Source organism: Martes martes (genome assembly GCF_963455335.1).
Source record: "Martes martes genome assembly, chromosome: X".
NCBI classification, from domain to species: Eukaryota; Metazoa; Chordata; class Mammalia; order Carnivora; family Mustelidae; genus Martes; species Martes martes.
In genome coordinates this window covers 6,540,250-6,684,428 of record NC_137897.1, presented here as the reverse complement: position 1 = coordinate 6,684,428, position 144,179 = coordinate 6,540,250, and the positions used below count along the sequence as shown (strand labels likewise).

Below are 144,179 nucleotides of genomic sequence, written 5' to 3'. Positions count from 1 at the left end.
GGGTTCATTTCTTCGCACCTCGTCCCGTTTGAATTTCTATAATGTCACCAGCACTCCTGGAATGCTAGCCCAGCAGGGGAGGACATTCGCCGAGACCCCTTGCCATCTGGGGACATCGTTCGCAGGTGCGGTTTGTCCTCACATGAAATCTCTGTCTCCCTATTGCTTTTACCCGTGTTTGGCCCCTCTACACAGCACAGAACACGTGCGGTTACTCTGTTCTCTGACAGCACTTCAAAGACAAAGCTACTAGGGCCTTCTGGGGGCATTTTTCCAGGTTAAATATGCCCAGATGTGTTTGATTTGGTCTCTATCCTTCAGGATCAAGCAATGTTAGTAAGTACAAATGTCCAACAGTTAAATGATCTGTCCGTGGGAGAGACTCGCCTGATTGGAGGAAAGAGATACCATTCGGCTTCTAATACCCAGTGATCTTAAAGCCACTGTTTTAAACTCTCGCTTTAGACAGACTTTGCCCAGCAGCCCCCTTCTGGAATGGAAATTCCGAGTCTTTGCTAGTGAGCGAGTGTTAACAGGATGGCGGGCGTCTAGGAACTGAGAAAAAAAAATCATTCACGGACAAGGTTTGAAGTTCGTTCTTTTGCTTGTCTGATACTTCACGGATATTCGTCATACCTTGGTGTGTGCTGTGGGGCTCGGCATGATAGTCAAAGAAAGGAGTCCGAGGTGGAAAACAGGAAAACTGAGGGCGGCTAAGTGGGGAAAAAAGGGACGAGGAATCACGAGCTTTCTTCAGATATCTGGAGAGCTGAAGGCAACTGAAATTATTTTGAACATCTTAAGAAGTGACATCATTTTTACAGAAAAGATGAAAACCCTGGAAAATACATACAGTGTGTTGGCAAGAAGATGTCCAGGGGTTTATAGAACTAGATCTGGAGGTCAGGCCCGTCTCAATGCCTGTCTAGCACAGCACCGGGCAGGTATCAGCTGCTCACATGTTGTGTAAATGACAGAACGGGCTTCTGGTGCCAGAGCCACGCACTGAACGGCATTGCCGAGACTCGCGGGCTTCCCTGTGGACGGTGAGAATGGTTTGTGGGCTATTTTTATCATTTTGAAAAACTCAAAGGAAATTGTAGTCATTACTTTGAAATGATTATTTTCATCAGATACTTTAAAAAAAAGATTTATTTATGTATTTATTTGGTGGGGGAGAGAGAGAGAGGGAGCGTAAGCAGGGGCAGAGGCAGGGGGAGAAACAAACTCCCTGACGAGCAGGGAGCCTGATGCGGGGCTCGATCCCAGGACCCCGGGATCTTGAGCTGAGCCGAAGGCAGATGCTTCAATGACTGGGCCACCCAGGTGCCCCTCATCGGATACTTCTAAACCTGGAGATTTGTGAAGTTAAAAACGAAGAGATTTTTTTTTTTTAAACATTGTGCTGAGTGAGAGAAGCCAGCCATAAAGGGGCACATATTGTGTGATCTATTTATGTGAAAGGTCCCGAATAAACACATTTCATAGAGACAAAGTAGATTAGTGTTTGCCAGGGGTCAGGAGGAAGAAAGAATGGGGAGTGACTGCTGATGGGTACAGGGTTTCTTTGGGTGGGGGTGGCGGTGATGAAAATGTTCTGGAATGATGGAGTGATGATGGTGGCACATGTCTGTGAATACGAGTTAAACACTTTTAACCGGTTGAGGTTTTGCTGTATAAATTATATTTTAGTAAAACTGATTTTAAAAATGATAATTATAGCACCCAGCCTTAAAAAAAAAAAAAAAAGAAAAGAGGTCCTTCAAAGTTAAAAGGTCGGGAACCACTTGCTAATTATTTTGTAAATTTTATCCCAGATTATCTCTCTAAAGGGAATCAGCAGAATATTCCCACAACCATAGCGAATGGAGGTGGGTTCTGCTATTGGTTACGTCCCTCTTTCTTCAACCCAATAACTGGGGAAAACTCTGTGTGTGTGTCTGTGTGTGTGTGTGTGTGTGTGTAACAGGGCAGTGTGCAGAGCTAGATCATGAGAATTCCAAGATCTGTGGACACCCCAGCACTCAGGGGGTGAAGTTTAAGCTGTTTGCACCCATCTCATACCATATGTAGCTAGGTCAGGGATCAGTAAACTTGCTTATAAAGACCAGATAATAAGTATTTTAGGCATTTCAGGCCACCCAGTCTCTGTCAATATGACTCAGCTCAGCCATAAGCAATAGGTAGAAATGACTGGACGCTGACATTTAAATTTCATGTAATTTTCACATTTCACAAAATAGTGTCCTTCTGATTTGTTCCCCCTCCAACCACTTAAAAATGTAAAAACCATTTATAACTTGTGGGTCACATAAAACAGACAGAGGGCTGTAGTTTGCCGATCCCGGCTCTGGGCTGATGGTTTAGAAAGATAGTGGGCCTGCCCGCAGTTGCTGGTAAAGCGTGTTAAATTCCTTACCCCAGTGGACGACGTGAAGCATCCAGTTATGCTGCGTGATGTTCAAAGGCCTGGCTATTGAGAGACTAAACTGTGCCAGTCCGCTTTTTAGCAAATTCTGCAAGATCAGCTAATAGGATCTTTTCTTAAGAGTATTTAAGAGTACAATAATGCTACCTTGTGTGGTTTTGAGATTTTTATTTTTAGGTCAAGGAACCTAGGGATGTCTTGAACAGAAGCCATTAAGAGGTCTGCCAAGGCTGTGGATTTAAAGCCCTGGGAATTCTTCATTGCCCCTAGCTGCTGTGTTTTAACAGCAAAGTTATACATTAAGTTCACATTTTAAAAAAACTACCAACAATGCTGCTTTATGTTTTATCTGAATTTGACACACTTCCAGAGAGACGATCTCTAATTTGACTGGTGAGTGCATCCAGTGTCACTTTCATGCCAACTCATTTACAGAAAGAAAAGCTGTTCAGCAAGGGTGTCTCTTCGATCTGGAGGGAAATGTCCCCAATGTTCCAGTGCAGGAGGGAGCAGTTGCTGTTAGGTGACTTGCACAGGATGTGGCCGCTAGGACCCTGGAAATACTTTCCAGGTAATGAACCGGAAATGCAAAAGGAAGAAAACAGTTTGAAATACATTGGCCATTTTATACTTCACTTTCGGGGACTGATTTTCTGATTTGAAAGTGGAAGCCAGAAGTTGAAGAACATGGAGATTTGGCAGACGTCTGACCCACTGACCCTGACCCCCAAACATAACCTTTAGTTCTGTACCGGAAGTATTTAGATTAAGGGTTTTTTTTTTAAAGATTTTATTTATTTATTTGACAGAGCGAGAGCGCACAAGCGGTGAGGGAGGGGAGCTGGGGGGAGTAGAGGGAGAGGGAGAAGCAGGGAGCTGGATGCGGGGCTCGATCCCAGGACCCGAGCTGTGATCATGACCCGAGCTGAAGGCAAACGCTCAACCATCTGAGCCACCCAGGCAGGCGCCCCTAGATCTATTAATTTGAAGAAAAATGGAACCTATATTCATTTGGATCATAAATAAGAGAATTCAAGAAAGAAAAATGTGGAGCTCACCACAGTTTTTAGCATAAACCTCAGTCTGGAACTGCTTTTGGGGTGCACGACTAAGTGCCCACAGCAGGCCCTGTGGCTCTCCGTGGTGTATTACACGTGGGCTCTGTCCCCGGGGGACTTAGGCTTTAGTCACCTTTACAGAAAAACCAACAGAAATGTCCTTACAGGTGTGGCAACTGCCGAACTTTCTTCATTAAACGCTTTCCTTCTCCTTGGCCAGAGTAAGGAATACGGACAGCATCGGTGTCAAATGATTGTCTCCGAGTCACACATACTCAGTTTGTCCAGGCTAAAGTCTGCCTTCAGGAAGGTTAACTGTGGCCTTTCTCTTTTGATAATAGAAGAGATCAAGAGATAATTTACAGAGCTCCCTCCTGAAAAGTTGAAAGCACTTTATGCAAACTGTTAACCGAATTCTCCCAGTGACCTTTAAACTGTGGGCAGACTCCAGTTTCGGTGATCTGGGATTTTTTCACCAGTTTTATTCCTACTTGCCACTCTATGAGGGAAATAGGAGTGCTGCTCTTTTCCAAATGAGGAAAAGGGGGCCTAGAGAGATGTACCAGAGACGATAAAATACCGGGAAGGCTTCAAGTTCGGCTCCATCTGATGCCTAATTCTTTCCCTTCGCTTTGCACCGTAGCATATGACTTCGAGATCACCGCTTCTGTTTTCCCTACAGAAGAGTTAGGAGAATTAAGGCGTGGGAGAGTTTTCGGGCTTCCCCTTATTTCCTTCCGTGATCCTTTGATCGGCCCATTATAGCTAAATGAAGGCCCTGGGGACCGAGAGAGGCCGAGGCAACATCCGGAGTTGTCAGCAGGTGGAAGAAAATCCGAGGGAGACGCATCAGCGGGATTCCCGAGCTGGAGAAGCTGCGAAGCACCAAGTGAACCAGGTGGCCGAAGGCACCGAGAACTTGATCATTAAGTGAAAGGTGATGAAAGTCCTCCTGAGGGACCATCGGTCAGAGCAGAGGTCAAGAGCTAAGGCTTGACTGGAGGGACTGATCATAGCTTCTCAAAGGGTCGAGAGGGCGAGTGAGAGGCCCAAGACTGGAAGCTTTATTTGAGCTGATTGTCCTTGGCGCAGGGCTTGTGACCTGGGAGACCCACGTTGCCGGCATGTCCCGCATTCGTGTGATTGATAGGATTGTCAAGTAGAGAAGGGAAGACGGTGTATCCGTGACTGTTGCTGTGTAACCACAAACTTACAAGTTACAAGCGCATCTGTTGGTGGTTCTGTAGGTCCTAAGTCTGGGTGGCCCTCGCTCTGCTCCGGTCGGGGTCTCACGGAGCTGAAGTCAAGGTGCTGGGCGGGCTCGGCTCCTGTCTGGAGGCCCTGGGGAAGAATCCGCTGCCGAGCTCACACCTGTTGTTGGCAGATTCCTTTTCCTGCGGTTTGGGGACTGAACTCCCCATTTCCTTGATAGCTGTCAGCCGAGTCCCTTCTGTCCTCCTGGTGGTCACCCGTATTCCTTCTTACGTGGCCATCTCCACCCCCAGAGTACAAACAGCACACTGAGTCTTTTGCACACACGTGATGTCTCTAAATTCCTCTACCGCCATCAGGTGGAAACAGCTTTCTCTTTCAAGGGCCCGTGTGCTCAGGTCAACCCATCTGGGTCATCTCCCCACCCCGCCGTCACCCGTGCTGTGTCTCAGTGCAGTCGGGCGTGCGAGCACTCATGTCCGTGGGTCCCGGGAATTAGGGCAGACATCTTCGGGCTCCCCTTTTCGAAATTCTGCCTATCACGGAAAATGATGAAGATAGCCAGCTGCTCCCTTGCTCCTTTGTGAGTCACGTTGCCTGGGAAGACAACAGCTTTGTGGACAGGTGGTCCGCTCTCCCCCAGGGTTGAAGGGCAAAGGAGAAGCGCCCCGGCTTTTCCGGACTCCCACCCCTTGCTTCTTCCTGCAAGGAAATCTGTGACTTCGGGCCTTCTTTTCTCTCTGTGACCCCCTCCTGTATGGTGGTGCCAAGAAACCCTGGAGGGCCGATGACCCGTCAGTTTGGAGCAACTTCGGGTCATTGAGAAGAGGCGTCCCGGAGGCCCAGACGGCGCCAGAGGGCAGCACGGAGCAAGAGCCTTGCAGAGATGGTCCCTTCCTCTGTCTTCAGAGCATCTTCTCGCCTAGCACGTGCCTCCTGAGCCAGCCCCCAGTGAGTCTCCAGTAAGAACTCGGCAGATACAACAGATGCCAGCCATGGGCACATCACCAAAAAAAAAAAAAAAAAAAAAAATCATCATGGTAGATCTGCTTCTTGGAACCTTGGTTTCTCCCAACTCAGGAACAGGCTGGGATTCATTCAAGGATGAGACACTGAAAACGGAAAAACTCATCCTTTGGGTCGCCGTGATGTAAAGGCCACTGTTTACAAGTCCAGTGTTTCACGAACTGTTTTCATACTTGATCCTTCAAGGAGCCTTTCCGAGCCCCGTTTCCTAGTTGCCCCCCTCCTCCCCACATGAAATGTTACGACAACCACCGAACCGTATATTTATGTCTATTTCTGCCTTGTAGATAACCAACGGTAAGATTTTTTGGCCACTAAACACTAATTATCTCACCATTGGGGGCAATATTGCCCTCATTGACAATGCACGCTGTGAGTGGAGAAAGAAATAGCGCACATTTTACTATTAAACATGCAGCTCGCATGATCTATTTGATTTCACGACTGGCAGGAATACTTCGGTTGTACTGAAAGGTACTTACGATTAATCCTGAGAAATCACAAGAGTCCTTGAACATGAAAAATCACCCAATATATTATATTTAAAATAACAACTTGCAAAACAAAATGTGAAGTATGATCCCATTTTTGTGGCTAAGATGATAGAAAAATGACTAGAAAGATCAGCCTACTGAATGCTGCTTCTTAGTGGTCAGATTCTTCAGGCGTTTTGCTTTGAGGGAGTGTTATAAATGAGCACATATTATAATTGCGGCAAGAAAAATACTATTAGAAAAGTTAACCAATCATCTCTCTCTCTCTCGCACTCTCTTTTTTTTTGGCCTTCAACATTTAAGATTAATAGGCAGTGTAAACTCAATCATTCATGTGTAGCGAAAGGAGAAACATGTTGCATGGTCCATTCATGATTCCTTTCGATCTCTGGGGGGCTTCAGGCCTGAAGGTTTACTGTTGCATTCTTAATTCTCGTCGAGCACATGTACATTATTTTCTGCAAAGAAATACCACCTACTAAAGAGTGTTTCTTCTCTTCTAGCAAGGTTTCGGTGTCCCCAGAGCCCCCTTAGTCCTGTTGACTTTGGATATTTCAGGAGTTACTGTAGGTTTAACTGTGGTGAGTCTTTAAGCCCTCTTTTGAAATTCACAGACTGCCTCTAATCTTAGAAAAATGTCAGGTTACACTTTTGAGAGGTTTGGGACCTTGACGTTTTGTAGCCCAGTTTGGGGTGTAGGCTGCTTCCATTCTGAGCACCTTGTTCCAATTTACGTCAGAGGGAATTATATACAGGTCAGGGCCGAGAGCAGCTTATAATTAATGGGGTGGACAAGTGGATTTTTAGTGTTTCATAAAATAAAATGGAAATCACATGTGCCTGGAACTGTTGTGTGTTTTTAAATATTTACATTTATTCTAGTAAACATTAATTATAACTGATATGTTTCTTCTGTGAACTTGCTACCTGGGAGGTCACAACCCATTGTTCACTGAGTAAAAAGGAGGGCTGACAAGCTTGTTATATTAAAAAGAAGAAGAAGAAGAAGAAACAAGAGGGTACTTGGGGAGATACTGGTGAGCGAACTCATGGAAGTAATCCAGTCTTAGATTTTTCTCCTAATTTTCTCTCGTGTTTAAAGCACCCACTTGCCAATATGATCCAGATGTCAGTCCTTCTAAGGGAGACAGGGGAGTGCTTGGCTTGGGAGATTCCTGAATGTTTCCTGGTAAAGACGCATGCCTAAGCTTAACTGTTCATTGGTTTGGTTTTTTATTTGTTTGTTTGTTTTCAAAGATTTTAATTATTTATTTGAGAGAGAGAGAGAGACAGAGAGAGACAGAGAGAGAGAGCGAGTGAGCACGAGCAGAGGGAGGGCCAGAGGGAGAGGGAGAGAGAGAATCTTCAGCAGGTTCCACAGCCAGCAAACAGCCCGACGTGGGGCTCGATCCCACAACCCCGACACCATGACCTGAGCCAAAGTCAGACACTTAACTGACGGAGCCACCCAGGTGCCCCCGTTTGTTTGCTTTTTAATGAAAGTTCAGAAGGAGTCGAGGCACTTGTCAGAATCCACAGTGTCCAAATTTTCTTTACATTCATCAGGATTGTCCACTTCCTTGTGCTGTAACAGCACCATGTTGCTGAGGAAAGCGACCCTCACAAGTCACAAAAAGCCACCTTCTGAGCCGGGCTCTGCTTTGTGCCGGCTGCGCGGCCCCGGCCAGAAGCTCCAGCTCTGAGCCTCAGCCACTCAGCCACGGGATGGACAACACGAGACCATAAAATCTTTAAAAAAAAAAAAAAAAAGGAAACTCCAAGGAAGCCTTCTGTAAGTTGCATTACACGTCCGACATCTGGGTGTTAGGTGTGTTAATGCAAGCTTTAGTCTTGCCTCCAAGGCCCCCAACTTCCCCCCAAGTGAGTGTTGTTTCCATTAAGTCAGCAATTGCTTTGATAGGCACGTTGTGTTTGGTGCAGTGAAGAGTCAGGGTAGCGCGCTGTCGCTCAGGGCCTGAGAATTAACCGAGTCGTGCAGCAGGCGCCCCGTTGGCCCTTTTCTGGGGAAGCTATTTCGGGCTTGAACGGGAGGGCGGCTTCCAGAACTAGCAGGTAACAATCTGTAGTACTTCCCGATCTGCTTCTGCAAATGAGCCAGAAGGCTGTTTGGGCCGTTCGGGATGGGATGGGGCTACTTGCCCAGACCTTTGGCCAAGGATGTCCCATCCACCCACCTGGAAATCACCGCGGTTGACGGAGGTCAGAGGCAAATCACCGTTGGGTCACTTACACTGCTTTTGAGTGTCCCGCTTTAGAAAGTCTCTGCGGAACTCTCCAACGTTTCAGGTCTGCTGTGTTCCCCGAGGGGGTCCCTAGGAAAAATAAAAGTGTCTATGCTTTGTGTGTCATTATCCTTCTTTGGGGCAAACCTGTTGAAGATACTGAGAAAAGAACAGACAGGACAGAGAGAAGGATGAAATGAGCAAGAGGAAAACCCCGCTGATCACGGGCAAGGTCTAGACTGAGTTGTAAATTCTGAGGCTTAAAACATACGCTCAGTACGTGTATCCTCAATATATGCTTGCCACGTTTGTGCCCAAGACATATTAGTTGATCAGATTAATACCTAAGTAGATATAGTTATGCCTTACGGTGAAGTCTGATTTTTACTGTGTAACAACTATGTCATTTTCAAAATAGTCACCGTCCAGAAACACTTGACGCTGCAAACTTAATTTACCTATAAGGAGATCATGTCATCTAGGTCCATAAGTGAACTCTGGCTGATCCCTTCACTTTCATTTAATCCTTTATGGAAATCCTTATGAAAATCCTGCTGTGTGCCCAGTAGCTAACAGAGTTCCTGGCAAATAATAAGATTTCAGTAGGCTTTAGATTTTGCCCTAGTGCTGCTTCGAGGATGAGTGCATTGTAACGCCCCTTGCCACCCCCGCCAAAAGAGGTGTGTGTTAGAGAGAGAGACAGGGACATTCTACTTAGAAAGATTCTACTTATGGAGCAAAACGCTCAGTCTTATCTTTGCACATACATGGCGTGGTATTTAGAATGGGAAATGATCTTAGCTGACATTTTTCCAATCTCCTACCCAGGGCAGGAATTCGTTCTACAGTAGTCTTCACCAAACCGTAATACCGTTATTGAATCAAAGTATTGACCAACAGTAAGAGCCCTCCAGTCTCACATTAGGCTTCCTGCTCTTTGGTGGCACAGTGTAAAGTTCTGTGGGAACTTGGGTGAACTTGTTGTGGCCTCATTGTGGAAGGAGGACATTTGGGGCCCATTCTGAGCCGCCATCATATTCTACCATGAAACCTAAATTCTAGTGCTTTCTTAGTGAGTTTAAATAGATACATCAAAGGAATGTACGTGGTCTTTAATTTGTGTCAGTAAAATCGATGGGAAGCGCTGTGTTGAAATTATTCACTATGGACTTTTACCCAGCAGGTATACAAGGGATTTTTAAAGTCAGTTTCTTTTAACACACAACCATACCAAACCTTCAACTTACCTGAATTTTGCCCAAAGAGTCAGACCTCTCTGTTAACCAGTTTCCTACACTACCCTTTCCCAAGAGATTGTGAAACGCAAGGAAGGAGGCAGTATCATGGATTCATTTAAAAATCGGTGGTCATGGATACTTAGAGTCAACCCAATCTCTGAGCTCTCCTCTTTTTATGATGAAAAGAAAGAAGATCTTTATAGTGATGATCTCAAGAAACAATAAAATTTGAAATTACCTAGGAACCTTTACATTCAACCCACTATGTGGTTTGTAGTTAGGCAAGTAAAACGGGGCTCAGGCATTTTAGGGACGTTCTCAACAAGGATTTAAAGAAAAAAAAAAGGTTTTCTATTTGAGGTTCAGTTAACCAGAAAATTAAATTAACCAGAACTCTCTCATTTTCAGAGAATTGCAATCAATTCACATTTGATTGTACTTTTATTAATAGTCTTCGTTCTTAGGGAGGAATGAATTCCACTTTCTGCCTTATTTTTTGGAGAGCGCTTAGCACAAAAATATCTTGGATGAGCAGGACGGAAGTGACTCTTTCTAGATTTAAATTACTACTTTGTCTCTCTCTCAACGAGAATTTAAAGAGAGAGAAGGAGAGAGAGAGAGAGACTGAGCTTGGTGGCAGACGTGTTTACGTTTAAAGAAATCTGAGTAGTTAATGGTGAGACCATCCCATCTTCCTCTTTCAAGGAGTCTTTTCCCCTTTCAAACCTGCCATTTGGAACTGAGGAGTAGTTTCCTCGAAATACAACAATGCTTTCTCCTCTGCTTCTCAAAGTAGTTCACAGAAGGAAATTCATCGTGGTAAAAAAAATTTAATAAGTGAAATTATAATGCGTTGCTAAAGATAACCAGGAAGTGAGGAGCAAAACCCTCAAATACCAGAGAGGCCAGATGGTCTATTTTTTTTTTTTTAATGCAGTTGCTAAGCAGGAAATTTTGCTTGATTAAGAAGGCACTGGTGTCGATTTTCATTAAGCGGTTTTGAGAGCCATTTTTTAATGGAGATACACACACACACACACACACACACACACACAGAGAGCACACAGTGTTCATTCAACCAGCTGATCACGTGGGCCATTGTAAGCGAACCTCTGCTGATGAGAATGTGAAGTTTGAATGATAAAGAAGTAAATGGGTTCCCAGTCTCAGCCATGAGAGAACCTGGAATCCGCCTGCCAGCGTACAAACTCTCCGTCATTACCATGTCCATCATATTGTTGTAGGGTCTGGTGTTTTGTTTTGTTTTCTTTTGATAACCCAGGATGGAAGAAAGGCTGTGTACCACAGTGGCTAACTGGGGCTTTGTGAGATACGGGTAGACTCGGCAGAAAATAGAGGTTTTGGAGTTCAACACTCCAGGGGGCTAATGTGCATAAAGGACCTGAGTTTAATCCTCGGAGCTGCCAGTCAGGATCATGGTGAAGAAGCACCCATGCAAAGAATTGCTTTCTGGATGCTGATAGGCGGGGGCGGGCCGGGCGATCAGAGCGCCCCTGTTTGGACCGGGGTGTTTTGGCAGTTGGTGGCTCGGGCACAACAAAGCTCCCTTCTGGGAAGTCACCTTGCCGCCGTCCTGCCCCCTTTGCCCAGCGCCCCAGGAGAAGGGCATTTCCCACTCTGAGGGCGACAATGAATGGCGTTGGGGAACGGAATATTTGCATCCGTTTTACAAGAGCGAGCCGCTTGGAGGAGTTTGTAAGAGAAAGAATAGACTCCGACAACGGGCAGAACTGTTCGGAAGAGCGGCCTGACTCAAGTGTCTGTTGATTCCCATTAGGACCAGCTAAAGGAGCTCCATGACAAGGGCTGACCGGCAGTCTTCTCCGTAAGGATGAGAGAGCAGACATTAAGAAGTGGGGTTTTTTTTTCCCAAAAATGAAATGCTTTCTCCCGTAATTGTGATGCTTTTTCCAATTCACATCCATACGCATTATCAAAATAAATACATCTCCACTTTGAGGCGGCTCAGCCACCTTGACAGCTCACTGTTCTTAAAGCTAGGTATTTTTCCCTAAGTGAGTTTTGATGCCCTAGGTTGTATCTCAAGTACTGAGTCTTTTCAATTCCCCCTTCGCTTATATTCAAAAAGCCAGCTTTTTTTTTTTCTTATATAATTTGACTCAAGGAGAGGATAAAATGTACAAGATAAGGTGCGCGCCCTTTGGCTGAAAATAAAACTCTTTTCCTTTATGGTCAAGTAGTCCCAAACACCAAACAGATAAGAAACGGAGCCGCACGACAAAAACAAAATCTTTGCGTCGGGTCCCCGAGATCGTACCTTTGATATTAATTCCAAGGGAATGTCTTGATTTCCGGTTTTATCAATTACCGTGTAATTTCTCTCCAAGTTACAATGGGAAACATTTGGGTAATGCAAGAGAAATCTCTCAGAGGCTAGCCTGCCTTGAGAGTGTTTTTAAGAAGATACCAGAAGCCTCCCAGCCTTTGTGGGATTTGTTTTCATGCGATTACAGGTATTTTTTTTTTTTTTACTGTTTTTTTTTTCTTCAGATTTGTCAAGCCTCCAGTGAAACATTTGCAGTCTTGGTTTTCAGACCGATGGTCTTTGGGCAGGGATTAACTCGCTCTCCGAGAGCTTCTCGTGTCATAACCCCCACTCTGCCTGCCCCTCTGTCCTTTCCTAAACCTGCTTACTGGTTTCACTGTGGGGTGGCTGACACCCGCCACCAAGACTTCCCAGACCCATCCCTCAGCCTCTGCTGAGCTACAGTGGCCCCTCGTTACTCCCATGATTCCTGCCGATTCCTGCCGGGGTGTCTCTCCCTTCCAGCCCCTTGAAGAGATGGGCTCTAGAAATCAAGCCATTTTACCTCGCTGGAGAATTTCTTTCTTTTGAGATACCTTTTGTTATTGTCATTGTCAGTGAGACCTCAGCGGAGCTCCCAGGCTGTGGGCTTTCCTAGTTTCCCTTCTTCTTTGACCCTCCAGGCGTGCAGCCCTGACTGTACCTGTTCGTGAAACCCCACGCTGTTAACCCACCACTTTCCCTTCCTGAAATTTCTTCTAGAGAGGCCAAAGCAAGACCAGTGATTCTTGAAATGTCTATTAATTTCCTTCACACCCTTCCTGTACCCTTAACTGCATGTCCATGGTTGCTTTCAACTTTGGGCTAATATCCTGCCATCAAACACTCAGACATGCGGGGAATTCTAAGTACCATAGTTCCTGTTTTTTTGGTCCACCATGTGATCATGGCTTTTCTCCCAAACTTGATTGCTAAGATAAATAAAGAGGTCGCTGTTTTCCGATAACTTACCGCTTTGTCTTTTTGTGTAAGAAATGGTAAATGTTGGATTTTAACTGTCCTTGAAAAAGAAATCATCCCTTAAGGAAATCTGTCACTGACCATTTAACAATTTGAGGAATAATCGAAACTCTGTGCCCAAATGCTGGAAAGTTTTAAGCTGAAATTAAGACGTTGTTTGCTTGTTTATTGGCAGAGGAACAAAGCCAAAATAGCAAGAAAGCCTGCCCAGGTATGAGTAGAAATGTCTTTGGAGCTGAAGTAGATCTCACCCATCCATCCTCTATCATGGCTTTCCTTTTGTTTCTTTCATTTTATGTCTGGTTCTTGGAAATGATGGTGTTTTCTCACCCACTTCCTGGTGCATTTTCTGTTTCCCTCATGGAAAGGTAAGCCCTCCCAGGGCAGACCTTGGTTCTCAGAGTCACCCATGCATTCCCAGTGCCCAGAACAGTGCCTGGCACACAGCAAGACCTCAAAAAGACTCGTTGAATGAATGAATATTCGGCGAAATGACATTCTGGCTTTACTCCAAAAGTAGTTCTAAAATTGAAAAAAAAAAAAGCTGAGCTAAAGAAAGTCACCTTAAGGTACATACATAATATCATAGAATTAACAAAACTAGCTTATACTTCCAAACTCTTAAAATGAATTTTAGTTACGGGTGAAGGCTGATCCGGGACGAATGAGGAAGTTACTAAGGGCTCTGTTTACTTGGGCAGAACCTGTGGGTTCTGCCTGCTGTCTGCTGGTTTCCCGGGTCCATCACCTGATACTACAGGATGGTGGGGATGAGGACCGTGGGGCACTTTCTCGTGGGCTTTTACCTCTGGTCTTCTTCCATGGATGGCTCAACGGTCATTTAGTGTCAAGTCAACTGCCTCTGCCCTAACTACTGGGAAGCCCAGTGGTGATCTGATTTCTCGTGCCGGCTCTCCAGGAGGGGACAGGAGCTGTGTCTGTTGGGAAATAATTCTCCAGGGACCTCTCACGTTTCTGTACCTCTTGTGAGCTGAGGTGCTGATGGCTTTTGTTCCAGACTGTATCTTCCAAGATATGTATTTGTATAGCAAACCACTTGGAAGATCGAGATAGGCTATCTCCCTCCAGGGTAGAAAGCAGGTTTGTTTGCTGCCCGTTATAATAAAGATAACGGCAAGGGCAAATGTCAGGCAGGTTTGCGTGCATCCACAGTAAAAGATCGGGTTTCCTAAGCTTGGGTTTCTCAGCTGTGTTGTAAATCCCCTGTGAATGCAGTGCACACTGGGGCACTCTGTGGACTTGGGGGACAAGGAGAACTGACGTGAACACGAAACGCACCAGGCCTGCTGCGCTCCGACCAACAACGTCCTTTGTCTCTGCCTCACGGGCCTCTTGTCTTCTGCCCAAATCCATGAAACTGGTAGGCTAACTGATTAGCTCGCAAGTAGGAAAAATCTGAAACCCTTCACTGTTCTTGATAGTCTCACAGGTACCACCCATGCCAGGGTCTCTGATTTCCTGCAAAATCAAAAATTCTGGCAGACGATTCGTCTGGGACAGGGAGCTCTTTGGTAAGGAGCAGAGAACCGAGGACTCTATCTAGGTCGTGGTTGGAGACCCAGGGATAATGAAGCACGGCATGTTGATGGTTGGGAAATACAGCAGATTGCCTACATGAAGACAGTTATTTAAAAATAAATTGACATTAACAATAGAAATGCTGGCTTATTAGTCATATACTGTTTCATCACGAAGACATTCCGTGCATGTTAGTAAAAAATACATGGATTGCTGTCCTCCCCATTTCCAAAAGTGGGTTGAAGAAGTTTCCAACAAAAAATACAGATCATTGGGGCGCCTGGGTGGCTCAGTGGGTTAAAGCCTCTGCCTTCGGTTCAGGTCATGATCTCAGGGTCCTGGGATCGAGCCCTGCATTGGGCTCTCTGCTCAGCAGGGAGCCTGCTTCCCACTCTCTCTGCCTGCCTCTCTGCCTACTTGTGATCTCTCTCTCTCTCTGTCAAATAAATAAATAAAATCTTTAAAAAAAAAGTTAAAAAAATACAGATCATTAATGTACTCAAAGAAGAGTGGGAAGAGGAGATTCGGGACAAGAGGGGAACAAGGGTGTGGGAGCTACAATTTTGCTAGCGCTCTTAAAACTGCCTCACTTAACCCTCGGAAGACCCTTCGAGATTGCTCTCGTTGTCGCATTTTACAGATAAGGAAACTGTAGAAGATAGGAAGAGAATCTGTGAGTAGAAGATATGTCGAGTAGCTGGCTTCTCTCCTCCTTTGTTAGGAAATGGCAGAGCCGGGGGTTTGAACTCGGGTTTATCTGGTTTCAAGGTACGTGTTTCTTTGCACGACACCACCCTGATGGTCTCACCCCAAAACTAGACCAAGGGTAGTTGGGCCAACAGAACTCAGGGCTTAACCCCATCTTTTCTGCCAGCGTATCATAGAGAAAGCCAGATGAGATGCATTGTGTGAAAGAGGAAAGCCCACGAATTTCCCCTTCCTCTTTCAATAAAAGGAGAGGATGGGGAAAGACAAGGTAGCAGGCAGCGGGAGAACAGAGAAGAGGAAAGGGCGAGCCATTTTGGAGGCAGTGCAGGACAGGATAGTTTCTTTGAACCCTTTAGTTTAGAGGCTGCAGTAATGATCATTATACCTCATAATGTGGTGAGTCCAATAAACCATATGAACTCTGATGATCTCACCAGATGTGTTGCCCTACTAGCAGCTCAGTAGAATTTGCGTTAGAAGAAAACTACTACGTGCTAAGAGGGGCCTTGACCAAACCGATCTGTTACGTTCCTGTGAGTTACTTGGTGGAGATGATTGTTTCTCAACAAAGAACCCATTTCATAGCTTCCCTGGGGGTTCCTGAAAGCTCTCTTTAAAGGTTATATTTCAAGTGTCAGAGTAGGCTCTGAATGGGGAGAGATGTTTTTTTCTTTCTGTAAAAAAATTCCTTTTCCTTCTAAACGTCCACTAAGTTAGCTGAGTTACTTAACAAAAAACAGTATCTTATTTCAGATGGGTCAAAACCAGATCCAGAAATGTCAAAAAGTGGATCATGGGTTGAAAAGTGAGTGATTTAATGTGATTTGAGAGCGGTTTTAATTTTATACTTGGCGCGCGTATGTGTGTGTGTGTGTGTGTTTTAATGATAGCCTAATTTTACTGCCCCAGACTTTAAGATTTCTTCTCATTCATCCATTAGCATTTGAATCTTCTCAAAACAGTTTTTGCTCAGATTTCTCCCAAGAAGCCTCCTGCCTTTGTTCTGCAAGGACACACAGTTCCAAAGCCGTTCTCAATATCCTGTTTTCGTTTGTCAGCCCTGTTGTCCTTTTCATTGCCATGTTCCCGTGTTCCCTTTCTCTCATGTGGTGCTTTACAATAACAATTCAGAACAAAAGAGTCACTCCTCTTTCTGTCGCCTTCAAAGAAAGAAAAAAAAAAAAAGCCTTCATCCCCCGACTGCGGGGCTTCAGTGATCACGGGACGCGTTTAGAGCAAGTTCTTCATAATAGTTAACCAAGAGTTGTGAATAAAGCTTACTTTTCTGTATTTTTTTAAGATCGTAATGTAGCTTCAGGGCATTGTGAGCATGAGGTTTTGTGTGTGGCCAACTTTGAAGCTGAGAGAGAAAGCAATTTCCTTTGAGGAAAGGGGCCATCATATTTGCGAGAATTTCCCAATCGGTCCATACAATAGGAATCAGCCACTATGTGACATTGTCATTACTTGGGTGAGTCATGGGACCGGAGTAGCTGTGCGTGCCGTTGCGCCGTTGAACGTCAGCCCTTCAGTGCTCAGAGAACAATGGCGGCAAAGCCATACTGGCCACCCATCAGCAGCTTTTATCCGTGCATTTTTGTCCTGGTGGATAAGTGGGAAGGAGAAAGTGTGCACCTTCTCGGCCTCCTAGAGGGGCACGGTATGAATGAAGTAAGAAAAAGTTTTCCCAGTTGGCAGGCGTTTTTCCAGGTGGAATCTTGCAACAATCCAGCCGAACCGGTCTGCCCTTCTGACACTAGACCTCTTATGTCATTTTGCTGTTTTCCAGGTAACCCTTTTCAGATATGAGTAGGCATTTGGGGGGGGGGTGTTAATATCTTAGTTATGTACAGGTTTCCACTTTTGTGCAGAGGAAGGGACGCTTCTCTTATGCAGGAGGGATGCTGTAACTGAGGGGTTTGTGAACAGTGAATTCCGTCAGGTGTCCCAAGTCATTTTGCAAAGGTGCTTTTGTATACGGATGCGTGTGTGTGGAGGTGTGTGCACATATACGCGTGCATATTTATGTAGGACTACGGAAGTCAGTTCCACTGTGGACATACATAGGATTTTATATAGATATAGAGTAGTTCTTTAAAAACACTGTTTTAGATATTTTATTTATTCATTTGAGAGAGAGAGAGAGCACAAGCAGAGAGAGAGGCAGAGGGAGAGGGAGAAACAGACTCTCCGCCGAGCAGGGAGCCCGATGCGGGACTCGATCCCAGGACCCTGGGATCATGGCCTGAGCCGAAGGCAGATGCTTAACCATCTGAGCCCCCCAGGCGTCCCGACATGGAGTGGTTCCATGAATGGGTACAGAATCAGAGGTGGCTTCCATTTCCACCAGCATCACAGTGGCGGTCCGCTCTCCAGGAAAGGCGATTTCGACTTTTGTAGAAGACTGGGTGTCACAAGTACCTGCTCTCTTCCTCCTGTTTCGCATCTGCAATCACCGCCTTCAGCACCAAATACTTGCCCGACACTTGGTACAGCATAGACCGGGGAAACATCAGTCATTTTCAATTGAATATAAAATAGGTCCCATTTGCTTTTCATGCTGGATTTTTTTTTCTTTGCATCAACGGTAAAAGACATGAAATGTCTTAGACCCTCTGATGGTGGGAAATCTCCTGTACAGATTGTCAGATTAGGCTCTAGGGAAGATTTATAAAGGTGGTTGTTGTTTATCCTTCTCTTTTGTTTTCGAGGGGTGAAGTACATGTTTGTTTACTGGTGTTTCAAATCTAGACATTCATGCTAATTTCCCCCCACAGCGCCAGAACACGGACAAGTTAGCCAAGCCCCGCAGAAATTTTGACAATTTTAATGTTGTTTTAAGAAAGCAATGCTTTCACATCTCATGATGGAAAAAGTTTTTTCAAATTCTATTTGATGTACGCGTGTCTTTTCTGTGTTCAGTGAGGACTTCTTTGGGAAGTCATCTGTATGTGAAATTGAGTAATCCCTTTGTTTATTGTTAGCAGACAAATGAACTTATGATTAAGGCAAGAGAGTATATGTTTGTATTTTTATGTCCAAACATGTGAAGCACGCTTTGGTTTACCGTGAGGTGTTGCAATGGTATGACAGTGGGAGTCGCGACGTTCCCGCCAGGCAACGAGGAGGAGGCGGTCTTTGCCTCCTGCTCCCGCTTTAGCAAGAAGCTCTTACACACCTTTGGTGGGGGCCGGCTGTCTGGGTTTGCGCGTGAATTGTGCAGGTTTGCAATCAGCCTGTTTTTTTGTTTTGGTTTGATTTGGTTTTTTTACACTTTCCTGACAATTTCCTTTAGTTGCACTTTCTTGTCTTGCATGGTGATAAGCAACATCCTTGAGAGAACTACAGGGTAGGATTTTTTTTTTTCCTTTTGGGAAGACTACTTCCTCTTCCTTTAGACAGTCAGTGTTTAAAAGATTACTTTCCATTCTCAATTCACTCTTTCTCTGCCATTCTGGAAACTGAAATCTGGGACACCCATCACAGATTTGCTCTTAGGTATATGTGTGGGCATCATACACATACATAGACATATGTCTATATGATATGTTATATGCATGCATAATATACACATATACGTATGTGTGTATATGTACCGCTTCTGTGTGTAGAGGCATATGTATGTATTTCATACACATCTATTTTCCTTTGTTTATCAGGATGATAGATTGCAATTTAGATCTCTATTTTGGGAAGAAAAAAACAACCACTTTATTGTGTCTGTACGTGAGATCGTTCTTCTTGATGTAATGTTTTAAAAAAACTCCTTCCAGGTATTGTATTTTAATCCAGAAGATCGACACAAAATAATCAGTATATTATTTAAAAGAAAAAAAAACCACACCAACAACCTGGCATCTAGAGCATAATGTGATCGTGTGCTTTGGAGGCCGCCAAAAGGACCGAAATGCAAGGGAGGCGGGTGCCCGTTGCTGACCCCGGGAACTGGACAGGACTCTCCCGTTGGCGGCATGGAAACCTGGCACCCAGCACTCAGCTGCGGGGCACTGACCCGCTGCTGGTCCCCGTGAGCAAGGAGGGTACAGATCTCAGTGCCAAGTCATCTTCTTTTTGGTTTGGGACCAGGCAGTGGGTATTAATCTGCCCCGGGCTGCCTTTTCATTTGGCTTGACTCGAACGTTGAGTGGGCGAGGGCCCCGGGAAGCCCTGCCGGGCTCTCTGGAAAAGGCAGTTGGAAAGCAAGAGGGAGTTTTGATTCTTCAACTCGGCGGGCCTGGCGGGGTGGATGAGGTGGAGCTAGCCTTCCTGGAATTGTCGCGTCGATTTTCCTGTTGTGTTTCACTGTTGACGCTCTCGCAGACACACAGGACCGCTCCGGCACTGCCTGCCACCCGCCATCTGGTCTCCGTGGCCTGTCTGTCATTTCGTGGGTCCCCATCCTCTGCTTACGGCGATGTTTCTTCAACAAGAACTAGGGTGCAGTCCATTGGTGGGTATCCGAGACGATCTCTGTAAGAATCTGGAGAGATGCTAAGGGAACTAGTAAGGACAAGTATGCTGTTTCCTGTTCTTAACCTATTTATTAGTCTTTCAGTGGGACCGATTGCATTCGTGAGACTGTCGAGTGGGTGTCTGTACTGTGAAGGCAGAGTGCACTCGGGCCAGTTGGTCCTGGAGAAATCAGGATTGCTTTTTTGCATTGTCACTGGTGCCTTTTTTTTTTTCCTCGTCTGCATGTATAAATGAACTCCAGAAGGTGTATTTAAGCATTCTGTTAAGTAAATTTGGAAGACTGGGTTTCAATTAAAATAACCAGACAGTGTGACCTAGCTCCCATTTCTCCTTAATTTTTATCATTAAAGCCTTCATATCCCCAAAGACATCTGCTGTGCTTCCAAGTGATTCTTTTCAGGAATGTTCATTCCTTATTAATCAGGTTGCATGGTCAAGAGAGTATGTGATTATTTTAAAGACTATCCTAGAGATCCAATTACTAAAAAACCGAGCACGTTATGGACAGATGTGGAAGTACAGAGGAGGTTTTGCAAACGGCTTAATTCAATTTGCATGAATTCCACCAGGTGGGGTTTGGTGAAATTAAAAATCTTCCCTGCTTCTCACTTTTGCCATTAAGTGAAACATTTTAACTTCCAGCACTCCTCAAAATAAAGAGGAAGTGGCAAGTTATTAAAAACATCTATTGTGTTCATTAGTTACTTTAGAACTTGAGGCTGGTGCCTCCGTGCTTATCTGCTTGTCAAGTTCTGTTGTGGTGGTGGTGGCGGCGGTGGTGGTTTTCTCCCCAGACAGTCCCTCTGGTCCCTTAAAATTCGGTTGGCAGAAATTCTTAGTCATCCGTTACTGATTAAGGGAACGGATTTGAGTGCTCTGACAGTCGGAGGTTGGCCACGGCACTATTTCAGAAGCGTTGCCTGTAGAAAGTTGCCGATCACTTTTGCGCTTGTTCCTGCTAGTGTGTTATTTGTCCCGTTGCTTTGAGAGCCGCTCTGCATTTTGACTCCCCTCTGCCATACTTTGCTGTCGGAAGTAGCCTCTGTGGTGGCAGTCAATTTCCACTCTCTCCGAGTGCCACTAAATTCAGTGGGCTCTCCCTCTCCCCTCTGTGTTGCATCTGTGGCCCTGTTTCACTGTGTATTTGCTGACTCACCTGTGTCTCAGATCAGCCAGGGTGCTGATCAGTAAAGCGGCATTTGGGGAAGGTGTTTCTTCTGTGGTTTTTATAACTCAAAGCTAAATACTAACCCGTGACCAAATATGCAGACCTTGAGTGCTTGTACTGTGTTATTTAAAATACTCTCTTTGTGGTGACTCTGTCTCGAGTATAGCACCCAGTGTCTATTGTTTCTGCCTCACAAGCTGAGGTTAATTTCCAGAGGTTCACAGTTCCAAAGTTTTGAGTCCTCTGAAAGTCCATGTTTCTTCTGATCTAAGATAAAAACATCATTCCACGGTCCTTTAAAAAAAAAAAAATTCCACCTGTGGTTCTGTAATAGGGATCATCTCAGAGCCAAAATCCAAATGGCAATAAGCCAGCTAAGTCTTCGTTACCCATGTGAAGAGAGGGAATAGGAAATTGACTTGGTCTTGGCTCTGAAATGTAAGACTCTTTAAAGAAAATTTATTCATAGAATTTGGGATGCTGCTTATTCGTCACAACACTTTCCAGGGCTTTCTGTCTGTGGCTCCCCGCCCCCCCCCCATACCATTTTTATGTGATCTGGTGTAACACTTGTACGGTTTTGGTGGTGTGTTTGTTGTCTCGGTACTGTTTTGGTAAATTTAACATCAAGCTTAGTTTCCATACCCCAGAGGATATGTTAAAAAAAGGGGGAGGGAGGAAATGCCCTGGGGATCATCCGGGCAGTGGCAGCGAGCCACCTGGTAGGAACAGCTGACCGCTGGCCACCCAGTGTCGGTATCCAAGTTTATTCCTTGGTCTAGTGGCTCCTGAATTTCCCTCATAGGTTTGCAGAGCCATCCAGAGTGAGGGACTGAAAGTAAAATTATTGGTGGCTGGAATGCGTCTTCGTTTTCAAGCACTCTGAATCAGAAAAGTGATCATTGTTCGTGGAGTCTGCAGATGTGACGTACCGTAGCTGCAGGGAAGCACCGAGAGATGGGCTTGCCTTATGATTAAAATGTCAAAACTCCACTGAGGGAAATTTGGAATTAAGAAACTCCTGGATGACATGCTGACAGTCAGGGATCTCCTTATTCTAGTGGCTGATGGAACTCAGAGACTGCACTAGGTCTGGAGACTCCTGATTCTTGATCGCTTGCATGTGTGGGTGAAACTTACATACTCTTGGGATTTTGACCTGGACCCGCTCGCTGACTTTGGCCACGGGTTAAACCTTGCAATGTGTGTCATCTTCCCAGGGCTTCAAGGTACAGGTTATCTTCTCGGTGTCATAGCAGAAGTCAGGGGAGATTACACGGAATAAAGTTGTGAAATTCTAACATGAGCTAGCAAGTAGGATGATGGCAAGGGTTGTGACAGCACAGGCAGGGGATTGAATGGGTTTTTTGCATGGGTTTGCCCGGATGATGGTTTTGCCTCTGACTTCAGAGGAGGGGGCAGAAAAGATGAATCCAGCAGCCACGAACCCTCTTCACATCCATCTTGCTGGCTGAGAACGCTAATCCATAAGGACATCCAGCCTGAGTTCGCCATCTCCCTTCTCAGGCCCAAACCTTGTATCTCCACTAAGTCCTGGTGTCCGCCTCTTCTATAGGGCACTGTCTCCTTTAGTCCGTTTCCCCCAAGATCCCGCACTTTGGACAAAAGAAAGCCCTTCCTTCTCCCTCCAGGTAAGTCCTCCTGCTGGGATGAGAGCTACCTCGAGGTGATGATACCTGGAGCTCAGAGGGGGCAAGAGACCATCTGCCCAGGCAGCTGGTTCACCTTAGCCTTCACCTGGGTGCCAAGGTCCAATCATGCCTGCAGCTCTCACCGCCGGCTGTCCATCTCTCTCTTGATTAATTTTTCCTAACCCCAAAAGGCACAAGCCTCTGGCATCCAGATTCATCATGGGGGATTTCAAGGAGTAGGTGGTCATTTGGCTCTGGCCACCCGTTTACCATCGGCCTCAAATTTAGAGGATGAGTGTTATGTCCGTATGAGGTTCGTGTTTGTGTTTTTGTTTGTGTCTGCGCTGGCGCGTGCCTGCCTACATTGGTCCCAGAGCCGATCCAGCTCTACTGAAAGAAGGGGATGAATCCCGGAACTTTTAAACTGGGGTCTCCTTTCTGATCACTCTGTTGTGTACCAGGAAATAGTATTTTTAAATGAGTATTTTGGTTGTTTTGTAAATATGGTAGTTCCACTCCTTTGTGGTTTTCAGCTCAAAGCTTTACGTTAACTGTAAACATTTAAGACATGTCACACTATTTATAACCATCTTCTAAAACAAGTCTTGTTGGTTTAGTATGAAATCTCCAAATACAACCATGGCCGGGGTTCGGGCCTCGAGGAGGTTCTGCCGTCAGCTTAAAAAAAAACAGAAAACAAAAACAAGAAAATAAACATGTAATACAGGAGCCAAAAAAACAAAACAAAACAAAAACAAAACCCCAAAAAACCTCACAGAGGGAAAAAAAAAAAAGATCTGTGCTAGGGAGAAGCGCAAAGGCAGCTGCTCGGAGCCGCAAATGGTCCCATCCCCTGGGTCCCTGGGATGGGAGGTGAGTGCGTGGAAATGCGGTTGAAGAAGCGGTTCTGGAGATACTTGGACCAGGAGCTAAGGGCATCCGTCAGGACTCATACTCCGGCCAGCAGGGAGCTAGCTAGCTGCTCACCGTGTGGGCCTTTAACAGAAGTGACAGATAGAAACCCTGGTACCAGAAGCGTGCGGCAGAGGTGAAACTTGAGGGACAAAAAGATCGGAGGTAAAAAATCAGATGACGAGGTGGTTGCTTGTTTTTTGTTTGTGTGTGTGGCAGGGGTTGGTAATAGCCTAGGAACTTGGGAAAGAAGATCTGGATCAAGCTAGAGGCAGAGAGAAGGAAACCACTCGAAGAACGAAGGATTGACCCTCACGTGTCTTGGCTAATGATTTGGATTTGGGGGAGGGAGCGTGTGTGGCCTCCTGTGGACGCCGGGACAAATGGCCACGGACGTGACGGCTTAAACCGCGCTGGAGGGCAGAGCGCCTGCAGGGCTGCTCTCCTTCGGGACGCTCTGGGGAAGGCTCTGTTGCCTTTTGCAGCTTCTAGAAATGGCTCATATTCCCTGACTCGTGGCCCTTCCCTCTTCAAAGCCAGCGATGGTCATCGAGTCTTTTCTCCATCTCAGCACCTGGCCCTGCTCTTTCGCCGCTCATCCCCACGCGGGAGGGCCCTCGGGATTCCACCGGGGCCGTGTGGGTGGTGCGCTCGTCTCCCCCATTTTCACGAGGCGAGTCTCTGACTCGTAGTGAGCAGGAGAACGGCAGCACCGTGAGGAGACTCCAGAGGCTTGTAGGGCGGACAGGTTTGGGAGGGAAGGGGATGAAACCCATCAGACGCACCCTTGGAACTTAGAGTAAAGGAAGCAGAGAGCTATCGGCGCTGAGCTGGGATTCTGGAAGGAGATGGCCCTGGGAGGGACAAGCCTAGGAGTCATTCTCAGAGATGCTGTACGAGAAATGAACAACCTGGATGGCTTTTTTTTTTTAATTGAGGTATAATTGACAGATAACATTACATTGGTTTCAGGTGTGCAACCTGACTCCCTGTTTGTATCCAACGTATTATTAACTACAGCCATCGTGCTGTCCATTACATCCCCAGGATTTCTTTCTTTTACAACTGGACATCTGTACCTTTTGACCCTCTTAGATGGCCTGTGGATGGAGGGCCCGACCCTTAGAAAACACCCAGGCTCTGCTTTGCTGGAAGGAGAAGTCAGCGGGGCTTAGGGAGAGGAAAACCAGGAGAGCACAGTTTCAGTGACATCCAGAATGAGAGAGGGTGGGACAGGAGGAAGGCAGACGTATGAAAACATTGACATTATCAGGTTTTCCGCAGAAGTCTTTGTAAGAACGTTTCTGGAAAAGATGTCTTGCAACCAGTGCCTCCCAGGAGGCGGGGCTCAAGTGCAGCCCTCGACTAAGGACTGTCCCGCTTACGGATTGTTCGGACTGAGTGCTGGAAGGAACTCGAGGGAATCCTTGTGGACGCTGACCCAGGGCCACGCAGCTGATAAATAGCCGAGCTGCGTGCCGTCCTCTGACTGTCTGCCCAGCCATCCGGCTCTCTCCCTTCACTCTATTCCATGCCCTGTTCTAGACTATAAACCATGGGCAGGCAGAGGTGTGAGCTGTAAATTGTCCCCATTCCCAGTTTGTTGCAAGGGGTTTCCATGATCACCCTCGTCCTCTTCTCCATGAGGACCAATCAGCCCATTCAGAAAAATGTTGAGCGATAGAATTTCCTGATAATGATATGCACGTGTGATTTCCTTCCATTGTAGCGAAGGCGAAGAATCTGTCTATTTTTGAGGCCTAGACATTAAGTTATGGGAGTTAAGAAAAGGAAAAGTAACATTTTCCACAAACCGCCCCCCCCCCTGCTACATGTACCTGTTTGGTGAACCCCTGTTCATCTTCAAAAATCCTTCTCATGTGTTGCCTTCTTCGGGAACCTTTCCATGTTCTTCTCCCCCAGTCTTTGCCACGTGACTTTTGTTACGTTGCACAGCAATTTGTTTATGTTTTCTCTGCCCGTAAGATCACCGAGGCAGGGGCTGAGTGTTACCGTTACTTATCCCAGCACTAAGAACCTAGAGGGGCTTCAATATTTGGTGAAAGAATGTATGGTATTTTCATTTCAAAAAAGCTAAAAAACAAACCATGCTGATCTTCTCGGGTTGGGGAATGGCGTGCGTGTTTGCCGGCAACATATCGTTGACTAATGTCACCAAAAATTACTTGTACCACAGCAAGATCCGCCTCAAAGGAGAAAAAAAAAATCAGATCTACGATAGGTATCGAACCGAGAGCCCCTTCCCTTTTGGCAGCATATGAGCACAAGATTCTGAAAATTGGCTGAACGTCATGGCGCATCCACATTTAGTCATCACTTAATACAATTAAACCAACATTTACAGTGTCGACGCTTGCACAAAGCTCCGTGCCAAGCACTATGGTGGTAAAAGCAAACGATCCTGTTCTGAGCAGCTGCTATTAAATCATTCTTACATGAAGTGCCCCCGAGCACTCGACTCAACATTATTTCCGTTGATGTCAGGGTGAAATCCCATTGCCTATCACTTCCCGTTAGCGTTCGAAAATTGCACCCGCTTGGCGACGTCTCCCTCCACCACCATTCCCTTGTTGCCCGAACAGCATTTTCATCCTATCTCTTTGGGAGGGAGCCTCCCTTCTCTGTTGTCTGGCTGTACGTGTCTCTATCTTCTGCCCCATGGGTCAGCAAAGTAAGATCCTCGCCCCAAATGGAGCTTGCCACCTGTTCTTAGAAATCCGCTTGTATTGGCCAGCCACACTCTCCCCTCAGTGCGTCGTGTGTGCCGGCTTTGGCGTACCACAGTGCTGTGGTTACTGTGTGTTACTGTCTGGCCCTCTCTACAAAAAGTTGGCTGGCCTCTGCTTCAACATGTTGAGACATCCTTTCAGACAGCAGGGGTGTTGTATACTTTAAGGTTTTTAACCCCGACGGCTGTGCTTTTCCCCAGTCATTCAACCCATGCTGGAGTCCCACTGTGTGCAGGGCGCTGTTCCAGGCACTGGCGGGACATCCCTCAAAGAGCCGAGCCAAGTCTCTGCTCTTATGGAGCTTACCTTCTACTGGTGGGGCGGCGGGGAGGGATGATGGCTCCGTGGCCAAACTACTAGAGTATGTTGGATGACCAAAGTGACGGAGGAAGGCAAAGAGAGGCGGGGGAGGGGGGCGGTGGGGGGAGAAGGATCGCCGCGATGGTGGGGGGTAGGTGGCCATCTTGGTAACAGGGGAATCGGTTTTATGTGGGTTCACAAGGAGGGAACACTGCGGCAGAGAGTCACATGGATTCCAAAAACCTTGGGAGGGGGAGATGGGACGTCGTGCTTGGCGTGTTCCAGGCATCACAAGGAGGCCGTGTGCCCGGAGCAGAGCAAGGGCTAGCGTGGGTGGAAATGAGGTCACTGTCTGAGTCTGTTTTCTGGGGCTGGTTTTATTCTGCTGACTTGCTCCCTGAGTGAGATGGGAAGCCCCTGGAGGGGAGAGCAGAGAAGAGGCAGGCTCCGTCATGTTGGAACAGGATCTCCGGCTTCAGAGGAAAAGATTGCGGGTGGGGGCCGGAGTGCGCAGAAGGCAGGAAGCCATTCGGAAAGGTGTTGTGATAACCCAGGTGAGGCGTGATGTTGGCTGGCCCACGATCATAGAGCCGGGATGGCCAGAGCGCCAGATTCCGACTTCTCGAGCCAGCTCACTTAATGTCTCTTGACTCAGAAGTCAGCGTTTCCAGTGGGGTCAGCAGGGGAATCACCTCTAGAAATTGTGATTGCACCACACTGGGATGGGATGCCGGCACCTGCGGAAAAATACAGTCCTCCCAGCTCTCCAGACACCTTCAGGGCTCATCCCCGTGTGGGGATCTATGGGGAGGCGTTCTTGGTGCACCTGAGAACAAAGCAGACCCAAAGGGCGACGGTTGCCCTTTGATGGGAAGAGAGAAGAAACTCAGTTTAGAGATAATTCTGTTTTTCCACGATTAACCAGAATAACGATTAATAGGCAGACCCTTTCAGTTTCATCCAAGCCATCTCGTGGAAGGGGTGGGGAGGACCAAGCGGGGCTGGCAGGTCTCATGCCACAGCAGCCCGGCGGTTGCCGCTGCGGGTTGTGAAGACGTGAGCACGCTTTCATATTTCAAATCTCAGCTGCCTGTTTCTTCTCTGTCGTGCAGTTAATATTTGCGAATGGCTGAAGATCTGTTTAAGATACCAGGCTTCTATGAAGCCAGCAGCTCTTTAATTTTTAACAAACTCAGCATGCACTTGACACTTTTAATGATCAGTTCCCGTTCGTTCAGTTGACGGCAAGATGAGCGTTAGCTTAACCGAAGCCCCACATGGTATTTCTGAGGGATGCTATTTCAGAAAGGGGCAGCACGTTCTAGAAATCGCGAGTTTGGTAAATAAATGGGGGTGTGACTACAAAAAGGCCGATTGTCGGAATCACTGAACGGTAGCTGTGCATGTGAAGCCTTCCCATCAAGCAGGCCCATGACCCCCCCCGCCCCCCTGACCCCCGAGAGTGATTGGAGCCTGGTGTTCCCCTGGCTGAGCTGCACTGTTCTCCCACAGGCGGCCCTGGGCTGCGTCTAATATGCCTGCAGTTCCTCGGACCTCGGCTAATGGTCTTGAGAGGGAGAAGGTTCAAAGAGGCTTGGTTCCCAGGCCTGCTAATGAGCGCGAGACCTCTTCCCCGTTAATGAAGCGGGGTTTGTGTGCGATTCTTTACTCCTGCCCTTTTTGAAGGGAAGGCAGGCAAGGGTTCACAAAAGCAGCAGCCCGTCTTCATGGCACGGGGAGCGTGCAGCTGGGCCACCCGAAGGCAGCCTGCTGGGGAGCTCAAAGCTGGCGGAGCTCGAGCCCGGGGCCAGCAGGGCTCTGGGTGTGAGGCTGGACCTCCTGCCGGCCCGGCCTGTCGCTGGCTATAGGGACAAGCCTTTGATGGAACTCTTGGGGCCAGGAGGGCTGCACGGGGTCCCTCAGCAGCCCTTTCAAGCCTCCCCAGAGTAACGTGACTACTTTATTTATCCTGCTGCCTACACTGCAGCCGTGAGCCCGGGTAATAACTTCTCGAATGAATATCGAAGCCACGAAAATCCTTGTCCTAATTAACTAAATCGTTATTAGTCATTGGTACCCAGGCTCACCACAGCCACTGAAAAGGCCCGCAGATATTTTTCTCTGCTTCGCTCTGCCCACCCACATCCCACTGCAGGATTAAACAATAGAATTATTCAGGAGAGTAACGAAGGCATGCCAAAAAACACTGCCTCGATCACAATCATCTCCGTGAAAGTCTGTGTTTTTCCGCAAGAATATATTTTGGAAGCTGACATCCCCTATTTAAGCATTATCATTTCCGCTGAAGTCATGCGTTGGATTTCATGCACATTTCATGCCCATTTCCACAAGAAGCGCCTTTCTACTTCTCTGAAGCCTGCTGTGGTATCGTAGAGTAAAAAGTCCTTCAGATGCATAAACTTATTCACATGCAAGTTCATCAATTCAAAGTCATGAAAGACTCTAGTTCGTTAATTAACATTTCTACATTTTAATTCTCCACACAAGGTAAAACTTGGCCGTGACACAATGAGATTATTGTGATTAGATACAAATTATGGAAATTACAGTTTCAATAACTTGCCAGTCTGGAGTGAGACCTTTCAACAAACCAAAGTGTGAAAAAAAAAAAAAGAGGTTTTTTGTTTTGTTTTGCTTTGCTTTTTGCTGCTTTCGGTGACGGGAACTTCGAGAAAATGTTAGTCGGTACGCTGGCTTAGGGTGTTTCTCCCCGCCTCACTCCGCCAGCGAATAGAAAGAGAATTATTTGGAATGTACACACATTTACCCTTCCATGACCCGCGTTTGGAATTATTCTGAGATGCATTCAAAAGCTGACAGCTCCCCATGGCTGACCCCCTCGCGCCTAATCAAATCTTACGTTCCGTTTCCAGATAGCTGATCAGCTTCCTTGGATTTTGCTGATGACCCAGGAGAGCTTCGCCTGAAGATGGAAACACTGGAGTCGGAGCTGACCTGCCCTATTTGTCTGGAGCTCTTTGAGGACCCTCTCCTACTGCCCTGTGCACACAGCCTCTGCTTCAGCTGCGCCCACCGCATCCTGGTGTCACACTGCGCCACCAACGAGTCCGTGGAGTCCATCACCGCCTTCCAGTGCCCCACCTGCCGACATGTCATCACGCTCAGCCAGCGAGGTCTAGACGGACTCAAGCGCAACGTCACCCTGCAGAACATCATCGACAGGTTCCAGAAAGCCTCCGTGAGCGGGCCCAACTCCCCCAGCGAGACCCGCCGGGAGCGGGCATTCGACGCCAACACCATGACCTCCGCCGAGAAAGTTCTCTGCCAGTTCTGTGACCAGGATCCTGCCCAGGACGCTGTGAAGACCTGTGTCACTTGTGAAGTGTCCTACTGTGATGAGTGCCTGAAAGCCACTCACCCGAACAAGAAGCCCTTTACGGGCCATCGTCTGATTGAGCCAATTCCGGACTCACACATCCGGGGGCTGATGTGCCTGGAGCACGAGGATGAGAAGGTGAATATGTACTGTGTGACCGATGACCAGTTAATCTGTGCCTTGTGTAAACTGGTTGGGCGGCACCGAGATCATCAGGTGGCAGCTTTGAGTGAGCGCTATGACAAATTGAAGGTTAGTCCGATCCGCCTTAAGCCAACCCCTTTCTGCCAGCAAATGTCATGGAAATAAAAAGTGTATTCACTGCTAGCTGCACGGCAGGTGAAGGTTTTCTCTTCACCTTTGTTATCTGACTAGTTTTAGCACGATTTTTTGGCAGCCTGCAAATGTCGCACAATCAGGGTATCTTGTAAAAGTTGACTGCTGCTTGTAATGTTAGTGTTGTCGGGGTGAGGGCGAATTTGAAAAATCTGGGTCATTTTCAGTCCTTGCAGGGGAGAGGGAGAGAGGGGGAGAGCGGACGGGGGGCGGGGAGGAGAAGGAAAGAAGGGAGAGCAGATAAAAATCTGACTTTGGGCATTTGGGGGTATTTATTTTCTTCACTCATTCAGGAAAGCTAATTTCACTGGAACTGTACCTGTACCCAGTTACTCGCACAAACAAAAGGACAGGGGGAGGAATGCCTATAGCAAATGTGCGATTTCAGAGGACATGTGACCTTGTATTTCTTGTGTGAATGCTATCCGGCTTATTGGTGAGCTAGAGTGCTCTGACCGTCTCGGGTTTTGGCAAGGAATTCCTTTTCGTGTAGGCTTTTCCTTTGGTAACGTCACAGGTGAGACTCTTTGAACTTCACTTTTAACATGAAATTATTAACCTAACTCCGGCACGGGGAATGATAATTAATATGACTATATGTCAGATTAAAAATATCGCTCTCTAAATATGGATAGAATGCACCAGGGAAGAAATAAGTCAGGTCTCCAGATGTCTGTCGAACTTCAGGCGACGGTGGGTCTAATTACGGCAAACTCAGCCGAGAGTTTGCTCTAATAGTGAGATACCGCCCTCGCTGGTTAATTTTAGATCACAAGACGCCAATTAAAAGGAAAGGAAGTATAAATTAAGAGCTTTGAGTAAATATATATCAAAGCCCTTCCTCTCAGGAAAAACACACACCGCGTTGTTGAGCAAACAAAAAAATGAATCACATGAGTGAGAGTGTTACCACTCGGGGCACATCGACCCCTCTCACAAACGGTTCCTGTCACTTTTCCTCAGTGCGCTAATGGGTGGTTGTGTGTACTGGGAGCTCCGAGTTTATTCTGTGACGCTGGGATTAAGGGACCACACCTGTGATGTGGTCGGGCTCTTTCTTGAGATGCTGAGGGAAACTGGCGAGCTGAGTGAATCCTGCTATGGATGTCACTTGGGGAACAAAAGCCTCACCTGGCGGCATCTGTCACTTGTTAGCGTCCGAGGACTGTCGGTGCAAACCCATCTGTGAACTTGGAGAGGAAGTTAAGCCCGAGGATGTAGGTGCTGGGGACCAGGGGAGACGGATGCCGACTGGTTTTCTAGCGTAGTGCGCAGCCCTAGCCGAAAGCACACCTCGAGACATGATGAGAGCAAAGGCAGCGCGTGTGGGAACTGTGCCTCGGATGCTCTTCGGAAACTGACGTGGGCAGTCTGTCTCAGAAACCGAGGTGATCATTGCCGCCCCTTTTCGGTTGCCGGCAGGATGTTTAAGATGAGTGGACCTAGGTGTTTTTTGTTTTCCAAAACGCGAACGTGGTGGACGGCGGTCTTTTCCTTACCCCTCAAAATGTTCCTTTGACTGGATTAACACTGCTTTTTAATGATTGGTCGTTCAAACACCACAGTGACCGATGTTCAGTATTCAGCAACCTTCAGACTTGATATTTAAACTTGGTAGCCAAGTTCTCATTATTTGTGGGCTATCATAAAGGAGTTACTAATGATTTACAGAATGTCTTCAAATTTATGAGGACACACTGTCCTGCTCTAGGCTTTTGTGATGAAAATGAAACTCTTCAATTATGAGCCCTACGCACTTGTCTGATCAAGCCTGTGGGTTAGCGGTCGTCGATATGGTCACCAGAGGGCCTGACAGTTAGCAGTACAGTATATTTTATCTTCTATTACGGAAATAGAAGCATATAAACAGCACCCAGTACACCAAAGCACTTTTATAGCCACTCAACAAAATATGTTTATGAGCATTTATTTACCATCATTTCACAAAATGTGCTTATGAGCATTTAAACAGGTAACCTGCTAGCATTGCATGTTTGTCCTAAAACACGCCACTTACGTTAGAATAGAAAGATTGTAAGAATATATTGATGTTTCGGCTGTCTTGTGATATTTCAGTTATCACATATTTATGAACATATATGCTTTTTGTTTATTTAAAACCCAAGTACAACATGGACACTAATTTTTGAGGAAAGTAATATCATATTGAGAGGACCAAAACCAAGGAAAGGTATTTTCTGTTAATTATTACTTTGGTCTGAACAGCTGATGTGCTCTGTGTCTTTTTCTGTGGCTTTAGCATCTCGTACAGAAATAGATTTGTAACGATGTGGAAATATAAAGCATGGAGAAATGTGAGGGTGCTTTCCTTGAGAAGATAGTAGAGGTGCTCCACTTATTTGGCTATGTAAGGACGCAGGTGTCTCCTTTAGGAAAATGTGTTTGCTCTTGTGTTAGTAAAAGTCCATTATTTGGGTGGCTCAGTTGGTTAAGCATCCGCCTTCGGCTCAGGTCATGATCCTGGGGTCCTGGGATCGAGCCCCGCATTGGGCTCCCTGCTCAGCGGGAAGCCTGCTTCTCCCTCTGCCTGCTGCTCCCCCTGCTTGTGCTCGTGTGTGTCACCCCCTCCCCGGTCTCTCTGTCTCTGACAAAGAAACAAAAATACAATCTTTAAAAAAAAAGGTCCATTATTTGAAGATGGGAATTCTGCAGTGATTATGAAGAACAGTTATTTCTCGCACTAATCTTAAACTTTGGGGGTCACTTTTACTCGTATTAGGTCTCAGTATATATACACGTGCCTATGTAAAGAATTGGAATATACTTTTGTACATTACAACTCTCTTTCCGGACACAAAAGAAAAAAAAAGGCATAAAAATTCCAACATGTAGGATTCATGCAACTAAAATCTTCCATGTCATCTGAAATAGCACCGTGTCAATAATCTGGTGCTGTCAGACACTAGGCATTGGGAGGCACTCATAAAATATTGAAGCGAAGAGAAAATTAAACCAGCATTTCCTGCACTCAGTTTTAAGATAAAAAGAAGAAAGTCTTCCTGCCAAATGCATGTCTCTAAGTGGAGCAGGTCATAATGTGGACCTGCTTGTATCATTTTAATTGAATTTTCAGAAGGCTCTCAGTCCTCAAGTCTGGATTAAAAGTTTGATTCGTGAACCACAGAACATAGAAGAGAATTTAATAGAATGTATTACAGAGTTTTCAAGGAGTTACAATGCGGTGATTCCATTTTTTTCTATCCCAGCATACAGTGTGGGGGCTCTTGCTTCTTTTCTCTAGTTACAGCTATAAAAATACACAAACCGAGAAGAGTTGACCTTTCCTTGCCCTACAACTTTGGCAAAGCCCTACTTCAACTTAGCTGATGGTGAAGGTCCAGGCCATTGTTTTGCATTTGTGACTCCCAAGGCTGGCTCCAGGCGTTTATTTGTGTGATGCCCATTTCGATGGGTCGTCCCACTGGACTTTTGTCATCGTTTGATAAAGACTCCAATGAAAGTTCCACCTTCCTGCGTCGTCCTTTTCATCTGGAGGTAAAGGAGAGGGATTTTGCTCTTGGGTTTCATCTGTAGATTGTGAGCTTCCATCATTTTGAAAGTGCTGTGCTTTATTTGCATTTGGGAAAGTTGTTAGTGGATACGTGGCTAGACATTTTTTTTCTCTTTCCTTAGAATTTCTAGAACTTGTTTCTTCTTTGAAAATAGTAGCCTATATAGTACAGGTTCCAGTGAAAGGGGTGTGTGTGTGTGTGTGTGTGTGTGTGTTGCATGGTGTATCCCCGACTTGGACAGAGGCTGGCGATGCTTGGAACACCCTCCATTGTGCAGGCTGGACCCCCACCACAGGGAGTTATGCGGCCCCAAATGTCCATAGCGCCCAGGTCGAGAAACCCTGATCCCTGAGAAGAATTTAGTATTTAGCACTGTATTAATTTGCTCGGGCTGCCGTAACAAGGGACCACAAAGTGACCTAAAGGACAGATACTTACTATCTCACAGTCCTGGAGGCTGCGTTCCAGGCCTCTCTCCTTGGGTCCTAGGTGGCTGTCTTCTCTCGTCTCTTCATTCGGCATTCTCCTCGTGTGCTTGTCTTTGTGTTCGCATCTCCCTGCTTTATAAAGGACACCAGTCGTATTGGAGGAAGGAGCCACTGTACTCCGGTATGACCTCATCATAACTAAGTATATTGGCAGTGACCCTGTACCCGAGTAAGGTCACGTTCCGAAGCCCTGGGGGTTAGGACTTCAACATGTGAATTGGGAGACGGGGCACAATTCAACCCATAGCCATTACTGACTTCAGTGTATACCTAATTGTCTAGTCAACTGACCACATACTATCCCTCCATCAAGGATTTTATCACCTAAGGTTAGGCAGAGCCCTTTGGCTCACACCACCACATTACTCACCTAAGACTGACCACGGGGGCTTGCGGATCGTTAATTCTCAACAAATTCTTGTCAGCTGCTTGGCCGGTGATCGACTACAAACCCTGCATGAAACTTGAATTCATAATAATGTTGTAGGTATTCATCCTTCTGTAGGAAGAAACATTCTGTAAGAGAATTTCTAAATAAGAGCAGAACCAGTTATTACAGGATATTTTATTTTATCCACCTGGACGCGAACCAGTATCGTGGTCTATATTGCACTTCGTTGGCTTGAATGGTGTGGATTTTGAGAAACTGAGTCTCAACGAGTGGTGTTCACATGGGTTTCGTGCTACTGTGTGAGGGACACTTGGTAGACCCATCGTACCCATTGTTTCATTTATCCTCCAGTCAGTGGTAGCTGGCATCTAGGTTTTTTTAACAGGCCACCAAATAGTAAGCTCATAGATGCTTAATAAATGAACAGACATAGTCTCCTTCTTCATGGAACTTGTAGTCTAGTAGAGAATTCCAATCACGTAAACGTCTGTTGGTGGCGGAGGGAGGCCCAGCATGCCCAAAGCTGGGACACCAACCCCAAACCCGAGCACTAGAGAATGGCTTCCCAGAAAAGGACCGTTGCACCACCATTCCAAGCCTATTATTAGAAAACAGTATCGAATTTGCTAGATGTCTGTAAATTCCCCGGTATTAGTCATTCTTTTTTATTGTTATCTCAGATGACATCCCTTGTGCAACCCTATATAGTAATTCAAACCAGTTCACAATAATTCCAGGCTAGATTTTAATCTAAAATATAGCTATACCTTATGACGTTTTGCCACATACCAGTGGGCTATGTGGGTGAGTCAGACATATGTCTTGTAAAATGTTTTGGTTATATGGGGTCTCACCAGTTCTAACTGGGCCCTTCAAAATACAGTTCTGCTTGTGTTTCTTTCAATCTGCAATGTATGTTTAAAGTCCCCTTATGATAAAAATATGGTTTCCAAGTATTTGTAAGTTACGTTAAACCTATATTTGAATTTTCTTCATTTGGTACCAAAAGGATTTATGACACACAGAGTAAAAGAAAACATCTCCGAGGATAAGTTTTTAACAGTAAGCTTAAGGCCACATCCTTCTCCCTGAAGAATCTCCTCTCCCTTCCTTCACCTGCAAAGAGGAAGGTATTTTTGCCTGATGCTTTATTATTATTGGAATCGTTTGCAGTAAGTTTGACGAGTTCTGGAAAATGCACAGATAAGTATATAGTCATGTGGCTGTGTAAACACATGTAATTTTTGGGTACATTGCTTAATGTTCAAAAAACAGAGCTAACGATATACTTACGTGCATAGACACTTGGGAGAACAAAATAAAATATTTTACGTAAACCCTCACTGTTGTGCCTAGAACAGAGGAAGCCCGCAATATATGTTAGAACAAAACAGTGTCTCTTGGATACCAGGGGCTAGAATGGCGTGGTGTGATGGTAAGGTATGGACTTGGGAGGAAGACCGCCTTCCAATTATTTTATAATATAGCTTGTATTATTTGTGAGATAAGGGTCCATGTTGTTGCTTTAATGTGTTTTGTCATTTTGTTTCTAAAGCCCCTGGCAAAGGGCAGAGGCAGAACAGTGAATAAACACTTGTTGATGGACGTGTCCAGGATTGATGGGTTAGAGAGGTGTGTTTCGGGATTTGAAGGAGGAAGAGATGACTGGTCTTGAGTAGACAAGAAACCTTGCTTCGGGGTGGTGGGTTTTAAGCTGCCATGACAGATCGTTGGATTATGCATCAAAGTAGAGAGAGGCCTTCCTCAGGAGTGAGGCCAGCAGAGACCTGTTGGCAGGAATCTGCAAGACGGTTTAGAGATTCTAAATGCTGGCTAGAGCCTGGGGTGCCGACTGAGGGGCCAGGAGAGAGAATGTTGGAAGAATCATGTTGGGGGAGATTTTGAAAGCCATTGAATGCCAAGCTAAGAGTTGGGGACATTTTTACTCTTCTCTATGTGGTTAACACTGAAGTGACTTTGTTTTTGAGAGAGAGGCTGATGGAATGCATATTTTCTCAAGGTAAGGTCAAATGAACATATCCGCGTCCACAGAAGAAATAGAGGGGGAAAAGACATTCGCCTTTCTTTACAATTTATGGTCTCTTTTTAAAGTGACAAGGTGAAGTAGTATCATAGCTCAAAACCCACCACACTGTCAACAGAAACATGCAGCGGTGGGGATTCAGCATCCTGCCCGGGAAGATGAAGAAGAAACAGGAGGGTGTTATCGCCACTTGGCTCTTGGATCCAAGCATCAATGCGATTCTTTTCCTGCTTTCCTGGTGCAGCGCAACACATGGGGGATGACGTGTGCTAATTTCTTCCGACTCTTTGAGTCACTCGAAGAAGGGTGCCGTTCAAGCCTCTGAATGCCTGCCATACAGCTAAGTAATGTTTTAGAGCCAGAAGCAACCTTGGTGCACCCCTTGTCTTATCCCCCTTCTGCAGATGAGGAGTTGCGGGCCGAGAGCCGTCACAGGCATTGCCGCCGAGCACCCAGCAAGGTGCCTGCACCAGGGCTGGACACAGCCACTCTGTGGCCCGGTCTGTCCTGTGTCTTCCGCTCTTTCCTGCCGCAGCTGCCAGTGCTAGCACATGAATCTTGCCTCTCAGTGCTCTGGGCATCCCTGAGGCTCCTTTTGAGGCGTTGAGACTAAATACGGTGATTTTACAGTGCTTTGGAACACAACTGGCCTGAATATAAGCCACCATCATGGATGTAGGCCGATGCCTCTAGGACCACCAAAAAAGCTGCTTCAAGATATCTCATGCTGGGACACCTGGGTGGCTCAGTCAGTTAAGCGGCAGCCTTTAGCTCAGGTCAGGATCACAGGGTCCTGGGATCGAGTCCCGCATCGGGCTCCCTGCGTGGCGGGGGGTCTGCTTCTCCTTTTGCCTGCCGCTTCCCCTGCTTGTGTTCACTTTCTTTCTGTCTCTCTGACAAATAAATAAATAAAATCTTAAGAAAAAAAAAAAAAAGACATCCCTATGTCGTTATTTTTTACTGCTGCGCCAGTGTAGGCTGGGTTGTCTTGAGGGGCCGGACCTCATGTCAAGAGGCAGGTTCACAGAGATGGACCCCGGTGCCCTCAGGGACACCACAGAGAAGAGGATGCTCACGTGGAAACAAATGAACTGTTAATTGCAGCTTAAATGGGCTCATTCATTTCCCTCAGGGGAATTTTTTCCCTGAGTGTCTTAATATACAGATAACAATTTAATTTTATTTAAATATACAAGCTGAGTGAGTGTAAGTGAGGAGTATCTGTTTGTGCATGGTACTTGAATTCTGGTTGAAAAGTTTTGAAAGAATGCGATTCATCTTGGTGGTTCCAGAGTTAAAGCTAGTAGAATATGCAGAAATTACATTAACTAAACTGTTGGTTTTTTAGGGCTGAGATATTCAAAATTCTCCTTCCTTCCATGTCATTGACATGAATTAAGTCCTTCTTTTCAATACTGGATGAGTAATAAAGAAGACGTGAGTGGCCTGAGAAAGTGAATGTGGCTAAAGATTTTATTCATTCTCAATAGGTGATGTAAGTGTTCTGGAAAAATCTGATAAAATTGCATTCACAAAATCCACTTAAAAGTTACTCGCTTGATGCTTTGGACTTCGAGGCATGATACTTAAAGTCTTTGCATACCCGTGAGGATAGCTTTTCAGCTGACAGAGGAAACACATTTTGCATTTCTCATCAAAAAAGAAAATGCTTGTAAAGTGCCTACCGTGGTGATTGGCACATAGTAAGCGTTCCGTGAACGTGAGGTATTATTATATCTGGGCATTTACTGTTACAGTAAAGGCTTCATTGGTGTAATCCAATCGTGGATTTCCTGACAGTATCATAAATTACTCAGTGGTTATAGGGTCGATTTGTGTTTCTGGCTGACATGGGAAACTGAACAACCTTCAGGGGAATTATAATTGGGTGGAAACTTTGATTTGTCCTTCTTTCGAAACCAAGCTAGGTAGTAAAATGGACTTTTAAGAAGCAGCGAGTAGTAGACGGAAAGAGAGGGCTTGAAGAACAGGCACCGTTTTGAAGTCCAGTCCGTGGTGGATGAGCTAGTCTTTCACGCTCCTGCTTTTTATCTGATGGAATCAATACCACAGGTGTTGACGGAGGCCCTGTGGCAATTTCCTAGGAAAGAGAAGCTGGCCGAGGTGTCTGCCATGACTGTCACGTTTACAGACACGTAGAGACAGATGAGACGAATATAGATGACATGACAGGCAGGCAGCCCGGACCAGTCACAGGCTCCATCGGCCAGCTTTCTTTTCTGTCGTAGCCTGCCCTCGGTGGGTCAAGGAGGGACAGAGCGAGCTGGCCTGGGCTCTGTTAGCAGCTGTCTCCCTTAGAACCGGAAGAAGAGGCTCTGGTGTTGGCTAGGGCTGGAAGAGGAGGAAGGCTCTGGAGTTCAGGGGCTTGCAGAAGGGAGAGGCTCGAGACGCTTAGAGCCCCCGCATTGTAGTGACCCTGAACTCGTTCTTAAGTGTTCTCCTTCTGTGTCCCCGGGACAGAATGCATAGAACAGCTGTGTTGTCATCCGCCTCCTCCCTTATATCTTCTTTACATCCTAGTGGTGGGGGCAGGGGGGGAATCAGGAAAATAAGGGTTTTTATTCACATCAGTATAAACTAGGTTATTATTACTAAAACAACATGGGAATCGTGAAAAGCTTCTACCCCGTTTGTGCCTTTATAAATGATCTCTTCTCCCCATCTGCTTTATCAAATCCTACTTAAAAAAAAAACAAACCCTTATTTATTCACCCAATGACTGGTTGTTTGTAGCTAATGAGATCATCACTGGGCAAACTCTGGGAATGCAGAAATGAATAACTAAGATAAGTCCAGATGTAATTATAACACGTGATAGGAGTGTATAAAAGGACTATGAGAAGAATTCTATGAAATCAATCCGTGAGATAGTTTTTAATCTGATCGGTCGTCAGAAATCGCTGACTTCGGTGTCGCTGTCTGGAAATGGTCTAATTCCAAAAGCTGAAGGGGAAACACATTTCTGGGGAAGACACCGTCCAGCGGCCACATACTAACATTCGCTCTGTGCATTCCCTTGGGGCGGCAGGTCACAGCCAAAGCTGAGGGCTCCGATCCGTAATAAAATCTGGGCCAGACCCTTTCTTATTAAAGGTCTGCTCCTCACGGGCTGGACCGTTAGCGCTTCTCACGTGCTTTTCCTCCGAGGTCTCCGTGTCCTTCCTGAGCAGGGCTCCCAGGTCAGGTAAATATCAGGCTCGGAAGCGGCTGACGTCGTTTCCGCTCTGAAGGGGCCCATCTCTAGGAAGACGTTGTGAGAAGCGACTGGAGGAAGTGGTGGTGTGTTGCCAAGCCAGCTGGCGGGGGTTTTTTGTTTTTTTTTTTAATGAACTTAGGCGTTAGGCTGAATATCCTGGCCTGGTAGGGAGGTTTATTCCTCCCTCCTTTGACCGTCGACCTGGCTGTCCAGACCTCTGAAAGATCTAGGAGACCTCGGGTACTTGTAGAAGCCCCACCTGAGGAGCTTGGAGGGAGATGCCCCCCAAGGCCATCATGCTGCCTCCCCGCCTCTAGAAGAAAGTCTTGTAGGCCAAGGCTGGCCGGTAGCAGGGAGAGGGAGTGAGCCTTCAAGATGCTGCTCTAAGTTGTTTTGAGATGTGGTTCGAGGGTATTTGTTGACTCAACATCCAGGAGCAGCTATTACCGGGAGTGATGACTAGCACTGGTAAATCTCCAGATTGATAGTTTGCAAAGCACTCTCAAGTATTATTTGATCCTTGGAACAACCGTGTGGGAATGATGATACCTGCTCATTAGGGATCTCGGGGGGATTAAATGAGATAATGTAGGGCCGAGTGTCTAGCCCAGAGTCTAGTGGGTGGGAGAAGCTTGGTACCGAGGAACCTTTTTAATCATGCGGAGCACGAGGCCACGAGAAATTAAATAACATAACCATGGTTAGAGAAATCAAAGTTTGGGGGCTCATTCCCAGGGAGCCCATTTTGCCCCTAATTAATCACCACCTGTGATTAAGACTGAAAGAACGATGGCTCAAATGTGCTACGCTTCGAAAAAAGCAGTGACGAGGAAAAAGAGCTCGGGTGATGGAGAGATGAAGCACTTTTGCCTTTCCTTTTGACACCAGGGCTCCCTGGACGGAGCAAAGAAATTTCCTTGAATGTGGTGACTGTGATTGAAGATGATCTGTTTTCCATCCTGATAGAAATAAAGAAGAAAAATAGAAAGTTGGAATATGGAAATCCATGTGGAATAATTTCTACGTATTTATAGTAATGCTGAGTTATTCAAAACTCACCAGTTCCTCCATATGTAAGTGTTAAATGAAGGAATGAACGAATCTCCTGACGGTCCCTAAATTCATTTCATCACTTGAAATGTGGTGATTTATTTGCCCTGGTTAAAAATGTAAATTTAGAGTCGCAGTCTACGAGTTTGACATTTCAACTCTCTTAAGAGACCTCACCGAGTCCTTATTCATATTTAGTTATTCTTGGCAAAGCACGGATGCAAATAAAAATGGTCACTACCATTTTTATGTTAGTTGTGTTCATTAATAAAGCTTTTTGATCTATTATGCATTCCTCTCTCCATGATTGCTTATCAGTCGGAATTGTAGGCTTGCTTAAATTCATTTCTTAGACCAGAATGTCTCAAACACAAATGTACGTGGGAACCACTCGGGGTCTTGTGATTCAATGCGGATTCTGAGTCAGCAAGTCTGAGACGGGATTGGAGTCTGATGGCAACTTGTGGCTTGGCCTTGCAGTTTTTAAGTTGTGTGCCTTTAGGTGAAGGAAAAAAGCAAAACTAACTTCTCCGAGCCTCATTTGCTCCTTGGTCAAACAGGAGGTAATAATTCCGAATGAAATCCTGTAACACTTGGCCCTTGAGAAGCCTGGGACGAAGGATAGCGGCTCCCCTCTCCATTCCTACTGTGACTCCCTGAAGACTTCCATCTTCCCCTCCTTTACTCCAAATTTTAAGCCTCTTTCTGTCGTAATCAAAACAATACAGGTTTTTCTGAGAAGGCAGATGATGTAAAGTTTCTGTAAATACAAGCGAATAACCTCCTTCCTCAATCCCCCATCCCTTCCTCTATTGATTCCACATTATTCTGAAAGGACCCAACACTAGGCTCCCTGAGGGTTTCTCAAGCTCCGCTTTTAATGAAATTCCCTTATCTCAGACTTTCCGTATTGTCTTTAGCCCCCCTTCCTAATTACATAGCATTTGGCATTATTTTATAAACATTCTCGGGGCACAAGCCTTCCCGGCCCGACCATTTGTCCATTTCTCAAGCCCGGTGACTGTATCTTACACAGCCCCTTTGTATTGGATTACTCATTTTTCAATGACTACAGCGTTTTTGAAAGCTACAAGGTATTTTATCAGTAGTAACTACTTGTTGAAACAAATGGAACGGCCCATAATAATTTAATCAGATGATAGTCTCCACTGTGTTGGTAGAAAGTGCCCATCAGATAAAAAAGGAAAACCATACCTAGCCCACCAGCCATTCTTTTGAATTTTGAACGCATAAGCGAGTGAAACACTGCCTTTCAGGGCCCTACATTCATTTCTGAAACTACAAATTGCTCCCCAGTGATTTCTTTCGAGAAAGTCTTATGAAGAGACTGTTTGATTTTTTTCTTTTTAAACTTTATTAGCTCAGGCAGAGGTGATGAAACATTTGTCATTCACAAGGGGTAGGATAAACTAACTAGTATGTATATGTATACTTTTTGTGTGTAGATTTTGTCCTCTGCTGCCTCAGAACAGTTCTCTTTAATTCCACTTTGAGGCAGGATACTAAGAAATTGCGATTTGCTTAGGGGGTGAATTGAACAGTCCACAGCTGCCTCATCCTGGCTACCTGTGAGGCAAGGGGGCCCATGCTGGCATCTGGGGGGTCAAGGTCAGGGATGCTGCTAAGCATCCTAAATGCACAGGAAAGCCCCCCCACCCCCACAGCAGAAAATCACCCGGCCCCAAATGCTGGAGCCAGGACACCCTTGGATTGACCCAAAGCGTCTTTTTTTTTTTCTTTAAGATTTTATTTATTTGACAGAGACCACAATTAGGCAGAGAGGCAGGCAGAGAGAGAGGAGGAAGCAGGCTCCCCGCTGAGCAGAGAGCCCGATGTGGGGCTCGATCCCAGGACCCTGGGATCATGACCTGAGCCGAAGGCAGAGGCTTTAACCCACGGAGCCATCCAGGCGCCCCTGACCCAAAGTGTCTTTGCCAGTGAGACAAAGGGAAATGCTCAGCTTCGCTCTCAGAGGCGTTGACTTATCTGTGTGACCTCCAAAACCAAATCTCTTTGGACATGGGGGAAACTCAGCCTCGCAGAACCCCGCTTCCCCCACCTGTGGCTGCCCCGAGTGGCCCCACCTGTGGCTGCCCCGAGTGGCCGGCTAGCAGCGCCGCAAGGCTCTCTGCAGGGCGGATTCCCCCACCCCAGGCCCCCAGCCCGACTGGAGCAGTCTGGGCCCGCACGTGCCGTCCTTCGGGCTGTCTCAGCAATATTTAAACCTCTGCAAGCTTATTAAATATTCTTTAATCCCTTCCTCAAATATGACTGAGGTGCACTTGACATTATCTGCTATCCCATAGATTTCCGAGTCATTGAGGCTCACGTTCGGGGCGACCTTCCAGGTGTGGCTGTCTGTGTCGGAGACAGCCTGGGGCTTTCAACCAAGCGGGAAGTCTGCAGAGAACGGGCTGGCGGCTGAGATATTTTTCCCCCAAGTGGCTTACATTTGATGTATAATCGTTTTAATTGGGATACATTCAAGGTGAATTATTTCCACAGTTCAAAAGTTACTCAGTAAATCTGTTAGTCTATTTTAAATCTATCTTCCAAAGGAGCTGTTTATATTTCTAGAGCTCTGCATCTTTATCTGCAAAACTGTTGATTCTCAGCTTCTCAGATTGGAGGCTTGGAATGTGAGTCTCGGACTCAGACATGAGTCGTCAATGTCCACCTCATTTCTAGGGACCTGTTCCTGCAGGCCGACACGATTTATTCCACAAGAGGGTCACATCGTGAAAGCCCTGACCTGGGAGCACCTTCGTTATTGTCTAGCCCCGTGGTTCCTGTCCTGGCTGCACATAGACCACCTTGAGTGGGGTGCCCAGCCCAGTGCAACGAGATCCTCTGGGTTCCAACTCAGGCCCTGGGATTTTCCGAAAACTCCCCCAAGTGATTCTAACATGCAACCTTGCTGGAAAAAATTTCAGTCTTGCACAGCCTCTCAGTTATGAATGGGGAAACTGAGGACCAGATGAATTCATCGAGGCAGGAGTCTACAAACACCGTAAGAGCTAGCTACTAAATATTGTCAGCTTTGTGGGCCGTCTGGTTTCTTTTGGAACCCACTCAACTTGCCTTAGTGTGAAAGCAGCCACAGACAATGCTCACATGGGTGGGCGTGGCTGGCCAGTTGGGACCACGGGCTGTAGTTTGTCACCCCCTGGTTTGGGACTCACAGCTGGTTAGTGGAAATCCATATGCCAGACCACAAAGAGACCGGCATTCGGGAAATGTTCTTCCATTTGATGTCGTCTTCCTGTTTGAGGCAGGGTCTAAAACACACCCAATTTGTGTAGAAGTTAAAAAAGTGCCCTTCTGTAAGTTAACATAGGCCTCCTCGTGTACTCAGCCTACCGCCCAGAGATTTTCGTTACTTGTGGTCTCATAGGAGGTCTTTGTGTTGAAAATACTTAGCAAATTTAAGATGATGATAATTTTCACAGTGTCTCTGTTTTACTAAAGGAATAGGCCAGTCAACACGATTTCTATCCAAGAGATATTTTCATCTGGAAAGTCAGAAAATGATTTCTTCTGAATAACTCTGAGCAAATGAGTATTCAGTCAAATAGCTAGAGATGCCTCCTTTGGAGGCCTTGGGAGTGACCGTGGAGTAAGGCCAAGGTAGAGGACATGAAGCCATCACAATTAATGTGGAGAGTTATGTGTTTGGCTCTGAGCACAGTGCTGGTCTGTTTTGCTGTTTGCGGAGCACTTCTTCCAAAATGCACTCATAAAAATCAGTTCCTTGGGAGGTTCAAAAGCCATTGAATCTGGCCTTTTTTCTTGGAGACTGATTTACCTGTATTTGTTAGTTACCTACTTGTCTGTATTTTTTTTGAAGATTTTATTTATTTATTTGACAGAGAGAGATACAGTGAGAGAGGGAACACAAGCGGGGGGAGCAGGAGAGGGAGAAGCAGGCTTCCCGCAGAGCAGGGAGCCCGATGCGGGACTTGATCCCAGGACCCTGGGATCATGACCTGAGCCACCCAGGTGCCCCTACTTGTCTGTATTTTTCAGAGAAGATTATTCTATCTCTTCCATTTTGTGTCTAAAGAATACATTTAATAAAAGTGCTTAAAAAATCAGTTGTATTTACAACGATAAAATGGCTTTCTGTCATTGATTTCTTTGAATGGATAAACACTAGAGGTGGTGAAACAAAATGAAATTTGTCTCCCACAGGAGGTGTCCCTTATCCATCTCTATGACCACCCCCCTTTATGGTGCCCTCTCCCGGTGATGCCCCCTCTCTGCTATGCCCCCCACAGATGTGACGACAGCTGTATGGAAGTTCGCTTTCTCCACTTGGCTTACTTCATACTACTAAAACTTCACTGCTGCCTTAATCTTTGATTCTCAGGGCTCAGGGAGAATCATTTTTCCCCGTGCTGTTGAGAGTTATATAGCCCTAAGTGATTTTATGAAAAAAAGTGTTGCAAAAGAGTGTTCTAGAAGGTGAGTGATGTGAGTTAATCCCATGCGTTTCTTCTGACAAGGGAGTGTTAGGTGATAAGACAGCTGCTGAAGGTTGAGCCGATCCTTGTCCAGATAAGCTCTGCACTTGAGGTTGTCTTTGTGGGATGGACAACAGGCATAGAAAATGTTGTAAAAAGTAGGTTTGTTTCCCACTATCATCCAAAAAAAAAACCACCCAAAACCCAAAACCCAGCCCAGCTATAAAGAAGACAGAGTGTGGTCATTAAGCGCCACTGACCCCTTGAATGATGATTTATGAGTTGCTGAACTGAAGATAATTTTCATGAAACCACAACATTTCAGAACTTGTTTTTTTCCCCTAAAGTGAAGCAATTGTTCTTCCTTTTAGTGTTTCAAAATGTTGGTTTGTTTGTTTGTTTTTGCTGTTACTGCTTAAAGAATAACTATTATTTAAAAATACTTTAAAAATATTTCCTAAGTAATAAATTCCATGCAGTCAAAGACAACGAGCAGAGAGCATAAAGCCAGAACATTTTCAGGCGTGCCCCAGACGGGCAGGATGGAGGAAGCAGCCTCATGGGTCTTGGCCATTTCTCTTGTAAAGTCTTCAACTCCCATGGGAAGTCCATGTAGGACATGCTATTGTTTGGGAGTTCCATTTAAAATCCACTGGCAATATTCAGTATTTTTTTTTTCAGTTCTGGAAATCTAAAGTGCAAGCTTTTTCAAATACAGAGTTTACTCCGGCAGCCAATGCTGCCAAGCAGAGCTAACAAAGGAAAAAATTAAGAAAATATAAGTAGGAGCATCGTGACTGCAAAGTGATAAACAGAAGTTTTTATTTTTTATTTATTTATTTATTTTTTAAAAAGATTTTATTTATTTACTTGACAGAGAGAGAGAGAGATCACAAGTAGGCAGAGAGGCAGGCAGAGAGGGTGGGGGAAGCAGGCTCCCCACCGAGCAGAAAGCCCGACGCGGGGCTCGATCCCAGGACCCTGGGATCATGACCTGAGCCGAAGGCAGAGGCTTAAGCCACTGAGCCACCCAGGCGCCCTAAACAGAAGTTTTTAAAAGCAGCAAAAGAAAACCACCGCAGCCTTGTTTGGGAGCGTGGAAGTTGCATTATTTCGAATGTTTCTTTCCCCTTTCACCCTTCCTTCATTCAGAAATGATCATCTTGTCCCCACAGGCGCGCATCCCACCTTGAAGATGTTTTCTGGGAACATCTCCCTGTCTTAATTTTGTGATCTGAATATTGATGTGACTTTCCTCCTTTTGGCAAAGGGATTATGAGATGCGCTGAAGGAAAATAGGAACCTTTCTCTGATCGTTGACTGAGCAAAGGGTAAAGAATGGTGCTTTATTCCTCTTTCAGTCACGAGCAGCAAAAGACACAGACTCCCGAACTGACCTTCGGAGCTTGTCAGCTGGTATCATAGTCGCCTACTGTGTGTTGAAAGTCTAACTGATCTGGCCTCAAGAGTCCACATTTTTTTTTAAAGATTTTATTTATTTATTTGACAGACAGAGATCACAAGTAGGCAGAGAGGCAGGCAGAGAGAGAGGGGGAAGCAGGCTCCCCGCTGAGCAGAGAGCCCGATGCGGGGCTCGATCCTAGGACCCTGAGACCATGACCGGAGCTGAAGGCAGAGGCTTTAACCCACTGAGCCACCCAGGCGCCCAAGAGTCCACATTTTTATAGAAAGCAGGGCTGAAGCTTTCCAAAATGTTTTCTACCTTGGGCTTCACAAACACACTTAGATGCAGATATTTTTTTCTTGTTAAAATCCTGAAGTGAGTCAAGGTGTACGTATGGAATGATCTAAAACTTACCTTTGGAATTAGGTAAGTCTACAAATTAGGGTTTCGAATTATGGTGCCTTTTTACTACGTAGGGCCGCGTCATTTTCACTGGGTCTGAATTCATCTGTTGACCTTTCCTTACCAATTGGAATTCAGACCTTCATCAGGCTAAATGGATGTCCCTATCATTGGTAGCACGCTAAATCAGAATTAACCCATAATAAAAATTTGGGAGAAACCTGTGGAATTAGGGGGGACAATGATTTGGAATACATATATTTGTACTCTTAGGTGGGGGGCAGTCCTGTTACTGTTTCTGAGATCTGAGTCAGGTCAGTGGCCCGGAGTCGGTTTTATTTAGAGTGAATTGGATACTAAAATCGAACAATATTTCCCTTCTGCTGAGTAGTCTTCGGATAAAGATTTCAATTCGTGGTTGAAAAGTATTTCCTAATTTAAAGGTCTTTTAATTGAGTACTTGGTAAGCAGAAGGCCTTCCGTACCGTGCAGTTACTGTCGCCTAAGATTGCTGATCCTCGCTCATGGTTCTAACCAGGGCCACTCCGATGAAGAGCCTTGCCTGTTGGCTTTTCTCCTGTAAGTGTAACCTTGGAAACCCCAACCTTCCCTTTGAAGCACCAGCTCTTGTCTTTGGTGTCTCCGTTTGTGAAACCAGCACAAGCTGCTGTACTCAGAACAGGCATTTTCTAGAGATGTTACAAGGGTACAAAAAAAAAGCAACTGAAATGAATTGCCTTGTTAGAAGATGGCGCCATGAAAATGAAGATGTGCGTCTCCTCCAGAAGTTGGATAGTGCGTGTGTTGGGGGTGGGGATGGAGAACGAGCTTGAGATCAAACAGAGCTGGGCTTAAGGGCTCAGTTCCAGCGCTCACTAAGCCATGTGAACTTGGGCAAGGGAGGTTCTCTGAGTATGTTTCTCCATGAGTAAAGATCTAATGCATGCCTCTAGCATCATTAAGGGGACTAGAGATAAAATATGCCCATACTCGGCACACAGTATATGCTCAGTAAATGCTAGCTGCTGTTACCATGACTACTGTCGCTGTGACTGCCTTCTCTTGTGGCGGCACTTTTTGTTGTGACTAATTCACTACTGTTATTACTGTTCCCATCACGACTCTTCTATTTCATGAGGAGGCTGTTTGGAAAGAGGAAACGCCTAGTCCAGCTCTAAACGAAGGAGTCATCGCCTCATCCTAGCCCACCTTTCTAGCTGGGGTAGGAGAATGACCAAGTGCGTTGGAATCAGATATATTCAGAGTGACTTAAGGAGAATGATAGGAGCACAGAGGTTAGGAGAACCTGAGAGGACATTCCCAGTGCTGAGTTTGTGTGGCTGTGAACATTGCTTTTCCGGAATCGAATATTGTCAGATGTATTGGGATTTAACTTGTGGTTGATCTTTTGTAGCGGACAAGTACTTAACACACTTCAAACTGGATGAAAAGTATTTAGACTTTGGTGTGTGGCTATTACTGTGGATTTTTATATACCAGCAAGTGTGTCATATGGGGAAGATTATTCTGCATTTGGTACATGGTCGTTGAGCTAAGACTTCCACTTAATGAGCTGTAATTGAATTGCACTAAATTCTTCAGTTCTTTTTCTTTAATTCAAAAGAAAAGTAAACTTAAATGTAAATATGATGGTGCCTTCCAGTGTGAAGTGGTTGGAGTATCTTCAAAGTGTTTTGAGTCCAAAGTAGAATGGAATGGGGTACTTCAGTTACCCCCACCGTCCATGTCCCTCCGTGTTCCAATGCAATTCAGACATTTATTGATCCTACTCAGTGTTCAGAGGGGAAGTGGTTAGGATTAGCACAAAGATGCCTTTGTCTTTAAGGAGGTTACTGTCCAGGGGCACCTGGGTGGCTCAGTTGGTTAAGCATCTGACTCTTAGTTTCCGCTCAGGTGATGATCTCAGGGTCCTAACATGGACCCGGCATCAGGCTCCGCTCCCAGTCTGCTTAAGTCTCTCTCTCCGTCTCCCTCTGCCCCGCCCCCCTCAGATAAATAAATAAACCTTTTTTTAAAAAAAGGTTACTATCCAATAAACCTGGATGCTATATTTAGTTTATGGTTATTTTTAAAATTTTATTTTTCGTGATCAACTCATATAATAGTTGCAGGAAAGAAAGTATTTGGAGCAGCAAAGGTTCAAGGTCATTCCTTTTCTTCTTCAGCTTTTTGTTTAGACACCATTTGTGATGTTAATCACCACATTAATTAAGTCTTAAATTCCCCACCCCGACCCTCATCGTGACTCTTTCATTTCTTAACAGCTGGCAGACATTGATAAAGAGTGACCTGCAACCTTTTTGTAAGGTACCGAGTACCTTACAAAGTACAGCACAAAGTACCCTATGGAGACATTGTATACACTAGTAGCAAGGAGCAAATGTTTCTTTTATTTTTATAATTGTTTTGGAAAACCATATGATTGCCAAAGACAGCATACACATGGTCAATTTGGATTCATCCCAGCCTCTAAAAAAAAAAAATCTGCAAAACACATTAATGGTTGTAATGTATACAGTTGAGGGTTGTTGTTTTTTTTTAACATGCCTCCCAGCTGTACATTTGCAATGTTTAATTTAGGTGAAAATTCTATGAAGGATTTAATTGATATGGTCCAGAAGTTTGTTAGTGATTTTAACTGGCCATTGATTTTGCCAGTTTCATTCTGTGCCATGAGAACATGATCCACACTGGGTCGCGTTAGTGGTGATAAAAGTCCCGTTATAGATTTGACTCTTTAAGTCAAATGGTAAAACGGCTGCCTGGAAACAAATGAACCACAGTCCTGGGGAGTCTGATTAGGCCTGGAAAATGTAGTGGAAATGCCTGGCTACAGAGAGTCCCAAAAGTCTTTGGAATAAGGTGTTTCTCCCTTAAAACTCCCCATCCCCTCCCAATCTCCCACATTCTTCTATCCGACTCTTCATTTACTCCACTGGTGCTCAGAAAATTCACACTTGGGATTTTTGTGCTTTAAACTCATTTTTGCGATTTCCTTTTATACTTCTGGGTACTTCTTGAGATGGACCCCAAACTACAATTGCAGGCTTGTGTGTTCAGGAAACACTGCAATACTACAGAATGCAAATAATATAAAATGGATTGGCCTCACTTTTATTGATGGATTTTTTAAAGAAATATTTACTTATTTTAGAAAGAGAGAGAGAAGAGGGAGAGAGAGAATCCTCAAGCAGACTCCCCATTGAGCGCAGAGTCCCTGTGGCTCCATCCCAAGACCCTGACACCATGACCTGAGCTGAAACTAAGACTCACGAACTCAACCGACTGAGCCACCCAGGCGCCCCTAGTGGCCAGATCTTTACATTGCACTTTAGGGCTGGAGGAGAGAAAATGTTTGTCAATTGACAACTTCCTCCTGTTTTTCAGTCTCAGTATGTCATTGGTTATCAAAAGGGATGAAATGCGCATAGCCTGCTTCAGAGTCCAGAATCTGAAGAATGTTTTCTTCAGATTCTAGTTTTAAAGTTAGTGTTTCAGAGAGTGAGAAGTTGTAATCCCCAGCTGCGAAACACCGGAACTCAGTGTTTTCCGTTTGTGTGTAATCTAAAAACAGCTGTCCACTAGCTTCGTCTGTTAATGTGCAACAGCAGCTTTCCAGGCAGAGGAGAAAATGTAGCCTCGGGAATAAGGCCTTTCTTTTCAGCACATGTAGAGGAGAGAATTAAGGTTTTTCACAGAGAAAGAGATAAATAGGCCCACTGCCTTCGGTATCTTCATAGAATATCAGAATACCAAGTATTTGGATCCTTCCAGAAAGTTCTCGATAGACTCGCAAGTGCTCATTTAAGAGAACTTGAAATACTTCCAACTCTCAGGCTGCACAGCACAGCTATGAGAGCAGTATGAGCTGAGAGCTTTCTTTAGCACCTTAGTTCTTTCTCAGGATTCTGGTGTTTCTGTGTCCAATAACTGCTGGTCCAGATTTTCTCCATAAAGTTTCAGGAACTAAATGGTTAAGATTCATGCAAACAAATCCAGGTTCTACAAGAAGCCAGGAACCCACCTACCTGCTATCTTTCAGCCTCCCTCTGGCCCTAAGGACTGGCTGTAGCCAGTATCAGATCTCTTTGGCACCCTATCCTAGAGTGGGCTCCTAAGGAGATCTCTTTTCTAGACCTAGGATTTTGTTGAGGGCTAGAATACTCTTTGGGAGCTAGAGACCAAGAGCAGGAGTATCAAATTCTCTAGCAGTATCATTCCATCTGGACAAAACAAAATGTGCCTTTCTGATTGGTACACCTCCAAGCTGTTCGTGTATACAGTGTGGTGTAATCATCCCAACCTCTCCCAGGGCACGTCCACTTGCCTTTGTATCCTGAGCACCAAAGGATGTCATTTTCCGTTAAACCAACATGAAGGTCCCCCTAGGTACATTATTTTTTTAATTTAAAACTTTTTGATTGTTTGGTTATTGGAGAAGCTTATAGCTGCAGATAGTTAGTGTTCATTTTCAAGAACTTGGTTAAATGGTAAAATTCAGGTGACCATTATAATGAAGCTGAATCATGAGGAGGAAGTTAAATACGTGGCTCGGTTTCTTTTGTAAAATAGCATAACATTGCAAAGAAAACCCAGATAAAAGGGTAAAAATCACGGGGCTAACATGTGGGTGAAGCAGTGTTGGCGGTCACAGGTAGTGTAAATTCTCTGATTATTACCAGGCAGAGGTGAGCTTTATTTCAGGGAAGTGGATCATTATTAAGTCATCCGTCTGTTCTGGGGCCAGCAGCACGATCTAATGATTTCATTCCTGGATTATTTTTAATATATAGAATTAACGATGTATGGGAAGCATTTGCGATTATTTTAATAGTACCGTATCCTCCTAAATTGCTTTTGTTGAGTAAAATAACGTTGCATTGGAAGAAAGTGTGTATTTTCTTAGTGGTGCTTCACAATTCCTTGTCTTACAATTCAATAAATCATCTTACACCTGTCAGCACATAGAGTCTAAGATTTATTGCCTGATCCATTGCCTAGTAGATAGCTCCTTGGCTGGAGAGCAGTTTCTGAAACTAATTTAATCAAAGTGTTTTTATAATATAGTGAACTCTGGCTTGATATCTCAAATATGTATTGATGTCTTCAGAAACGTATGATTTAATCTTGTCCAGTTGTGAAATAGAATTCAGATTTGGCTCTATGCGATTGCTGTTATAGACAGGAAATCGTTAGCTGCATTAATATTATTCATGTATTCTTTTATCAAGCAAGCATTTATAAGTGCCTGTATTTGCCCGTACAGCACTCTGCTAGGTTCTGAGATGCCGTCGGTGGGGGACAAAACAAGTGCTGGGCAGGTGGAAAAGCACAACCAGTGGCTCAGTTGGCACAACCAACTACAACTGGCATGGTGGTCATTGGCCAACAAGGAAAACGGTATAGCTGAAGTGCAGTCCTCATTTTGCAGGGCGGTGGTCATCACAGCTGACTTCTACTGGGGAAATCCTAAACCTACTCTTGTTTTGAGGACTTTGCATGTCAACTCAGGAGCTTGAATCTGATCCTTCAAGACTAGACAGCTTTTGGACTTGTGAGAATGGGATACTATGATAATACCAACTTGCTGGGAAGATTACTTTGGTGACCACGCATGGACCTGCTTGGCTGAGCAAAAATTCGAGGAGTGAAAACCAATGATTCAGAGAAGAAGATGGTTAGAGTGGTGACCTTGGGAAGAAAAGGAAAAGCTGAAGCCCGAAGCTGAGGGATTTTTTTTTTAAGATTTTATTTATTTATTTGACAGAGAGAGATCACAGGTAGGCAGAGAGGCAGGCAGAGAGAGAGGGAGGAAGCAGGCCCCCTGCCGAGCAGAGAGCCCGATGTGGGGCTCGATCCCAGGACCCTGGGATCATGGCCTGAGCCGAAGGCAGAGGCTTAACCCACTGAGCCACCCAGGGGCCCCAAAGGATCTTTTAACAATCAACCAAGCAGCTGTAGAGAGGGATTGATAGAATGCGTGAAGGAGAGGTCAGAGTCTAAGATGATGTTGTGGTTCTCGACCTGGAGAATGGCAGTTCTCCTTTGTAAAGACTAGAAGGTGGGAAGAAAAAATTTTTTAAAAGATTTAATTTAAAAATTTATTTATTTATTTATTTGACAGAGAGAACGAGAGCACAAGCAGGGGGAACAGTCGTGGGAGAGGGAGAAGCAGACTCCCCACCGAGCAGGGAACCCGACGTGGGGCTTGATCCCAGGTTCCCCGGATCATGACCCGAGCTGAAGGCAGATGCCTAACCATCTGAGCCACCCAGGCGCCCGAAAGTGAAAAGAAATTTCAAAGGGGCAGATGATGCAGTTAAGAAAGCTGAGTTTAAAATACTGAGGGATCGTCAAAGCTTAATGCTGGGATGGAGGTGGGAACGAGAGACGAAGTTTAGGTATGAGTTAATATCTGAGGTTGAACTTTGAATATTATCGGGACAGAGGAGAGAGTTGAAACTGTCAAAGAGTCCACATTTGCCGAGGGAATATGTATATGTGAAATCACTGTTTTGTCATCATTCTTTGGAGATGGAAAGAACACAGTCTGGTGAAAGCCTCACTTGCGGTCAAAATTACGCGGTGCCGGAGTCTGCCTTTAATTATAGTAAATGTGTCTGATTTGAAAATGTATTCATTAGCTATGTAAGTGGCACTTCATTCAAATAAAACTAACGCATTGGAGAAAAACAATGGTTAGTGGAAGGCTATGCTATGATTCACTGTCACCATTGAACTACCAAGCTGTCTCTGATGTCATGCGTTGACATTCTACCTCCCCAGAGGGTCCTATCACAGTGGTCAACCAAGGTCATAGACATTTGAAAATCAAATGACAAAACTCATATGAAAAAGTTCGGAGAGCAAAGCTTAACGCTTGCTTTCAGGTTTATACATTTTGTGTCAGGCCAAATCTTAAAGAGGTGCACGACTTCAGCCACTTGGGGTGGGGGGGCTGGCGTTATTTTTTCATCATAAACAGATGAGTTTGGGTCCTCAGCTGGCTGAATGCCCTCTACCCCTTTCAACACCACTTAAACATTTTTCAAAACAGCATTTATAAGTAATTGAGAATACACTGGGGCAACTTCACCAAGACTGATTTTTTTTTTCTGGAACATTCTGAACATCTGAGTTCTATCTATGCTTTTATTAGAAAAAGCAATTCAGAATTGCCAACGGTGACAGGGTAAAAAGCAGAGTTGACTGAGGTACGCATTCATTCCCAAGCCTTCCATCCGCCATGATGCTGGGTCATTGCCCCCACCTCCCAGATTCTGCAGCCCTGCCTCGTTTCTCCCATGCCATGGCTATCGCACCCCCTTTCATCCATTATGCTTCTGGTCCCCAGTGGAGATAGAAGGAACTACGGAAAGGGCCAGGCATAAGGCCTGATGACAAAGACTGAGCAAGACGATCAAAAGGTGTCCGCAAGAAAGGGAGGATAGGAAGAACAGCACAGGCATCGCCTACCTCCCACTTAGATTCTCTTCTCTTTAAACACTGTAAACCCCCACGTGTTGAAGGGTGTTACAACATTCAGGTAAGTGGTTCTCAAACTTGAGCACTCACCGGAATCCCCTGGAGGGCTTATTAAATCACAAGTCCTGGGCTGCCTTTAGTTTCTGATTCAACAGGTCTGGGGCGGGGCCCCAGAGTCTGCCGGTCCCACCAGCTCCCCAGGGAGGCCGCCGCTGCTGGTGCAAGTCTCCTTCCACTTCTCTGCATATTGGACAGTTTTCTCGCCCAGGGTTGAAACCAGATGGCTTTCAACATTTTTTTTTTTTTAAGCGACATTTATTCTTTGACTTCCTCTCGAGTCAAATGCTGTGCATGCGAACCAGAATGTATTCCAGGGAAATGAGGGTTTGTTCATTTCCGAAATACACTGACCCTTAAATGGTCTTCAGTTATGTCTACGCAAGCCAGCTCTGGGAAGGCGGCCTGACACTTTTTTGTGCAGCACTGCAAATGGAATAACTGACTCTAGAATGATTACGACTAGTTTTTGCCAGTAGACAGGTGGCCCTCGATCAGAGACACAGAATATTCTGGGGGACGATGGAAGGAGTTAAATGTTACCGCTGTGGTTGCCATCATTGTAAATATTTGCATTTTACCTTTCAGGCGTCAGAGGCGTTTCTAGTCTTCAGGGAGGTAGTGTTGCCTGAGTTGACCTTTCAAAGAATCTGGGTTGGGCAGTGAATCTGTTCTTTTGTCATCAGAGTCCTTAAATTTTTTTTCCTCTACATCTTTGATTTACCGCATAAAAAACATCTGTAGCATACTTCTGTTATATTTCTGGTGAAATAATTACTGTTAAAATCAACAAACCCAGTTTGTAGGACACTAATATGTTGCAAAGTAAAAATTGAGGTCACCAGAAGTTCTTTTTTAGACATTAGGAACACTCGAATGATTGAACAAAGCATTCCCCTGTATTTTCTGGTCAAAAAAGCCCTCTAAATTTCTGAACAGTAACAATCAGTGTTCCCTGCAAAGTTTTTTTTATGATAAATTCAGATAAATTCACACTTCTAGCAACATCTATATATAATTTTGTCCTTGCACTCACTATATGCTTATGCTGCATTCCGAAAGATATTCTTTTTATTCTGAATAAGTCTGAAAGTATAAAACTAGGAAAGGGAATAAATTGTTCACTTTTGTTTACTGTATTACAGATCCAGGGACTTAGCAACCGGATTTCTCAATTTTGAGCAATGGTTCTTGCTTTTGGCCAAGCATTAAAATCTCCTGAGGGGAGTTTTAAAGATTCCCAATCCCTGGACCTTACCCCAGTCTAAGTAATTCAGACTCTCTGCTTGGAAGGGGGTGTAGACTGAGCGTGGTGTTTGTACAATTCCCCAGGCACCTGCAGTGTGTAGGCCAAGATGGTAACCACTTACCCACTGATCAGTCATCTTGCTTCCTTCCTTCCGTAACTTGTATGTTTCTTTAATTTTGACTTAATCAAAATCACCTTGATTGGACAGACAGCATCAGTCCTACTAAATGAGGAGGAGATGGCTGGGTCAAGGTGGTACAGTCAGGGATGAAGGATGGGATGAATTCAAGGAGTTTGAGATTCAGATGTCTAAAACCCAAGGAAGGTTCTAAAACCCAAGGAAGGTTCTGTCTTTGAAGGTTACTCAGGGCTGAGAAACAATGGCATGCTTTCATATTCGTTGATTCTCTAGGCTGTCCCAAATGGGGAATTCTCTTACATAACATTGATTTTGTAAATTCTTAACAGATCAGACCCCTTTAGATGGAGTGGAATTTTAATCTATTTTTTTTTTTTTGAGTCAAAGAGTGTACCTCCCTTGGCTTTAATACTTTGTGTACCTCCCAGATGGGGATATGAATTTTGTGAACAATATGAATCCTTTCTGGGAATGCCACAAATTCAAGAGCAAAGCTGACCATGTATTGAATTTTAATAATCATTTTCAGCAGCCGGTCCAGAAAAGGCATAGTCCTCTAAAACCTAAAAATTTGAGGACAGACATGTTGCTGCAGAAACAGAGCAAAGTCATCGACGCAAAATTATTAGATCAAAGACTCAACTATTTTCGCTCGAAATACATTCAATATATTCACATCAACCGAAATGAAGTATCTGCAGAATGTGAAGTACTAGCTTAGAAAAAGATTTGGTCTTCCCACTGTGTCTTACAAGCAAAAATGTATTTCCTTTCATTGAAGACTACGCATCCACCATGAGACAGTCAGGTCTGGTAAAAATGTTTGATGGTATCAGTTAAAACCCTATTTAAGTAGAAAAGCCAGAACATGTTCGTTAATGAGTATCTCACGATGTCATCATCGACTTAAAATGGAGGAAGGGGGATAAGATCAAAATGATTCAATCTCTGAGTGATGGAGGTGACATACACAAACAAGGTGTATGACATCCATGGTATCGGGATTTTATAGACATTAATTATCCCGTGCTCTAAGGCCCCCTTTGAGGTGCGATTTATGATGAAGAAAAAAGCCTGAGGAAAACAGAATTGATGGAAAAAGGAGTTGATGAGTAATTCCACATTTGGTGTGTACCTCCGACCCAATGCTTTATGCTTAGTCACAGATTGGAAAGAACTGACTAATCCTCGTGCTGCGCTTTCTTCTTTACCTACTCTTGGCCATGCTCTTGCTATAACAACCTTGATTCCAGTTAAGATCCTTTCTGACTCTTTCCGGGCCTGGATCTTCTGCTTCCCTGAACAGAAGCTGACTGTGGAACCTAATCAGACATTTGGGTTTCACCCATGATTTCAGGCTTTCCTTTTTTCTTTCATGGGTTACAAGTTATTTTGGTAGCCAACGAAAAGAGCCTTCACCTTCAGGATTTTGAGTACCTGAAAGACTGAAATTTTAGGCACACTTACACTCTCATAGTAAGGATTGAAAATGTTAAGTGAGTTGGGTTTTTGAAATTTTAAAATGATTGGGACCAGCAGAGCAAACACTCTGTATTAACTAATAATTATTATTAGTTTATTGTTATTCTTAGATAATTTGACTATTAGATAATTTTATATATAGTTTTTAGATAATAATCTTATTAGATTATTAGATTATTTTTAAAGACATTTTTATTGTTTCTAAGGAGACCCATTTTCTGTAAAGGGCCAGTGCTCAATTCTGTCATTCTAGCTCATAAGCAGCAACAGACAATCTATAAACAGATGAAAAGTATTTGTGCTCCTGTAAAACTTCATGGACAGAGAGATTTGAATTTCATATGCTCTTCGCGTGTCACAAAATTTTATCTTCTCATTTAAAAATGAAAATCCATTCTTAGCTGGCAAGCCGTACCAAGACAGGTGGGAGCAGGGTTTGGTCTGTGGGCCATGCCGTGCCAACCCCCGGGCTGGGAGATTAATATTTTCCCTGACTTGAAAGCTTTTTTTTTTTTTTTTTTTGAGTAAAAATAATTAACTACTATTAGTCCATTTTCCGAAATTCCCATAATCTTTCCACTATCTAATTCTTGACCGACAGTTGGTTACCTCTCTTGAGTCAGCCCCACAGATGTGCTGTGTGGAGATTGATTCAAGTCCCCGAATGGGGGCGCATAAGCAGGGAAGGGCAGCAGGACAGCTGCCAAATGGGACCTTCGTGGCCCTTTTACCTCGGCCTTGATCTCGAGAAATGCTTTCTGGAACGCTCCATTGATCGGAGTTACAGTCATTTTCTCTGAAACATTTCTCTGCAGGCCTCTATGTTGCAGTGGAGGTAATTATTTAGAATTTTGGGATTTTCAGAGGCTCCCCATCATCCAGCTTTCTTCACCTCAGTATTGATTTTCAAAACTAACAAATATGATTTTGAGTCAGTTGCTCACCTCTCTTATTATGGGCAGAAGTAGCGCCCGGGGATGAGGAGTGAACAGGAAAGGCCACTCACATCTCTAGTACCTGTAACGAAGTAGTTTGTAGTCAGATCTGCTAAAATTATAACTAGGTGAATATAACTCTTAAAGATAGAAACTTATCTCCATCAAAATTTGAAGCCATTTTAGACCATAAATAGTATTTAAAGATTGTTCTCCGTATATTATTGATGACCGTATTAGAATAATAACCCCTGAATTCCTGGTGATGGACTTCATAAGTATATAGAGCAGATTCTGCACAGTTAATATGGAAATCCAAATAAAACCTGACAAGGTAAATACAGTATCGCATATCAAAATGGCTTAAATTGTAGCCCATGGAACACTAGACTTAAATTTGTATGCAGATTGGGTTTTATTATGTTTTTGAAGTTCCCTGGGCGGCCTGTCTTGCCAGGGCATTTGGAAATGTTAAGTATCATAACCAATGAAAAAAGGCATTAAAAACTAAACCCGGCATAAATCACACGTCCTCGTGGTCTGTCATGAGTTGAACCTGAAGATAGCCTTAAACTCCCACAAGGTAATTAAAACATCTTAAGTGTTTAGTTACATATAAAGAATTTATGCTTTTATGCAGGTGGCATGTGTTAATACGGGTGTGTGTTTTCATATTAAGGATTGTGATTAAAGTTTCTTAGAAGAAAATATATGGATTGCGGCACTCGACGTGTTCATATCCTGATCGCGCCCGAGTCGTGGTGGTGTTGGGTGTCAGAGCTCCAAACACAGTTTCTGAATGTCGCTCTGAATAGTACGGACTGAAACAAGCCAGATCTGTGTTTGCCTTGAAAGGTATCCAGACTTAATATTATACTTTAAAGACATTCTAAGGCATCGACTTTGGAGTAAGAGCAAACATTCTGTAAGGCCTGGATCAACCCAAAAGGAGTTACTGAAATCTCCTGTTTCAGGCATACATTTTAATAGTAGTGCTCAGTGACAAGTCATTAATTCCCTGCAACCCGACTCTTAGGGACAGGTTCTCTGAAGGCTAAAATTAGCAGTATTTTTGTCTGCTTACCTTGCCATTTGATTAGGTATCTGTGTGTGTCGAAGCACAAAGCTCGGATTTACTGTTCTCAGCTGGTGTCCGCAGCCCTGCGCGCCCGGCCCTGTTGAGGTCGGTGTGAAACCTTGTGCCTCACCAGGGACTGTTAAAATATTACATTATCAGCTCCCTGAACACTACCTAATGTAAAGGAGGTGCCTTATGGCTCCGTGAAAATGCGTTAGCAGTGTATGTGTGAAAAACAAAAATTATGGGAAAAATTAATCATCCTCGAGGCAGAAAAGTGTGCGGGGCAGCCTCATTGTTTAAGCAGGTCGTGGCTTACAGCTTGGCCTTTCCCAGGTTTGACATGGATCCTATCCTTGGCTTGATATTAAGAAACCAGATCTGCTTTTTAGAAGGACCATCCTTGTAGCTTTGTTTGTAGAAGGACCATCTTAAATTATTTGTATTCCTCTGCTTTGGTGGTAGTGGTGGTGGTAGGAGGCACGTGGTGAGTTCCATCGGCCGGGTGGGTGCTTACGAAAGCCTCATCTGTCTCAACAAAGACACATTCTTAGCACGTCCTTCCCCTTCGGAGAGTAGCAGCGTTACGAGAAACACAGCTGGGGAGGAGGTCATGAGTTAAGGCTAGGAGCGACTTGACTTGGCTTTTAGGTGGAATTTGGACTAGACGTGTCCGTGATCATTGCTAGACTATATAACTAAACCCGTGTTTATTAAAATTTGCTCAACAGTGTAGTATTTGCCTTTCCAGAAACCTTGTGGTCTTAGAGAGTTACACAGCATTCCTTTCAGAAAGCTTTTCAGTTGCCAAGCCCCTCTTCTTGGGCTCAGACTCAATGCTGCCGACGAGAAAGGCCCTCGAGGGGAGAAGGCAATGTTTGAACAATCGGTAATAGTTGTTAAATGAACTAACTAGTTCGCTGATTTACTACATTAGATGTCAGAAGAGTCGTCTAGTGGATATTCAGTTTTCCCTGCTAATTGTTCCCACAATAAATATTGGAGCACTTATGATGGGAAGGGACTAAGCTGTGATGGGTATACAGCAGGCACTCAATGCGTACTATGGTTTCATTATGCCCTCCCCTTAGTAGTGGAATTATTTCCCGCTGTGCAGGTGCATTCCAAAGGGAAGAGCGTGTGCCCAGGCCCAGGAAGGAGCTTGGCTTACGGGCCGAATCTCAGTCACCACCTGTTTTTGTAAATAATGTTTTATATTGGAACAGAGCCCTCCCCATCCGTTTCTGTAGAATCTCTGGCTGCTTTCTCACTACAAGGGCAGCAGAACTGAGCAGTTGCAACAGAGAGGTTGTGGCCAATAAAAACTAAAATATTTACTACCTGGCCCTTTCCAGAAGAAGTTTGCTGACCCCTGTTCGAGACCCTAACGCTGTGCCGTTCAGTAGTAGAGCTGCTCGCTGTGTGTAGCTGCCGAGCGCTTGACGTGCCGACTGGCGTGAATTGAGATGTGTTATGTGTATAAAACACATACCGGATTCCAAAGACCTAGTAAAAAGAAAGAAAGAAAAAGAATGTAAAGTAGGTCATCGGGTTTTTTGTTTTTGTTTTTTTTTTTTAACATCTTGAGTAATCTCTACCTACACCTAACATGGGGTTTGAACTCACAACCCTGAGATCAGGCGTCACATGCTCCACTGACTGAGCCGGCCAGGCGCTCTGGCTCATCGGTTTTTAAATATTGATTACAGGTTGAAATAATATTTTGGATATTGAATGAAGTAAAATGTGTTCTTAAAATTAATTTTAACTGGTTCTTTTTACTTTTTTTTTTTTTTTAAACACGACTATTAGAAAATTTGAAATGTGATTCGCCTTTGTGGCTGACATTGTATTTCCAGTGGCTGCTGGTTTAGAGCCTGGAATTTGGAGGATATGTGAGCTCTAGAAAAAGCTAGAAAGAGGGGAGGGGGCACCTGGGTGGCTCAGTCAGTTAAGCGTCCAACTCTTAGTTTCGGCTCCAGGCATGATCTCAGGGTCCTGCGATGGTCATTATCTTGGGGTCCTGAGATCAGTCCCCTCGTCGGGGCTCCGAGCTCAGTGCAGAGTCTGCTTGTCCCTCTCCCTCCTCTGCTGCTCCTCCCCCAGCTCTCTCTCTCTCTCTCTCTCTCTCTCTCTCAAATAAATAAAATCCTAAAGAAAAAAAAGAGAGGGGAGGTGGAGGAAGAGAACACAATCTCTTGTATTCGCAAATGTCTTTTAAGACCGATAAAATCTTTAGTTAATTTGGCTATTCGTCATGGGAAGGAATACGCACGAAGAGTGGACTAGGACTATTTCCCTAACAAGGTGTCAGCCGCGTGCGATCTCCCAGAAGACAACCCTGGCTCAGAGTCCTTGTTGGGCGGCGACCCGGGAAGCCGCTGTAAGGGAGGGGGGAGGCGGGACCGGCAGAAAGAGGGCGTGGGCGGGAGCCGCTCGTCACCACAGGCACCTGGCTCCTCTCGGTGGGGCTCCCTGAAGGGCTCTATGGGTTGCGACTCAGAGGGCTCCCACCTGGGGTGTGAAGGAAGCCAGGCTTTTCGTCCACCTACTGCCAGTAGTTGCTGACCGAAGGCTGCTCCTAGAGGCATCAGCCTTCCCTACTCCCCTCAGCCCCCCAGTGCGCCCTGCCCGGGCCCGATAAAACCCCGGAGCCCAAAAGAACAGGTGCTTGCAGCCCAAAGCCGCCAGCAAGCCCAAGAGTGTTTTTTTGTTTTTTTTGTTTTTTTTTTTTAACATCTTGAGTAATCAAGATGCCCGAGGCCCCGGGGTTGGGCCCCTCTAGTGCCTGGCCCTGACACCAAACCGAATGTTTTCTCCCATAACTCATGATTTCAACAAACGTTTGTATAGTGCCTGGTGTATGTGTTCATTTCCTCCCCTGAGCTTAACAACAGCGCGGGTAGGGAGCTCTGTCCACACGCACACCCCCCCGGATGGGGAAGCTGGGCCCGGGTGGCGTCTGTCCCGGAGAACTGAGCTGGGATGGTAGCCCCAGTCTCCTCACTCCCTGCTTGTGTGGTCTCTCAGGCCAACTCCTTGGATCTCTCCAGAGCTCAGCTCCGTAAGGACATGTAAATGTATTAACGTTTTCGAGGCGAGAACAGGAAACTCAGACTATTTTTGGGGTACCCCGTAGAATTCCGTAGATAGCCGTAGGGAAGTAGATACTTCTCTGCACTTAGTCCCAAGACTCTTACGCCAAAAAATATTCTCTCTCTTTTGCACAAAGCACGGTCAAAACTGGGAGGTTATAGGACCTGCTGACCGCCACACAGGATGTGAGCGATCCAGTTAAATTCTCAAAAACACCACAGAAGTCCCCGTAGTAGAAGCTTATGGATGCATGGTTCACTGAGGACTGGATTTTGTTACCTCCCCATTACCCGGGCTCTCTTCAGAAGTGTTGTCAGTCCCTTTGGTACTTCTTGGAAACAAGTCTCTCTCCCAGCTTCATTTCCCTTTATTATGCTTGTAAGTGACTCGGTAATTCTTTGTGGACTTCAGTAACACTTGTACTATTTAAATTTGAATAACCCCAAAGGATCCAGATAGGTCAATGTGTTTAAACCACAGGCTTTAGTCTACATATTAGCTGATTAAAAACAGATTTTTATACATGATGTATACTTAATAAAAGGAGGGGAAGCAAGCAGATGTTTGTAAAATCTAAATGTGTTAGATTCTATTTATTTGGCTCTCTTTCGCTGACTAGCTTTAGAAAAATCATACCTATGATCACCAAAGTGTAAACAGTTAGATGATGTATTTCCCTAGAAATTTCCTGCTCGGAAGGGTCAGCCAAAAAGGCAAGGAAAAAGATTCCCTGAGATTATCATACCAAAAGAAGTTGACAAATATGCCATAAAGGAGTCGCGTCTAGATCAAGGACACTGAGTAATGGAACGCCTCAGAATTAGTCTCTAGTCTCTGGCCATAAAGTGATTAGTAGCTGTGATTCGTTTCATCCAAACAGAAAAAACTTTTGGCTGTTGTCTGCGTTGTTGTTAAGAGCTTCGAAAGCAAGGTTTTCTTCGATGCAACCACGAGATCGTGAACTTGAACTTTAATCACTCTGTCTGGTTCCTTCTCTGTCTTTCTGTTAAGGTGTCCCATCCTTTTAGGGGGAAATAGTCATTTTTCTCCTTTAAAATATTTGTATTTGAGACGCTTTGCATGTTTCAAAGCCAAAATTGAAGCCTTCTTGTTGGTCTTCCAGTCCTGATGAAATACGTACCAAAGCTCCGTCTGAATTCTGAGCACATGAGAACTACAGATAAGATATTTTCAAATGGATTTTGAAGAGTAATAATCAAGTTTCAACATAAGTGGAACATCTCCAAGGACCGGAAATGAAAGGAGATGCAGAATGGTGGGGGAAGGCTGAAGCTGGGCTACTCAGGAGAAGTGGAGATGAGACGGGGCGGTGGGAACCGGATGGGGGGAACGTGGTGGAGAGTGGCCCGCATGGGGCAGAAGCCTTAGACTGTCCCATATGCCCGGAGGCCAGAACTCCCCGTGGAAATACTGGACTCAAAGGGTACCTCCCACCTTCTCTGGAATTGGAGCCAGACAGAACTCTCAGGGACAGAATGCCTCAGGGAGGCCCTGAGTCAAACCGGGATCAGTGCCTCTAACACACGGGCGTCCTGTGCAAGTGCCTTCTCTGGGGAACCGATCTCACGCCCTAACATCAGAGTGGGCAGCTCATTTGGCTGTGCTGTGCCAATCCCCGGATCCCAGCCCAGGGAACAAAGTTTGCATCAGATGAGTTGTCGGACAAAGATTGTAAGATACGAGATAAAATCAGACTCTTGGGAAACGTCGAGCAAACACAGGGAAGTAGGGAATTGCCTTTATTCAAGTAAGCTTAAGAATAAATAAGTGTGTTTAGTTTTCTTGAAATTAAGAAGGAGGGAACTACCCATCCTGGGAACAAGAAGAGAAGGTAGTTCAAGAAGAGGGAGGTGTGATAAAGAATCCACTGGAAACAAAAGATGTGGTCATTGAAATGAAAAAATTAGGCAGTAGGATAAACACCAGATTAATAAGCAGAACTTGTTTAAGAATGACCAGAGAGGTTTCTGTTTCTGATGTATGCATTTTAAGCATTAAGTAAAAGTGACTCTTTTCCTGAGTGCACCTTTTGAAATCTAAAATTTTGTAAAGTAGAAAGAATAAATGCTTTCAGAAATTAATTTCACGGCATGGTGAACTGTTATCACCTTGATGAAATTATTGATTTTCAAAATACTCTCTTCAAATCCTTTTTCACAGATGGCATTATAAATCCTCAATCTGTTTTCTTTTCCATGAAATTTCCTTCTGTTCCGTCTTTTCACTGTATTCGTGGAATTGTCTAACTAGTAAAACACACAGTCGCCCTAATCCTTTGCCATGATCTTGGTTCATGACATCGTTCTATCCCCTGCGCGTGACCACCTCTTCCTCCATCCCATCTTCCCAAGAAATTCCCATTGTTGTTCACCAAAAACTCCATGGCCCATCCTTCCAGCCTCAGCGGAAGGAATGTGTCTTCTGGAAAACCTAACTCGTTCACAGCACTTCCGCACCCCCCGCCCCGCCATCTCCTGGTGGACAGGGAGTAGGAGTTTCTGTTTGTGTTTCCCCAGTATCTCTCAGAGTCTGGCATTAGTAGAAGCTAAATAAATACTTGTGTGAATGGATAAATGAATGAGTGGCATCAAGGAAGAGCATGCAGAACAAGAAGCGGGTTATGATGGTCAAAAACTAGATTTAATGGTCATTACAGGGAACTTTATATTTGATATTCTAAGGAAATAGGAAATAATTCTAGATTTGTAAGCAGGACGGTGATATGAAAAATGTGGCATTCAAGGAAATTTAATCTGGCATTGATATGTTGATAGACAAAGAATAGAAGCGTGTACGATGAAATGTACTACGAGTGAGTAAATGTGTATGATGAGGACTTGTTGTATCTTATAAATGCCTAGAAATAGTCGTAATACCAGCAATAGCCGGATAATTCAAACCTTCCTCTGAGGGACTGACCTCAGCCTGCCCGTAAGATGGTAAATCCTAAAAATCCAATAGTAGTTGATTTGCTGTGGGAATATATTCCTTCTATTATTGCCACTTCTGAGTCAGGTAAAGAACTAGAAATCCAATTACCGCTTTTCTCCCTAGTTCATGACCTATAGCTAATTATTCCGGTAAATGTGCCCGGGTTCGTACAAGAAGGAGGAAAAAAAGAATGAAATTTGAACCTTTTAAAGGTTCTTTTAAACGCAGCTACTCAAAGTCGAGTTTAAATCTGTAAATGCAGGGCGCCTGGGTGGCTCAGTCGGTTAAGTGTCTACCTTCGGTTCAGGTCGTGATCCCAGGGTCCTGGGATCGAGTCCCATGTTGGGCTCCCTGCTCCGCAGCGGGTCTGTTTCTCCCTCTTCTGCCCTTCTGCCGGCTTGTGCACGTGCGTGCGCGCTCGCTCTCTCTCTCAGATAAATAAATAAAATCTTAAAAAAATAAATCTGTAAATGCTTAAAGCTGCATAGATTTCATTGAGGTTTCTGAAAAAAAGGATCAGATTTTCCTGAGTATGAGTAATTTGGTTATTAAAGGTTTATAATACTTCAGGGTATGGCACAATATTTTCAGGATGCAGAATAATATTTTTCTTCTCTTTTTGAACAGCAAAACTTAGAGAGTAACCTCACCAGCCTTATCAAGAGGAACACGGAACTGGAGACCCTTTTGGCTAAACTCATCCAAACCTGTCAGCATGTGGAGGTGAGTGTCTGTGAGTGTCTGTGCTGTGTTTCACAATTATACCCTCCTTGCCTTTACATTTCTAAGGTGGGAATCTTTTTAACATTAGATCTTTTGCAGAAGCCAGATATAAAAGATGGGCAGAATTGGAAAGAACTAGAATCTCAGAGACTCTCTCCCCATGCACTGCTTTGTCCCACCCCCACTGCCGCCATGACAGCTCTATCTGCTGCGGTGGCTTTACTTAGCATCCCTGTGTTTTTTTTAATTTTTTTATTGTGTTATGTTAGTCACCATACTGTATATGATGAGTTTTTGATGTCATGTTCCATGATTCATTGTTTGCATATAACATCCAGTGCTCCATGCAGTCCGTGTCCTCCTTAATACCCATCACCGGGTTAACCCATCCCCCTACCCCCTTCCCCTCTGAAACCCTCAGTTTGATTCTCAGAGTCCGTATTCTCTCATGGATCATCTCCCCCTCTGATTTCCCCCACTACATTTTTCCCTTCCTTCTCCTAATGTCCTCCATGCTGTTCCTTATGCTCCACAAATAAGTGAAACCATAGGATACTTGACTCTCTCTGCTTGATGTATTTCACTCAGCATAATCTCCTCCAGCCCCATCCATGTTGATAGAAAAGTTGGGTGTTCATCCTTTCTGATGGAGGCATCATACTCCATAGTGTACATGGACCACATCTTCCTTATCCATTCATCTGTTGAAGGGCATCTCGGCTCCTTCCACAGTTTGGCTATTGTGGCCATTGCTGCTGTGAACACTGGGGTACAGATGGCCCTTCTTTTCACTACATCTGTATCTTTGGGGTAAATACCCAGTAGTGCAATTGCAGGGTCATAGGGAAGCTCTGTTTTTAATTTCTTTTTTTTTAAGATTTTATTTGTTTATTTGACAGAGATTACAAGTAGGCAAAGAGGCAGGCAGAGAGAGAGGAGAAAGCAGGCTTCCTGCCGAGCAGAGAGCCCGATGCAGGGCTCGATCCCAGGACCCTGGGATCATGACCCGAGCCGAAGGCAGAGGCTTAGCCCACTGAGCCACCCAGGTGCCCCAACTCTATTTTTAATTTCTTAAGGAATCTCCACACTGTTCTCCAAAGTGGCTGCACCAACTTGCATTCCCACCGACAGTGTAACAGGGTTCCTCCACATCCTCTCCAACATTGTTGTTTCTTGCCTTGTGGATTTTGGCCATTCTGACGGGTGTAAGGTGGTATCTCAATGTGGTTTTGATTGGCTAATGATGAAGAACACTTTTTCATGTGTCTGTTAGCCATTCGTATGTCTTCTTTGGAGAAGTGTCCGTTCATGTCCTTTGCCCGTTTTTTGACTTGAGTATTTGTTTTTTGAGTGTTAGCATTCCTAATGTTATAGATTTTAATTGCCTTGACAGAGGGCATCCAGAAAAGCACTGTGTAAAAGGTGTCATATCAGTTTCCCTGAGGCTGCTATAACAAATCCCCACGAACTCGGACAGCGTGAGATTATAGAAATGTGTTCTCTCGTAGTTCGGGCAGCCAGAAGTTTGAAATCAAGCCTTGCTCCCTCGAAAGATTCTAGGGGAGGACAAGTCCATGCCTCTTCCCACCTTCTAGTAGTTCCATGCAATTCTTGGAGTTCTTGGCTTGTGTCTGCAGCACTCTCACCTCTGCCTCTGTGGTCCCATGGCCTTCTCCCTGTGTCTCTGTGTCTGTGTCCAAATCTCCTTCTCACAGGACAGGAGCCATTGGATTGGGGCCATCCTAACCCCGGGGTGAATTCACTTTAACTCAACTACATATGTAAAGACCCTGTTTCCCAACCAGGTCATATTTGAAGATACCAGGGTTTAGGACTTGGACATAATCTTTGGGGGGCACAATTCAACCCACTGCAGGTGTGCATTCAATGCATCTTAGTTGTCAGATACGTTTCCATGAAATGGACCACTTGTTGGGATTAAGTCAAGAGTATGCAAGCAGCAGTGACACCAAGGACAAATCGCAGAACCCGGATGTTTCTAATCCTCTGCTTAGAATGGATTCATTTTGGGGCGGGTTGGGTGGTGCATTTAGTTGAGCATCTGGCTCTTGATTTTGGCTCAGATCATGATCTCAGGGTCGTGGGATCGAGCCTTGCTTCGGGCTCCGTGCTCAGCTTCTCCCTCTCTCTCTGCTCCTCCCCAACTCGAGCGTTCCCTCTCTCTCTCCCCCACTCAAATAAATAAATAAAATCTTAAAAAAAAAGAATGGATATGCTTTTGGCAAGGGTCTCTCTAGGGACTATTTTGAGCCTTGTTGATTAAACAACATGGTAAATACCAGTGAACAAGCATAATGTTTTCATTATTGTAGGACACAGTGAATGTGTTATAGGAATAAATGGGTGAACTAAATGGAATGATCCATGTGCTATATTTTATTTTTATGAAGTGATGGCATTTGATGTTTAGGACAATAAGAAAGAATAATTTCTCTTCAGTAAAAAAAAAAATTACCTGTGTTTTATGGGGAAATTTTACAAAGGCTTTATGGATTGGGTGATTATTTCATTCAATTTCAGCTAGTTACTTCTTAAAGCATTTAGTGTCTGGTTTCTATTACGGCCTGTAGTGATTTCAGAACAACTGTCTCGCTCCTAATGCAATCTCAGTATGGCTTGAATTTACAAAATGCTATTCATTTTAACATGGAAAATTACTTTCCATAATGTTCAGTCATTTCAAAGGATAGAGAGAAATTTACTAGCAGATTTTATTTTTCTTCCAAAAGATCAGATATTTAGTTGTGATAGAGGCTCTTTAAATAAAGCTATTAGTGAGCTGATTATATGTGCCATTGGAAGTTATTTACAAGGAGTAAAGAGTATGTATTCCTTTCACTGGGTTTCTATATAAAGCCTTAGGAATGGAAAGGAATCCTTGTGGGTGAACAAATTTGGTATTTGGAGAAAACATTCTGGATAAAAATTAAAATTAATTATGGGTAGAAAAATGATAGTGTAAGTACCTATTTTTTACTCTTATATTATGTATTTCTTATTCATAATTATTAATATTCTCAGTGTAATTTTTCAAAATATTGAGCATCCAGTTCTCATGCAATAATCCAGTGAGTCTGTTGAAGATTTATTTAAGGCGCTGATGAGGGCGTCAGCAAGGTTGTAAGGCTGGCACGTGGGGTGCGGGGGACCCTGGGGGCGTGGCACAGGGAGAAGGGCGCTAGGATCAGGTAGCTAACTTAGATGCAAAACTGGTTCATGACCCAAAGGGCTGGAAAGTCATAACATTTGGGCAAAATGAGTGGTATAGCATCAGTTCTCTCCAAGTTAATGTTTAACTTTGCAGAGACTAAGACTGGATCAGGAGTGAAGAGAAAGCCGAACCCTATGGCCTGGCATCCTGGAGAGTTACGGGACTCTTCCTTAGGCCGCCTTGGTGGGTTATGTGCTAGTATGATCTAGTGCAATCTAGTACGATCTAGTACAACCCCATAAGGACTCACAGTCTTCTTTTTGCCTTATTTCGCAGTTTGGGATAATTGAGTTTAACATAAATTTCAGCTCTTCCTGTTCCCATCCCCGTTGATCCATGAGTGGTGTTCACCACAGAGATATTTCCGGGCGAGGGCGTAAATTTTAGCCTCTGGCCAGTTACTTTGGTTTGTTCAAGTGTGACTCTAGCTCGTTCATTCGGCTTACGTGTAGGGGGCATCTGCTGTGTGCGTCACACTGTACTAGGCACCAAGGGAGACCAGCCGGCCCGCGGGGAGCTTATGGTCCTGCTCAAGACCAAAGAAGAACCGCAATACAGAATAGAAAACTACTGGCTGTAGCGAGGTGTGGACTTGGTACTTGGAATTTCCGAGAAGCAAGACATTTCTTCCAGCGGTGGGGGGTGGGCGGGAGGGAGGACTACAAAGCAAGCAGTTCATTCTGCGGAAACAGGTGTGTGCAGGGGATCGGTAGGAACCAGCTTTTGAGAGATGGAGAGCGGGGCGGGCTTTAATAATCCCATCGTTCTCTGAACTTGTATTTAGTCCTGAAGGTTTAGTGAGGGTTCACGGAGTACGAAAACCTGGGTAACGTTCCCAGCGACAACTGGCATCCCCGGTTCTTTTCGGTAAAGGATATTTTGGGCTAATGGAAAACTAACACGGATCGCTTAGTGCAGAAGGCACTGAGCGCACAGCCCGGGGGAGATCCTCGTGGCCCACTCGTAAACTGCAAAAAGCGAGTGGAATTTGTTAGGCCCTTTTAAATCAGCGCAGAGCGGACAAGAATTTCCTGGTTCACATCCGAGGTTCCGGGACTGTATTTCTTCCTTTTCCTCTTCCTGAAGGTGTCCTTGTGTTCGGGGCTGAGCATGCTGAGGGAGAATGACCCCCCTGCCAGCTGGAGCGAGCCGCTCAGAGCGCACAGGCGACTCGCGATTGTTGTAAATGAAATCAATGAGTTCCCACCAAATCCTGAGGAAATGCCACATCCTTCTAAGTCCACACCTCCTTCCTGGGATTCACTTCTGCTTTTCTTGAGAATGAAAAGAGTGTGAAGGTCTCCCCCCATCCCCATTGTTTTCGTAACTTGTTTTTACAGTGAGGGTTAGGAAGTGAAACGGCTTTTTGAGGGTAAGTACCAAATCCTTTTAAAACTAGTGAATGCGGGGCATGAAGTCAGGAACTCAGGAGGGGGAGGCCCTGAAAGGTATCAGGTAGACTCCCAAGAAGCGTGTAGGGAGTGTGGTGGCTTCTCCAAACCAGTGGGTTTTTGGCCACTGGGTTTTGTTCTCGTTAGGAGAATTGGACAGAGAGCCGAGTTTACCAGCTGAGCAAATATGGATAGGTGTCAAGTTCTCGACACATTCCCAGAATCGAGTTCTTTCACGGGGCCTACAACACTGGACACAAGCAAGATGTTCATTTGGGGAGTTACAGGTGACCAGTGACTAAATACACAGAGGGATGGGGAAGAAAGACTGGGGAACCGTGACTAATTAATGGCCAGAGCAGCATGCAGAAAATAAAGGCTCATTCATCTGACCTCACCATCCTTGCCCAAGCTCATCCTACACGGGGGTTCTCCAAGCCAGCATCCTGCCTAAATCCTGGCATTGGCCCCCTGTGGCTTACCTTGCCTTGTTTGTAATTACTTTTTATTTTATTTTAAAGATTTTATTTATTTATTTGAGAGGCCGAAAGAGAGCACGAGTGGGGCAGGGGGGAGGGGCAGAAGGAGAGGGAGAAGCAGCCGAGCAGGGAGCCCGATGCGGGGCGCCATCCCAGGAGCCCGGGATCACGACCTGAGCCGAAGGCAGATGCTTAACCCACTGAGCCACCCAGGCGCCCTGTAATTACTTTAAAAACAGAAACAAAATTCCTTTTGCCATTGTTTTTCACACTGAGTTTTTGAATTATCTTTTTCTTTGGTTTTAATGAAACTTTGCTCTCTTGCTGACTTGCTCTGAGTTCTTCCACTGCTAGATGACACATGAAGGGACAGACTTCTCGGGGGTGAACTAAGTGCCGTTTAATTCAATTTTTGCCCAGATATCGGGCTCCCTAAATTGAGAGGGAGGAGGGTGATGTGTTACAGTAGCTTGTAAGAAACGGTTAAAAAAAAATTGATTTGGGAAAATAGGGGTCCGTAGAAGACTTTTTCAGTCATTTACCACATCCTAAAAACATTCAGTCATAAGCTTTGAAATAAAGGGGGGAAAGCACTGGGTTAAAAAGAAAGATGAGGGGTGCCTGGGTGGCTCAGTGGGTTAAAGCCTCTGCCTTCGGCTCAGGTCATGGTCTCAGGGTCCTGGGATCGAGTCCCGCATCGGGCTCTCTGCTCCGCGGGGAGCCTGCTTCCCCCTCTCTCTCTGCCTGCTTCTCTGCCTACTTGTGATCTCTGTCTCTGTCAAATAAAGAAAGAAAATCTTTAAAAAAATTAAAATTAAAAAAAGAAAAAGAAAGATGAAGTTTTAAGTTTAAATTATTGTATTATGTAGTTTTACGTGAAAGCATTCCCTGCTTCTGTACGGAAGACCTTGGCACTTGCTTTGTCTGTGGCCATTGGCTAGAGACTAGCTTGTGATCACTGAATGTGCCATTTGTGTCGTGGACAGGTGTCCGACCTTAGATAATATACGTCATGCTGGGGGCCAACTCGAATGTGCAGTCATAGTCTCTTGTCACTTGCAGATAAGGGTTGGATTCCCACCCCACTGGAGCCGTTGTGAGAATGCTGTCAAGGTAGAACGAGAGTCGGAGTCTGGCCTCATTAAAGCACATCAGGCAGCCCACAGTCATCCGTGGGTCTCTACATAGACGGCTCTGGAATGATGGTCATGTGATAGTACAAATATAGTGGCATTCAAAAATTATGAGTCACTATGGTAAAGGCTGCTCTCCCAAGTTCAAGTCTTAGGATTCCCAGGACAGACGAGAACTCTTGGGCTACACTGAACTCCATTCTCTCCGGAGAAGATTAGCTACTGCGTGTGTGTAATGGCTACGTGTCCAGTTTATTCCTCGAAGTTTGCTCAAATTGACAGCTTATAAAACAAACTTAACTTTTCTCCAAGGAGATTAAATGTAATTGTTTATTAAAGTAGTACCTAGGGGCGCCTGGGGGGCTCATTCGGCTGCCTTTGGCTCAGGTCATGATCCAAGGGTCCTGGGATCGAGCCCTGCATCGGGCTCCCTGATCAGCGGGGAGCCTGCCTGTCCCTCTGCCCTTCCCCCCAGCTTGTGCTCTCTCTCTCTCCCCCCCTCTCAAATGAATAAATTTTTAAAAAATCTTTGAAAAAAATAAAGCAGTATGTAACACATACTTGAATGTCTTTCCCTAGATTCAATGCTCTTGCCTTTAAAAAAAAAAAATTCAGAAGCATTGGATCCTGTTACCTTCTTAGGTCCAGTCATGACACATAGTGAGAAGAGATCGGTAGAAAATGTTCCGGTCTTCTCTTGTTTTGGAGTAAGAGATGAATCTTAGGAATGAATGACTACAAGGCTTGGCCAGTTTGGTATTACTCTCGGAATAACATTTCCAAGTTTCAGCTTTGAAAGTATTTTAAAACCGTGATCCAAACCTCCCCTCATCTGCTATTCTTTCCAGTTTGGATGGGATGAACCATTGTGCCCTTTTCGGAATCCGCCACCCCCCGACCAGGTGGCTTGGAGTGGAGTGTGAGCACATGTCTGTGCCTCTGAAGATAATTCCTCGGACATATTTGAATTTAGTAATGCAGATTCCCAAGGCTAATACTTAAATGTGAAATAATTGGCCTTAATTGGGGACCCAGTGGATGAGCAGTGAGAAAAGAGAGAAGGCATATATATATCTTAACTGGTTTCTCCCCATAATGATCACGTCTCCCCGCCACCGTTCCACACACAACCTCCTTGCCTTAAAGCATTGGGATGCTTGACTGGAGCAGGAGGGATGCTTCTGGCAGGATATAAAGAATAATCAGGATGGGTAATGGCAGATCTAAACAAATGGCCATCGTAGTTGTCACGGGATAGCAGTAAGGTGGATGGATCCAGCTGATGAGAGAGGAGAGGAGCCGCCCCAGATGAGAAGGTGACTGTCAGGCAGAAGACTGAGTCTCATTCATGCGCCCGTGCATGCCGTTCAGAGATGAGCCCGATTCCAACCACCGAGCCATCATTTTGTCACGGAACTGGCCTCTTTTGTTTCTGGGTCTTAGTATCTCGTTTAAATTATTTTTTCAACAAATGAATATAAAATTGCCTTTTATGGTAATCAAGCTGAAATTATCTCTGTACATAAGATAATTACAGAGTGTGAGAGAAAACGGGAAATGTCATCTTTTACCTTCATTTGATTCACTTCTAGTTTTAATTGCTAAATGTTATAGGGAGAACTGAAGAGCTCTGTTCTCATTTTGAAATTCTCCCGCAAAATAATTGAGTCATGCATAGAAAGAGTTCGTTAACAAGAGCACAATTGTAGCATTGGTTATTTTTGTTTGAAACAGAAATATGAAATTTTAAACGCAGCTATTTTAAAAGCCTGAGGCTACCACTGTGTGTGAAAAGCTTTCAGTGAGGAGCAGCGCAAATACAGATTTTTACAACCAAGTGAGGTAACTTCCCAGCCTGGGAATTTATGATAGAGCTTTTACCATGCTTTTAAGAGTATTTTCACTAGATAGAACATCAGGTTTATATGTATGAGGCGATGAAAACTATCCTAGTAGCCTAATTCTCTGACCAGGCAAGCTCGGTCGGAGGCCGTGGTCAGCCCAAGGAAGCCTTCCGGGTGTTTACTTCCGCAGGGAAGATGGCGCCCCGTTGGTTCTTGCGGGTGTTAGAAGGTGATTACCGGATCTCGTGTTACGGGTCCACAGCAGCGTGTGGCCTGTGGTGGGGGGGAGGCAAAGGTGGCAGGACTTACGCAGACGTATACAAAAAGAAAAATGACCACTTAGTAAGCTCCTACCGTCACTTTCTGATTTAATGATCCCAATAGTGTTTTGAGATAAATGTCATTCAGGCAACCATGGAGATGTGACTTGTAGGCAGACATAATCAATTCCCCATAACAAGGGCCCCAGTGAGTATACCTCCGTGGGGCCAGCGGGCCTCCAGGCTTTCTGAGATTACTCTTAGATCTTGAATGGTGAATCCCTGACCTGGTGACGTCAACTTCTTGGAGATGATCAGTTTGCTTCTGTTACTAAAGAAAGTTCTTTTTTTCTTCCTCCCGGGAAGTTGGAGAAGTATGTGGAAAGATGAAGACCTAAACCATATCCATAGAATCAGTATTTTGTATTACAGTTTGGAACTAAAGCCTGTGTTTGTATTTTAAGGGTTTGTAGCATTTAAGAGAAAATGGCCTATTACAAAAATGTGACAGGTTAGCGTTGAGAGTCCAATCCGAAACATGTCATTTATTTTAGACCTGTGAATTTTTAAGTTAGAAAGTGTAAAACAGTTTGTTGCAAACCACTGTTGGAATGTTCAGGAGAACTTGAGTTTCACTACATTTGTAAGTTTCGTTTATTAGATTTCTAAGAGCTACTTAAGGATGTGAGAAGGTTTACCTTGTTAGGGTTTTAATTTTACCCTGTTACGCATTTAAAGTGCTTATAAAGTAAGTTGAATATGTTGCATTTATAAATGCAATTTAAAATGTTACAGGAATTTGGCGATAAAAATCAGAACAGTGGTTACCCGTGGGGGTGAGAATAGACTGGAAGAGGGGCTCTGGGGATGGAGATATTTTTTATCTTGATTAAGCTGTTGGTTATGTTGGTTATCAAAATGCATTGACTTGTCCCTTAAGATTTAAGCATTTTCCTGTAGGTAAATTTACCTCAATTAAAAAAAATGTGTACAGGAATTTAATCAACTAATTTATATATGGCACTGATTGTTCAATGGAGTTATGTCTGCTCAGGTTGAGCTAGTTAAACATTGATTCAGGACCCCCCTGAGAGTGATTATTCTTGGTTTTATAAAATTTCTTGGATTTATGAATAGAATAATGAGATTCATAACTTGAATCTAAAAGCTTAAGGAAAACTGCACAGTGATTTGTTGATATAGCTACAGTCCTTGGGCAAATATCCTCATGGTCTTTAAGGGCACGTCTAATTCCCTCTCCTAGTCGGTTAGACTCCCGGGGAGTAAGACAGTATCTTTCTTTTCCTAGTACCTCTGGCAGTTAGCACAAGGCACATGGCTATTGATGAGAAAACAGGACCCTCCCAGAGAGACCAGCTGCCTCCTTCTGTCCTCCCTCTGTCACTTGTCAGTGCATTCGCGTAGATCAGTGCGTCAGGTAAATTCTCATCCTGAAGGGCAGGGAAAGGAGCCTTCTTGAGAAGACCGTGTGCAGGACAGGGTTGGTGTGATGCGAGGTCTCAGCGGCCGTAATTCCCAGAGGCAGTAGCAGGATGGGTGATACACACTGGGAGCTCTTCCCAGCACAAGGGCTCTGTCACCGGAAGTGGGCTAAGAGAATGGGGTTGGCGGAGGGAAGTCAAGAATTCGAGAACTCTCCCATTGGGTCATTGCTGAACCCTTGAAGGAGGTCACAGTGGGTCTTCCCCATCCCCTTGTAAATCGGTCTCTTTCCTCTTGATTTTCTGGGATAGCGTTTCTATCCGTTCTGGTTTGTAAAAGACAAAATAACCCCAGATAGCCACTTTGAATCAAGTTGGGGGAAATATTTGTGAACGCTCTCACACATGGAAGATGGCTAGTCAGCCTAGGTCTGAAGATGATTTATGGGGTGACATTTTCAATATCAGACTCTCTTTCTCTCCCCCCCCATATCAGACTATCTTGATCTCCAGTGCACACGCACACACGCACACGCACGTGCGCACACACACGCGCACGCGCGCCTCCCCATACCTCAAAATCGGCAACTGACAGACATCTGAAATCTAGGGTCTTTCCTTTTCTCTTCCAGACCAGGTTAGATTCACTCTCCCCTGTCCTTTTGGCAAAGCCCGTCTTGTACAGTGATGGTGCTCTGCAGTTTCCCTCTCCTCTCCCTTCCACCGCCCTCGTCACTTTCACCAGCACCACCACTACCACGTGGCATTGCAGAAGAAGACCTTAGGAGAGCAAGGAAGCATCGAGAGCTTCATTCTTCTCTTCTTTTTTTTTTTTTTTAAAGAAAGAATGAGAGGGCACATGGCAGAGGAGGGGGAGAGAGAGAATCTTAAGCAGGTTTCACACCCAGCATGGAGCCCAACATGGGGCTCGATCTCACAACCCTGAGATCATGACCTGAGCCAAAATCCAAGAGTCAGACTCTTCACCGACAGAGCCATCCAGGTGCCCCAAGCATGGATAGCTCCACAGAGAGATGGTGTGACCGATGAGGACAAGAATACAAAGGAAATCAGTCAGGAGGAGGTCAAGGAAAGATCCCCCTGCAAAGTTAAGTCTCTAAATTCACCTTTTGCCAACTCTCTGCAGTGGAGCTCAATGTGGCTTTTCATGAGGGGCAGTAAGCTATAGCTGGCTTTGGTGTTTCTCTGTCCATTCCCAGATAATTAATTCAAGATACATGCTCGCTGCACCCTACATGTTGTTGAAATCTACATCCTTACTCCCCTACAGACATGCTCTGTTTTTCCTCTGCTCTGGTGCTTTTCTCATCTTCCTCACCCCGGGTTTACCAGCTCCCATCTTGCTCACTCCGATCTTCAAAGGCCAGTCTCACTTCCATATTCCGAAGCAAACCTTCCCCTGCTACTCACACACACCAGTTGCCCCATTTCTGAAACCCTCTGGAATCATACCATCCAACTGAAATATGATGGGAGCCATGTGTGTAGTTTGAGATCTCCAAGTAACCAGATTTTTTTCAAAAGTAGAGACAAAGAGGTAAAATTAATTTTACTAACATTTTACTTGACCTGATAAGATTCAAAAAACTATCGTTTCAACATGTCATCCACACACAAAGGATTCATATACGTGTTTCATATTCACGGCACACCTCAGTTCAGACTGTTTCAAGTGCCCCCAAACCACAGGGGGCTGTTAGCTGCCGTGTTGGACCACAGAGCTCTAGAACTTTCTAAGCCCATGCTTTAGCAGTTAAGTGTGTATGCAGTCGGCGTGTTTGCTGGTTGTTCTCTAATGAAGTCACTGTCTTTGGAGGGCAGAGTTTGTCCCGGGTCCTAGTGTGGCGCTTTTTTGCACACTGTGGGCACTCAGCGAGTCTGTGGATTGCTTCCGTGTGACCCCCGTACACCGCTAACACTCGTGGAGAGACGGGCGTGTCCTCATCCCCTCATCCCGTCTCGTGTACTAGGGCCGTCGCAGAGATCTCTGGCATACAGCAGTTCTGGCCGCCCTAGGCTTGAAGTGGAGAGGGAAGTAAGACTTGCAGCAAAGCGGGGAGGGACTGTGTGGAAAATGTAGGTCGCTGGCACGGTCACGGCAGCACTGCATCGAGACTCGTGTGCGGTTCCTCGTTCTCTGCATCGAGCTCGCAAGGGGAGTGCTGGCGTGTTTAGTTCGGTGCAAAATGTTTCTTCCTTTAGCACGGTATCGGAGAAGTACGCCGCCGAAGAGGGGCTATCCCAGAGGAAGGTGGTTGCTTTCGTATCTGTGACATAGCCTCGATCTCAGCTCCGCGGAAAGGTGGGGCGCCTGGGCTAACGCTGGCAGCAGCCGCCAGCGCCAAGAGGACACATGCGAGGCCAACCTAAGTCAGGCTCTGGCCACTTAAACAAAGGATTGCTTTAATTTTTGCCGACTACACTATTTTTCCTTCTGTTTTTCATGAAATGGCCTTAAAGAATTCCTCTTGTTTGTGGTCTCGAAAAAATTAGAGCTATGCCCATGAGGCCCGCCTCGAAGGGTTCTAGTAAACAATAAGAAGGCTTTGTTCTTGGTAATAAAATTAAAGCAAGCAGTGTTTCCATTACCTGGCAGGATGCCGCCTCCCCACCAGCCCCTGATCCTGACAAATGTAAACAGAGCATTTTGTTTCCCAGTTAGGAGGTGAGAAGGCAACATCTGTCAGGTTTGTGTATAGAAATATAGTTGACCTTTCAGATAATGGAGAGAGAGAGCAAGGAAGAGAGGCCCTTCTTTGCATAATCCCTGACTTAAGTATTTTAAGATTTGATTTTACTCTAGAAGACTACCTACTGAGGCTTAAAACTGGAAAGCCATTGTTTTAGAATTCCAACTCATTGGAATGATGGAAAAATCTACGGGTCTCTAGATAAAAGAAATATATCTGGTTTTTTTTAGTCCAACTCACTAGATTTCATGGGTTTTCTTTGCCGGGTAACTTTGCCTGCCGCTTCTCAGATGTAGATCATTTACGGTCAGTTGTAAATGAACCTTTGTGGGTTGATCGTGGCCCTAAGCAAAAAAACGACCAAGGTCAGGATAGAAAGCGCTGTCAGATACAGACTCTCTTCAGCGCTGCAATTCGTCCGAAGTCATTGGGGCTATAGAGTAAGCTGGACGAGTGTGACACAGGTGCCCCCTGGCATCCTCTAGAGCTCTTCTTAAGAAATGTCCCGATCATAGTCCCCTCTCACGTAGGTGCTTCTGTCGGAAATGGTCAGCGCCATGCCCTTAGAGCGCTCACCGGTCCCATGTCCCTGGGCCCGAGAGCTTCCTTTCCTCTGGAAGCTGCTAAGACTCCGACTGGTGTCTCCCCCACCGAGGGTCCCCCACCCACCTCTTAATTCCGGAGGAGAATCGCTGCCCCGCCACCCCCAACAGTCCTCAACCGGCCACTGATGGGAGATATTACGTACATACTGCGCTTTCTTCCCGTCAGCCGGACTCTTCTGCGCAGTTTCCCAAAGTCACCCACCGGGATTAATCTCCAGCTGCCCACCATGGTGGAGATAAGGCACACTCTCCCAGCTTCATACCTTTCCCCTTCTCCCCTCCCCACCCCCTCCTGGTGGTGCCCTGCAGCGACTTGTACTCCCAGCACAGTGTCGGGGAGAGCACCACGGGCCACCTCTAAAATGGAACGAGTGACATGTGTCTCCTGTGTTTCGTGTTCTTTGGATAAATGTGAATATTAAACACTGGGCAGCAAAGACACTTAGAAATTGGTCTACCCGCTTCTGCTGGCTTTCTAGAGTCATGACATCCAGGCAAGGGATCGCTGATGTTACCTGTGGATGCGTCAGGACGACAGATCAGCGCTTAGCATTTTCCGGTTGCGCTTGGAAGTGGAGGGCTTACCGGTGACACAAAGGAGTGTATTTCACTCCCTGCAAAGCAGGGATTGCCATCCTCCTCCTCCGTACCTTTGCAGGGGAGCGGATGGCATCTATCTTCGAGTACCTCAAGCCTGAATAGAAGTTCAACTTTGTATTTTTCCAGTACACCGCTATTCGGGAATCATGGCATAACAACTGAAAAGAATGCCACTTAATGAGAAATGACACGTAGGATGAGTAATGTAAGGTCACGGGATAGAAGCTTCCTCTTTCCATTAGAAATGACTTCCCTTCCCTGAGGTGGACCACCTCTGTCCTCCCCAGCAACTCGATTAACCGTCCCCTTCTATAAATTATTTTTTAGCTTCTGACCACAGTGTGACTTTTGCCAGATACATTCGTTGAAAATTACTTAATAGAAAGCACTTTTCAGAAACTTTACAAAAAAGACTTGATAGATACAAGCGTCCATGACAGGTTAATAGATTTTTTTTTTTTTATCATTCTGCATGCCTAGCCCAAACGGAAGGGTGTGAAGCATTTGTTTTATGAAGTGTGTAATTAATAAGAGAAAGGAAGGGAGGAGTTTACTGTTTTTGAATGAATTATTAGCAACACCTTCCATTCTGCTGCTGCTTTTTGGAACTGCTTCGAACAGTTACCATTTAACACAAAAAGAAAAGTCTGGCGCGTTAACGCCAAGAATGTGAGTTTGAAGTCAGTCGAGTGGGCTCTGAGGAAGACAGCAGGAAGAGCTGCGTTATTCTAACTGTGACAGAAGCCAGCAGGACGTCGGGGCTGGGCGAGAGAGGAAAAACCATACTGCAAGTACATTTTCATTTTCGAATTGAAATCCTGTGAATCCCCAGTAATTGCAATTAGTCATGCCCGGACGAGAGAAAACGGGTGTTTATCAAGCACCTACTATGCGCCACAGAGAGTCTACAGATATTTTCATCGAAAGTATGCACATGAGGAGACATTCTTACACAGATTTGGCATTTTTCATACCTGTAGCTCTCTGATTACAATGTCTATGATCTTTTCCTCTGTGCTGGCAAACTGTGTTGGCAAACTATGACCCTTGGGCCAAATCTGACTTGTCACCTGTTTTCCTAAATAAAGTTTTTTTTTGAAAGATTTTATTTATTTATTTGACAGAGATCACAAGTAGGCAGAGAGGCAGACAGAGAGAGGAGGAAGCAGGCCCCCCACTGAGCAGAGAGCCCGATGTGGGGCTCGATCCCAGGACCCTGGGATCATGACCCGAGCTGAAGGCAGAGGCTTTAACCCACTGAGCCACCCAGGTGCCCCCCTAAATAAAGTTTTATTGGAACACAACCACACCCATTTAATTCCTTCTTCTCAGAGCCAGCTTTCCTACCACAACAGCCAGTGCTGAGTAGCTACAACAGAGACCATGTGGTCCACAGAGCTGTAACGGTTACCGTCTAGCCCTTTACAGCAAAGTCTCCCAACTCCTGCTTTACATCTGGGAAGATTCGTCTCTGTCCCCACCCTCCCCCACCTCACTGAATCAGGGAGGAGCCTTTAGAGAATGCCTTTGGGATCTGAAAATAACTCCAAAAATTCTGGAGTTAGTTCTCATGCTATGGCTTCCCAAGCCATCGTTTTGGTGACAGAGGTAGATGGAAAAAAATTTCGATTCATGCTATTAAGTCCTGGAGTTAATCAGCCCGGGCTGACCGGTCCTAGAATTTGTAGCTTTGACTCTGTGTGGACATTCCAGATAAAAAGAGTTTCTGAACAATAGTAATAGTTATCATTTATTGAGTTATTACTGTGTGCCAGACATTTTTCAGTGGTTTCTCGTGTACAAATTCATTTAGCTCTCACCCCAAGCTACCCCAGGGTTTCCCTGCTGTGGCGGGGGCTATTCCGAGCATTGCTGGATGTTTTTTGAGCGGCGTGTCTGGCCTCCACCCGCTTGTGCATCTCTGACCCACATCCTGCTTCTAACAACGGAGAGTGTCTCCAGCACGTTGCCAGAGCCCCCTTGGGAAAGCACCTGGTCTACCGAGTAAGAGGAGCTTGAGAGGTGGAGAGTTTCAGCAAATACCCACGAACACATGGCTAGGAGGTAAGGAGGACCTGGCCTTCAGCCCCAGGAGGACTTCCTCAGGACCTTGAGTTCTGAACTACCGCCTCCTTTAGCCCTTGTTCACTCCAAATCATTTCACCTCGTCTGACGATTTCACTTTACCAAAAAATTAACGACGACATCGACAGTGTCTTCGGTGGGCATGTTGTGTGTGCTTCTCTTGGGGAGACATTCCTTTGTGTGAAGCTTCAGAGTTTTAGGTGTTAGCAGTGGTGCTCTCGCTGGCCGGTTTTATTGTATCATCACAGTTGTGTTTCGTTTATGAGAAGACTTCTTTATTGCCAGCTTACCACAGTGGGCTGCCATTTTTAATGGCATCGCACTTCCTTATCCAACATTTAAGCTTCATAATCTTAGAAACCTCAAGAAAAGAAGATTCATCGTGAGGTTTCTGGGAGCTATTTTCCGATCCCATAACAAAAATATAGCAGAATTCCGTATGGAGAGTTCCTCAGCGTGCAGACCTGGCTGCCTCTGGGCCAAAGCGTTTTCCCCCTTGTCACTCTGCGGCAAAGGCGGGATTCTGAGAAGCGTCTGTCCATACTGTCACTACTTCCTCTTCTCACCGAAAGCACTTTATGAAAGGATTCCATTTTTTATTTTTCTGAAAAACCTGTTTCTTTGGCTTTCAAAAGTTGCAGTTGAAAGTGTTCAACTTTAGGGGCACCTGGGTGGCTCAGTGGGTAAAGCCTCTGCCTTCGGCTCGGGTCCCAAAGACAGGGACCCTGGGAACTTGGCCACTCTTTCCTCTGTCATCCACTTGAGCTGGGTCCACAAATATTTGACTTTGGTGTGAGAGAGTTTTAGGGTGAAGATTACATATAAACATATTAGATGAATTACAGTAATACAGTCTGCTCTTACTCAATTCGCTTTGGCTCCGTTTTATATACAAACTCAAGTGTTAGAGTCCCTTTCATTGTTCCTTCTGGCAGCTCTGTCTAACTTCTGCCCCAGGGTCTGGAATGTTCATCACAGCTGCCTTTGGCAATAAAACCCAAAGCACCCTCAGAACCTCGTATTTCTCTTCCCACCTGGACAGCAGCGCATGGCCGGGCACGGAGCCCACCTGCATACGGGCTTTCCCCGTACCCTCTTCTTCCTGGCCAAATCATCAGCTTGTCTGTGGCTCTGTTGTGTTTCCGTTGCTCCAGCCCCAGGCAGATGGGAATGAACTCCTCCAGTGTTTTCCTTCTGGAGCGAGTTGGGTTTGTTATAGATGTTCTAACATATAACAATATGAAATAATGGTGTTACTAAGACATAATAATAACACTAACCCCTTGAAATTTGGATGCAGACTCAAAATGACATATTCTTAGTAACAGAAAAAAGCGCTGTTGAGTTTAACCAATAACAATATCAACATAACATAGAAAAGGGTTTTGGGGCACCTGGGTGGCTCATTTGGTTGAGCATCTACCTTCGGCTCAGGTCATGATCCCAGGGCCCTGGGATTGAGCCTCACATTGGGCTCCCTGCTCAGCGGGGAGCCTGCTTCTCCCTCTCCCTGCCACTCTGCCTACTTGTGCTCGCTCTCTGTCAAATAAATAAATAAAATCTTTAAAACAATAGAAAAGGATTTTAACCTTTCTCATGAATCATGGTACAGCTTTGCTTTTGCCACGAGAACCCATTCTAGGCGAATTTGTAAAGTAGACCTTTGTCTTTTAAAGCCCCAATGTCATCCGTAGTGATTTTAAGGATAACAAGGTTTAGAATCTTCGACCAAGGGGGTCGCAGTTTGATGGAACAGTTTCAAGAGTGCACTAATGGTGGGCCTGTGTGGTAGGGGAAGTCTCCTGGGCTGTTCAGGCCGGGGTGGGGCGGGGTGGGGGGGTAGGGAGGTGTGGGGCAACATTCTCATTCCCAACATTTACATTCTCAACATTCACATTCTCAACGTGAATGGTGGCCTCTGGGATGTGTGATGCCCCCACCCCTCCTTCCTCCACACCCTGAAATGAAATTTCCTTTTTCCGACACATCAGCCTCATCCTCTCCGAAGCTTAGTCGCTGTTCGCATCTGTGTATGAGTAGAAGGTGATCTGCCAAGTCAGTATGTCCCTCTCACGAGGGGCGTTAAAAGGTTCTGGTCTCAAAATCTAGAGATGGCTAGCCCATTTCAATAAAGCATTTCAAAATGAGAAAATGAGGATTTCTAAAATGCGTATTAGTCCAGTGTCACCCATGTGACATGGCCACATACTGTTTCCCCATTGATGTCACCTTCTAAGGGTTTCATAAAGTATTTCTAAAGATGTTAAGGCCACATGTGGCTGAAATCTAATGGTGTTTATACTCTGCACTGAATATCTCATTTTGCAGTCGAATACAAGTCAAATTAAAAGAGCAAGTTTTTAGAAATACTTAGAAACTGTTTACAGACTGCTGAAGAACATTTTGCAGACACGTAGTCCAATTTTTAGTGTGTATGTAATTAAATCCTTTTAATGTTTATACGTATATGACAAGAACAAAATAAGAAATTGTCCGCCTCACCCCACCCCTTCTGTGAAATGCCGTAACACTATTATACCATAAAACTTAACAGGGGGGCTTTTTACTGGGCCTGGCTAACCAAGTGCTCTGGAGAAAATAGCTAACCCGTGTATGTTATCATTAACAACACCGGGGAATGAGTACCTAGGAAAGCAGATAAACCTTGCACCCAGGGGCGACTCCCACGGGACCGCCTCTGACTGTTGGTGTCTGACGTGAGTGCTGAGTGGGATCTCAGGGCTAGGAGGTGGAGACAGGAGTATTGGCCTTCTACGCTCGCATCATTGTTTGACTTTCTCATTTCTCTTTCATTAATAGGCTGTAAAGGATGAGATAGTCATAGTCTGTCAATGAGAAGAGTCAAAACTACCGTAGGAGCAGGAGAGAGTGGGGTACCCACTCTCCAAGCCAGGCTGTTCTTCTGTGTCTTACGTAATTTCCCTTCTCATCCTACCTTTCCTGCTCCCCAAATACTTGGGACCATTATGGGCACACTAGATAGTAGGTAAATCCATTGATTCTCGTCATTGGTGGGAGTTAGGGTCTAGAAAGTTGCCAGGAACACTGAATTGGCCAATACCGAACCATTGATCTTTAGGGAAAGAGCCACACACATGCACGCACGCACACACACACTCCTCACCTAGATTATATAATCTTAAATCTCGAGAGCAAGTCATCCTGGTAGATTCTATTGTCTTTGTTTTGGGAAAGAGAAAAGGAGGTTCCAGAGTGCTAAGTGACTTGCCTGAGGCTGACCCACTCACAGGTGCCAGAATTGGGACTCAAAACCCATCCACCTGGCCCCAGAGCCAAAGCTTCTTACACTGCAGTACGCTGTCCCTGTGGTCGCCATCCTTAGATTATAGAAGAGCTGAAGCGAGAAGGCTGAGTGTGTCCTTATTCAACCTCAGCTGGGTGCTAGGAGGGTGACTCATGTGTTTCTCGTGCTCTGAGCATGTCTGAAACGAACACAGAGAGGCCGCAAGTATTGATTTGGGGTTACAAATTAATCCTTAAGTTGGAGTGAGCACGTAAATCACAAATACGGAATCTACAAAGAATGAAGCTAGACTGTAGAATTTGTGTGGGGGGTTCCCGTTAAAAGCAGAGTTGGGAGTGCCAGCAATACCTTTTCTATGTCTTTTGGCGGGTTCCTTTTCCCCCCTGCAGAGACTTATCAGAGAATTCTTGTCCAGCCCGTAAAATGGACCCTACTCTCAGCCATGTTCAGTCACGTTACCCTGTTTAATTTCCTCTAGGCACTTGTCATGATCCAAAATTTTTATTTGTTTCTTGACTTGTTCAGCCTGTTCCCCTATGCTTATATGTAAACTCTGTGATAATGGGAACTTTGTCTATCTTGGACGCCGTGCCTGCCCAGCGCTTGGAATGCTGTCTGAGACACCCTGGGAACCCAGTTGCTATTATTCGAATGAATGTATGAATAGACCGATGAATGAATCAGTAGTTGTATGTGGGTCTTTCACAGAGAAGGCCGCAAGTGTTCTCTACAAGTAGCCTCGAGCTGACATGACACTGGCTGTGTCGCTTGCAGTCTCAGATAAGGCATCAGGGCCTTGAAAGTAGAAAGAAGAAAAAAATTCTGCCAGAATTGAGTTTGGGTCTAACTTTAGAAGAATTACTTTAGAGCATTTTGCAAAGAGGTGAAGTTAGCACTAAGGACTAGAAACAGTGATGGGGGGAATGATGTGTTTCGGAATGAGAAGAGAAGTCGTAGCTGCAGACGTAGAGAGGTTGCGTGCCGAGCACATGGGTGAGGCCAGAAGAGAGATGAGGTCAAGGCGACTGAGTTTCTTCTCATGAGGGACCGAGGTGACATTTACACATGAGTGTAATTGAGATGAGAGAAAAGGCTAGTGGTGAGAAGCCTGGAATGGGAAGAGGCCTCATTCGAAGCTCCGTTTTGTCCTGTAATGTCAAGGGCGCTGAAGAACATGTGCCCTATTTCCAGTGCAGTCCAGAGGCGGGGTCCGGTAGTCGCCTAGCACTGGCCATCATTCCTAATTATCCCCGTCCCACTCTTGCCTTTAAGGTAGGGATGAAGAAGGTGGAAGTAGAGGTCCATGAAAGCAGGTTTGGGGGCTGTTTCTTTCATCCTTAGGTTGGCTCTCTACTCAAAGCACTTCCATTGGCCTTAGTGATTCTGAATCAAAAGATGTGAATCTGAAATTGAAAGCTGAAATCATAACCAGGAGCTGCCGGCTTCCAAACCAAACTTGGGAACTAGAAACACCTGAGCGCACTGCTAGCAACCAATAAACCGTGCCGTATTTGGATTAATAGCCCTTAGAAGAAGTGAAGTCCAATCAAATCATTAACTTCTTTTAAGTGACATATAAAACAGCAAAACTGTGGAAAATTTCTTTGTAGTGGAAGGATTTTAGAAATATAGGATAGCATTCAACTTATTTTATTGTACCTTTTGGAATATAAGAATGCTAGGGTTACAAAAATTTGGAAGCTTCATCAAAGTATAAGAAGAGATTCAACTTTCCTGGTTTCAAAGGAAAGTCAATTCTGTGCTTTTTGAAAGATCTGAGGAAAATACTTGGCTGAAAATGAACAGATCATGTTTCCAAATTTCTGGGAATTTATATTTTGGGGCCGTGGTGGTTGTGGTATCAGCTTTCTCAAAACATATTTGGCTCAACAAAGTAGATTTCGGTCTCCTTTTTTTTGTAAAACAAATCTATCCATCATAAATATCAAATGATCAGAATTGGGATTAAATGGAACCCCATGTGATGATGGCAACTGGAACACTTTTCCCATTATAGAGTAACCCCAATCCCAATGATCTTCAGAGTGAAATGGATCCCAAACCAAATTGTAGTCTATGAACAAAACGACTTCACAATACGGACAGTACCGCCTCAGATCTATGACTTCACAGTGTTACTTGTTTCCTCACATATTATTCCACATATTTACTAAAATAATCCCACGCGGCCAAAATAGCAGGTATTACTCACCTCATTTTACAAAATAGGAGAACTTAGAAATCGATGTTTTCCTTGACTTTCCCAATATGTCCTCCCACAAGTGCATAGAGCTAGTACTCCACGCCACATTTCAGGGCACCCACTCCAGAACTACCAGTGGGGTTGGATCAGGTTTACTCAAAGCCAGAATAGCATTCAGCTCAGAATATGTTAGCACCAACATCAAAACCTGAGGACTTCGTGATTCGCTCGGTTGATTTTCAACAAAAGTGCTCAGACACTTGAGTTGTCTTCCAGTTGTCTCTTCCATACACAGTGCTTAGACAACTGACTATCCATTAGTCCAAAGATACAGTTGGGGGGCGCCTGGGTGGTTCAGTGGGTTAAAGCCACTGCCTTCCGCTCAGGTCATGATCCCAGCATCCTGGGATCGAGCCCCGCATCGGGCTCTCTGCTCAGCAGGGAGCCTGCTTCCTCCCTTTTCTCTCTGCCTGCCTCTCTGCCTACTTGTGATCTGTCTGTCAAATAAATAAATAAAATCTTTAAAAAAAAAAAAAAGATACAGTTGGACCCTACTTTGCATCATACATAAAACTTAACTCAAAATGGCTTATAAACCTAAAGGTAAAAGATAAAACTTCTAGAGGAACGTGGAGGTGTACATCTCCATGACCTTGGATTAGGTTGCTTAGCTATGACATCAAAAGCACAAATGACGATAGAAAAGTAGGTAAATTGAACTCTATCAAAATTAAAAACTTTCATCAATCTCGGGGTCATGAGTTCGAGCCCCACGTGGGGGTGTAGAGATTACTTAAACTTAGAACAAACACCAAAGGGCATCACCAAGAAAATGAAAAGATTTGGGAGAGATGCCTCATTTCATTCAACAGCCAAAGATCCCTGCCCTTAGGGAGTTTGCATCCCATTAGATTTACCTTGATTGTATGCTTGAGTAGTTTCGCTCTTAGGGCTCATTCTGGAACATACTTTTGAAGTGTTAGGTGCCACTTTCCAGAAAGTTCACTTTCTCCATCGTAATGTGCCCTGGTTTCTATATGATTCCATCCCTTTCACAGCTCAGTTGTAGTCAGTTATTAAATTCAGTTTGAGGTCAAAGGGAAAGATGAGAAATTTCTTGAGAGTAATGGCATTTTGAGTAAATATTTCCATGGGTAGCAAAGTTTATTTGGGAATCCTCAAAGGGAACTAGAAATGACAACAGAAAAGTAATGGTAAGAGAAATTGAGCCCCGTGATAAACTTCCTTGAGATACTAGCCTGAGTTCCACGTTCTGTACTTGTCCATCAAAATGCATCTTGTAATTTTGTTCATTAAACATTTAGCCAGCATGTCTTTGTGCTAATCTGACATAGGACCTGATCTTGGGGCTTGCCGCAGATGGCCACTGACCATTATCTTCTCAAAAAGAAGATGTCTTGAGTACTCTCACTGCTGTGTCTTGCAAGGATCAGGAATAAAACGCAAGGAATCTTGGCCTCTGGACACAGGACATGCTTTCTCTGAACAGCCATCAATGGATTTTTATCCTGAACTTCTGGCCCTACTTCTAGTCTATCTCATTCCGAGAGAATGGAATTACTGCAGTTCAATAAAGTATCCCAAATCAAAAGGGCTTAATGACTGGGCTGTATCTCCTCCCTGAGATATGCTAGAGTAATCAATGATGCTATTGTCATTCTCTGTAACACTGCAACTTCTGTGCTGTGTTAAAATCATAAAACTCCTGCAGGCTCTCTCCATTTCCCACAGCTGTGATTTCTGAGTCTCTGTTTGCAAATAAGCATTTCAGAATTGTCATGAGGTGGAGGAAATAGCATGTGCAGAGTATTTCCCAAGCCCTGTTGCCAAGAATGAGCTAATTGTCATCCTCCCTTGCATATAATGAGTCTTAAAAACTTCAAATACAAGCCATTCTATAATCATCTACCTTTCCTAGAGAATGGCATGTGTTCATTGTAGAACCTCGGTCTTCTGGAAGTATCCCAGAAGGAAAATCTTAAATTATGTCCTAAGATTAATAAAATAGTCAACCATCCTTTTTCTTTTTTGATGTTTTCTTGGTGGTGAAATACAAAGTCGATGTCTGTATTTAAAAGAAAAGTTAAGTAAATGTGATATAATTTTGCTACCTTGCTTCTGGAAAATTTGTTCTATGGACGTCGATAGTAATCTATTCTCCATAAAGGAATAATATTGTTTTTTTAAAGTTACTTTTTTGTTTAATTGGCCAAAATTACACTTCCTCTCAAGATATAAAAGCAGGAATCACAAATATATTTCAAGCATCGATTTCCAACTAATTGGTAATAGCTACATATATGTTGGGTTAAGGAAGATTCTGAAGCCGAGTATGGCTTTGTAGAAAAGACTGCTACCATTGGATAATAATGTTCTCCAAGGATGCAAGATAGGGAGTGGACACGTTAGTCCTGTATTTTCCATCTCTGTATAATTGGAAGAAGAGTTAACATTTAAAATATCTTTTTTAGTGATTACCAGAAACATAGTAGTCTTTATTAAAGAGCATGTAACTGAAAATCAAAGGCCAAATAAATGCTTACTATTCTATCTATCCTGTAGGTCAATGCATCACGTCAAGAAGCCAAATTGATGGAGGAATGTGATCTTCTCATTGAGATCATTCAGCAGAGACGACAGATTATTGGAACCAAGATCAAAGAAGGGAAGGTATGATTTCTAGGGTAGAAGATTTTATATTCTCTACCCGGAGAAAACACCATACTCCCATGCACTTCAGTAGCTTAGAAAACATCGAATACCTTCCCTTTTCTATATTTTCCACAGTTTCCTCTTAAGTCTTTAAGACAGAGCTCAAAGGCCCCTGGTTGGCCATTGTTTTTCTCCACCCCATTCTTTGTATCATCACCGTCTCCTGTGCACATCTGTAAGAAGAGGATTACATTACATTACGTCTCCTCCATTACTGAACTCCAGGGGTAGCTTGGAGCTTGGTCTGTTATAGCCACTGTTTTCATCTCTCTTCTCTATGAGAAGGGGGGTTCCACAGCGGAGGAGTTCATTTCATATTTATCGCCATATCCTAGCATTTAACACAGTATTAAGTAAATGTTTTAGTGAATCAGACTTTATATAGAAATTGTAGTGTTTTCTCATGCCCGGGAGCGAATTCAGACAAGTATAATTTCATGGTGGCAAAACTACTATAGTTTCACTATATCATATATCCCTTTGTGGATATAGTAATAGAAATTCTTTTTTAATGTTTGTATCTTTTAAATTCCTATGGTTTTTATTGAAATACTCGAGATCCATTTTATTTTACTCATTTCTCTGCCACCCTCAAGAGGTAATTTTGGAAATATTTAAAAAATAGAAACATTCATTCAAGATCCAGTAAATTCATAAAGTTCTATTATTACTGCTCATAACCATGCCTTAATGAAATATGTATAATTAAATTAACAACAATTAAGTGGTGCACAGAGGTTCTAATAGCTAATATATGTGCTGTTCTCTGTTTTCTACCACTTTTAAAAGGTACTTTCAATCCTGTATAATGTTTTAGAGTCCTTTGTCTATGTAAGCTGAAAAATATTTATGCGTGTACATTGTTATGGTGATCAGAAAAATTAAGTCAGATAGCTCTGGAAGCTGTTACAGTGAATTAAGAAATTAATATGAACTCATGCCCCGGCCAAGAACTGACTCATATGTGTTGAACGGCGACTTTCCCCCACGTACAAATTGTACAGCTTGGAAGAGCACTGAGTGTCCACCTGGAATCCTCCCAGGACATTTTTCCTCTTCCATTATCATGTACCAGATGTGTACATCTCATAATACCTGACGTCTTCCAGGTCCTCAGATGTATGATTGCCTGAAATACAGCTGCAGTTCATTAATATGCATGTGGGAGGGAATTTGTTGCCTTTACATGGCACAGGGATCAGCTCTCAATGCTAATATTAGTTTCTTATTGCTGCTATAACAAATATCGCAGACCGGGTGACTTAAACCAAAATAGATTTAGTATCTGACCTTCCTCCGGATGTCAGGAGTCCGAGATCAGTCTCACTGGGGTTAAAGTCAAGGTTTCAGCAGTGTTGTCTCTTTCCGGAGGCTCTAGGGCAGAATCCATCCCTGCCTTTTCTGGCTTTTAGAGGCCACCCGCTTTCCTCGGCTCCTGGTTTCTTTATCACGTCACTCTGACCTTTGCTTCCCTCCTCAGATCTCTTTCTCTGGCACAGTTCTCTCTGGTTCTATCTTGTAAGGACCCTTCTGATTACTCTGGGATCCCCCAGATCATCCAGGATAATACCCCCCTCTCTCAAGGTCCTTGCCTTAATCACATCTGCAACATCTCTTTTATCCATGTAAAGCGACATAGTTTAAAAACTCCTGGGATTAGGATGGGAGCATCTTTGGGGGTCCCTTATTCAGCCTGGCCGGCATGCCTTTCCCTTGCTTAACTTTGCAACATCGGGGTTTCTCTCATGAGCTCGATTGAAGTAGCGAAGGGATGTCCACAGTTCCGGCCGTGGTGATACATGGGGTTGGTGCTTTGGTGCACCCACTCCACCCCGAACACATGTCAGTGACAAGAGAACATAGGGAAATAGGAAAGCAAAGAGATCCAGCTGGACCCAAAACAAGATAAAGGTCTCCATGGGCCAGAGATGGGACAAACCTGTAAAGCTGCAGTTGTGGCTAAAACATGGGAGTGGGACTTGGTCTGGAAGAGACCAGAGCAGCAACACCTTCAACTCCAGTGGATAAAGAGTTCTTGAAGCCTTGGGATAAAGTGGCTGGAAGTGCTCCAGATGGCATAGGGGACTAAAATCAGGCTCGTTGGTTAATGCCATGGGCCGTAGAAGGCTTCTCAGTTCATTAAAAGGCACTGAAAAAGATTATTGCCAACCTCTACATCGGGTCATAGTTTTTAGGGATTTCGGGCCTGGGAGTCTGGAACAAGTTGTCAGGCTGGAGCCTGGCTCTGCACTATTTCTGATACCTGCGCAAAAGAGAAGCCTCAGAAATGCAGAGGATCCCTGAGTGAGGACCCCCAAAGGTGAGGGAGGTGAGGAAGACTGATGGCAATACAGGGTAGGTGGAGGGGATGGGAGAGCGCTAAGCAAAGAGGGTGAGGGGGGAAAAAGATTATGAATGACTTCTTCCCTTTAAATCTGAAACTCAAACCACAGTGCTGAAGCATATAAAGAAAAGTTGCATTTCTGAAAATATAGCCCACAAAATCAACATTTTCTCACCCCGGGTGAAATTCGTTGTATGGGAAAATACAGAAAAGATGTTTAAAGTGATAAATGAAGGGATGGCTTCTATTTTAAAAGAACAAAAACTTGCGAAGCCACAAAAGGATATAAGATCAGAAAGAAGGAAATGTGAAAACAACAAATTCGCAGTTTGGGAAGTAAAATGTAGATACCGAAACTGCAAAGACAACTCAGCCATAGGGGGAATTTGGAAACTAAGTTTTAGCCTCTGCATAGGAGACGCTATTCTGCACCTAAGAATGTGAAATTTGAGCCATATTTCATGCCATATACAAAATGTGAAATGTGAAAGACAAAACGGTAAAACTTCTAGAAGAAAACATGGGAGGAAATCTTGGTGAGCCTTGAGTTGGGCAAAGATTGTTCATATACAAGGTTAAAAACATCAGAGAAATATTTATAAATTAAACAGATAATTGTATTACATCAAAAGTAAAAACTTCTCTCTAAAGGGCACTATTAAGAGAATGTAAAAAAAAAAAGAACGTAAAGACAAGCCACAGGTTGGAGACAAATATTTATAAATTATTAATTGAAATAGAAAAGTATTTGTACATGGGTATATAACAAATTCTCAAAACTCATTAGCAAGGAAACAACAATACCTTTACCAGAATGGATAAAAGATTTGAATAGGTACTTTACCAAGGAAGGCATATGGATGGCAAATGAGCACATGGAAAGATGTTCAAAATCATTACTTGTTGAGAAAAGTCAGTGAGGCAAATTAGGACCTCAAGGAGATACCCTACTTACCTAGTAGAACAGTTAAAGTGAAAAAGATGGGCCATACCAAGTGTTGTTGAGAACGTGGAGGAACTAGAACTCTCATATGCGGAGAGTAAAACTGCATTTTGGAAAACTCACAGTTTCTTAAGTAGTTAAACATACACTTATCATATGATCCAGCCATTCTAGGTGTTTGCCAAGAGAAATGAAAGCATATGGCCCTGTAGGACACGTACATGAATTTTCACGGGAATGGCAAAGGTAATAGCCCCGACCCAAGTGTCCATCGGCAGATGAATGGATAACAATTTGTGGCACATCCATACAGTGAAATACTATTCAGCAACAAAAAAGAATGAGCTACTGATGCATGCAACAACATGGGTGAGTCTCAGTAGATTAATGGTGGGGGAAAGAAGCCAGACAGAAAATAGGATGTACTGCGTGAACACATTCATGTGGCAGTTTAGAAACAACACTTTCTTTTTTTCTTTTTTTAAAAGATTTAATTTATTTATTTGTCAGAGAGAGAGAGAGAGAGCACAAGCAGTGAGAGCAGCAGGCAGAGGGAGAAGCAGGCTCCCCGCTGAGCAAGGAGCCCAATGTGGGGCTCGATCCCAGGACCCTGAGATCATGGCCTGAGCTGAAGGCAGACGCTTAACTGACTGAGCCACCCAGGTGCCCCTAGAAACAATACTTCCTAATAATCTACAGTGACAGAAGACAAATCAGTGGTTGGCTAGGGACGAGTGACAGGGCATGGGCTGGGGGGGCGGGGGGGGGGGGATAGGATGAATTACCAAGGGCAGGAGGAAAATGGAAGCACGATCTCTGTGTTCATTATCTTAACGGGTTTACACATATTTGAAAACTTACCAGATTTGTCCTTTAAATATATACAGGTTGTTGTATGTTAATTATATCTCAACAAAGCTGTATATAATTGTATATTTATGTAATGGAACAGTCTTCAAAACCCAAAGTTAATGAACGAGGGTGATACATATCTATATGGACAAATCAAAAAAAATATAAACAAGCTTTACAGTGCTTTGCATGGAGTGCGACTTGTTACACAAAATTCGATAAACTACAGAAAACATCCCATACAGTGTTTAGGCCCGCATACATGCTTGGGAGTGATACGCCCTGAATTCAAAAAGGTGTTTTCCTCTGGAGAAGGACTTGAATGAAATTAGGGACAGGCACACAGGGCTTCCGTGCTGTCAATAATATTTTTCCTCCTTCTGAGAAATCTTTTGTGTTAATATGATGAGAATTTTGAGATTTGGTAAAGCTGGGACTATGCGTAGGGAAATTCATCATATTACTTTAAAAATCGTCTGTGTGTTTGAAATTGACCACTTTTTGAAAAGTACACACTTGCTTGGGGACGTTCTCTCCGAAGGCAGTCTTAGAAAGCAAACGTTACTTGGGAAAGATGAGGCCCAGTTTGGCTTTCTCGTGAGTTAACCGATTTGGCGCATCACTGAAGGCTAGGGGATCCCAAACCTCGGAATTCACAGTGACTGAGTCCCTGGCCAGGGCATGCGGTGTCAGGGATACATTGTGAAGAAGACAAGAGCGTGAGCACCAGCGCGCTGGGAAGCAGAGGTGCTGGGCAGAGAAGGCCAAGTATGGACTTGGTGCCCGGTGAGGGCGCCCAGGCTGGTGTCTGTGCAGTCTTGAGGACGCTGAATCCGGAGAAGGGACAGTGGGGCCCTCTCACCAGCACTTGCAAGTGGGGAGCTGGAAGAAGAACTGGCGGGACTATGGGGATCACGCTGTGAATTTCATTCACCTCGTGACCTCGGCCGCCATGTGTCTCTGGCATGGATCACGAGGCCATTAGACCCGATGGAAACAGACTCACCACAAATCCTCCAGCTGGGGGCTTACCAGGTGGGCAGGGTTGGGACCCATGGGTACATACTGGTAATGCTTGCTCTCGGACCATTGTGCAGTCTTCGAAAGAAATAGCTCAGCAGCCTTTCTCCTTGGAGGGACTGGAGAGTCTCAAGCCATGAGACTCCCTGGGAAAGAATTGTCTTATCTCTTCGGTAGTAGGAGATAAATTTCATGTCAACACACGAAAAGCAGGCCACAGACTCCAGACTGAGTAAATTACGTGTTTTATGTTCAGACACAGATCGATGGTAGAAGGCTGCAGCCACAGAGAAAAAGGATCCCTTCTCTTCGCTGCTTTTATGTACTCTAAATCTCCAAAATTTAAGATAATTAACTGGACTACACGGTCGGGCTTTTCTAGAGCCTTATAGAAACGCCAAGTCAGGCCTCATTGGCAATGCCGAGACTTGTGATAACCGAGGCTCAGTTGTTAGGACATGACGATTTGGTGCTGGGAATCCTACAATGTATTTAAAGCCCATATATTAAAAGCGTTTAAAATGCGTTTAAAGAAAAGTGAAGGGCTGCTTTTTAAAGCATGTTCAAGGTATAATAAACAGCAAATAAATCGGTATATTTGGCCTATGTCCTCACTGAAAGGAGATTCAACCGGCAGGCTAGTTGAGCATGGAGCGAATTCCTGAAATTACAACGTGCAATCAACACTTCCCAAAGGAACAAAAGAACAGGGCCGACTTGGAAAAATGACCCCTGTGACGATGACACATACATATAAAGAGTCTTCTTACGTGTCAGTATCCAGTGTTTCTTTTCAAATATCAAGTTTTATTCATCTTGTCAGATTTTTTAAATAGTATATAAAAAAGTGTTTTCTAAGGCTTGGTGTCTGATTTTGAAGTGTTGTGGCAAGTAGGGTAGCGTGTCCCGGAGTGTGGTTCAGATTCGGGCCGTTTGATCAGAATCACGGAGGTTGGCAAGCTTCTTCTGTAAAGAAGAGAGGTGTATGTTGTAGTGTGAAAGCAGCCATAGATGAGTCATAAGTGAACGACTGTTTCAGCGTGCCAATAAAACTTTACTGACGTGGGTAGATGTGTGCTGAATACGGCGTACGGACCATAGTTTGTGAACACCTGATTTAGAGTAGTGTTTTTCTTTTTTCTTTTTTTTTTAATCGAAGCCCCCAGGAAAAAATAGAGAGGACATGAAATCCAGCATGCACGCATACGAAAAGTTTTTGCAAAAGCGAATTTGCCTTCTCTATCAGGAATGCACTCTGCTACTTTCTTCTCTCCTCTCCTCTTCTCTTCTGTTTAGTTTTTCCATGCTCGTCCTGACTACTGACTCATCACCTGCAGCTCTTTGACCGCTGAGATGCAGATTCGAGCCGCTCTGCCAACGACAACTTTTTAGAGGATATTGGCGAGTGAGCCCAGATATCTCTAAGTTTCTCTTTCCAAAGATTCCTCCTGGTTCCTGTGCACACCATTTTTGAAAAGCTGTGATCTGGTGTGTGAGGTGGAACTGTACACTTGAACTAAAATTAAAATGATGCTAACAGTTGTTTTTCTGTAAAGCATTCCTGTGTTTTCAAAGGAGCCTCTTCATTTTGGCTTGCTTCAGCTTAACGCGTGATTTAGGGCTGTTGTTGGCTTCGTTTTTTATCTTTTCCTCTTGATGCCACTTTCAATTTTCAATGTCATGGTAGAAGAAAAGAAGGAAGAAAACAGAATTCGAGCATTGGTGCCCCTGTGGCCTGTGGGATCACAGATAGGCATACCAAAAGGGTAAGTGACCGACAGAGTTGTTCTAAAGGAATATTTGGACCTTATGTTTCTTTCGTTAGAATTGTATTAAACATCTTTAATTCCGTTGTGTGCTTCAGTAGTTCGTTCCCTTGGTTTGTTGGAGACTCTAAGTTATTCTCCTTCCTCTGCTGGATGTGTTCTGACATCTTGAATTGGACTCTAGGCCTTTCTCAGCTTTACCTCTGGATGTAACCATGTTAAACGCTAAATTCAATCTGGTGTCAAAAAAGTGTTCTTTCATTCAACTAATGAACACGATTCGGCTGCTGCGGTTGGTCGCTGTAATTCTAATGAGTTAAGTCTTTTACCAGCCTAATCTCGTAGGCCGTTTGCTCCAAGGTTTTGACACTTCCTATCTCTCTCTCTCTCTCCTTTGAGGAATTTTTCTCACTCTTGCCCGAGATCTTGTGGCTGCGGCCTCCCAGTGCGGCATGAATTTCCTTTGTTTGCTGCAGTACAACCTAGCTGGAATCAGATGTTCCATACAGGCCTCAAGTTCTGACATCTCCTTCCTTCCTTTTCTTCGATTAAAGTTGCATGGGGATGATAATGATGACTTGAAGAAAGAAGGAATTTCTTGGAGTTAGCAGGAATTCTGGAGGGAGCCGGAGCCAGCCTTGTCTGTAGGACAGATTAACTGGCCTCCTCCCTACCCTTTCACCCAGGGCTGTTTTCCATTCCGGAATGATCCTGAAGCCGGCCAAGACCTGTCCCAGGCTGTGTGGATGGGGCACTGGGCACACAGCAATTCCAATTAGCAGTCTAATTTTGACTTGGCTTCTGGCCAGAGGGCTTCATCTCACAGCACATTTCAGACACCGGAGTGAATGGTCAAGTGGGTTACCGTGCACTTATCTTGGCCTACCCCCGAGGTCACGGTCAATTACGTCGGAGGGTCGTTTTCAAGCAAGACAGAATCAGGAATTGGAATGGCGGTTGGAACCAAACATGCATTTTTATCCCGACTGGGAAATGCTTATCAAAATAGTTCTTAGTTATCAAGTAAGCACAAAGTGCCTGGAAATGACGTTCCCAGTGAGGGGAAATGGCCCAGCTGTGCTTTTTTTGGCTTTCTCTCATCTGCTCAACAGGAAAAATATTAATCAATGGAAAAAAACACTCTCTTTCTGTTAATTTAACACATGAGTTTTAGATCGTGTGGGAAATAGTAATACCTCATGTTTTCCCATCACGGTTTTATGACGCGGATCACAAAGACCTTTTTAGAAAATGGTCCTTGCTTAAGCCACGCATTCGCACCTATGGGGATGTCTTAGTTTCTTGACAGCCTAGCCAAAAACCCGAGATAGAGAAAGTCCCAGCAGTCGCTGCCATCTTCTAGTAATTGAGTGGAATGGCGAGGGACGAGGTCTGGTGACCCTTGCAACTTGCCATTAGGCAACACCTTTTTTCCCCATCAACAAGGAAGCAATTCACAATAGAGTATTTTCTCATAAAACAAATTAGCGACACTTCTCCAAGGAGATTGAGACTATCCAAGCCAGGAGTCCCGTACCTGGGATTTCCGTATTTCTCTGCCCGCTCTCGGACGTTTATCGAAGGACAACTTTCCGTGTAGCCGGACGCACATATCCAGAAGCGTCCAGCCCGATGCGCGTTCCCTCCACGAGCCCACCCACCTAACCGTCTCCGTGCCTCTCTTCAAGGTGATGAGGCTTCGCAAACTGGCTCAGCAGATCGCAAACTGCAAGCAGTGCATCGAGCGGTCGGCCTCCCTCATCTCCCAGGCGGAGCACTCTCTGAAGGAGAACGATCACGCGCGCTTCCTGCAGACGGCCAAGAGCATCACCGAGAGGTGAGTTGCGGGGGCTGCTGGGAAGTTCTCAGCCACCGGCCTCCTGTGTCGCTTGGCCTTGCCCTCGCCTTGCTTTTGTTTTCGTTTTGGAGGCTGAGTACCAGGGAGAATAGAGCCTTTGAGTTGCTTTGTTCCAGCCAAAGATGCTTCCCTTTGACATGTCAAAGCCTTTTCAGTAGCGCCCTGGAGTTCAAGGCCTTTGAAACAAGAGTCCACCAGTTACAGAGAATGAAATCAGCCTTGCTTTGGGTAGGGGGGGCGGCGAGGAGCAGGGGAGAAAGCTTACAGTGGCACAGAAATGGCAATTATTGTGAATCTCAGCCCTGATCTTATCATGCACTTGGTAACAAAGAGTCAAAATGAAGGCACCGACATGAAAGGGAATCTTTTCTTCCATCTCAGGGCTCGTCTATTAAAAAGGAGAAGAAAAAAAAAAAGCCAAGGCCCCGGTGTTGTGCTCTGTTAGACCTGTGTTTATTTGGTTGAGAAGCTTTGCTCGTCAGAAAGGTCAAAGCTGACTCATGTGGGAGAGAAAGGACCCAACTGTCAGTCTCATACCTCTTTCTTTTAAAGGATCCTTTATTCTGGGGCAGGGATCATAAAGATAACATTATTCCATTGGTCAGTTCAGCAGTGAAACTGATGGGAGTCCGTGTTTCTTCGCTGCCCGTCCCGATTGGCATAACCTTGCTCGCCTTCGCCCGCCTACAGTAGTTGTAAGTGGAGCCAGAGAAGAGCACGTCACTCCACCTAAATGATACCTCCAACTCCTGCCAATGCCCTTGGCTTTTCATTCATTCTCATTTTCGGAGTCCCCTGCCCCTCATGCAAAGCAATAATAGAATCTTATCACCGGACAACCCCGGACAGCTCATTCATGCTGGTCTTTATCCTAGAGCAGAAGTCTGTACACTTTGATAAAGGGCCAGAGACGAAATATTTTCAGCTCTGCAGGTGATAAGGTCTCCTTCACGACTGCTCAGCTCTGCCTTGGTGACTCCATAGTGCCCTGTCATACACAGAAAAGAACAGGCTTGCCTGTGCTTCCAGAAACATTTCCCCCAACAGGTATTGAGCCCTCTGGCTGTATTTTGTCAACGCCTGACCCAGGGGTAAAAATACTCACCATCTTCTCACTTGCATTTAATCAAGGAAAGAGAGAACTAACATTAATCGAGTGCGTGCTTGTGTCAGACACTGTGCTAATTCTCAAAATAGTGCTTAGGGGTAGTCATTGACATTTCTGTTTCCACTGTTCTCTTAGAGTAATGTACAGTGGTTTTACACCTCGGGTCCTGTATCGAGCCAGCTTCATTGTGTTATTTCTTATATTTGAGAAAAACTCTTCCACGACTGGTTACGATGGTTACGATACTTAATGTCTTCCAAAGCGCGTGGCTAACAGCTGCTTATCATCGCTTTTATATCCTTAAAATGATCACCTCCCTACCTTAAGAGAAACCAGTGTCTTTGTCATGACTCCTGGGTTCCCAGTGTTTGTCTTTGTGGCGCCCATCTGGACTGTATCCAGTTGTTCTGTGTTCATCCTAAGCTTAAAAACTGCAAATGGCGCTAATACTCCCGTGTACCTAGGCCACTCTGCTAGACCCTGTTTACACTTACATCATGCTTTCCAACTGGGATCCAAGAGCACTCTTCTCCAGCTGCGAATCATGAGGTATCTAGATGAAAGGGCTACTGTGAGCTGCATTTCTCAGTAATCCCTAAATATTTCATCAAGTGTAATAAGAACAGACTCCTAGCTATTGAGGGGAGAGAATGTGGCCCCGTAACAGTTGGGATAGAACATTCTGGAAGAAGACCTACCTTTGACATAGAATGTAAGTGCATTTTCTTCCACAGATCCGGCAGGTCATAACCTGTCCCATTCACTTCTACCTATAAGAAGCCCATCTCTTCGAGAACGGAAACATGACTTTGATTTTTCCTTTCTACAGATGAATTGTAGAATACAGTTGACCCTTGACCAGCATGGGTTTGAACTGCTCGGGTCCACTTATACATGGATTTAAAAATATATATATAGTTAGTACTGTAAATGTATTTTCTCAATACTATTTTCTATAATAAGATTTCTTAATATTTCTACTAATATTTTCTTCTCCCTAGCTTACTTTATTGTAAGAATGCAGAGTATAATACATATAACATACAAAAGATGTGTTAATCGACTCTTTGTGTTATTAGTGAGGCTTCTGGTCACTGGTAGGCTCTTAGTAATTAAGTTTGTGGGAGTCAAAAGTCATACATGGATTTTCCCCTGAGTGGGGGTCTCCTAATCCCCACATTGTTCAGGGGTCAACTGTATAGTATATTCTCCAGCCTCACTAATATATAATTCTTGGTGTGATTGTATGTGTACTTTTATAAAATCATTTTAAATAAGCAAAACTATGCACGGAACCCAGGCATAAGAAAGTCGGTCTCCTGCTTACGAGAAAGCTAAATTTCCAGCAGATTTGAAGACGTAGTGCCTATAACCATTGGCCAAGAGCCTTTGTCCTTCTGCTCCTGCAGCCCTCTCTTCCCGTCCCCATTGTCCATCCTCTTGGTCAATTCCTGAGCCTTCCTCTCTTTCCAGGACCGGAATGTAGTGAAGGGGCAGGGGGCTTGGACCAGGACCTGGGAAACTTGGGCTGGGACCGCAGCACTGCCACTTCTTAACTGTGATGCTTTGGGTTTGCCTGGGAGCTATTTTCTGCGTAGAGCGTTGGGCTCAAAGGGGCACCCTGCTGGCACAATCCGTTGAGCATCCGCCTCGGCTCACGTCATGATCTGGGGTCCTGGGATCCAGCCTGCATGGAAGCTATGCTCAGCGGGGAGTCTGCTTCTCCCTCTCTCTCTCCCCCTTCCCCTGCTCATGCATTTCCCCTCTCCCTCCCTCTCTCTCAAATTAAGAAATAAAACCTTTTTTTTAAAAAGAGGGGTAAAAAAGAAAATTGGGCTCATAATAACTGCTTCAATCAGTAGTTGTAATACTGTTGCTGATAACTCCTAAGAACAGAACTTCAGCATCACAGATAATCCAATAATGTCTGTTGGATTTAAGTTCTCGTAGTTTAGTATGTGAGTATGGCCCCGCCTCATATGTCTGTTCTGGGGCTGGTCTCTGCCTGTCTCTACCCTTCAATCCGTTACTTAGTAAACATTCTTCTCTAGGACATGACTTTGTAATTCTCCGCCTCCTACTGTGTCTGCCTTGGGCTTTGGCACCTGTGTACTTCTAAACCATCTTTATTCTTCTGTTCGAGGAGGGAAAGCCCGGAACAAACTTTCAGTCCTGCAGGCCTTCCTAAAGTGAGACTTGGATGGGATTTTTCTGTATCTTAGAATCACTTAAAGTAGGTATGTTCCTCTACAGGGTGAATCTAACTGCAAAAAGATTTTCGATTCAGAAACATTAAAAAAAAAAAAAACCCAAAGGAGAGAGACCATCAAGCTTTACATTGTAGGAGATGCATATGCTTTGGAGTCAAGTGTCTGGCTCTGTGCTAATTGCTTAGGAGTACTTATAGCCGGCACTGGGGCTGCTCCTTTAACACTTGGGAGTCTAATGTCGCTCATACACTCCGAGCAGGCAGAATCCCCAGCCACCTTGTTTTCACCATGAAAGCGCCGGCACATAGCAAACTGCTTGCCATAAATGAATGACTGAACAAATCATAAAACATGTCGATTGTTCCTACCTAAGATGGTTGTTATAGGGACAAAATGAAATAATACGGTAAAACCCTTAGTCTGATTTCTGTCCCAAGGTGATCATGCAACAAATGCTAATTCCCTTCCTTCCCACTCACTAAATGGACACAAATGGAGTGCGTAACACACTATATTCCCAAGTCACACTAATACATAGGTTTTCTGCATGGTCGTGTGAGCATCTTTATACAAGTACATTAAGGAAGCCAAACTCTTCACTAAATCGAAGCATAGGAAAGTTGCTTATGAGAAATCTGAACTTAAAATCACTTTTAGTACCCAGTTATCAAGAGGATGATAAAAAGAAACTTCCCTCCGAACGGTACCCATTTTTCAGAGCTCCTAGGGGGTGTCCGACTGTGCTGTCCTTCAACACCATAAGCAGTTTAAGCATCCATCAGACTTGCCCCAGATATAAAACCAAGACCTCCAGTTGTCAACGCTGGAGAGATGTGGCTTGATTTTAAGAATTCAAGCACATATGATGAGTGGTTTTTGAAGTGTGTTCTGGTAGGGTGTTAATTGGTGTTAAAACAACAACAAAGTCCCAGAGCCAAATGCATCTGGGAAATCCTGAGCAGACCAAAGCAAACCACGTTTTGCTGCTGTGAGACCTCACTGGGTTTTACCGTGGTGATTTGCCCACTCGCCCAAGAGAGACCCATTTACATGCCATTGTCAAGGGTCGGGCATGGGGAGAAGGATATTGGGCAGGAAGGATAGAACATCTTCCCCTGGCACTGGCTGTTTGAGAGAAAGCCTGTGAGCCACATAACTCCAGACACATCCATCTTCTAGAAAATTGCCTCCATGTGGCCCTAGCAAACTGTCACGGGGACTAGGAGCATCGAAGTCAAAACAGAAACAGGAAGTAATGTGCAGGCCACCCCCTTAAGCATCAGGATAGGACACATGTCCTTATTTGCCTCAGTATGATAAGAGCTTAACACACACCCACAAGCATGTGCGCACATGCGAATATACGTACACACACACAGACACACAAAACTATGAAAGCACAGAATTTCCGAAGTGGCCTAAGTCTGATGGCCCTGGTGGATTTTGGCAACTCACCTGAAAGACCAGAAGATGGGCAACAAGGATTTGGGGAATAAAAACATGGCCTAAAATGTTGAATTTGGCAGATCTCCCCTCTCCTGTCACTCCAATTATGAATTTGAAATTGTAGCCAAAGATAAATATCTCTCCTTCCATCAAAAAACTGTGTAGGTGTTAAATGCAGCAGTAACCCGCACAGATTCCTGCTGCCAGTCTCGGCCTCCCAGGCTTAGGGACTTTCAGCCTTTCCGTTCCCATTCCACAAAGTTCCCACCAGCGACATGGCAGGCATTGGCATTTTTTTGTTTTTAACACTGTCACTTGCCCGAACCACGTTTTAGTTAACTGTGGACCATAGAACCAGGAGAAACTTGGGAGTAAAATCTGTTTGGGGTGGACCTGAACAGAAGCTTCTGTCCCTGGACAGCAGAGCGCTAAAGCGAGATTGTCCGCTCAGAGCGCCTGGGATCCTCTCAGCCCAAGATCTGAGCCACACGACAAAGACAGAGAAATACGACAGAGAGACACCCGTTTCTTAATAGCTCGGTGCAGTTTTCCCTGCTGGACATTATGAGACATTCTTTTTTTTTTTCCGTTATGAAACATTCTAATTGGGGGTTCACTTTGAAATTTTTATTTGGGGAGTTCACATGGCGCTATAGCATTTCTTTTCACTTTTCTGCACTGATGCAAATATTGCGGGCTCTTCAGTACGTGTGGGCATGCTTTAAGAGCTCCGGATGTATTTGCTGAGTGATCCCGGGATCGCTCTGAGTTCTGAGGCGTTTCTGTGATTATGGGTCATAAGGAAGGCATTTTTTTAAGTACAGTTTGACTATGTGTGAAAAACGCCTAATAACCGTGCCTTTATCCGCCGGTCTAAATTAGCAGGTGTTCGTCGCAATAATCAGCCCATTCCCGTTGGGTGCGCTCTTTAGCCGACAAAATCCCACTACTCTGCCATTCACTGTTTCTTTTTTTTTTTCTTCTTCTTCTTTTTAAAAGATTCTGTTTATCTGAGAGAGAGGGCACGCATAAGCAGATGGAACGGTAGGCAGAGGGGAAGCAGGCTCCGTGCTGAGCAGAGAGCTCGACTCGATCCCAGGACCCTGAGATCATGACCTGAGCCTAAGGCAGACACCACTTAACTGACTGAGCCACCCGGGCGTCCCAGCTATTCACTATTCCTCGGTAAAAGAGTTAGGGGGTGAATTTAGATCTCCACCCTCATTCAAACACTTGAAACGTTTCTTTCCAGAGTCTCTGCCTCTTCAAAGTTTTTATCGGTGGATCCCAATATCATCCTGCTTATTACGTTATTAATTATCCTGTCTACCACCCTCCCAACACAGAACTGGAAATGTATCAGAAGCATAATTCTAGAAACTTCATTTCTAAGGATTTTGAGCACTTCACAGGTGTAACATACTGAGGTGAAATTTGGAGAACATGAAATTAACCATTTTAATGTGTGCGATCTGTCGTATTTGGTATATTCATGATGTTGTGCAATATGAGTTCCACAATCTTTTTATTAGCCCCCCAAAAATCCATACCCATTATGCAGTCATCATCCACTGCGCCCCTCCCTCCCACCCCCCCCCACCGCCAGTCTGCTCTCTGTCTCTGGGAATTTGCCTGTTCTGGACGTTTCCTACAAATAGATCATACAATACACGGCCTTTTGCATCAGACTTCTTTCACTTAGCCTTAACGCTTTCAAGGTTCATCCATACTGCTTTGTGTATCAGTACTTCCGTCCTTTTTATGCATGAATAACATTCCATTGTATGGATAGACCCACAAGGATAATTTTTTTTAGCCAAAATACATCATCTTTATAAGATACAAAGTTTTAAGAGCCATTAAGAGACCCAAGAGGAGATAGATCTCCGTAGGTAACCAGGCTGAAATTTTTCTAGATGAAATGGAAGAGTTTAGACCTAGAATTCTCTTCCTGGCTGCTGCCAGCTAGCTTTGTGACTTTCTATAAATGAACACCAGCACTCTTAATGAGAAAATAACTAGATTTAGAGATGAACCATTTCAGAGTATTTCTTTGCCCACCAATTCCCAGCACCCTACACAGCACTCTACATGTAGTTGTCCCTTGGTGTTGTTTACCAAACTTCCTGAAAGACCCAGATCAACAAGATCACGGGTCTAGCATGGTCTGAGATGCTCAGATGTGGTTTACGTTATGCCACAACTGTATCTTTTTAAGAGGATCGCTTGCATTTTTTAATTAGTCCAAACGTTCTGCTATTGGCAACTGAACTTCACAAATCAACCTGAGGCGTTAACACACACATAGCACAAGATTCTCTTCTAGCAGGAGCGTCGTACTCACCAATACGTTGCTTTATAGTTTATAAATGAGAACGCTTAACTAGCAACCATAAATGAAGAGGGGAAATGGGGCACCCATTGGAGGAATTTGTGAGAGAGCTCATGAATGTTTTCCATGGCATCTGCTGGGAATATGGTGCAAAAAAAAAAAAAAAAAAAAAAGAATACAAGAAGAACGAAACAAGCCAGACAAAAACTCCTTTTTGAATGTTTATTTTAGAGAGAGGCTAGTAATTGATTAAACTAATCCAATATCTGGAAACATTCTTTTTTAATCTTCACTTTGCCTTTTATGCAGTTTGAAATTTTGGAGACTCCTCTTTGAAGTAGAGCAGGGTCGGGTCTGAAAGGAACAAACAGTTTCCCAGACAGATGTGTGAAGAAATGCCCGGAGCTATGTGCTTCTTGCTGGGGTTAGATGTGAAGGGGGCCAGGCTGTTAAATACACAGCAACATGAGATACGAATATTCTTCCACCTCCGTGGGGAATTTTTTTTCCAACAGTAAAAAGGAAGGCGGGCGGGGAGGGGGGGAGCCATTCTACTGTTTCCCCCGTTCCTTTGCCTCGTCTTTAAGCTTGATCGTTTGCATTGTGTTGACTGTGTTGTGCCGTTCCCAGGTTCTCTTTGAGGCTCCCGTGTAAAAACAGCCCTGTTTAAAAATGATCCTTCTTTTCCTTTTATTTTTTGTCATTCCCAGGCAGTGACAGTGACAAGCATCTTGACATTTCTAAAAAGTTGTTTTGTTTAAATTACAGAGTCTCCATGGCGACTGCATCCTCCCAGGTCCTAATTCCTGAAATCAACCTCAATGACACATTTGACACCTTTGCCTTAGATTTTTCCCGAGAGAAGAAATTGCTAGAATGTCTGGATTACCTTACAGGTATTGTCTTGTGTGTGTGCGCGCGCGCGCTTTAATATTGTGCATGTGCTTTGATATCATGTACAATCGGTGATACACATACTTTGCCACCACATCGATTCCCTCAAAACCAAAGGTGTGGGCTCCTGATTTAGGAATGGAGTCTAATATTCCCGTAAATGATTTCTGGCATGCTTTTTTTTTTGTTTCCCCACCCAAAACGACACGGTCTGAGACCAAATTGGGGACAGAGGAGAAAGGCAAATCTCGAGAATTAAACACGTACTTCCTGCCATTTTCTCTCCCTCTCAAGAGTGTGGGTGTCACAAAGAACAACTCTGCTGGCCATCACAGAGTGGCGTAAGGTAGCGGGGCTGTTTTCCACTTCATCTCAGCAAGGCATCTGACTCTCACGGTGTCTTGGCAGAGAAACAGTTGGCAGCTAACTCTTGATTGAGTGTCTACCTTGCTTCAGCTCTTTGTATCTGAGATCTGGCATGGTCTTAGCGTGTTATAATCTTCATTTTTTCCCATGACAGGAGTCACCCATCTCACTGGAGGTCAGGTTGCTCGCGAGTGGCAGAATTAGAATTTGGCTTGGGTCCGTACGGACTCCAAAGACCTCTCGTTCTTTCTGGTAAAAGACCGCATTTCAGCTTGGCAAAAGGTCACCGCAGCAAATGTCCCAAAAATCACATGTGAATTCCCAGTGCCATCGTTCTGATAGACAGTTTTTATTGGGCCGGGGGGGGGGGGTGGGTCAAACTTACGAAACGAAAGGAACAGCAGTAAAAGAAAACCTCAGGCTACTCGTGTTCCTAACCATGCTTCCAAATGTTTCTGTGCGTCGCCCTCGAGAGTGAGGACTGAAATCATTCGCTGGTAGAATGCGGATTGTTTAAAGGACCTTTATTTGTGTTAGCCAAAGCCACTGGTGCCTAGGACTTCCGGAAGGCTCCGTGTATACAGTGAAGCCAGATGTGCGTGGGACTGAGGACATGCAGCCTTCGAGAGTCCACGTCCCTGACTCAGCATGGCGTCCGCTTCCGCAGTTCAGTTCTGCGCGCATGCGTGTGGGAGGGTGGTTGGAAAGGATGTTCGCTCTCACAGTCCATGGATCAAAAACGAGCAGTTTTATATCCAAGGGGTGTTATACCCAGATAGGTTTTTTTTTTTTTCTTTGCAAGAATCCGAGATGCTGTTTTTAGCCTTTCTGCATTTGCAAGCAAAGTGTTCATCCCACCAACTTATCTTACGTCATTCTTTCAAACCACACCACTCTTACTAAGGAAGAAAGAAGTTGACTCCAAAGTGCATTTGCAGTAAGGAACCAAACTCGGTTTCAAATATTTATTCATATACTGCCCCCCTTTTTAAGTTAACTCTGAGATCTGTCTAAACTAATGCTCCCCCCCTACAACCTTCCACGATGATAGAAATATTCTGTATTGGCACTGTCCGTTTTGGTAGCTGCTGTCCACATGGGGCTATCAGAAACTTTAAATGTACATGGTGAGTCTTTACTTTCATTGAACTTTAATTAAACTTAATAGAAGTTTAAACAGTTTGTGGCTACTGTATTAGGCAGCACAGGTCTAGATTTTCTCTGGCTGAGCGGTTTTTCATGATGGCATCCTATGAAAAGTCTTCTTTTTTTTTTTGCATCATTTGGAATTGAGTAGGATGGCAACAACAGAAAATCCAGTTAGCAGTGACTAAACCCATCAAGGGGTGTTTGTATCCTGCAAACCCGGGCACGGAGATGTGTGCTCCAAGCCTGGGCAGCAGCTCAGGGAGGACCGCAGACCCCAGGCTCTTGCTTTTTCCCTGCTCCGCCGTCTTCCCTGCGCTGCCTTTTTGCCACACACAGCACAGCTGCCCCGCCTCCGTGCATCGTGCTCAAGTTACAGGTGAAAAGAGACGGATGCAGGGGAAACGGGGACAAAATTCTGTCCTTGTTTATCAGGAAAACAAAAAGCTTGCTTAGAAGGCCCACCTGGCAAACTGCCACTCGTGTCTCGGGGGCCAGATCCACGTCACAAGGTCATGTCCAAGGATAAAGAGGACTGAAAGACTGTTGGGCCGGGCACATGACCTTTCTGTACAAAATCAGTGTCTTGTTGACCTGAGTGTGTCCTCCCCATTGCCCGGTAATCGTTTAATGGTGTTCTGGTGGGCATACACTCATGGGCTCCGTCTCCATGCGAATGCCAAGGCAGTGATTAAAGGGGAAGGCAAGGAAGTCGTTTGCACCGACTAGGACTGTGTACCCCGTATATCATCCCGATCGCTGTTTATGCCAAGCTAGAGACCACATGGGGCACCTGCCATTCTGCCTTCTTAACTGTCAAACCTCACATACAAATCTGGCCTATTTCTAGACATAACATCGATCCTGGCCATAACATATGATGCTTGGCTGATACTGCCAAGTCCAAATAGTTTATCAGACATTTGTAAGCAGGAAATGAAGTGTTTGTGGAGTATTAGCCCACCATTTCTCATGTCCTGTTTATGACAGAGGCAAGAAAATAACAGTTCTGCTACCAATCCCATGAATATTGAAATTGGCAGCATGCTGCTATCCTCATTTACAGTAAATTGGATATTGACTTTTCGGGACAAACCCATTGGGCTTACAATCAAAACAGGGTTAGCCTGCGTGGCTGTGAAAACAAGATGATTTTTTTCCCTCTGTGACATGCCTCTAAGTGGTATGTCAAGTTAATAACCCAGAGAGGTGACATTTCCTCCCCGCTCACAGCTACTTGCTTATTTTGAACACAAGTCTGCTTTCTACTTAATCCTCTATTGCAATACAGAAAAGACACCATCTTTTCTCCAGTGGTTGATGGAAAAGTAATTCAGTGAGCTATTTAGATTATGGGAGAATAAGCATTTCTCCACCACTCCCTGCCGGGTGATCGCACACCGACAGCGGCCGCACAGACGATCCTAAGGAGTTTTATGGAGCAGCTGGGCCTCCCCTGGCTCGGTGTCCCTGACTCATGCACAACCAAGTCACAGCACACGACACTAAATCTTGCATGCGGATATACTTCAGGAGACAGACGTATAAATACACATTCCAGAAAGAATGCTTTAAGGGCTCTGTGGAGCCTTTCTGTCTTAACCCATGACTTAATGTGTTGCCAGCCCACATGCACAGGTGTGTAGTCACATTGGTGGAACTCAGTGAGCAAGAGACCAAGCTGCCCTAATTGACTTCATGCAACAAACATAGAAGTTGGACAAAATGAAGCCTAAAACAATTCGAGTTTTCAAGTTGCCATTTTTACAAACTCTTCTCCCTCTTTGGGTTTGTTTAGGACTCCTCGGGCCTAATCAAAATTTAGAGCAGGAAAGAACTCTGCAATAGTGCGAACAGAGGTCGCTCTGAATGTATAGAACGCAGATATGTTTCTCCTTTTGAAGTTAGGTTCTAGTATACAGAAGACTGGAAATAAAGGCCTGGATCGATTCTCCAAACCAGGGGTTGGCAAACTTTGACTATAAAGGGCCAGATGGTAAATATTTTAGGCTTTGCAGGACATATGGTCCCAACTACTCAACTCTGCTAGTGCACAAAAGCAGCCACAGACAATACATAAATGAATGAGCCTGGCTGTGTTCCAATAAAACTTTATTTACAAAAACAGGCAGTGGGCCAGATTTGGCCCATAGCCATAGTTTGCCAAGCCCTGCTCTGAAATATTATTGCCAGTGCAGAGCACTCCCTGCCTAGTCTTTTTCTTGCTCACAAACTCTTCTCATAAAACCAGTTACTGAAATCAAACTGGTAGATTTTGAGTCAACTTCAAATCATTATTTTGCTAGGATTTAGACTTCTCTGCTCCAGACTGTGTTCGAGACATAAAACAGCAGCCTTCTCCAGTCATAAAGTTAACCAAATGCCAAGGAACCATGTTTTCTTGGGGAAGGAAAATGTACTTCTTAGATAGGATTGACTGTTAATCATGTTCTTCTTAATTTGAAATATCACCTATAAAGCTGAAAGATGAAAGCAAAATAGGGCCACACTAATAAGGTGTTTTTTTTTAATAAGGCATCAAAACTTCTAATGAGAGAAAATCTTCAAACAATTATTTGGCTGGGTTTGTTATAGGATAACAAACATTGGTATTTTTCCAATCGGGTGTGTAAATATAAGAATACGTGACCTCACATAGCTCAGAGGTTGGCAAACCTTGGCTCGTAGGCCCAATCTAGCCCTCACCTCTTTTTGTCAATAAAGTTTTACTGGAAGCTGCCCATGTCCATCTGAATACGAATCGCCCAAGGCTGCCTTCAGAGTGCGGCAGCAGAGTTGAAAGGACAAAGAACAAAGAATGTGTGGCCCACAAAACCTAAAATACTTACCACCTAGCCCTTTACTGGAAAAGTTTGCCATCTCCCCAGTGTGGGTGAAATCACAGAAGTTCATCTTGTTTGCTTTTTAATATTTTTTTTTCATGGATAAGAGTATTATTTGCTTAACCTCCTAAACGTCCTTTCATGATAAATAGAGATAAATCCCTACTGGCTGGCTGAAGTCACGCTACCCTTTAATGACAGCAGCGACCAGCCAACGAGACGTTGGTTCTTTGGATCGGGGTCACCACCTCTGAGCTGGTGGTCCTGATGGACCTGTGTAGAAAGGCCTGCTTTGACTGTCCCATGTCTCCTCTGAAATGTGTCCCGGAGGTGCCTGCTTTTTGGCTGATGAGTGTTCTTGATCCCCCTCCTCCAGCTCCCAACCCTCCTACAATTAGAGAAGAGCTCTGCACCGCTTCCTACGACACCATCACCGTTCACTGGACCTCCGATGATGAATTCAGCGTGGTTTCCTATGAGCTCCAGTACACCATATTCACTGGACAAGCCAATGTTGTTAGTGAGTATCACGCCCCCTGTCGATTTCTCTGTTTGGTGACTGTCTTCTGTTAGATGGCAATTCTAAATGGAAGCGTCAAGGTAAGACAAGGAAGGGAAGGATTCACAGTAGGTATTGGCTGCATTTCCTCACCAAGAGGATGATCGCATTCGCTTGTACTATACTAGCAAAAATAGCGAGCCAGAGAGTGATAAACATTAGTGATCTCTAGCAGTCCACACGGATGAGTATTACAAACATATATTTAAGAGAAAGAAGCAGGAAATAAAAGAATACATGCAGTATGAGTCTATTTATACATTCATAATTTAAAGATAAAAAGGAAAACCATTTTGTGGGGCGGGGGCGCCTGGGCGGCTCAGTAGGTTAAGTGTCCCGACTCTTGATTTTGGCTCAGATGGTGATCTCAGGGTCGTGGGATCAAGCCCTGCGTTGAGCTCCACGCTCACTGGAGAATCTGCTTGAGATTCTCTCTCCCTGTGCTCCCCCACCGACTCGCACATGTGCATGCTCTCTCTCTCTCTCCCTCTCTCACTCAAATACATAAATCTTAAAAAAAAACTGTTTTGTTTAGCGATACATACATAGGTGTAAAAACGATAAATAAAAGGGAGGATGATGGTTACTTCCAGGATGGGAGGGGAGTGGTACCACTGAGAAGCAGTATACAGGAGCTCATGGGGTTAACTATTTTCTGGGTGAGAGTTACACGGTTTAGTGAGTTTATCCTACATTTAGTATTACGTACTTCTCTGACTGTTATTTCACAACGTAAAAAAAGAATTTAATAAAATGGATAGCCAAACAATGCCCAATACCACATCCCATTTGGAGAAGAGCAGGCCCGTTGTTTAAAATGTTAGTCATCGGCCCCCACCTGGGAAGAATTTCAGACCTTACATGAAACACAGAGAGACCCTTCTCTCCCTGGGGCCCATGAGCTATCTGGTATCAGAGACAGGTTGGTGATCTCAGAGAACCCCAGTTGCTGGCCAGAGCGGTGGTAACAAAGCAGTCTCGCCTCCCTTCCCCCACGGTTACTCAAATTGAGTTGAGTAAATGGGAGAGGACCAGAAGAAGTGGCTTTTCGGGAAAGCAAGTTTGAAACTTCTTTAGCAAATGGGAAGAGATCATATCAAAGTAGAACAGAATAGAATAGAATAGAATAGAATAGAATAGAATAGCAGTCACTTTTCAACAAAGAAATGTTTTGAATAAATCCATATCAACTGAATGTGCTTTTATTACAAACACCTCTTCTCCCTTAAGCATGCTATTCTTTTCTAGCACAAGGAATTCTGAGGCACGTGATGCTTAAAAAAGAAATTAAATTTAGGATTAATTAAAAGAGGGGGGGAAAAAAAGAGGGATGCGTGAAGAACCCCACCTCCAAGTAACTAGCATTGCCGGCTCATACCAACAAACAGACCCCCCGGCCTCCTTAGATCCTCGTTTCCCAGGCTTCCTTCCTCAACCCTCTGACCTTCCACTCCCTAATTGGCCTGCCTTGGCAGCCTTTATTAAAATCTTACCATTTTCCAGGAATGCGTAAGGAGGAAAAAAAATCATGAAACGTTGCTAACCGCTGTGGCCAGCTGCCCGAGTAAGAGGGCAGACATGGCGGGTGACAATGTCTTGGGGGAAATGATGGTTTAACTAAGTTTTGAAAGAGAGTGGATACATTATCAGCAAGCTAAGGGGGATGCCAGGCAGCCGCACGATCGGGGGCAAACTTGGTGGAGACGGAGAATGGCAGGGCATTTTCTGAGACATTCTCTACTCAAGCCTGGCTGGAGAATTGAGTGGGGAAGGGGAGATGAGGGGAAATGAAGATAGAGAAATAGAACCGGGACTCAAACCCATCTAGGTCTGGTTCCAGAAAGCACATGTTCTTAATCATCAGTCTCTTAATCCTCACCCACAGCAAAGACCTAGACCGCAGAGGGCCACTCGCGCCACACGGTGTGGGATTTTTCCCCACACAGAGCAGCAGTGCGATTAGATACAGGGTTAGAAGCCCCTCAGGCAGTGCTGTGGGGGATAGAGCGGAACAGGGCAAAACTGGAAGCAGAGACATGAACTTGGAGGTCTGTAGTAATTCACAGAGGCAGAGATGGCCAGGACCTGCCAATGGCAGTAGCGCCCATGAAGGTAAGGAGAAGATAAATTCCAGAAGAGACTTCTCCACCTCTGACCCATATCCCCAGCAAACACCATTACTGTCTCCAGCTGTTGGAAGTGCTGTGGGGGGCAAGTCGAAACAGCACGGGCGTATCAATGGTTCACCATGGTTCGGCATCATTTTGCCCTTTCAGGATTTTGGATTCTTCTCGTGTTGCCTCTCATCCCTAGTTCTATAGGCATGAAGAAATACTAACTTCCCTAAAACCTTTCTTTTTAGTAAGTAATGCACAAACACTGTGTGATAATATATAAAATGTCTACGGTGACAATTGGATGTTTTTCAATATGGCAGCCCCAAAGCCCCAGTATGGCAGTTCCAAAGTTACCTACTGCGCCAACTCCATTTCACATGCATCCTTCCTGTGGTTGTCTGTTGATACAAAAGGATGCACAGACACTCACACACATCTAGAAATACATTGTTTAGGGACACAAAAGGTAGCGGGCCAAACACAGTTCTTTACCTTGCTTTGTTCACCCAGAATAGTCTCTTTTGATTAACTCAGAAATAGCTGATCAGGGACCGTAAGTACATTTGCAAACTCACGATGCTAGGACTTTTGTCCGTTGCTGTATTCTCTTTTTTTGGAAGCAGGTCACAGGTCTTGCCTGCGCTCAAGGAGGGTGAGAATTACATGAAGTCATGAATGTATCGCTGGGGAATCATGGGGGCTACCCAAGAGCGCATCCGCCATAGATGGTTCCGTCTTTCCTGAAGTGTCTTAAAGTGAATTTTTGTGGGCGTTGAGACACTACGTAGAGCCTTGGCCTAGACGGGCAGGCCCTGTATCAGTTGGCTTTTGCTGATCGGCCGACAACCACAGAGCCGAAGTAGCATATAACAGTAAACATGTACTGCCTGTGTGTCTGGAATCAGGTGGGGGTCTGCTGGTCCCACTGACCTTGGTGAGGCTCTGTCAAGGTCACGCTGCGGATTGGGGCTGCCCCCTATTGTCCCACATGGGTGCGTTCTCCTGGTGATCGCAGGTGAGCGCAGCGCACGCCTGCAAGGACGGGCACGCTTGCACACGTGCTTTGCAGGCCCCTGTATTTGTCACGTTAGCTGATGTGCTAGAGGCCAAAGCAAGTCTCACGGGCGAGCCCAGAGTCAGAATGTGAGGGCCAGCGAGGTTGCTCCGCAAGGAGTATGGATACTCAAGGAGCGAGGATGTGGAGCTAAAAGACGGTAGATGCGCTTAAGAACTTGGACTGGACCCCAGTGCTTTCCTCCACCCCCCCCACCCCCCTCACCAAATGAAAAGAGGAGACCTAGTGCCTAAAACTTGGGGTTTCTCTGGCTGACTTGGCTTCCATGCTGTTGGCATGAAAAATAATATGAGTAGACGAGAAAAGTCCGTGCCTACAGAAACCCACCAGCAGCCACACCACTGACTTCAGAGCTCCATTCTCGGTGATCCCAGACACGGTGTATTGTTCCCCAAAAGCAGGTGCCACAGGGAAATAAATGGGGATGACTTCTTGAAGGTGACAGACCTTGCTTGTTTGGTGCACGCATGTCGGAAAGGCTATTCCTCCCAGGACCAGTGGAAATCAGGGAAACTGCAGGTGTCCATCTGACTGGACGCTCTCATCAGCCCATTAGTACCGGGAGCTGTTTGTCTCTTTAACGTCCATGAAACCAGTATAGTGAAGTCCTGAGGCCTACAGGATCGAATTGTAACAAGGAAAGAAAGAATAAATGTAAATAAAAAGACAACTGACATGCAAAGACCTTCAAATTATTTTCTTCTTGACTATTATGTATATTTGTAATGTCTGAGAGGGACCTGGATTTGAATCCCAACTGTGGACCTCACTAGCTCCGTAATTTGGGGCAAATTATTCAACGTCCTCTGCGTCTGTTTCCTCATCTGTAAGGAGAGGTGATGTTTTAACTTCCCGTGGTTGAGATGCTAAAACTGTGGTCTGAGCCCCATGCTGGCCACAGTGTCAGCTCAGAGGTAGTCCAAGTTATTATTCCTACAAAAATACGGCGGCACTCACCCGTCACCGCATTTTTTTTTTTTTAAAGCTGACGTTTTGGGTCATAGGACAAAGGTCAGTCATTAAATTAGTGAGGGTTTTCTACACAATGGCATTTTACACATTCTTCAAGTGCCAGGCCTTCCCTGAATGCTGTTTGTCCATCTGTCCCGCCATTTGGAGGAATATCCTTTGCGGATGTTGTTACATTGAATGACGAGAGCTAATAGTAAAACTGTACCGAAAGTTAGAAGACGTGAGAGCCCCCAAACCGGCCAAGCCCCTCGTGCCACTAGGAATCTTCGCTGCCTATAGGTCATGGTTCCTTCATTTGTCATAATGAATTCTAGTTAATTGCCCACAACTGACTTTGGTGAAGGAGAATTAGATAATATCTGTGAAGCTTTTGATCTTTTAAAAAGGCTCTCCCTAATCAAATTCATATATTCAAATGCAAAATTAATGACACCATTAATTTTTTATTATGCATTCTTATTAGCAGACTTAGGCCTACAGATGTTAATGAATTGCTTATTAATAAGTAGATATGTATTTAATTTCACAACGTTTTTCATGATTTTTTCCGAAACCCCTTTCAGTGCTCCATTTAAAATCCTAAACGGAGCCTTTTCCCAGCAGCCTATTTTTATTATTAGCCAAAGTCCAAAGATGCGCTTTTCCAGGTCTCCATGGTGAGGTAGTTATCTGTATTTAATTAATCTTAGTCAATTTGAAAACATTCATGAGCAGTTATTAAACAGATACTGTTTTTACAGAGAAGAAGGAAAAGGATGTTCACTTCTGTCCGATCTGGTAGAAGAAACAAAGGACGTTTGAAGCCACCTGCCGCCTCTCCGAAGGGTGTCCGTGTTGCGTAATGTTTTATACAGAGTGTTTTACTGCAAGATGACTGTTGCTATACAAGGCTCTGAAATCCCAAATGTAATTAGGATCTTGTAATGAGCGGCGTTACGTAGGGAGATGCTTCTGACCCATTGTGAATGAGAACAAAATGTATAAGATTGAGAAACTCAATTAAGTCTCATTATGAACTAATTATCATTCCATTGTTGCTTTAATACTGGAAGCCAAGTTAGAGAAGGTGGATATTGGAATACCCTCAAAGATGATTGAGAATGAATTGGGAGAAAAGTGAGGCTTCATTCCAGGACGGTGCCACGGGTGTCTCGTAAAGAGATGCGTAAAACCTGGTCAGCGGCCCCAACACGGTGCAGTACCGAGGCAGAGAGGTCTGGCCCTTGGCACCATATGCAAGATGTTAGGTGACACTGGCCCAGGACCAACACTAGCAACGCAGTGACGGTGTCCTCGGAGACGCCTCACTACTCCAGCCGCCAGAAGAAAATGGTCGCTGCTGCTTTCTTGGCATTTTTAATCAACTTCTCAATTATTGTCCTGGCAGCAGTAGTAACAGAAATAGTGAGCATTCGCGAGAGCAGGTCGTCCCAGTGTAAAGCTGTCCAATCAAATTTTACCACTCCATCAACATTTTTGTTCCTTTAATCTTTGAGGGGGAAAAAATGAGCGACCTCTTCAAAGTCATCAGGATGGTCAGGTCCCTTTTCTGTTTGGAAAAGCGTTCCGAAACATTAAATCTCTTTTGTTGGGTTTTAAGGCCAACTTGCTGTTCGTAGCAATTTCAGACATCTGCTTTATGATGTCGCTGAAAGCATTCCCCCACCACATTAAGCCCAGCTTTTTGGTCGTACAGTGATGTAAAGTTTATTGAAACATTTTTACATTTGCTTTCTTTGACCACAATCGTCATTTTCCTGTAACATATGCAATTAAACGGGAACAGTGTAAACGCAGTGACATCGATAGCGTTCTCATTTGAGTCTACTGAATGCCGTTACTGTGCTCGTCCGTGCTCGACTGCTGTTGACAAAGGACTAGGAGTATGAGTGGATTATCCTGGGCAATAGAAAAAGCTCACTGTTTTCGTTTTATTACTGTTGGAAGATCACGTTGAAATGTCTAAAGTGAGTCGCAGGCTTCTTGGGGCCCAGAGCTCAGAGTTCAAAATGACCCTTCTTTCGTTGGATCCAAATCTGTGATTTGGCCCTGGCGCTATCCAGAAGCGCCGAGCTTATGACAGCTGTATTCACGGAAAAGGCAAGGTGAAGAAGTAGCAAACGGGAAATGTAGTAGGGAGAGCCCCGTGTTACTGAGCCTCTGGTGGATGTTTCCCTGGGTCTCACACGAGTGAGAATGGGCAGGAGAACAGAGGGCTACGACCTGGGGGAGAACAGGGGATGGGGTGGGGGTGCGTGGTGCCTCAGTCGTCCTGCTCCGTCTCCAACACGAGCGCACACACGCCTTCACCGCCTTCCGTGAGTCTCCCGCGGTTCCCTTGCTTTATGCTGGCTTTGTCAACTCCGGCGGCGCTGCTGGTGAAACGTTCGCAGGTGGAGATGAAAAGAGGTGACCGGAAGCGCACAGGGTCAGATCTGACCTTGTGAGTTTGTATGTGCGTGTGTGAGTGTATGTATCTATGACTCACTGGAGGGTGTCTAACGAGACTGTGCCTCCAAGGTACAAATCAGACAAGGTGAAGTTTCACACTTGACAAAAGACTTCTAAGGTTCTTCTCAACGGTGCAGACCAGCAGGAGCAGTGTTTTAACTCAAAAGTTGGAGAAGGTATTTCGTAGGATCCAAAGACAGATGTCCCGGGGCTGTGAATATCTTGGAATGCCATGCAGATATTTGTGGCTTGGTAGGGATCTGCACATGTGACTTTCCTTCTATAGAAATGTTTTATTAGATTCTCAAAGAGGTGAGACCAAAGAAAGATTAAGGGACTGCTTCTTGGGATTACTGTAAGGTATAAGTTGCCTCCAGATCAAAAGAACTAACCCTTTGACTTGCAAATCCACTGAAAGGGAGAGAGTGGGGGGAGTTCGGAGCCCCTCAGGAAGTGGAGGGACTCAGCCCTCCACCAAGAACTGGTGAAGGAAATTCACCAGAGTCAGGAAACTTGGTGACAGCCAGTCACCAGGGAGCTGGGAAAAGGTTCTCTTAGAGTGGAGATTGATGGGTGGAGAGAGCAGCGCTGGGCCCAATACCAAAGAGACGTTTTCAGCATCAGCCTGCTGCAAAACGAAACGGGCCTCCTTTTCCCTACATGTTCTTCCAAAAGCATCGTAAATCCTCAGCCTGCCCACCCCCCGCCAGCCCACATCCTGCAGAACGCAGCCAGAGCTGCGGTCCCGCCGCACTAGGGACTACAGCTGGTCCGAATCCCTGTTCGTGCTTTTCTAAGAGCTACACTGGGCCCTGGCTGCCCGGGGGTGCCACTGCTCCCCACTTCTCCTAGGGACAGGCCTCCCGAGTTGGTTAACCGTGGCCACGCTAATGCTGGGAACGCCCGTGACCCTGGTGATCGCTCTCTTCCCTCCCCGGTCAGATCGGGCCAGTCTCTGCCGGCCTCACTCCTGCAGGCGTGGGGCAGTAGAGCTGTTCCCGGTGTCTCATCCTGCCCAGACGAGAAGACGCTCTGGGGAACGTCCTCCCCTTGGCACTGAAAGAGACCCGAGGCATCCACAGAAATCCTCGAGGCCTTGGAATGCCTCCTCTCGCACACTCTTGTATTCCCACGAAGGAACCCATCCCATCTCTGCCAAGCCGCTCGGGCCTGGGTCTGGGGCAGGCTGAAGATTAGAGGCACAAAAGCGATCGACTATGTGGACGTCCGTGGAACCAACTTCTCCTACGTGATTCAGGTCTCTTCTCACCTGCTGTGAGGCTCAGACGTGATGAGATTCCGATTTAACAATCATACTCACGAGTGTGGCGTAAGGGGGCCGGGAGCGGAACCTGTGGTGACTTGCGGCGTCCTCCTCCTCGCCACGACACGTCGCGCACGGACACCACGTGCAGCACGCCACACAGGACTGCCTTGGCTGCTCCCGTGTTTACTGAGCAGAAGCTGCGATACCATCATTTTCCTGGGGTTTTCCATTTGGGGCACACAGCAGGAATATATAAGTAGAAGTACAGGTCGGTCGCCCACTGTAGGCGGGAGACAGCCCTCCGGTTTATTCGCGGGCTCCCTCGGAGATGCAGAAGTGACGAAGAATTGTACCTTGTCTGCTTGGCTTCGCAGGTCTGTGTAACTCGGCCGACAGCTGGATGATCGTGCCCAACATCAAGCAGAACCACTACACGGTCCATGGTCTGCAGAGTGGCACCAAGTACATCTTCATTGTCAAGGCCATCAACCAGGCGGGTAGCCGCAGCAGTGAGCCTGGGAAGCTGAAGACAAACAGTAAGTGCCGCGAGCTCCGTAGAGCTGTCGCCTCCCTTCTGCTCTCCTTTCGGCCGCCTCTGTCCCCCTTTCTTTTCCTTCTGTCTGCCTCAGGCGTCGTCGACGGGCCAGAGGAGCAAGTCAAGAGCCGGGGCGGCGGGGTGCGGTTGGCATCAGACGCCTCTGGGGTCCCCAACTCTCTCGACCCTTAAGGGCTGTGAGTCCATCCAGTTCTCTGCATCGACTTCAGACCCGCTCGCTCTTCTAACAGATAATCCTGGAGAATTAGAACAGATATGTGTGTGTGTGTGTGTGTGTGTGTGTGTGTTTCTATTATATATAATATATAAAGTATATATCTATGTTTTATATATTTATAAATATTTATTATTTTTATTTATATTTTATTTTATTATTTATATAAAATTTATGTATTATATAAAATATATGAATATAAATTTTATATATGTACAGAGAGAGACCCTGCTAGGTCGTTGGGGTACTGCAAACGGCAAATTATTTTTCCATAACATAAGAGCAAATTAATAACTCTTTCTTCAGGAATTCCTTACTCCAGATATCTGTCTAGGTCTATGATTCTCAGAAGCAGTTCCGCCCTCCCCACCCCCAGCCCCCCCAGGGACACTGAGCAATGTCTGGAGACATTTTTGGCGCTTAGAACTGGGGTGGATGCTACTGGTGTCTAATGGTTCGCAGCCAGGGATGATGGGAAACACCCCACACCCCACAGGACACAACAAGGAAAGATCTGGCCCGTACATGTGTCTTATAACACTGTCGTCTCCCTCGCTGTCTCTGCCCACATGTGTTTTCTTTTATCCTCTCTTTTTTCTTTACTATTTTTGATCTAGAAATATGTTCTATAACATGGAATTTCTTTGCATAGGACCTCCCAAGAGAAAGCAAAGGGGAGTGTGTCGATATGGGACCGTGTTAGACAGTTGCCCCTAGTCATTGGGGACCATTAACTGCTTTTCCAGATGAATCCTCACTTAACCCGAGTCCTCAATTTCAGCAGCCAAATAACTTTATTATACTCCAGGCATACGCATTTCAGCCACATACGTTTAGGCTTGAAGCTAATTTCTACCCTCAGTATTTCTGCTGGTAAAGAAGGAAATGTTTTTAGAGATTAAGTAGGAAAAGAATTAGTAAATACATACACTGAGGTTAATTGTGTAGAAGATGTCTCTGAGACATCGAACGCGTGCTTCGTCAGTTTCACTGAAGATATCGCATTCATTTCATGTAGACAGATAATGTCATCTTCTATTTCTAGACATGCGATTATTGAACAGATGTTATCAAGTTGTACACGAGGAGTCGGCGGACTTTTCTGCAGTGTGCCAAAGAGTAAAGATTGGAGGCTGTGCACGTCAGATGGTCTCGGTCACCATCCACTCTTATTCACCGCTGCCACTGCAGTGCGAAAGCAGCCACGGATTACCCATAAGCGAATGGACGTGCTTGGGTTTCAATAAAACTTTATTCACAAACACACGCAGTATGCTGGATGTGGCTTGCAGGCTGTAGTTTTCCAAACTCCTACGTGCACGATATTACAATGAATTGAATTCTTTAGTAAAGTAAATGATTCATTTGGTCCTTGAACTAATTTGGCCTCATCGAAGCAAAAGCCTGGAACTTGGACAGAGTAGGTGATGGTGCGTTTGAGAAACACATCTGAGGCGCAGGTGGAATTTGCTCGCTGAGGATGCAGGGGTTGGGGTCGGGCCTGACCTAAGCTGACATGGGGCTACTCCACAGTGAGTTGAGGCGAGGTGGTGTACATCTCCCGTCATCATGAGGCCAGTCTTGCTGACGGCTTTGCCATTCTGATATTCCTCGCTGGACGAAGGGCAAGCAGCACACGGCCCCCCTGTTCAGTGACGGCTGTAATGAAACCACCCCCCTCCCCGGTCTGCCCGTTAACGTCCACTTGATTTTATACACATTCTCTCTTCCACCTTTAAAAATGGAAATATTTTAAGCAAAACTACCTTCATACGCTCCTTGCCTTTGTTCATACTTTATCCCTAACGGTTGCTGGCACGATCGTTCCCGAGGACAGCTGTGTTTCCCAAGACAAGCTGAAATTCAAACTCGGCATGTAACCCAGCAGCTCTTAGCGCCTCTGACAATGTCCATGCCCTGATCCGCCCCTGAAGCTTTTCCTCAGCATCCCCTTTAAGCTTTTCTGTGATGTGGACAGAAATCTAAAATGGGTCAGCAGCCGATCCAGCCTGCCAGCCAAATCTGGCTGCCTGTTTTTATAAATAAAGTTTCATTGGCACACCGCTGCACCCGTCCATTTCCCTCTCGTCTCGGGCCGCTTGCACGCCGCAGCAGCGGTTAGGTAGCCACACGAGAGACCACATGGCCGGCCGAGCTGAAAATATCCATCTGGTCTCTTATCAGAAAGATGTGCTGACCCCTGTCCTAAGAGAAAGGATTTGACAGGTGGGCATGTCGTGTTTGTATCCAGGTGACAGCTAGAAATCCTCTGACCCACGCGGACGTGACACAGCACTCATTGCCCCGTGCTCTCCGAGCCACTGTCTCAGCCAGGGTTGTGGATTTCCCCAGTCAGTGTACCAAACTCTGTCCGCTGGCTGCCTGAGGGCGGGCCTACCAACTGCGGCCGTGGCCATGGCCGTGGCTGTGACCGGGGAGTGGGGTGGCCTTGAGACAACTTGGTATTTGCATGATCTCGTAACTCATTTCATGCCTTTTAACACCGATGTGGTGTCGAATGACAGGCAGTCCTCCAGGGCCATGTTACGTTCTCAAAGAAGTAACAGCTGTGACAAGATGTTCAGGGGTAACTCTGCCAAGATTTTCTAACAGTTCAATCTTCAAAACACAATTGTGTATTATATATATAGAGATATATATCTATATCTCTATCTGTATATATATATAATTCTTAAAAATTACATATAGAGCGGTGACTGGGTGGCTCAGTCATTGGGCATCTGCCTTCGGCTCAGGTCATGGTCCCAGGGTCCTGGGCTCAAGCCCTGCATCGGACTCCCTGCTCAGTGGGAAGTCTGCTTCTCCCTCTCCCACTCTCCCTGCTTTGTTCCCTCTCTCTGCTGTGTCTCTCTCTCTTTCAAATAAATAAATAAAATCTTGGGGAAAAGTTACATATAGAGAGATCTTCAAAACACAAATGTGAATAATGAAATACAGGGGGCCTTATTTTATGTATATGTATGTATGTACACAGACACTCAGGAGTAGAAAACCCAGGTGTTATGATCACATTTTTTTCCTGATCTTGTTGTGGGCTGAAAAATGCACATTTTTATAGTCATTCTGAGCTCATGAGACTCATTTGTAACTTGCAACAGTTTCAGAGTTATCTAAAGCCTTTATGTCAAAATCTGCAATCTTGATTTCTTTGGCTTCTGGTCTGTAGTGTACTGCGTGTGAACCCCATTTTAAGCTGGATCGATTATGGGAATGGTTAAAAACGAAGTCTTTGTTTTCTTCTTCCTTTGGGAATGCTGCTTAGCCACTGTGTACCAGAGCTGCTTGTGTCCAGCTGGGACCCCCAAAGATAGCTTCTACTACATGTCGTGGTTAATCCCCGCCCGTGCTACAGTTGAATCTTTAGCCATAGCAACTCTAGATCCCCATCTCAGAACTGACAGGCTGGGAGTTCACGAAAGCAGGGTCATGTTTGTATTCAATATTTTACCATGTTCTTAAAACCTGATTCTGAAAATACAGTATTGGTCATGTTGAAATAAACGGTCCTCTTCTTCCTGTCTTTGTTTTTTGGAAACTCGTTCCCAGGCCAGCCGTTTAAACTGGACCCCAAGTCTGCACATCGAAAGCTGAAGGTGTCCCACGATAACTTGACGGTAGAACGTGATGAGTCATCCTCCAAAAAGAGCCACACGCCCGAACGCTTCACCAGCCAAGGGAGCTATGGCGTAGCTGGAAATGTGTTCATTGATAGCGGTCGGCATTACTGGGAGGTGGTCATAAGTGGGAGCACATGGTAGGCAATGCTATCTGTTGTCGTCCAGTTACAAAAAGGCGCATGTCATTCTGTACTTTGTCAGAGCATTAATCCATTCCAGGGCCAGTCTTGCAGGAAAATATGCAGAAAAGCTTTTTGTGTCTGTTGTTGCGACAGTAGTGCTGTATAACGGGCACCCCGAGACTGGGTGGCTTCAAACAATAATCATTCATGATTGCGCGCTCACTACCCCCTTGTGTGGGTCCGCTGCCAAGGCTAATCTCGGCCGGGCTTTGCTTTAAGCTGTAGGTTGGGTCTAGGTCTCTTCTTTGTGTCCCTTCAGCCTCTTCGGCCACAAGGGCTGCCCGTGTCACGTCTCTCTCGAGCCCGAGAGCGCAAGCACAGCTAGGCCAGCCCATTCCAAGCCTTTGCTTATGTCACTGTCTACTAACTTCTCATTGGCCAAAGCCAGTCAACCTAGCCAAAGCCGAAGCTGGTGGTCTAGGGAAGTATCTCTCTCCCATGGAGGTGAGCGGAAGGAGTGAGTATTTCCAGAACCATCCTCTGGTCTTCCTTTCAGCCAATAAGAAAAAGAGCTTGCTTGAAGTCCATCCATTTTTTTTTCTTTTTTACTTACTGCGAGAATTGTAGCTGAGTTGATGGAGTCCCGGTCCCTAACAGAGCTAGGATGCTAACACGGCTCTTCCGTGCCTTAAAACACGAGTCAGCCGACGACGACGGCCAGCGGGCCGGACCTAGCCCTGTGCCTGTTTTGGTAAACTAAGTGTTGTGGGAACACAGCCGTGCCCATTCTTCTCCACATTGTCTGTGGCTGCCTCTGAGCCACGCGGCAGAGTTGAGCAGTTAAAATAGAACCCTGTGGTCCGCAAAGCCAAAAATATTAACTCCCCAGGCCTTTATTGAAAACGTGTGCCGATTCCTTCTCTAAAACATGACTCTCCGTCATCCAAAGAGAATGAATTTCTGTTGCCTTGTATGTTTTGTGACTCTAGACGGGGCCGACGACTGGAAATAGTCAAGAGCTGAGAGGCCGAGGCAGTGAGCAGTTGCTGGGAACCCTTTCAAACAGTCTGTTAGGTCCAGCGCCATGCCTTCCGCCCAGCGAGCTCTCCAAAGCGGGGGGTGTCAGTCAGGGTGCGGTGTCTGCATTGGAGTGAGCCAGCCTTTGCCTGGTGAACCTCACAAAGCTTACCTTGTCTATTCCGTGAGCCACGAACTGCCCCCCTTCCTCTGGCTGGCTGGCCGACAAACACCTGTTCGCTCCTGCTCTTTTATTTGTATTGACCTCGCCCTCCTCTAGCACAGCTGTGGGCCACGCGTGGTCTAAGCATCCTGCACATGTTCACTCATTCATTCATCTTAGTAGCCCCCCAGTGGTAGGCGCCAGAATCCCCCATTTACAGATGAGATGACTGGGGCGCGCGCCCGTTAGCACAAGGCGGCAAAGCTCGGAGGCGACAGGGTTAGGAAGGCCGCAGTCAGGGCGCAGGCTCTGGCCCAAGGCTTCACAGACCTTTCTGTGACAGGCTAGCGAGCCAGTGTTGCAGTTTGGCAGGCCAGATGATTTTTATCCTGACGACTCAGCTCTCCGGTTGTAGTGGGAGAGCAGCCGCAGACCGTGTGTCCGTGACTGGGCATGGCCTTGCGCAAATAAAACTTTATTTATAAAAACCAGCAGAGGGCCCAATTCGGCCCGTGGGTTACAGTTTGCTGATCTCTGCTCTGAAGCACCATGCTCTGTTTTTGAAACCTAATTAGTCTTTCGGGCGTACAGTGGTGTACTTGATGAGTGATAGCTTGCTAATCCTTGCTTAGAAAGAAACACCTCCCAACTGCATAACCCAAAACGAGGAGTATCATCACAGTGTTATGTTTGAGATAAGGAAGCTAAATCACTTATTGTGTCTTAAGTCCCTTATGGTATTGGTACAAGGCCACTGAGATCTAAAAAGTGAAACCGTAAGCTTGGGTGTCTCCTTTCTCCCCAGAACGGTACCTATGTCGGCCAGGCAAGAAGGTTTTCTTCTGTTGTGATCCTCGCAATTTTCTTGGCCCAGAACATTTTCCTGTTCCAACATCCTGCCAGAGGATGGAGGACAAATCCTTCCGCCCCACTCGGCTCTGGGCCAGATTTGGCATTTACAGTTTTTAGCGGCACTGGGGCAAGATAAAAGCCTGAAGGAAAACACGATGAATTTTTCCAGGTGCAAAGGAGCAAGCATTTCTAGTTAATTAATGTGCTTGTATTAATCTGGGATAGACTCCAGTGTCTAAATAATTACAACCCCATTAATAATTATTTATGATAAATGATACCCGATCATTATGATCTCATTCCCATTGATGAATGGTGAGGGAAATTCCAGCAGACCCCTTCAGTTATATAAACACAGATCGGTATTACCTTGAAAACACCCTCCAGATGTCAAAACCAACTCAGGAGAGGGGGAAAATCTAAAATTAATTGCCACACTTTGGATCTTTACACACCGGATTGTGTCAGTTTCAGAAAACATCTCATGGAGAAAGTAGTTGAACATTTCCTGGGAGGTGTTCGAGGGGAAGGGGTGACCCGTATGATCAAATGCTTGGGGCGCCTTGATTTACACCAGCTAATGACACATCCATTTTCTCGTGAAATATCGTCCTGACTTTCAATTAACGTGTATGTTACGATCCCTGCAATTGGGGCGTGTTAGCATTGCTCTGAGAAACATAATTTTTATACTTCGTGAATTCTCCGAGTGTCACTGCGTAACTTAATGGAACATTACCTTCTGCCCGCACCTTTCAAGCTCAATGGAAATACGTACATCGTTTTACAGATTAATGATAACATAATGGTATTTTCCTTTGCTTAATGGGCTATGCACGGAGTTATTTTCTTACTCTCTAATGCTGTTAATGTGCACTTGGTGTTTTATGAAACGGTGTTAACTCACCGTGGGTTCACGCAAGCGAAGACGACTGGGCCAGAAGTCAAGGGGGGAGGGGGCGAGATTCCGGATTCTGCTCCTAATTGTAACCTTCTCTGTGTTTTCCCATTGCTACATGAAGGCAGTCATACCTGCCGCAGCTGCTTCATAACAGGTTCAGTGAAGGTTCAAATGGGAAATAAACGTCAGAGCCTTTTGGTACAAAGTAAAAATGGTGCCCAGAAACGAGAAGGAAACAATACAAACGTGGCTAATTTTGTTATGCAAATGCAGGTTCCGCAGTATCTGAAAAATGGAAATAGCGTCTGCGGGGCGTAGTGGACATCGGTGGGGGGCCAATAGTCCAAACAAAAACCTTTCCAAAGTGTCTCTCTGGCTGCTGTCTGGAAAAAGTGTTTCCCCACCTCTTAGAAGAGCCATCACAGCGGCAGAACCTGACCCAGCCTCCCACTGGGAAAGGAATCTGGGAAATGCAACCCCAGGATTCTCCCCGGGATGCAGAACCAGATTGGCCAGAAAGAGGAGAGGAGGCCAGGCTGATGGCAGGCAGGCTAGGACACTAGGCTTACCTGAGGATCGAGTCCCTCCTCTCTTTAAATTCAGTGACAGCATGTTCTGTTCGTTGTTGTTTTTTTTTTTTTAACACACACTTAAAGTGATTGTATTTTAAATCCAACTTGTTATTTTTTTTTAAGAATGTCATTTTATCAAAGACCAATGAAGTTGGTTTTTTTTTTTCCTCTGCACTGGGTAAGGTACCGTATGTCAGTATCATGTCAGTATCGGCTTAGACTGGTTTCTGCTCTAACATATTAAAGGTTGACCTCTGAGTCATTTACTCTTTATTAAGAATGATAGGCTTTGCTTATCTTAATCACCAAAATCCTGCAAATGTTAGGGAGGCATACCTCAGCAGGGTAAAAAGAGATTAAGGAGCTTCGAAGACTGTAGAAAGAATTCTTAACTTTTTAGAGCCATTGAGAGTATATTTGGAGTAACTGGGATATTCAGAATTTTTAAAAATTTAGTAAGAAGTAATCAGAAGGGCTCTTGGCAGTGATGAATCACATACTTTCTGGTGAGGGACGGGATTACAGAGCCACATTTGCAGCTTTTTGAGCCATCCTAAGTTCAAATTCTGATTCTGGGACTTCTTAGTTATGTGGCATTCGGCAAAGATAATGAAACAGCAGTTACCCAAGATTCCTTGCCGTGCCTTGTGCCCCAGATTTTACACGTATTCTTCCCTTTACTCCCCAGAATCACCCTCCGAGATGGACGCTGTCCACGTCCCTGTGTTGTAGATCTAGGAGAGGACAAGGAACTTACACTGGTAGTGAAAACCATTCTCCACAATTACCTGTTGGAAACTGTACTCGAAGTCATGGAAAATGACAGACATGGGGGTCAGCCGAAAAATTCGAAGCAGGTCAGAAGGAGAAGTCTAGGGTTGTGCTATTCAATATGGTAGCCCTGAGCCACATGCAGTTAATTTAAATCACTCAACTTAATTAAAATTAACTAAATTTAAAGTCTGGTTCTTCAGTCTCGACAGGCACAGTTCAACCATGTGGCTCATGGCTACCATACTGAACGGGGCAAAATATTTCACTCATTGCAGAAACTACTATGGGACACCACTGGTCTAGAGAATTCATTGTGTGGGCCATGATGCGTGTAAAAAACAAACAAACAAACAAAACCCAAAAGGCAGCGAGACTCAAAGTTCTAATTCTCTTGCAATGTCCAAACTAAAAATAGGAATATGAGTTAACACAGCGGCCCATGTCCACGCACTGTGTGTTTGGGAGGCCGGTGATGAGGAACACTTGTGTTAGGGCCTTTGCCAAGTTTTCACTGAACAATGAGCAGGGAAGACAGCAAATCATGTTTTCGTGACCCCTGAAAACCAGAGAAAAGAGGTCGTGTCCATATGCAACCCACCTCATGGTTTTTGCCGTCGCTGTTTTGTTCGCGCAGGTATGCCATCGGCCTTGCTTACAAATCGGCCCCGAAGCACGAGTGGATTGGGAAGAACTCTGCTTCCTGGGCGCTCTGCCGCTGTCACAATAACTGGGTGGTGAGACACAACAGCAAGGAAACCCCTATCGAGCCAGCCCCCCACCTCCGGCGCGTCGGCATCCTGCTGGACTATGACAATGGTTCCATCGCCTTCTACGATGCTTTGAACTCCATCCACCTCTACACCTTCGACATCACCTTCTCGCAGCCTGTGTGCCCCACCTTCACAGTGTGGAACAAGTGCTTGACCATTATAACTGGCCTTCCCATCCCAGACCATCTGGACTGCACAGAGCAGCTGCCGTGAGCACCTGGCCATGGGGAGCTGCATTCTGGGGAATACAAAGGGTCGTGGCCACCATTTCAGGGACAGAGAAAGCACAGGCTTCCAGAGTGTGATTAAATGTCGCCAAAAAGTGTCCAGAAATATCAGCTAGGATAGGACTCGAAATAGGCGATTCTCCCCTTTTACTGGCTTTTGTATTAAATACACGCTTTAATAATTTCTTCAAATTTTTCCTGTATTTGCAGGAAAATTTATACATTATTTATAAAAGAAACATAACCGGAATTACAACTCTTAGACGTTATTTGGTTTTGCACATTAAGAGGCCCAGAAGTTTACGAGCTCTTTACAACAACCTTTGTGTCATCACGGTCTGTGGGCTTGAGGAAAAAAAATCTTTTATAGTTTTGTATGTTTATTCACCTCCTCACACCATCGTATCTCATACTGATCCCATCATGGGTCCTGTTGTCTCAACAGTGCGTAACAGAATATGCAGTTACCTTAAAAATAAAAAATAGTTTCGAACCTAGTAGGGCAGCAAACGGGCTTTCTTAGTCTGCTTTATTTTGAAGTGTTTTCAGTGTGATGTCAAAACCATCTTGGATCAGGAGGGAGAGTAGAAAGAATTGACTTGGGAATCTGCCATGGCCCAATCTTTAATCGCCCTCTGATGGCTGGTGGGGTCACGTTGGACAGAAAGGTTCTGAAGCCTTTGGCCATGTGTGACCTCACCCTTCCCGGGACTCAGGGTTCTGGGAGAACATTAAGAATGAGCTTGCCATTAAGAATAGTCACTTCGAATCCTACTGATGATTCAAAACGTCATAGGCTGATTTGTCTTTGATCGGCAGTAGGATTCTTTTTCATGACCTAAATGTATTTCGTTCTTCCTTTTAATAGTTTCTTTAGGCCTGTGACATCGCTTACTATATTTAATAGCTGTCCTGTCTCCCTCTCCCCCCAAAATTATTATTCTTTTGTTGCTGGGGGTGAGGAAATTAACATTTTCTGTTACAAATGGTAGTACCACTTTGAATTGACTTTGCTCTCCAGGACATCAACACAGGGCCCTGACTGTCTCTACCACGTCCAGGTGTGACTCACCCCCAAATACTTAATATTTATGAGTTGGTAATGACAAGGGACGTTGCATAAAGTACTCTTTACTAGTATATGTGCCTCAAAAGTTATAAACAGACTTTTATTAAACACATCTCAAAAGATGTAGAGGTCCCTCTGTATTCTAGTATAGTTCACCATAGAGTTGTAAAACAAAAAACAAAAAAACAAAACAAAAAAAAAGAACAAAACAAAACAAAAAAAAAACAAAAAAATCAAACTCACTATTCCCATGCTGGAACCCGCTCACAGAACCTGCTAACAGAATGTCAGGTGGGATTCTGGGCCTGCTGATCTGGTAAAATGGAATGGTCCATGAAGTAAGGCTTTCGTAAGCAGCCCTTGGACTTGGACCGGAAATCCAGCATTGGTTCTATCTTGACGAAGGGTGTGACATCTATAAGTCATTTCATTTACTAAAATATTTATCTGAGCTACTGAGTTGGCCATTTTGACTGAACGGACTGATGAATTTAGGCATTGTTTTTAGCAATTTTGTTTTTAACCGAATCAGCCCATTGTCTCCCTGAGATCCGTCCATAGACGCGCTGTTTCAGCATGGCGCTGTGTGAGCCCCAGCCTAGACCCCGTGGGCCGCGTCACGCCTGCCTCTGTCCTCTTCACCCCCAGAAGCTCTCCTTTTTCTTAACAGATAGAGTTTATATATTTACTATATTATTTATACCCAGATGAATATTTTGATAGCTACTTAGGACAGCTTCACATCTAAAAGATGGACACCTCAATGGAAAAAAATTAATCGTTCTCTGGAAACTTTTTTTTTTACGGTATAAAAACAACGTGTATTTGCCTTCCCTGAACGAACTGAGAGGGTTGTAATTTTTACATACTGTTTTTGGTAGCTGGATAACAGATATTTTAATGCACTTTGTACACTAACAGGTTTTAAATAAAAGGGTCTAAACTCAGCTTCTGAGTTTTTTAAAATCATGGTCACCAGGTACCAGTAAACGCTACAGTTTGCCTTATGATGTTAATGTAAAGCATTTACAAGGACAATATTTCCATGAATATAATGTTTTTCAATACAAAGAAGTTGCTACTCGAATTTTCACTGCAAGCCATTTAGTTTCTGTTTTGGCTATTTTTATAAGGACAAGAGGGATTATGTTATAATTTGGTTATGGAAGTCTCACTCTTTGCTAACTTAAAAACCTTGTGGATAGCAGCAGTTACTATTTCCATGTTGTCGTATTTACAGGAAAGTATGTATATGGTGAAAGGCCACAGTGTTTACCTTCATTACTGTAATGATGTAGAAAAGGTTTCCATGTGGATTTTTTTTTAAGTCTAAAAAATACACGCCATAAACATTTGCTGCAGTACAATTCTTTTAAGTGGACTGGGGTCACCGTATTTTGTTTTCGAGGTCCTGACTCCACAGGAAGCATTGTGACACAGGGAAAAAGAGATGGCGGTGCCAGTTACATTAATACAGCCAAATCGATGTGACACCAACCAAGGCTGCCAGGTCTGATGTCGCGGGTGTGTGAAGAGGGCTGTCGCCATCTTGAAATTCTGAGTAATATTTGAATAGGGGGCCTGCACCTTCGTTTTGCGCTGGGCCCCCAAAATTCTATAGCCGGTTCTCGTAACAGAACCCAGAAACAGGGTACCTCTCTTCCTGGTGGATACAAATGAAGAAACCTGGATCCAGCGTCAAGAGTGGCTGGCCGTATAATTCAAGTAGGAATCCAAATGGATTAAGAGGAGAATGGGCATGGGTGAAGATGTTCTTCCCAGCTTGAAAAAAAAAAGAAAAGACTTCAAAAACTGACCGCAAATGTTGGTGAGGATGTCTGCTGGAGAAGAGGAAACGGCCTGATGGCGCCTGTGCTAGTTGATCGCGGTACTGAGATGACTGACACTAAACTTCCCAGGAACTGAACCAGCGCTGTCCGGTGAACGGGGGATTCCGTTTCGGCTCAGGCACGTGTGCGGTGCCTGAAGAGAGACACGTGCACGCTCGCCTACCCGTGCCGTTGGTGTTGGGAAGTTGATGATCTGGTCTACCCTTACCAAATGTTAAAAAGGAGACAAAGACCACGGTGGTGGGGGCAGGAGGATGTGTTTGAAATTGCGCTTCTCGGCGAAGGGGCGATCTGGCAAATGTCTGGGAGAGGGTGCTGTTGGCGTCTAGTGGGTAGAGACCAGGGGTGTTGCTCAACAGCATCCGGGCAAAATATCAGTGGTGCCGCCGGGTGGGGGGGGGAAACTTGCTCTTTGGGGTTCTTCAAAGCAAAAGTCTCACAAATATGTTTTACTGTTCCTGTCATTGGTTCAATGCCCGAGAGCGAAAGAAAAGGGGACACCACTGCAAAACCTTCACTGCAGTGGCTCCTTCACTTTAAAATATATATATATTTACAAAACCGTGGTAAAAGCCTGGAATCTGGAAAGCAGTCCCAGCCTGTGTCAGTGGGAATGAGGGGATCGGCGTCCATGGGGATGTGGATGCGATCGGCTTAGCTGGGAAATGCCAAGCTGACTCTGTAGGCCGCTCCTTTCACCCCAACAAATGCAGCCCCTGGTACTTGCATCAGGCTGCCACGCCCTCGGCCCTGACTGGTGTGGCCATTGCTGTTGCTTTCTAGTTCAAAATAAAATCCTTTTTGTGGTTCCAAGGCCCTCTGTGTCGCCTCTCTCTATTGCCTTTTCATCGTGTGTTTTCACGTTCATTGTTTCCACACGTATTTATTCACCATCTGCCGGGCTTTTTGAACTACTTTGCGGCCTAGAATGTTTCCTTTTATTCTGGAAACTCCGACTCACTATCCCACTTCTCTCCATTCAGAACACAGTTACTATACCCCCACAACAGTCCTTAGGAAATTTTAAAAAAAGGAAAAAAACCAATAAAGGAAACCTACACAGGAGTGGAGATCCAGAACAAGAACAAGATCCAGAACAAGGCTTGATTTCGAGTCTTCTAGAAGGCTTGGAAGAGGTGAGGGCAAGGGGGACTGGAGCAGAGGAGTGAGGCTTTTCACAGTGGAGGCTGCTACACGCCCAGCGGTCGGCCCCTACGTCTATCCCCAACCCCATCCTGTGGCTCCCGGGACTTGACTCTCTCTCGTTAGGGATACGAGCTCTTTCGATGGAAGTCAGCGCACTGCAGAGTGGCCATGGGTCCGCAGCGCTGGCACCACCTGTGAGCTGGCGAGGAAGGCCAGTTCTCCAGCCCTACCTGCCCCCACCCCAGGCCGCCTCATCAGCATCTCCGGGCGTGGGGCCAGCAGTGAATTCTAAAGAGGCCCTCCCGGGGATGCGGATGCTGGCAAAGGTTTGGGAAGCGATGCTCGGGAGGGCTTTATCCGGTCCCTATCCCCTATGAAAATGCACTTAGAGCCTGAAGTGTGTTTTCAAGGTAATGTGCTTTAGAGGCAGCATGACGTAAGGCGGTCATTCGTAACCCATCAGAGCGTTAAAATCGCCTTGTTTACAAATGCTGATTCCTGGGTCCCCTGCTGGCCGATCGGGGCTGAAAGAAGGTTTTGAGGGTGGCCCGGCACCCTATCCTGTTGTCTGAACAGATTCTAAAGTGCCGTCAGGATTGGCAGCCGGTGGCGGAGACGGGGCTCAGCCCTTGTGCTATAGAAGTCAGAGAGTGAATTATTTGGGGGTTTTGCAGGGCACACTGTCTCTGCGGCCACTGCTCGAGTCCGCAGCTGTGGAGTGAAAGCAGCCCTAGAGAATATGTAAATGAATGGGTGAGGCTGGGTTCCCATAAAACTTTATTTGCAAAAACAGGCATGGCGCTGCCTTTGGCCCTCGGCGTGCTTTTGCCGCCTCCTGCTGTAACAGATCCAGTACTCGACTCACCGCAGCGCATTCACGACCCCCTCTCCCTGAGGGCTCAGCGGCGTGGCTCTGGGCCTCTTAGCTCTCAAGTCCTTTCCACCTTTGAATTACATCAATTCTGAAAGCACAGAACTCGTGGAGTGCTCGTGGAGTCACCGAGTGCTTAAGACAGGGCCACTCAAAGGTTATTAGAAGATTCTTTCATTCGGTAGAGGAGGGCGTGTCAGTTCTAATGATTAGCGTTCCCTCTTTCATAATTTTGACTTGAATCAGCCCTTCTCATAAGTGACAGGTGTGGAAAATAGATTCCCTTTAATAAGAGTTTTGAAGTACATTTAATTTGAACTTTTGAAACTGAACAGACAGCGCTGTAATTAATCACCTTTCAAAGTCAGCTTGAAGGGCATGCCAGACACTCCAGAGAGTAGCCCGCATCTTCCTCTTTTTTAAGTTATTATTTTAAAAAATACACAAGTAGGCATGTTGAAGAAGGTAGTTGCTTGTGATGATAGTAGGAGCATAAAAAGGGAGACGTGTGCAGCTTGCAAAGTCCTCCCTTGAGTATCATTCTTGTGTGGGATGCACATTCAAGAACAAAATTAAAAAATGGGGTTAAGGCCTTATGGAAAACTTTTCTTGTAGCTGTCCTATCTTAACATGGGCGATTTATGGAGAGGAATTCAGATCTCCCTTTGGATCTTTTTCAGCCGTGTTCTCCTGGGAGAATTATAAAAGCATGATTAAATAGGAAGTATAGCAATTAACAGACAAATGTGTCATGGCCAAAACCCAATTACTAATTAAGGAGAGACACAGAAAAAATGATTTAATGAACATTGGTGCTTTTGCACGGTCTGTTTATTCTCAAAGCTTAATTTTTGATTATGGTCATTAAAAGGTATTCAGTTTCAGTGAAATATTTCAGTTAATAAAGCTCACAACTGGGGCGCCTGGGTGGCTCAGTGGGTTAAAGCCTCTGCCTTCGGCTCGGGTCATGATCCCAGGGTTCTGGGATCGAGCCCCGCATCGGGCTCTCTGCTCCGCAGGGAGCCTGCTTCCTCCTCTCTCTCTCTCTGCCTGCCTCTCTGCTTACTTGTGATCTGTCTGTCAAATAAATAAATAAAATCTTTAAAAAATAAAAAATAAAGCTCACAACTTCCCCAGTCTTATTTTCCCTCCAGCTTCTGCCTTCTCGCACCTCCTATTTTCTGTCAAGCTTCTCACAGGGCGGCTCAGATGTTCCATTTCTAAGAAATCAGAGAGGGAGATAAACCATGAGAGACTCTGGACTCCGGGAAACAAGCCGATGGTTACAGGGGGGAGGGGGCTGGGGGGCCGAGGTACCCAGGTGATGGGTATTTAGGGGGGCATGTGTTGTGATGAGAGCTGTTACATGTAACTAATGAATCACTGAACACATCAAAAACTAATTATATGTTGGCTAACTGAACATGAGAAAAAAAATAATTTAAAGAATCCAAAAAACCCAAAATGTTCATTTCTGTTTCCTCACCTCTCGGGAGACCTCCCCACGCTCCGTCAGGCATTCAGGGTCTCCGCTCTACCAAACCGCGGTGGCTGACATCGGAAACACGCCTGCGTCGATGCCGACGTCCGGACACATTTGATTGACCTCATCTTGACGTGCGGCAGCTCTTCTTTTTAATCCCTCCCTATGCGACGCCATCCATGCCCCTCCTCTGGCACCGTTTTGTGCAGAAGCCTCCCCAGCCTCAGTGTCTCCGTCTGATTCTCGGCTGCCTCAGCCCCTCATGTTGGCCTGCTTATGTGGTCATCTCTTTCGGGCATCCGAAGGGCACCTCAAACTCCACATGTCCAAAACTGTGCAATGCTCTCTCCCCCAAAACTTGCCTCATCCAACCGGTTTCATGAACCCCCCCCCCAAACCACAGGTTCATGTCCGGTGCCCTCCTTACCCTCCGTGTCCCATCCATCACCAAATCCTGATGATCTCATCTCTTAAGTATCTCTCTACTCCTCTCTGCGTCTGCACACAACCTCCAAGTCCAAAGTTCCTGATCTCTCACTCTACAGCTGACTTAACCGGCTGACTGGCCTACCTGTAACTCCACACTGCACCCCGCCCCCCAGAGGACGGAGCAGCCAAGGTAATCTTGAAATTGGGTCACATCACACTCAGCCCCGCACATTCCTCCCGCCATTCTCACCCCCGACTCCTGACCCCCCCATATGTTGACTTTAAAACTTTCCCTGAAGCTCTTCTGCAATGCCTGTAAGATTCTCCACGGTCCCTGTGTATTTCCCTGGTGCCATCTTGGACCACCCTGCCCTTATTCTCTGCATTCTGGCCACACCGGCACAGACCTTTACTCCCCTCACCTTCTTCCCGACCACTAACGTTTCAGATTACTTCTCAACCCTCATTTCCCCATGACTCTTACCCCGATCCCCCTGTCTGAGCCAAATTCCTCTAATCTCATAAAGCAACTCCTAATGTTTGTCACAGTTGAAAGTTAGCATGTATTTAAGTTTCATTTACTAATCCTATTCCTTGCCCCCCCCCAGATTGTAATATTTCCGAAGTCTGAGGCCAAGACTCGCTTAGTTCAATGCTTGCCATGTAGTATGTCCTCAGTAAATATAGAGTAGAATTCTGATTTCTCATGAGTGTGTTCTACTAGAAACTTTCTCTTGAACCTATAACATCCACTATTCTCTCTTTCAAAAAATTTTTATTTAAATTCAATTTAGTCGACATATAGTGTATTACTAGTTTCAGGGGTAGAATTTAGTGATTCATCAGTTGCATATAAAACCTACTGATCATTCCATCACATGCCCATCACCCAGTTACCCTGTCCCCGACCCCCCCCAAGCAACCCTCAGCTTTTTCCTAGAGTTAAGAGTCTCATGGTTTGCCTCCCTCTCTCTTTTTATCTTATATTATTTTTCTTTCCCTTCCCCTATGTTCATCTGTTTTGTTTCTTAAATGCCACATATGAGTGAAATCATATGGTATGTGTCTTTCTCTAGTTGACTTATTTTGCCTAGCATAATACCCTCTAGTTACATCCACATCGTTGCAAATGACAAGATTTCGTTCTTTTTGATGGCTGAGTAATATTCCACTGTGTGTGTGTGTGTGTGTGTGTGTGTGTGTGTGTGTGTGTGCGCGCGTGCGCAGCACATCTTCTTTATCCATTCATCTGTTGATGGACATCTGTGCTCTTTCCATGTTTTGGCTGTTGTGGACATTGCTGTTGTAACATTGGGGTCCATGTGCCCCTTAGAGTCACTATTGTTATATCCTTTGGATAAATACCTAGCAGTGCAATTGCCTTGTCATAGGTAGCTCTATTTTTTAACTTTTAAAGAACCTCCATACCATTTTCCAGAGTGGCTGCACAAGCTTGCATTCCCACCAACACTGTAAGAAAGTTCCCCTTTCTCCACATCCTCTCCAACATCTGTTGTTTCCTGACTTGTTCATTTTAGCCATTCTGACCCATGTAAGGTGGTATCTCATTGTGGTTTTGATTTATATTGCCCTGATGCCGAGTGATGTTGAACATAAGAGCTGGTATCCAAAATCTATAAAGAACTCATCAAACTCAACACCCTCCCCAAAAAAAATCCAGTTAAGAAATGGGCAGAAGACATGAACAGACATTTCTCCAAAGAAGACATATAAATGGCTAACAGACAGACTATTCTCTTTTTAAAAGACTTACCTTAAGGGGCGCCTGGGTGGCTCAGTGGGTTAAAGCCTCTGCCTTCGGCTCGGGTCATGATCCCAGGGTCCTGGGATCGAGCCCCGCATCGGGCTCTCTGCTCGGCAGGGAGCCTGCTTCCCTTCCCCTCTTTCTGTCTGCCTCTCTGCCTACTTATGATCTCTGTCTGTCAAATAAATAAATAAAATCTTTAAAAAAATAAATAAATAAAAGACTTACCTTAAAAAAAAGAGTCCTTTGTATTTGCAGAAACCACAAACAGTACAGAATAAAAAATCATATCAAAATGAAAGCTAGAAAATCTACCTTCTAGCAAATTCCATCCTCTCTTTATAGTGACCACAAATCATCAGCAAAAATAAAACCTTCAATTTGGGCAAGTAAATCGTCCATCCGCGTCTCCTGTCCCCTCCTGCCCAGCTCCTGTCCCTGTGTTGTACGTCTACGGTTATACTCATGTATTTCTCACTTGCCGGCTCAGCTCATCCCACACTCTAAGACAATCTGGATGCAAATAAAATGGGCTCTGAAGTATCACTGTCAACCTAAGCGTTAGAGAAGGTGTCCTTTGACCTCAGTTCCCCACCTCTTCTGTACTTCCACCCAACATCCCAGAAAGCAGTCTCTACTCTCCACCATGGTATCACAAGAGTCCCAGCCTCCTTTCTCATTCTACCCAGTAGCTGGGCTCTCTGTGCTTGTCCTCCCTCGGACTTGGTCTCTGGTGCCTACACTGAACTTCCCGGGCAGGCAGAAGCCCTCCACGTGGAGTTTCACCCAATGCCTGTATTGCCTGCTTGTTCAGCCTGGTCTCATGTCACCAACAGGGTGCTCCTGCCTGCTTCTTTGTATGGGCTGATTTCTCCGGTTTCATTACTTCACATTCTCCTCCCATGTTCCCAGCTCTGCTACCTCCCAGCCCCTTTAAAAGAACTGGTCACAGGGCCGCTGGGTGGCTCAGTGGGTTAAGCCTCTGCCTTCGGCTCAGGTCATGATCTCAGGGTCCTGGGATCGAGCCCCACATCAAGCTCTCTGCTCAGCGGGGAGCCTGCTTCCCCCTCTCTCTCTGCCTGCCTCTCTGCCTACTTGTGATGTCTCTCTCTCTCTCTCTCTGTCAAATAAATAAATAAATCTTTAAAAATTAAATAAATAAATAAAAATAAATAAAAGAACTGGTCATGTCCATATTTCCCAAAGACCATAAATCAAGAGCAACGCCAGGCTCATCCCTCCTACACCATATCCACTCTACAAGAAACTCACTTTCAGTGAGAAAGACAGAGACGGGTTAAAAGTAACAGGACGGCCGGTGACGTAACGTGGAACACCCATGCAGGAAGGCTGGAGTAGCTACGTTAACAGCAAAGTCGACTTCCAAGCAGGAACCTTTCCTGGGAGTCAGCGTGCTTAAGAGGCAAAGATTCTTACTTTCTTTGCCTCCTGTTCCCACTGTCTTTCTCCCCGGCCAGAGAGCGAGAGCGAGAGCAAAGACAGGGTCAGCTGAGGAAAACAAGGAAATCTGGAGGAGGCGCATCCCAAACCGAGCTGCCCGTGCAGCCTGGTGGTCGGGCCCATTGCTTTTCGGAGTCTGTTGTCAGCACGCGACAAGTAAGTTACCGTAGATGATGACAGAGACGAATATTCTCGGTTTCGATCCCCAAGTCAAGCCTCGGGTGAGTCCGTCTTGGTGAGGCCCGTTCAGAAGCAGCCGGAGACCCAGGCAAGAATAAACGTCCAGCCCGAAGCCCGGAACAATGAGCCCCACCAACGCCTCCGACCCCCGGCCCCCGGGGAGCTTGTGTGCACAGACAGGGGAGGGGTGTCCACGCGGCAGCATCTGTTATCGGTTGCCTCTGGCTCCCTCCCCGCATTCCAGGCCTGGCGCGCAGGACATCCTGAAATGGAGACGGTTGCTGTTGCGGGGGGACGTCTGAAACCTTCCAGTGATTGACTGGAAGCCGACGTGCAGGGCGTGAACCCTGAACCCCGGAGTTCACGGGGGCCCACCAGCCTGCAGAGCCCAAGCCCTTGATGCTGCCGGACAGGCAGTTCTCATTAAGCAATGCCGCGGGACCTGGTGGCAAAACCGTCAGGTCGCCGGCCCTGCACACCCCCCGCCACCCCCCTGCCCCCGGGCTCCATTTCTAGGCCCTGAGGTGCCGGTATTTCTAACATTTCCCAGTCAGCCCATCTTCTCTTGGCAGCACTGATCCAGCAGTGCGAACATTTGTTGAGCGGGGGATGAGGTACAGTCGTCCTCACAGATGGCCACGTGGGAAACATCCCAGGCACGGAGGGCGGCCCAGGGAGTCAGGCCCAAGAGAAGCTTCTGGACCATCACAGGAGCGCCACTCCGAGCTTCTGTCTGAATGACTTCGGAGAGCTACTGCACACGCCGGGCCAGCCGACTTGCAAGGGCAGCTCCTCCTTCCAGAAGCTTTTGCCCTTGAAGCCAGGAAGTCCTCAGGGGACAGCTCTGATTGGACAAAAAGCCACACAGCTCACGACAGCACCCGAGACACAAATGTGGACCAGTTCTTCATGCCGTCAGACGCAGCCGTCAGAATCGTCCCCAGCGCGGAATGGCCAGGCTTCACGTTGCAGGACAATTGGGCTGCGGGGAGATTGACGTCATGTCACCTTCAGAGTTCTGGAAGGAAGCAGGGTGGCCGAGTGCTCACATGCCTTGTGAGCTGGGGGAAAGTGAGGAAGTTGTTCATTCTTGCTAATTACAGTCTGGGTGTCAAGGTCTCCTTTTCAGTTTAGGCAGGATATTATGAAATGCATTTACCTACGTATTTGGGGTCTGATGAGATTGCCGAGTACAATCTTGTACCTTCATGGAGACCAAGGACAGGAAAGCCGGTATCTGTGGGATGTTTTTTCCATAAACGCTTCTTCGTCCCGTCCCTTGTTCTGTGGCTAGTCTTCAGATGCCTGCTTTCATCCTCGCTCAGTCTTTCCTCTAGCTGTCCCTTCTTGAAAGCGGGAGTTCCCCACCTCGGCGCTGTGGACATTTGGGGCAAGACAATTCTTTGTCGGGGGGCTGTCCTCTGCGTTGTGGGATGCTCAGTCACATCCCTGGTCTTGGCTCCTCCCAGCTGTGACAACTAAATATATCTCTGGACACTGCCAAATGTCCCCTGGAGGGGACAGTCACTCCTGTTTGAGAACCGCTGGCCTAGACAAGTGCTTCAATAGTAACATCGACATCACATGATTATAACATTCTAATGTTACATATGTTCTTTCATAATACCATTCCTTCTGTCCACAGGACCTTCTCATGTCACCTTCCTACAATGTTCTATCCCTTCCTCTCTGCTCCTGGGCCACTGTGTCACTTGCGGGGGTGACTGTCGATAACATGGCCGTCATCCTACTCATGGGTCAACGTCTCTGGTGTGCCCAGGGGGCTATCAGTAAAGTTGGGAGAGAGCGAGGCAGGGATGTGCGAAGAAGAAACACTTCCATCTTCTCCCTGGATCTGGAAGCTGCCAATAACCACATACCCAGGAGATCTGATTTGAGATATCTGTGGAATTTTTGTACACTTGCTGATAATATTATACAGATTACTATTTGCAAAAAAAAAAAAAAGAAAGAAAGAAAGAAAAAGGGAGTGAAGTGACAATGTGAGTTTTAAAAGATACCTGAAAGGAATTTGCTTAAGTTCTCACGATATTTCTCTGCATTGCAAAACTGGATTATTTCTGAACAGTCCAGGAAATCCTGGCCCCCTCACCGTCTACATCAGACCTCCAGGGAAGACCCTGCCCCTGGTCACGGCCACACCATCGCTCTGCTGTCCTTACATTAAGACTCTCTTCCCAAGGCTAACTTGAAAGGATAGTTTTGGGTTTCTGATTTTGTTTTGTTTTTTTGCTACCAGCTGGAAACGTGTTCTACAGAGAATATGGGGGGCTGCTTTTTGAAAGAATATGGCAACCCCCAAACCTACCATATTTTCTCTTTCCTTCCTTTCTTCCTTCCCTACGCAGTTCAGGAGAATCCACAAATTTCTGCCTTTCTTCCCCTGATGGATTTTTTTCTTTTCTCAGGACTTCAGCTCCCTGAAGGTGGGGATTGTGTTTTTTATCTTTTCCTATCTCTGGTGCCCAATGCAGATGCCAGTTTGGTGCATATCTCCAGTGGATGTTTGCTACCAAAAGGATGTAAGGAAGAGAGGGATTGGAGAAGGGAAGGAAGGAGCGAAGGAGAGAGGAAGGAAAATCGAAGGAAAAGAAACAAGAAAAGAAGGGATGAAGGAAGGGAGGATGTCAGTGTTAGATTTATGTAGGACGTACTCAAATTTGTTTCAAGATCAAAAGAATCACGTAACTGATGCTTGGCTTCACGTGCTCTCATTGGCCGCCATATTGCCCAGAAGTGTGTTGTGCTTCTGGCCTCCAGCATCTCATGCAGAACAGAAAGAAGCAATGTGTGGGTTTAGATGATCTAAGAGATCCGGCTGAATGAAAAGTGACGAGAGAAAATAAGCAACTGTAACTAGTCAACAGATGCCCACACTTTCGAGTTACACACATTTCCATCAACTAATATTAGACAGGAGGACAGAGCTTCCACTATGGCGCCATGAAAGACAAACAGAATGGGAATGAAAGAACAGGCTTCAAAGTCCTCCAGTCCATTCCCATGCCCTTCAAGCAAAACAAAACAAAACAAAACAAAACAACAAAACCTTCTAATTTTCCTTTTCTCCAGACTTTTGATGGCAACTCCACTTCTCGAAAGGTTCTCTTGATACCACATCAAGTTTTCAGCTCTCAAATTTAGTCCGTTTTCTCCAGTCTGGTCGTGTGTATCAATTGAAGAAAATTGTGAAAACCATAAAAGGGTACGAGGGAAAAAGCAAAGCAAGATAAATGCCCATGGTGTTCCAGGAATCATTTAATCAATGAAATATTTCATTTCTGAAAAAAATTCATTTCTACTACATGTTACTGTATGAATCATTCTGCCTCTACATCCTGACTCAAGCCCTAATTCTTAATTCACCATTAATGAGAAGTGTTGTATATTTTTGAAGTGTGTTTAAGTCTTATACTAGGACATGGGCCAAAAGGCAAGGTTCTCCAACTCATTAACCTGCTCCATAAACTTTAAACCACTGTTTCCTACGGGAGGAAAACATACCTGGGAATAGAGTTACTATTTTAATTCTTTCCTTCTATTTCAAGACCGGTTTACCCCCATTTCATCTGAATGAAAATTGCTTGAGAACGTTTCCTCCCTTGTGCAATAAGGGACTTAACAATTTAATTCTGGTTAAGAAATCCGATTGCTTCCATCGGTCAAAGATCCAGAAGCCAAACAAAAATTAAGAACCAACGGAAATGCGCCCTGATGGCGTCGAGAGTCCCACGGAGGGCGCTGCCAATCAGCTGGCCGGATTGACCCTTCCGACCTTGTAACTCTGAGCCGAGCTCCCTCTGGCTTCCGCAGTGGGAAGAAGGAAGGAGTGTGGTCACCGCGCCGTGTTTGTCCGCAACCTTCTCCCAGCCGTTTCCTTTCCAATGAGGAAAGGGAGCCTTCGGGTTCAGTGTGTATGAGTTTCATTTGTTTTTCCACTTCAGGATTATGATCTTTGGCTGGGAATTTGGGAATTCTGCTTCTGCAGGCCTCAGCCTGAAAGCCATCACTTCTCCCAACTTCTCTAGGCAGGAGCTGGCATCCAGGCCAGTCAAGAAAACTTCCCGGCTTCCAGGGGGCCCGCAGCCAGGG

General features: G+C 45.1%; 1 protein-coding gene across 3 annotated transcripts; it reads left to right on the top strand.

Annotated features, from left to right (window-relative positions):
• Positions 1–29,458: 29,458 nt before the first annotated feature.
• MID1 (midline 1) lies at positions 29,459–133,546 on the top strand (the record flags this gene model as incomplete). 3 transcript variants are annotated; one of them, XM_080795608.1, is made up of 9 exons in its annotated part: positions 29,459–30,004; positions 66,338–66,433; positions 90,288–90,395; positions 99,051–99,199; positions 107,085–107,212; positions 111,942–112,085; positions 120,381–120,542; positions 124,344–124,551; positions 129,450–133,546. In XM_080795608.1, 9 exons carry the CDS (start codon positions 29,459–29,461, stop codon positions 129,796–129,798), a joined length of 1,890 nt encoding a protein of 629 aa, XP_080651734.1. In that variant the 3' UTR covers positions 129,799–133,546. The 3 variants fall into 3 exon arrangements, with proteins under 3 accessions (XP_080651734.1, XP_080651732.1, XP_080651733.1); XM_080795606.1 differs by having other exon boundaries at positions 29,459–30,118; XM_080795607.1 differs by lacking the exon at positions 90,288–90,395 and having other exon boundaries at positions 29,459–30,118.
• Positions 133,547–144,179: the final 10,633 nt, after the last annotated feature.